At 39.2% G+C, this 144179-nt stretch overlaps 1 pseudogene; it reads left to right on the top strand.

Annotated features, from left to right (window-relative positions):
• Positions 1–25064: 25064 nt before the first annotated feature.
• On the top strand, positions 25065–119934 carry LOC118662092 (annotated as a pseudogene).
• Positions 119935–144179: the final 24245 nt, after the last annotated feature.

The raw sequence follows: 144179 nt of genomic DNA, 5'->3' as shown, positions 1-144179 counted from the left end.
GATCTTAAGGCAGATTCCTTAATTCTAATCTACTCCAAGAAATCTATACATTTGCTGGTTCCCCTCTGTCAGAGGCCAGTTTTTCTGGATTTCTATTCTAAGTGTAATTTACCTGTGCTGCTTCTAGAAGCTTCTAATTCCCAATCAAGCTAAGCTTCCCATTTATGTAAGCACTTTCAAGTAAAGGCTTCCTATTAATTATCTGCAGGAGTATTACTGTGGGCTAGGGTCTAGGAGTTTCCAGGCTTGGGGTATGATTATTCATGCTAATTTTAGTTTTATTTTGGGATCTGCAGAGTATGAACCCATTTCTAGGGATCTATATATGCATATATATAAAAGCCTAAGAGACCATTAAGACTGAAAGACCGAAATGACCGGCTGACCAGTCGCTATGATGTGCATTGACCACCAAGGGGCAGATGCTCAAAGCAGGAACTGCCCCCTGGTAGTCAGTGCACTCCCACAGCCAACCTCCCACAGTCATCTGGCAGCATCGGTGGCCAGCATCCGTTCCTTCCACGCCCAGCCTGGTGACTGTTGCCTCCTCACCCAACCCTGCACAGGGCCTTCGGGCCCCAGGCTGGCACAGGGAACCGGGGGTGGGTGGAGGCGGATGCAGCCCCTTTCTCAGAGGGGCTGAGGGCCGGCTCCCTCCTCAGGGCTGGTGGCCAACTTTCCACACCCCATTCCTCCCCCCGGCCAGCAGGTCCTGATTGGCCCAGCCCTGATCGGCCCTGATCGCCGGCCAGGCCTAGGGACCCCACCGATGCACAAATTCGTGCACCAGACCTCTAGTATTATATAATGGGTTGAAGTGTGCTGCTTCTAGGTTGAGCTCCAAGGGGCTGTCACCTCTGGAGCCATCTCAACCCTCTTACATGTCTCAGTTTCTCTGTCTATTTAATACAACCGTGTGAACTCAAAGTGCTAGGTAACCAACTTTTATGTGTACCTCACCAAATGAGTCAATAATTTAATTAGATTTGAGATGGAATTCCCTATGGGGCTCCTGTATTTCATAATGTATATACCCTCAGACACCCCCAAAAAGATCTTAGTCACTTAAGAATACTCAAGATTTTCATTAAATTGAAAAAAATGCCCCTTAATTTAGGAGCCAAATGAGTTCAAGCTCTTATTTACCCAGCAAAAAGGTTTTGTTTAGATTCTCATGAAATGATTTCAATTAAACACCCAAAGTTAAAAGCCAGCCACCCATTTTTTCCTCCTTACTTAACTCTTATTTTCAACCTAGGTTCTCTCCACCCTTCACCTTTAGCTCCACCTAAGGATTAAACAAACAAACAAACAAACCACCACAACAACAAAAAACAGTAGCTCAAAGTCAGCCTTTTAACTTAAGATAGGGAGGTCCAAAATTCCAAGGAAAACTCATCTAAGTCCATCCAATGCAAAGCAAGGAGCCAGTGGGACACAGTGTGCCTTTGCTGGTACCTAGCATGGATCCAGGCCTGCTAAGCAATTCTGAGTGGGATTCCTTGGAATCCTGCTCCACTATGTCACAATAACACAGCCATGTCATGACACCATAATGTTAGCAGTGAAATGGCATAAGTAGACTCAGAAGAGATACTATGAATGCTCAGAATGTTATCAGAATGTTATCAAACCTCAGTTCAGCAACCTAAATACTTGAGTTCTGGCTAAAAAATAATTCAGAGCCAAGACTCAAATATAAGAAAAAGTTTATTTTGAAAATCACAGAGGTAGGGGTGAGCCATAGAGGAAGTGAGCCTGCTGAGCTTTGTGGGCTGAGGAAACAAGTGACAGAGGCAAAAGAAGGGCCCTTGGAGCTTAAGAGAATGAAAGCAAGGAGACACATCTAAAGGAAAGAGTAGAAGGCTAAAGAAAGAGAGAGAGAGAGATTGAGAGAGAGAGAGAGAGAGACAGAGACCCATGTCCTCTATCCCAAGGGCTTTTAAAGGCAGAAATTTTGGAGGAGGTCCCAGGGAGGATCTCAATAGAATACTCATCAGCTTTCCAGCTGAGAACTTTCAAGGTTGTAGTCTCCACTGATTGGTCGGTGCTAGGGTAGGGGGTCATTGGTCATTGCAGCTGGTCCTGATGTCAGCCATGGTGCCTCACCAGGCCTTTCTGAAAGACAACTTAGGCCTAGATGCCATTTCTGGTTTGATCAAAACTCTGTCTCTGTGGTCAACAGACCAAGAGCTTTGTCCCTATGATTACTTGAAGTGATCAGAATCTTATTGTCTTGAGGGCTTAATGCTTAAGAAAGTGGACATGCAAGGGCTTTGTATGGGAGTCATATGAGGCTATTATCTGGGCCTTGTTCCCTCTCTAAGGAGATCTACCACATGAGAAGTGACATGCTGAAAGAGGGAAGGTCAGGGTAGAGTCTGAACCACATGACCAGAGATATGAAAGGTCAAGGGGTCTCAACTGCATGACCAGCAATATGCTAGGGGATGAATGGCCACTCTGGGATTGAGGACATTGTTTTCCCAGTTGTACCCATTGCTAGACACTAAGGCTTTCCACCCTGCTGACCTTCCATACCTGGCCCACTGTCCTTGCTCTGCACATGCTTGTCTAACTGCCTACTACAAATCCTGATGATAGATTTCAGAATTCCAGACTTTGCTTAAAAAGATGTTTAAATAAACCTCCTCAATACTCTTTCAGAGACATAACCTGGCATACCAATTTTCAGGGCCACTTTAGGAGGAAGAAAGAAAAGAATCAAAATTCCAACTGGGACAAATCATTAACCATATTTTGACCAAGTCTTGCCAGAGTCATTGGTAGAATGAGCACTCTCTACCTGGAATGGTGAGAAAATGTATTATTTCTTTCTCAGGTATAAACCTCAGGGAAAATAAAGGAGTTGAAAATAAAATCATTTGAGTAGAGAAATGGTATTTTAGAGACATTGGGAACTTATAGATTATTTAAATTAACACTCCTATTGCTGATGGGGAAACTAATGCCAAGATCTTGTAGGACTGGCTCCAAGTTGTACCCTCAGAAGTTGCCAATCTCAGGATTCTGATGAAGGTGTCTGAGATCTTAGCTTAACAGTAGGATGTTTTAAGGTGTCGATGTAAATAGAACAAGGTAATGAGGTTTATATTTTCCAGCTATTGAATTAAGTTGAAGATACACAAAATATGAGTAATAGACAGACATTTCAAAAGAGTACAAAAACTAAAATAAAATAGTATAATCCCAAAATCCAGTTAAGGGGCAAAGGGAGTTGATACATAAAGTGGTGTCAAAAATCAATTAGAGAAAGTGGTTACAAGATAGAAATAGAAATAAGGGGGAGGGGAGGGCAGTGGAGGGACATCTCTAAAGATTGAGATAATGTGAAAAAATACATTGGGAATAATAGCTTATGAAAGACAAAGACATAATTATGGTAGGAGAGAAAACTGAGATAAAGGTGTAGGGAAACGTATGTTTCTACTTTTAGCCCACCTTTCTGCTAAACCATGCTTTGAGTCTTACTGACTACTATTATTGTTTCTCTTTTAAGTGTCTACCATATATAAAATTGATACCAGGATATCGGTAACGATTCTATCATTCATCCTTCAGCTAATACTCCAAACTGGCCAGCAACAGCAGATCACCTGATGGGGGTAAGTGCCTTTCTGAGCTTTAAAAACAAGCATCAGACTACTATCATTATAAGCAGCAAATTAAAGTCAGATGTGCGCTCTAGCCAGAGCTTTACCTCTACAAATTTACATGAACCAGTGAATCTGGTATCTGAATTAGACAGTTTTACTGTCTTGGATTTATTTTTATCTTTATAAAGTCTTTTCAGGGATATAAAAATAATCAACAAATTGTATGTGTATCAGACATCAAGTGAAAGTTGCACAAAGCAGGAACTGAATTATTTATCTGTAACTTCCTTAAAGATAAATATTCAGTCTTAGTATTAATCTCTAAATTTCTGAGCATATAATAGGTACTCATCATATGTATGTTAGAGAGGTTAATAAAAAAAAGTATTTTTTTCAAAACAATATTTTGGGTATTTAAAAACATATACACACAGATATTCAATTTAGACTTACGAAATCTCCCTTATCCTACTGCTGTTTTGATAGCCACAGGGCAATTGAATAAATAGCTTTCTACCTATTTTACACATGAGAAAAACGTTGGTTTTTCAAGTCATATTTATTTAATTTGCCTAGGCATCCTTAGGGAAATGATAAGGAGATTTATATTTAGTCCATTTTAGTAAAATTTTGATGTCTGAAGGTGCTTATCAGTATATCTGGTACTCACAACAAAAGCTCCCGGAATTTAAAGGCCTCTGGGTAAATACATCACAATATTGGGGAAAAGCATATAATATTTCAATAGCAGTTTAATTCTAATGAAACTGAGTTTCTTGCCTGAAAATCCCACTTCAAACTCCCCATTTCAGGGTTCTTACCCTTTTATTCTCTCTAATTTCCCAAGATATGTGAAATAAGCAGGGAGTGATATTTTAAGATTATTCTTCTCCATAAATAGCCTTTGCTTGAAAGGAATTTGAGCCAGTCCCACAGCCTTATTCTTAAAGCACCTCTATTCAACCAACCTCTGTCTGTTGTAAAGATATCCCTCAAGATATCTTCACTAAACTGGAGCATTTCAATAGCCTGCTTCTTCTCCAAGAAGTTGACTGCTGTTTGGATTTATGATCCCAATGAAATTTATAACTTGGAAGATTAGAATTAAAACTGACCCACAAAGAGGAAGTGTAGGTATATATTTTAACTTAATGTTACAAATATCCTCTTTATTGCCTTTTGCACTTTTAGCCTTTAATCTTATTATATTAATGTGTTTTATGTTACCTTGTAGTAATTATAAAACACACATAAACTCTTACATGGTACTAACCATGTGCCAGATGCTATTGTAGGTATTTGCTTCTATTATCTCATCTAATGCTCACAAAAAGTCCTTTGGAAGGTATAATACTAAGCCTGCATTCATGGTTCTAAGGATCAGAAAACTAAGCAACTTGTCAATGATTATATAGCTAGAAAAAAGCAGAGACAGAGCATGATCTTAGTCACTTGATGTGAGCCCCTATTCTGTGCTGCCCGATTATGTGCTAGGAACTGTAAAGTCTGTTTTGTAATTCTTAAATAAGATGGGATTCAGATGAATAAAGTATACTTAGATGACCAAGTCTGCATGACTTGGTTAGTACATATAAAGATCTGGCACTCTGTAGTCTCCTGGTTTTCTAGGTATGTTTTTTTTTTTAAATGATCATTAGTAATTTGGCCATTCTTTCTCACATTCCAGGTAAGAAGTGTTTGCATAGAAAATACAAACTTTATTTAAAATACCTCAGCTCCAATCCTTAATTTGCTTTTGGCTGTTTCATAGGGTATTAATTTACTTCCTGACATTAGTATTGCTGTCCATCCTCAAGATTCTTCATCTATGGGCATGGTGCATTTCAAATTAGTGCACTTATTTTCTTCATGTGTTCATGTATACTGACTGACTAGCATGGCACATGGACCTCAATACTCTGTACGTCAAATTAGTCACTTTAGTCTATGTCGGTATTTGTAATATAATTTAAATATTTACATTCTAATATCCTTAGCTCACAAGCATTTGGTCATTTGATAGTGGGGATTTCTCTGTTGCCTTAAAACTCAAACAAGAAAGAGAACACCTGCTCCTCTAAGCTTCCTCTTAACCAACATCTTTAACAACCAAGTTTGACTATAATTTAGGTAATTTTTTTGTTTTTCATGTCTGTTCATCACAAAAGCTGAACTGTACTCATAGAATATTATGCATTTTGTTAGTTATTGGTGATAGAGAGATGGAAAGAATATACCCCTACCCCAAAAAAGGACATAATTTACTGAGGAATAGTTTCTGGTAAAGGATGGTAAGGTTTCTAAGTGCCAGAAAGTTATTTTATGTAGAATATACATTTGAAAGTGCCTTTTAAAATTTAAGTAAATGAATAATTTAAATATGCATAAATGACATAAAATACATTTAATTTTTATAAAAATATTATTGACACAGTGGATTGAACTCCATCTCTGAAATCAGTTCTGATGTCAACATTTTTGGATCTTCCTCCGTATAGATAGATTTTCCACTTTTTCCAGTGTTTTTAATTTCAGGAGGAAAAATATAACCTCCAGGTTGTATAATTTTGGGTCTTTGTTTGCATTGAACATCACATCTTTTTAGCTTCCTTCTTAAACTTGAAAGAGTAAATAATTCTTATTGAGATATTGATTTTGGTGCTAATTAAAGGATTCAATGCATTATGTGCATGTTCTATCATTATGATTTTAAAGCAAGGCATTGAATAGTGAAGAAGTCATCTTTATGGTAAGAAACAGTTGGAATGATTTTTTCTGATTGCTATTTTTCTTCATTATGTAACTGTGTTTTTCATCCATTCAATTATTTGAATGAACCAGATGTTTTAATGTACTGACACAGTCATAATTACTTGTATAAAAGAAAGACAGATTTTAAGTGGAGAAAAATGGCCAGTAGAAATGGCCAGAGGTAAGAAGATGAATGCTATTCAATGTGAAATATTCAAAATGTACTCTGAAAATAATATATAAAAATCTGATAAACTTGAATTTATTTATTGATTTCTTTAACAATTAATTATTTTATTTACCATGTTTCAAGACCTGTACTGGTTATTGAGAATTCAGAAACAAATGTAATGAAATTTTGTTGTTGATAATTTGGTTAAATTCTCAAGGGGAGGACATTTCCAAGCATGTTTCTTTTACACAATAAATATAATTGTTCCATGCATGGTACTAGGTACATAGGATAAACATAAAATAAGGAAGAAACAATTTCTACCTTCATGGAGTTTATAGCCTAAACATAAAGGACTAACACGTTTAGTCATTATAATAAAAGTGATGATTGTCATGCAATGCCTGTAGTACTATGTAGTACTATTCTTAATTGACATAAGAATAAGGAATTAAAAATTAGGAAAGTTGTCCCTGGGAAAGATCCATTCAAGCAATTGTAGAAAATATTAAGGAGCAGAAGATGGAGGCAATGGAGGGGTGTTACTAATAAGATGTACTAGTATTAATAATTAAGTACAAACACATCCAGAATTTTCTAACTTATTAAAAAGAAGGCTGTCAAGCATCAATCATCTTAATATGTCAAGATTAATATTAATATAATATTTAATGGCATTTTGGGGGCTGATCTAAATTTGAGTTATCCTCACAAATATTTAGGAAACATGAGGGGATCAAATAGGTCTTTTAAATAATATTGTAAGGAGCAATGTATGAATGTATTTAATTAGTTTAAGTTACTGAGTCCATAAATATTGCACCTTTTTATCCTCCAGAGCACTGCTCCAATTTTAACTTAAAAAGGTACTGCACCAAGACCTTAGGGAGAATAAGTTTTTTTAAGTGATATACAATGTTCTAAATTGTCCCATATAATAAAAGCCTAGGTGTTGTCACGCGTGACGTCATCACAAAATGGCTGTCACAGATGGTCACCCTCATGTCATCACAAGATGGCCACCACAAGATGGCTGGCACAAGATGGCTGGCACAAGATGGCTGGCAGGGGAGGGCAGTTGGGAGTGATCAGGCCAGCAGGGGAGAGTGGTTAGGGGGTGATCAAGCTGGCATGCAGAAGTGGTTAGGGGCAATCAGGCAGGCAGGCAGGCGAGTGGTTGGGAGCCAGCAGTCCCGGATTGTGAGAGGGATGTCCAACTGCTGGTTTAGGCCCAATCCAATAGGCAGTCAGACATCCCCCAAGGGGTCCCAGAGTAGAGAGGATGCAGGCTGGGCTGAGGGACACCCTCCCCCATGCACGAATTTCATACACCAGGCCTCTACTACTAATATAAAAGTGGTCAAGTGCTTTACTGAACCAGCTAGTAAGTTGTCAATTTCATTTTTATCATATGTACTTCCAATTCTCATTTTAGATCTGGCTTTGATAGGAAATATCTATAAATACTTGGTCAAATCACATTGATAAGTGCTTAATAAATATAACCTGCAATTTTATATTATTACTATTACTATCATTTATAATACATGTTCTACTTGTATTTTGATTAATAAAACAACGGTTGATTATAGGAAATAATCTAATTGATCACAAATATTTGATTCTGATAACTTTTACCCTGGGAAGTAGAAAATTAGCAGAGTAACACTCCTCCTCTTATAGAGAGAAAGGAACAAAGTACAACTGGACAACCAATGGGTCCAAGCTGCCTGTCACTACTTGAGCCAATTAATCAGAGACAGTATTGAATTGTATATGAGTGTTTATTCCAATACTGCCAGCAGTATGGGAGAACAGCAGGTCATCCACAAAAATCTGCTCTACCCCTCCCCATAAGCCAGCTGCTTATATTGGGTAGAGGGACAAATATTACATGGGGAAAAAACTATTATTGTCATGGGAAAGTAGGCAACGTATATTAGTTATAGTTTACAGGTAATGTGGGCTAGAGCAGAGGCGGGGGGTGGTCGCACAGGGTAGGTGCCTCTGGGCACTCCTGGGACCAGATTATAGGCAACAGGTGCTAGGGTTTGCAAAGGGTAGGTGCCTCTGGGACTATGTTGTTTCAGCCACGAGGTTGTAAATCTTTTCCATAATGGTAGGCATTTCTCGGGAAAGGATGTACTGCCTTCTGATGTTAGCTCCAAACACCCAGGGCGTACAACTCTCAGCCAGGATAGAATGTGCTTTCTCTAAGCAGAATAGAATAATTACAGATAACAGAGCATGATTAATATTTCCTATAATTATAACTAGTTCCCAATATTCTATTTCTGCCCTTAACAAAAGTACATCAAATTAATTTCTTATATCCAATTTTTTGGACAGGTGAGGACACAGAGCAACAGATGAGACCAAAATATAAGGAGAGGTAGTATATACAGGGAAAGAGGCGGTGAGAGAAAATATTCACTTGGGCTTTGTAAAAATAGTTGACAAATTGAGGAAGATCAGGTTCACATGTTCAGGATAATATAAACTCCTGGGTGCCACAGATTTGGGGTAATCTGCATCTTCTTGATCTTTCATAGTCAAAATCACTAGCTAGTCACTCACAGCAAAGATCAGTAAAGGCTTTATAAATGTCTACGCTGAAGGTCTGGGGAGGGAAACAGATCTGTATAAGGTATCAGAATTTCTACTTGGATTTTTCCCTTTTCTCTATTATGGATGAAAAACTTTAATCTAAGGGGAGGAAGCAGTGCTGACTTTAAAATATTTGTTAAAATTCTATACATAGCAGAAAGAAATGTGTAAGGAAATAAGATACCAAACTACATTTGGCCAAAAAAGTATAATCACATGCTAAGACCACAACTACAACCAAAGAAAGAGCACGAGATGAGAAAAGCCCTGCCTCCAAGATAAAGGGACTCATTGTATGCCTCATATTAAAGCTTAGTCAGAAGAGTAGAGACTGAACTTCCACTCCCACCCTAAAAACAAACTTTAGGTAACAAGATATAGGAGGATAAATTTGGGAGAAGAACAACAGTTACCCTTTCTAAAATTCAGAATCAAATAGACCTTGATATTAAACCCTTAGTGCGGCTCTTTGGCCCCTTGAGTGTGGCTCTTCCTAAGCCTTAGTAGTACCCTAATTAAGTCAATAACAATGTACCTACCTATATAGTTTAAGTTTAAAAAATTTGGCTCTCAAAAGAAATTTCAACCGTTGTACTGTTGATATTTGGCTCTGTTGACTAATGAGCTTGCCGACCACTGTTAACAAGAATTCTTCTATAGGCCTTTAAAGCCTCTGATGCAATGAGGATAACCATAGCAACAAAAACTCCCCAAATCAGCCAAATTTCTAGATGCATTAATTCAAACTAAACTCTAATTCTCCCACTAAAGACCAAGCAGAAGGAAAATTATGTTGTTAACTGTGTACATTTTGTAGAACCTCTTTATCAGGGGCATTTCCTAGTTACTTGATTGTTTTCATCTTGAAGGGGTGTTGAATTTTGTCTTGTTGTTTTTTTTCCCCATCTATTAAGATGAGTATGTGTTCAGTCCTGTTGATAGTTGTTTTACATTAAGTAATATTTGGATGTTAAACAAAGTTTACATTAATGGGATAAATTCCATTTTATCATGGTATAACACTCCTTTTTATACATTTATGATTTTATTTGAGAATGTTTTGTGGAAGATTTTTTCATACATTCATATGTATGCAAATTTAATTATATACATTTAAATGATTATTTTACTTTTTGTTTCAATGTATCCTTGCCCCATTTAACTGCCCATTGTCTTAACTAAAAATAAATTAATTATACTTGTGTTTTAAATAGATTCTTTATTCTGCTCTATTATTTGTCTGTCCATTTGTCAATACCATATTGTTTTAATTATTTAACCTTACGCTAGGTTTTGAAATAAGGTGAGTTCTCTAACTTTGATAATCTTTCTTTCAAGATTATTTTGTCTATTGTATTTTCCTATATTTTCTATATAACAAGACTCATCCCTACCTGATGACTCACTAAGAACCTACCACAGTCAACTTGAGTATCACCAGAACTCTTTCAGTAACTTATCTGAACAGGCAGCAAGCAGGCAGAGGCAGGTAGAGGCAGATCTCAGATAGTCTGGGGCCTTTTGTTGACTAGCCACTGTGCTGGATATTGGTGGAGGCCAGACTTGGTTTGCATCTTAGTCCTTCCCATGCACATGTAGGCCCAGCAGAGGTAGCCCCACACTGAAGACTGCTTGTAGCCACAGAGAGATTGCTCAGGTCCAGTCACAGGCAAGATCTGACATTGGTCTGTTCCAGCATCTCTCCCAAGAGGGCCCAGAACCAAAACACCAAGGGGACAGCTTCAGACAATATCAGAGCAGGATTCTATTAACTTCACAAAACACATATCTTAAGGGAGATCTTGGGAGTCATTGGACCCTGCTGAGGCAAATTCTGCTTAATGTGGTCAACACCTGCATAGCAGCTCCTACACAATGGGTGGGGTTGGTCTTCACAGCCAGCCTGAGAGTCAACTCCATGCATGAATGAGCCAACAACAATAAAACTTAATTACAACATAAACCACAAAAGGGATATTCCTGGAGCACCCAGATCAGGTGATCAAGGAGAATGCACCCCTGGATACTACAGGACACCTCCTACATAAATCCACCCAATCAAGACTAAGAGACACAGAAGATCTACCTAATACATCCAAACCAATACAAAGATGAAGCCAAAATGGAATGACAAAGAACATGCCCCGAATAAAAGGACAGGAAAAAATCTCCAGAAGAAGTATTAAATGAAATGGAGGCAAGCAATCTACCAGATATAGAGTTCATTCGGGATGGCTCAAGGAATTTAGTGAGAATTCAACAGCATGAAAAAGGACATGAAGCCATAAAAAAGAACCAGTGAAAATGCAGAATGCAATACTTAAAGTGAAGAATACATTAAAAGGAAAAACATTAGATTAGATAAAGCAGAGGATCAAATCAATGATTTGGAAGACAAGGTTGCATAAAGCATGCAATTAGAGCAGGAAAAAATGAAGTAAAAATAAATTAGGATAGTTTAAGGCAGCACTCACCAACCTGTGGTCTACAGACCACTGGTGATCCTTGAAGTATGAAAGGTTGGCGGCCGCTGGTTTTAGGAACTTTGGGTCAACATGAAGCATAAGAATATCTGCATAATAGGAGTACCAGAAGAAGAGAAAGAGCAACAAATTAATAATTTATGTTAAAAAATAATGACTGAAAACATTCACAACAAACAAAAGTCCAGAAAGCCCTAAGAGTTTCAAAGAAGATGAACTGAAAGGGTTCCACTGCAAGGCACATCATAATTAAAATATCAAAGATTAAAGAAACAGATAAAATCTTAAAAACAGCAGAGAAAAACAGTTACCTATAAGGGAGCTCCCAGAAGACTCTCACCTGATTTTTTAACAGAAACATTTCACTCCAGAAGGGACTTGCACAAAATGATCAAACTGATGAAACCCAAATAACTACAACTAAGATTACTTTATCAAGCAAGACTATCATTTAAAATTAAAGAAGAAATAAAAAGTTTCCCTGACAAGAAAAAGCTAAAGGAGTTCATCACCATGAAACAGTATTACAAGAAATGTTAAAGGACCTTATCTGAGAAGAAGAAAACAAAACAACAACAACAGAAGAACATAGTTATAAAGAATAAAATGGCAATAACTGAATACCTATCAATAATCAATTTAAATGTAAATGGCTTAATGCACCAATCAAAAGATATAGGTTAGCAGAATGAATAAACTCTCTATAAGAGACCCATCGCAGAACAAAAGATATACAAAGACTAATAGTAAAAGAATAGAAAAAAAAATAATGAAAATGGAAATGAAAAAGGCTGCGATAGAAACACTTATATCAGATAAAATAGAGTTGAAAACAAAGGCCATAATAAGAAACAAAGAAAGAAAATATATAGTGATAATGGAATCACTACAACAAGAGGTTATTACCTTTTAAGTATTTATGCACCCAACACAGGAGCACCTAAATATGTAAAACAAATGTTGATGGACATAAAGAAAAAGATAGACATTTACAGAGCCATAGTAGGAGATTTTAACACCCCATTGGCATCAGTGGATAGATCTTCAACACAGAAAATCAATAAGCAATCAGTTGGCTTAAATGGCACACTAGATCAGATGGATTTAATTGATATCTTCAGAGTATTTTACCCCAAAGCAGTGTATTATACATTCATTTCACATGGAACATTTTATAGGATAGATCACATGTTAAAACAAAATAAGTCTCAATAAATTTAAGATTAAAAATATATCAAGCATCTTTTCCAACCAAAATGATATAAAACTATAAAGGGAAAACCTGAAAAACACACGAATACATGAAGGCAAAATAACATGTTACTAAACAATGAATTGGTTAACAAGGAGATTAAGAAAGAAATCAAAAGATATCTAGAAACAAATGAAAATGAGTACACAACAACCCAAAATCTGTGCTACACAAAGAAAGCAATTCTACAAGTAAAATTAATAGCATGACATGTCTATTTCAAGAAACAAGAAAAATATCAAATAAACAATCTAAATTTACACGTAATGGCTAGAAAAAAAAAAAAACAACAACAAACAAAGCCCAAAGTGAAAAGAAAGAAAATAAATATCAGATTAAAGATAAACAAAATGGAATCTAAAAAACAATATAAAAAAAATCAAGAGCTGATTCTCTGAAAACAATAACAAGATTGACAAACCTTTAATCAGACTCATCAAGAAAAAAAAGATAGAAGACTCAAATAAACAAAATTGGAAAATGAAAAATAGACAACACAGAAATATGAAGAATTATAAGAAAATATTATGAACAAATATATCCCCCAAAATTGATCCATCTGGAAGAAATTGATAAATTCCTGGAAACTGACCTGGCCAATGTGGTTCATTTGGTTGGAGCATCATCCCATATACCAAAAAGTGGTAAGTTTGATTCCCAGGGCACATACCCAGGTTTCTGGTTCCATCCCCAGTTGGGGTGCACATAAACAGGAGGCAACTGATTGATGTTTCTCTCTCTCACATCAATGTTTCTTTCTCTCTCTCCAAAATCAATAATTAAAAAATTTCTAGAAATATACAGTCTTCCAGAAATGAATGAGAAAGAGCCAGATAATTTGAAAGACAAATTACAACTAATGAAATTGAAGCAGTAATAATAATAAAAAAACTTCCAACAAACAAAAGTCCTGTACCAGATGGCTTCACAAGTAAATTTTACCAAATATTCAAAAAACTAACACCTATCCTTCTCAAACTCTTCAAAAAAATTCAAGAGGAGGAAAGACTCTCAAGCTCATTTTATGAGGGCAGCATTATACTAATTCTAAAACGAGGTAAAGACACTACAAAGAACAAATATCATAGGCCAATATCTCCAATTAACATAGATGTTAAATTCTCAACATAACATTAAAAAATGGATTCAGCCAAAACCGGTTTGGCTCAGTGGATAGAGCGTCGGCCTGCGGACTGAAAGGTCCCGGGTTCGAGTCCGGTCAAGGGCATGTACCTGGGTTGCGGTCACATCCCCAGTAGGAGATGTGCAGGAGGCAGCTGATCGATGTTTCTCTCTCATCGATGTTTCTAACTCTCTATCTCTCTTCCTTCCTCTCTGTAAAAAATCAATAAAATATATATATAAAAAAAATGGATTCAGCAATACAATAAAAATATCATATACCACGATCAAGTGGGATTTATTCTGGGCATGCAAGTTGGTACAATGTTTGCAAATCAATTAATGTGATTCACAACATTAAAAAAATATAAAGGATACAAATGATATGATACAGAGTAAGAATTTTTTTTTTAAATCCAGCAACTATTGTTGATAAAAAAAACTCTTAGCAAAATGGGAACATACCTGAACATAATAAAGGCCATATATCACAAACCTACAACTAATATTATACTCAAGGGGAAAAGTGTTTCCCTTAAAGTTAGGAATAGCATAGGGTTGGCAACTTTCAGCACTTTTATTTATTATATTACTGGAAGTCCTAGACCCAGTAAGACAAGAGGTAGAATTAAAAAGCATCCACATTGGAAAGGAAAAGTGAAACTGTCATTGCTTACAGATGAAATGATTCTGTCTATACAGAATACTAAAGGCTCTACAAAAAAAAAAAAAAAAAAAAAAAAAAAAAAAAAAAAAAAAAAACACAACAAAAAACAACAAAACAAAAAACCCTGCTAGTACTGATAAATGAATTCAGTAAATTAGCAGGCTACAAAATAAATATTCAGGAACTGCTTGCATTTTATACACTGATAATGAATTATCAGAAAGGTAAACAAAAACACAAAATACCTAGAAATAATCTTACCCAATTAAGTGAAAAAAACTATACTTTGAAAATTATAAGACATTGAAGAGAGAAATTGAAGAAGATATAAAAAAATGGAAGTATATAATGTGCCCATAGATAGGAAGAATTAACATAATTAAAATGACCAAATACCAATGGTGTATTTCACAGAATTAGAACAAATAACTCAAAAATTTATATGGAACCACAAAAGACACTGAATAGTGACAGCAATTTTGAGAAAGAAGTACAAAATTGGAGGAATTATAGTACCTAATATCAAACTATCCTACAAAGTTAGTCAGTAAATGGTATTGGGAAAATTGAACTGAATCCTGCAAAAAAAATGAAACTAGACCACATTCTTACACCACACACAAAAATAAACTCAAAATGGATCAAAGATTTCAATGTAAGACTCAAATCTATAAAAATCCTAGAAAAAACCATAGGCAGTAAATTCTTAGACATCTATCATACCAACATATTTTTTTTTACATATGTCTCCTTGGGCAAGGGAAACAAAAGAAAAAAATAAATAAATGAGACTATATCAAACTAAAAACTGTTTGCACAGCAAAGGAAACCATCAACAACTCACTGAGTAGAACATATTCACCAATAATACATTTATTAAGGGGTTAAAATACAAAATTTATAAAGAACTCATAGACCTCAACACCAAAATAAATAAATAAATCCAATTGAAAAATGGTCAAAGGATATAAATATTCCCCTCTCCAAAGAGGACATACAGATAGGTAATCCTATATAATAAAAGCCTAATATGTTAAGTGTCTGGTCATCCATTCAACCAAGCAAAGTGTAATATGCTAATGATATGCTAAGGTCATTCAACTGCTTGCTATGATGTGCAACTGACCACCAGGGGCAGATGCTCTGACCCATAGGTTAGCTTGCTGCTGGGGTCTGGACAGTCGGAACTGAGCGAGATGGGCCAGACATGCTCTGGAGCCCTCCCACGGTCCCTCTCTGGCTGGCCAACCTCCCGCATCCCTACCTGGCCCTGATCATGCAACAGTGGGGTCCTTCGGCCTGGCCTGCACCCTCTCGCAATCCAGGACCCTTGGAGGGGATGTTGGAGAGCTGGCTTTATCCCGATCCCGCAGGCCAGGCCTAGGGACCCCATTGGTACACAAATTCGTTCACTGGGCCTCTAGTAGACATATAAAAATACTCAGTGTCACTAATCATCAGAGAGATGCAAATTAAAACCACAATGAGATAACCTTCAAAACCTGTCAGAAAAGCTACTATCAATAAATCAATAGACAGGTTTTAGTGAGGATGTGGAGAAAGGGGAACCCTTGTGAACTCTTGGTGGGAAGCCTGATTGGTGCAGCCACTTTGTAAAAGAGTACAGATTTTCTTCAAAAAATTAAAACTGGAACTGCCTTATGACCCAGCGATTCCACTTCCAGTAATAAATCCAAAGAAACCCAAAACACTAATTTGAAAGTATATTTGCAGCCCTGTGTTCATTGCTGCTTTGTTTAAATATCCAAGTTTTGGAATCAGCCCAAGTGCCTATCAGTAAATGAGTGGATTAAAAATCTGTGGTACACCCTGACCAATGTTGCTCAGTTGGTTGGGCAAGCCTCGGGCACCAGAAGGTTGCCAGTTTGATTCCCAGTCAAGGGCACATGCCCAGGTTGCTGGATCAATCCCTGCTGGACATGCAGGATGCAGCCAATCAATGTTGTGCTCTCATATCAATGCTTCTCCCTCTCTCTTCTTCTCCCTTCCTCTCTCTCTGAAAATCAATAAAGTATTCTTAAAAAACAACAATTGTGGTACATTTGCACAGTAGAATATTAATTGGTTGTACAATAATAAAGACATCTTACCATTTGCTACAGCACTGATGGGCATGGAGAGTATTACACTAAGTGAAATAAGCCAGTCAGAGAAAGACAAATACCATTTGATTTCACTTCCATATGAAATCTAATCAACAAAATAAACAAGGAGATAAAGTAGAAACATATTCATAGATACACAGAATAGAATGACAACTGTCAAAGATGAGGGTATTTCAGGGGCTGAGTAGGAAGTATGAAGGGATTAAGCAAAAATAAAACTCATATATACTGACAACAGTATGGAGATCATCAGAGGGAAAGGGGATGGGAAGAGGTAGGAGAGGATAAAGGGGATAAATGGTGATGGAAGGAGATTTGACTTTGGGTATTGGACGCACAATACAATATACAGATGATGTATTAAACCTTATAATTTTATTAACCAATGTCATCACAATAAAATAAATAAAAATAAAATAAAAACTAGGAAAACATTAAAAAGCATTGCAGCCATGTGTGGATATGAATGAACAAACAAGATAAAATTACCAAACATTCATTGACACAAATAACTGTGGTAGAGGGAAAGGGGCTGGGGAGAAGTAGCACTTGCTACTGATATAATTTTGTTAACAAACGTCACCAAAATACATTTTTAAAAACATTGCACCAGGATTTTATTTTGTCTTATTCAGACAGATCTCTTTTATATTAACTAATCATATTTTCTAATCATACTTTTTAGGCTAAGCATGCATCCTCTTCCACGTGTATGCACACACACACACACACGTCCATTTCCTAATCCTTGGAACCTGTGACTCAGTTACTTTATATGGGAAAAAAAAATGTAGACATGGGATCTTGGGATGAGGACATTATCCTGGATTATTTAGGAAAGCCCAACTTTGTAATCATAAGGGTTCCTATAAGGAGATGCAAGAAGATAAAATCAGAGCTAAAGGTCAAGTCCATGTGATAATGAAAGCAGAGATTTGAAGGTACAGTTCTGGCTTTGAAGATGGAGGAGGGGCCAGGGCATAAGGAACACAAGGAATGCTGCTGGATGAGGCGGAAAGGAAACAGGTTCTCTCCTAGGTTTTCCATAGGGCGCATGGCTCTGTTGGACATTGATTGTGCCTCAGCAAAACTAACTTCAAATTTTTGATCTCCAGAAAGGTAGTAAAATAAGTTTGTGCTAATTTTAGCCACTAAATTGTTCACATTTTGTTATAGCAGCAAAGGAAAGTGATTTATATGAATATTTTAAGTCAATGTATATCTGTTTAAGAGTGAAGGTGAAAAAATGGATACATTTAATTATATTTCAAAGTAAGAACACCAAAAAATATTTAATTCAAATTTTAATGCTGCAGGGACACTGAGTTTTTTAGCCTGCAAATAGAAACTTTTAAATGAAGAGGTATTAGAACATTTCACAGTGGACCTGCATTGCAAGTTCAGTTTAGTATTCGCAAGCAATACTGATGACTATTATATTCTAGGCACAGTCTTGAGGATGTCACATTTACCGCAGGGGCGGGAACCATTTTTCTGCCAAGGGCCATTTGGATATTTATAACGTAATTTGCTTAATATAATTCACTTAACATAAATTTATGTTGCTATGGAAAAAGCTCCTAGATTTATTGAATTTCTAATCCCGCCTGCGATTGCCTTGGCAGGCCCAACCAAATGATTTCCTGGGCCTTCTATGGCCTTAGGCCAAAGTTCTACAGTAACAGCACCCTAGCTTTAACTCATTTTATAGATGGGATTGTTAATAGTTAGGGATCTGTGACTAGGTTGATCAAAAGTATCATATGCAATTGCATATGCACCCATGGACAATGGCTGATTTCATGAACGCGCTGCAGGGGTGACTGTTTCCAAGGTCATCGTAGAGCAGAAGAGGAAGCTGTGCACAGTGTCCCTGTCCCAGAAATCGTGACCTCTTTCCATTTAGTCATTTCTGAAATTCCACTATTATGGCTTCATCGCAGAGGCTTTGAAAATAATTTAAAAATCACCAATGTTAATGAGTTTCCTGAGAGAGTTAGCAGTTGAAATCTTTATCAGATCACTCCTTCACAGAAATTAAAGCTTGTCTAGTGAGAGCAAGGCCCTACACAAATTTGGCACCGAGTTTGTTTGGGGGAAGATCCTAAAGGAATGGTGTCTGGGGGCAGTGGTGGCTGTCAGGGGGAAGGAGAAAGATGGGAGTGATGCTGGGTGGACAGACCCTAGACTTTATTCTTGGGCTTAGCAAGGTCCACATGTCCAGAGAGGACCTGGTAGTTATCAGATGAGAGCAAATTTCAAAGTCTGTCATTTTGTTCAGGGCAATTTATTTCCCAAATCACAGGGTTGCCTGGGAGCATTATTCACCACCTCTGCTGGTCTGTGCAAAAGCAGAGGCTCCTCCCTGGACAGCATGGCTCTCGTCTCAGGCTACTCAAGCACTACAAGTCCATGGCTATTTTTCATGCAAATAAAACAGGTGTGGATAGCATATCTATGTTTAGGGCCTCTTTTTCACTGCATAGGGAAAAGTGAGACTAATAAATAACCTGACAATGTACAATCTTAAGACAGGGATATATATATATATCTCCCTAGGCCATGGGTAAAATTCAAATACAGAAATTTTGGGGGATTAATTTGAAACAAAATTAGTCCATCAAGGGTGGGTAAAAGGAGTCAGAGGAGGAAAACACACAAATTATTAAATATATCTGAATATGTCAACAATTCACCGTAAAATGTTTATAGGTTTTGGCCTCATATCCTGGCTTCTCTGGTTAAGATTGGTATTGTGAATAAAATATTTATCATCTCTGTCTTTCTATTTCTCATCTGAAAACTCGATAAAATCTGTATCGCTGAGTTCTTGTGAGGACCTAATTAAATGAGGTGAATTAATAATAAAAATAGTGACACTTAAGGATAGTATGTAAGAGATATGCATGATATTTTTATTCTTGCCATTATTTAGAACTTTATTTAAAAGACATTATCTATTTAAGAGATTTATAGAAAGAAATGGGAAGGAAATGTCTTAGTGGTGGTAAAAACATACCCACATTTTCTGAGTGAAGTAATGAATCATTTCTTTTCCAAGTTGTACATTTCTAGACTATTAGACACGCTGGAGTCTAACCTCACCCACTTTCAGTGGTTAGAATGCTCAGCTAGAATTGAAATTTGATCCTATTAAACTCACTATTTTCATGAATACATTTTCTGATTTAAAATTCATATAACAGTTTTCAGTAAACTAACAAACCACTACTAACTAGGGGCTGACAGAGAAATTTCTTCATTTCCCTAGATATAACTGATGTGAACTTAGTGGGAAACTGCTCATATGAATGGGAGCTTTTAGTAGAAAAACCTAAGCTGTGCAATTTATTTGGTTCTTTATAGCCTTTTTAGACAATGGATGTTTTATCAACACTTACTTTTTAAAGCACTTCAGAAATGAAATCTGTATTCCAATTTCCCCATTTCTCACTTAGTCGAATCTGAATAAAATATGTCTTGTTGTACATGTGACATCCTTTCTAATGCAATAATAAAAGGCATTTATAATACCCATGGTTTGATGACATTAATTATAACAATTACTGTTACAATAAATACTCATACATACAGAAAATTCAAATTCACGAAAATCTGTGAACCTCACAGTTTTGTTCTCAGTAGGCATAGTCCCTTTTTCTATATAAGGAAAATGCAGCTCATTTTTGCTAAAATGATGTATTCCATAATCGGTAGAGCCAGGTTCTGAACACTAGCACAATGCCTTTCTGACTATATTTTATATCCTCTGTTAAAACCACTAAATGTGTAATTGACTCATCTCTATGGCTTTAGATTTAAATCTCTACGAGTGCTGCATGGAATTTAGTTCCTCTGCCTCCGTGCTTCCTGGATCGCTCTGCACCTCACCGGGTGCTGCAGGAGAGTGCTTACTTTGTAGGAAACGTTGTCAATGTGGTTGACCAGAGATGAGAAACATAATGACAGCAAGTCCAGACTTATGTCTTTAGTGAAGAAATATTTCCAAATACATCACAAACAGGAAAAGATCCAACTTTCAGCCAATAATTTCTCATTGATATAGAGGAAGTCAGTACATCTGATTTATTGGGAGATCTTTTCTTACCAGAGCAGAAATGTGTTCATGTCTGGAGCTTTATATTCCAGGGCATTAAATGATATATGTGTTATTCTGGATCATACATGTTCTTTTTAAAATAAATTACATATATATATGCATACACAGTGGTAATGGCACAATAAAATTGAAACTTAAAAATGAAATGTCAGCAATATAAAAATTTTAAAGCTCTTATAGCAATATTAACCCACCATACAGCACACAATGTCTAGATTATGGAGGATTTACTGGCCTAAGTAGCAAACCAAAAACTTCTGTGAAAATGAGAATAAGAAATTTGATCCAATTTTCATGCTATCGTGTGTTATTGATGTATTATTACTGGTTCTTCAGTTAGCATTTGTGACAGGGTATCTGCTTGGTTATTGGGGAGATATGAACTGCAATACAGGGTTTGTCTTTTCTTAACTCTTTGGCCTCATTGGGTTGATTCATCTTTTTGCCCCTCAATATTCTTATCTCTAAAGTGGAAAAAATATTATTATGTTGTACAATAGCAGGTAAAGTGTAGACTCTGATTAGCTATAATGTTAACCTGTTTTCATGGGAAAATTTTTAAATTAATGAAGAATGATATAGCATGATACAGAACAAGTGAATCAAATATTTATGGTCATCACTCTCACTCATCAGGCTTCTAATTTCTCATTATGTTATTTAATTCATGATCTATTTTTAAAAATATTAAATTCATTTATAAAATTTTAGTCTTACAGATGTTGAGATGTACAATAATGTTGGAGGGATGTAAAGAGACATAATAAATATTCCAAAATAATAACATAGCAGATGTTACATAATGATTGAGAAGCATTAAACCATGCTAAACCTCTGTTGGGAGCAAGGATGGAGAGAGGGAGGAGGGCCATGGGGCGAGGAAAAAGCCAAAGGATACAATTCATTTTCCTGTTCTGCCTTGCTGTCTTCATCTGCAAATTGATAATGTCATCTTTAAGCAAACACGGAATGTTTTTCATTTAATTATTTTATGTTTTAAACAAAAATATCATTATATCATAATTAACATGTTGAACAGTATCCTATCCTAATATATAAAAACCCTGTGTCTTAAGGACCTGTTGCTTCTGTGGCAGCTGTTGATCAGCACTTGCCTCTCTTTCTCTCCCAGTCTGGCCAGCAGCTGCACCTCCATTTCCCTCTAGGCTTCCACTGGGGCTGCTGATCAGCCCCGCCTTTCTGATCAGGCCCCATTGATAGGCCCAGAGATGCTGACTGGAATAGAAACTGACCAATCAGAACCAAATTTGGGTGAATGTAAGGAGCCAATGGCTGCCTAGGAGGTGAAGCTTTTGACTCTGACTGGCATAGAAACTGACCAATCAGAACCAAATCTGGATCAACTGTGAGGAGCCAATGGCTGCCTAGGAGGCGGAGCTTTTGATGCTGACTGGCATAGAAATCAACCAATCAGGACCAAAATGGCTGGCAGAGGAGGGCAGTTGGAGGTGAGATCAGGCCTGCAAGGGAGGGCAGTTGGGGACAAGATCAGGCCTGCAGAGGAGGACAGTTGGGGGCAACCAGGCCATCAGGGGAGGGCAGTTGTGGGTGAGATCAGGCCGGCAGGGGAAGGCAGTTGGGAGTGAGATCAGTCCGGCAGGGCAGGGCAGTTAGGGGCAATCAGGCAGGCAGGTGAGCGGTTAGGAGCCAGTGGTCCCAGATTGCAAGAAGGATGTCAGACTGTCTTGGGATTGGGCCTAAACTGGCAGTCGGACATCCCCCAAGGGGTCCCTGATTGGAGAGGGTGCAGGCTGAGCTGAGGGAACCCCCCCTTTGTGTACGAATTTCATCCACCAGGCCACTAGTAAATAATAAAATGTATTATCAATATTTATAGCCTTAAAAATATTGTGGTGTTAAAAATGTTCACCAAAATAAAGCGTCTACATTTCTAAATGAAATAAGGCAAAAGATCTGTCTGCCCCAACCTATCCTTCAGTTTCATTTCCCAGATGCAATTGTTCAAGTGAACAGCTTTGTCTGTTAGTTACTACCATGTCTCCAAGTGATGGCCTTACTATGACTTCTTAATTATCCTATATAATAAAAGGCTAATATGCAAATTGACTGAACGGTGGAATGACTGGTCGCTATGACATGCACTGACCACCAGGGGAGCCTTGCTCAGTCAGAAGCCAGGCTCATGGCTGGTGAGTGCAGTGGCAGTGGTGGTAGCCTCTCCCACCTCCACAGCAGCGCTAAGGATGTCTGACTGCAAGCTTAGGCCTGCTCGCTCCCATCAGTCAGACATCCCCCGAGGGCTCCCGGACTGTGAGAGGGCACAGGCCAGGCTGAGGGACTCCCCCTCCCTCAGTGAGTGCATGAATTTCGAGCACAGGGAAGTGCTGGCTCTCCATTATGACAGAGGAAAGATGAGCTCTGTAATTCAATGCACACACGCATGCACTGTCACACTTCCACTCCATTCTAAGAATAGAACTTTTCTCTAATATGATTGAAATGATTAGTAAAATATTACAGCTATAAATTAAATATAGCTGCCACTAAAGAGTCACTAAGTGTATAGTGATTGTACTTTCATTTTAGTGTGTAAACTCCATGGGGAGTGATTCTGCTGTTGATCCTGTAGTTGTTGTTCACCTGGAATCTACACAGAGTCTATATAGTCCCTGCCCCACAGTAGGTGTTTGATAAAGAACTGTTAAATATACAAATTTTCTTTAAGAGCATCTGTTTATTAAATTAATAACTGCCTTGTTTTTCCTTTTTAATTTACTAATCATATATCTTTATCTTTTCTTTTCCTCAAATCACCTTTGTTTTACTTTCTTTCTATTGAAGTTCTGTCTGCCTAGAGATACCACACTCAGAGACCTTTATCTGATTGCTTCAGGCTAATCAGGCTATTCTCAAGCTTATATTAACAAAGTGCAGTTTTCTTTTGGTTAATCTTCCTGGAGAATATTTTCCCAATGATTTTTTAGAGAGAATGGGAGGGGGAGAGAGAAACATCGATGTGAGAGAGACACATAGATTGGCTGCCTGGTGCATGCACCCCAACCAGGGCCAGGGACCAAGATTGCAACTGATATATATGCCCTTGACTGGAATAGAACCCAGGACCCTTCAGTCCAAGGGCTGATGCTCTATCCACTGAGCCAAACCAGCAGGGCAACAAGTCTTAACACATAATAATTACAAAAGCATCTAAACACTTGTGAAAAAGACAGCCATACACAGGAAGTGAGTAGAAATGCTATTTTTTTTTTTAATTTTGGTATAAATCCAACAACATATTTAATTTTTCCATGCCATCACTCATTCATTAGACAAATGTAAACACTTATCATGTGCCAGACACTGTGCTGACACTGAGTGTCAAAGATATACCCCTCAAGATGTTTTCAGTCAGGTAATGGGCTGTAGAGCAAACCAGGACATTGAACTCAGAATGTGATCAGAAGGTAGAGTGGGTACACAAAGGAGAGAAGAATCTAGAATTACATGGAGCAGATAATCTTGGAAAGTCTGCAAAGAATTTGCTCATTTGACTAACTTATTTTTTCCACATATCCACAATTTCATTTTATTGAATTTGTTGGGTGACATCTACATATATAAAATGAAGGAATATGCAAATTTTCCCTCACTGGCTGGAGCCAAAAGACCACCTGAAGGGGCTGGGTGTGGCTTCATGCTGCATGAGGCCAGGGACGTGAGGCTGCGTCAAATAAAATAAAGTGCGTTCACATGCCCTAAAGCACAAACACCTCAGCAGATAACTCAATGCAGGTTATTGTGTAATCACAATGATTACCCAATAAACTTATTTTCACCGGAAAAAACACCCAAAACATTTTCCCTTAAAGATGCCCCAGTTAGGCTGCTGAGGCTTTCATCTGTCCCTTTCTACACGAAGACAACCGCGTTCAAGGAGGAAGGGCTCCAGTTTGGTTTCTCAGCTCCCAGCTAGGAGGCCTCCCTGGGGCCGCTCTCCCCTCCGAGCCCTGCGCAGGACGGGCCCTCCACTCCAACCAGGGAGCCCAGAAGGGAGACAGAGCGAAGTGCTTCCTTCCGGACCCGCTCTCCCTGGGAACCCAGAAATCCTCCTCCCGGGGCGACTGCGCAGCAGCAGGGCCTGGCCAGCCGGGAGGGAAACCTACCCATGGCGGATGTGTACCCTGGCGGAGGCCGCGCAGCTGCCATAGTTGAAGCCGTCCTCAATGGAGGACCGGGTAGTGGGGATCAGAGTTGGCCATGTCTGCAATGGAACCCCAACTCCCCGCGGAATGACATATGGCACATGGACCTCAGTCACTTCCTGAGCAGCAGTCATCCCCGACAGGGGATCAAACCTGAAACCTGAGTAGGTGCCCTGGCAGAATGGAACCCAAACCTTTACTGTGGCAGAGGAGCTCCGACACACAGCAGGGGCCAGGGCAGCCAGAGGGGTTTTGTTGAGGGGCCCTGACAGGCAGCGCCCAGTGCAGTGGGTTGGACCCTCCTCCTGATACAGCAAGGTTGCGGTTGGATCCTGGTCAGGGCACAGACAAGAAGCAACCAAGGAGAGCAGAATAAGCGGAACAACACACTGTTGTTTCTCTTGCTCCCTTCCTCTCTCTAAAATAATCAATCAATAAAAATAAAAATAAAAAATAAACCCTCTGGCACTAACCGGTTTGGCTCAGTGGATAGAGCGTAAGCCTGTGGACTGAAAGGTCCCAGGTTCGATTCTGGTCAAGGGCCTGTACCTTGGTTGCAGGCACATCCCCAGTGGGTGGTGTGCAGGAGGTAGCTGATCGATGTTTCTCTCTCATCGATGTTTCTAACTCTCTATCCCTCTCCCTTCCTTTGTGTAAAAAATCAATAAAATATATTATAAAAATAAAAAATAAATAAACCCTCTGGCTTGCAGAGTTGAGCTAAAACAATTAGAAAACAAAGTCCCATCCCTTCCCATTCATTCAAAAATTACTTCATATGCTCCATCAGTAATCACACTGGGGATGGGAGTTTGTTTGTTTGTTTGTTTTGGTTAATCCTCACCTGAGGACAGTTTTACATTGATTTTTTTTTTTTTTTTTTTTTTTTTTTTTTTTTTTTTTTTTTTTTTTTTTACAGAGAGTGGAAGGGAGGGAGAAAAACAGAAACTAATGTGAGAGACATCAGTTGGTTGCCTCTTGCTGAATCCCTGACCAGGGCCCTGGATTGAGCCTGCAACTCAGGTACGTGCCCTTGATCAGAATCCAACCAGGTACCCTTCAGTCCGCCTGCAGAAGCACTATCCACTGAACCAAACCAGTATTTTTTTTTCTTTTTAACTCCTCCTCTAAGGATGTGTTTTTTTCATTGATTCTAGAGAGACAGGAAGGAAGAGAGAAAGAGAAAGAGAAACATCAATCAGTTGCCCAAGCAATCTGACAAGGATGGAACCCACAACCTGTGTATGTGCCCTCACCTGGAATCGAACCCACAACCCTTTGGTGCCTGGGAGGACACTCTAACTATTGATCCACACCGACCAGGGCCTGGAGGTACATTTAAAAATTTTTTCAGATCTTCCCTGCCCAGGTGGCTCAATTGGTTGGAGTCTCAACCTGTACACCAAAGGATTTCCCGTGGATTCTAGGTTAGGGCACATACTTAGGTTTAGGTTAGATCCCGCTGGGTCAGCAGGTGCAGAGGCAGCCTACTGGTATTTCTATGTCACATGGATGTTTCTCTCTCTAGAAATCAATTTTAAAAAAATTCTTAGGTGAGAATTAAAATTATACACTGAGTGTCCAGGTTATTATGACCACCTGACGTTTATAGGCAAATTAGCTATACTTTCAAGATGAAGTTGCTAGAGGGCCAGACATTATAATAGGGAAGCAGGTTGTTTACCATGACAATAGAAGTGATTTTTTTCTGAAGATATGGATAAACAACGCAATTTAACAGCCTTTGAAAGTGGGATATATATTATTATGAGTGGCCAGATTATTATGACCACCCCATCAGTACTTTTTTAGGCCATCTTTTGCCTTCAATACTGTGGTGATTCTTCTTGGCATTGACTCCATGAGATGTTGAAAGGTGATGCGAGGAATCTGACACCATGCCTGATGAATAGCACTGTCCAGTTCTGTGAGAGTTGATGGATGTGGAACCAGCTGCCTGATGGCTCTTTTAACTTCATCCCACAAATGCTCCATTGGATTGAGATCTGGTGATTATGGGGGCCACCAAAGCAAGGTAAAGTCTCCCTCATGTTCTTGAAACCACTCCTGCACAGCACGAGCACTGTGGCATGGTGCATTGTCTTGTTGGAAGAAGCCATCTTCATTGGGATACACCATCAACATGATAGGATGAACTTGATCAGCAGCGATACTTAGGTATGTTGTGCTATTCAGACGTTGTTCCACACGAATTAAAGGGCCCAAATCATGCCAGGAAAACATGTCCCAAACCATAACACTGCCCCTACCAGCTTGAAGGGTTGTACCCATGCATGCGGGGTGCATGCTTTCATGCTGTTTCCGCCAAATTCTCTCTCTGCCATCTACATGATGCGACTGGAAACTTGATTCATCAGACCACATGACTTTTTTCCAATGCTCGACTGTCCAATCCTTGTGTTCCTGTGCGAATTGGAGACATTTTATCTTGGTAACTGCAGACAGCAAAGGTGTTTGAACAGGCCTTAGGCTACCATATCCCATATGATGCAGTGTACGGCTGTTTTGCCTACAAATGTCAGGTGGTCATAATAATCTGGCCACGCATAATAATATATATCCCACTTTCAAAGGCTGTTAAATTGCGTTGTTTACCCATATCTTCAGAAAAAAATCACTTCTACTGTCGTGGTAAACAACCTGCTTCCCTATTTATAATGTATGGCCCTCTAGCAACTTCAGCGCTAAAGTATAGCTAATTTGCCTACAGACACCAGGTGGTCATAATAATCTGGACACTCAGTGTATATATATTAAAATTTTTTCAGCTCTAAAATTTTATTTGGTTCTTTTTAAAATTTTATTTTTAATTTACAGTTCACATTCAATATTCTATCCCAGTGGTCGGCTAACTGTGGCTTGCGAGCCATATGCAGCTCTTTGGCCCCCTGAGTGTGGCTCTTCCACAAAATACCATGTGCGGGCGTGCATGTACAGTGCAATTGAAACTTTGTGGCCCAGGTGCAGAAGTCAGTATTTTGTGGAAGAGCCACACTCAAGGGGCCAAAGAGCTGCATGTGGCTCACGAGGTGCAGTTTGCCGACCACTGTTCTATCCTATATAATAAAACCCTAATATGCAAATTGACCAAACAGTCAAATGACTGGTTGCTATGAACTGACCACCAGGGGGCAGACACTCAACATAGGCGCTGCCCCCTGGTGGTCAGTGCACTCCCACAGGGGGAGCACCACTCAGTCAGGAGCCAGGCTCACAGCCGACGAGTGCAGAGGCAGTGGTGGAAGCCTGCTCGGTAGCACTAAAAAGCAGCGAGCGGAGAGGTAGGGAGCAGCAAGCAGGCGGGTGGTAAGGAGCAAGGGGTCCCGGAGTGCGAGATGGTACAGGCCAGGTTGAGCACCCCCCCATCCCCAGTGTATGAATTTCATGCACCAAGCCTCTAGTTGGTTTATAAATTTGTATAGGTTTCAGGTATAATTCTACAATATATCATCTGTGTAGTGTATAGTGTGTTCATTACCCCAAGTCAAGTCTCCTTCCATCACCACTTATCCCCTTTATACCCTCTTCTACCTCCATGAACTCCTCCTTCCCTCTGGCAATACTGTTGTCTGTGTCCACGAGTCTTTTTTTTTTTTTTTCCTTTTCTTAATCCCTTAAAGGATAAATGGGCAACTAGGAAAATGAAAGAATTAAATGAAAGCAAGTGCTCCTGAAATTGGAGAGATACAGCATACAGCAAAAACCCATAACATAGATATAATGCTTGCCTCGCCAGCTTATGAGGTAGAGAGGTCAGATAATAAAGAAACTTGAAGGCCACAATGTGTGCCTTTTGATGAAATTTAAGAAAACTGTTTGGATTTAAGGTAGATCACTTTTATAGCTGTATTTAGGAAGTTATTGCATAGCCTAGGAAAGGACTTAGAAGTCCTGAACTTAGAAATTGCCAGTAAGGTTATTGAGAAGTGGGTAGAACTTAGAATGAAATAACAGGTTTGAAGGCAAAAAATTCATATCTGAACAATGATCAGTCCAAAAATCACACATTTTTGAGGCCTGTCTTGATACTAGAACTGAAAAGGTGTTAGCTGAGTCAATAGCGCTCTATGGGAATATAGACACAGTTCTTCACAAAAAAATTGTCTTATCTCATTGTTTTCAATTTGGTGAACAAATATATTATTTATTACCTAATATATTATAAAGCAATTCTGACCTTCACAAAGATTATTTTTGGTCAACAAGAAAACACACACTATAGTCTAACTGTTCCAAACATTATAATTAGAGTCAGATCATAGAGTAAGTAACAGCAGTACATAGAGGAGGTCAGAGACAGCAGTACATAGAGGAGGTCAGAGAAGGTCAAGCATAATAATGTTTCAGACACATCACTTACTTTGACTTTTTAAATATATCAAACCAAGTAGTTTTCCAAAACCAGCGTTAAAATGGAAGGTGATTGTTAATATTTATTTAGTGAAAATAATTGATACCTATAGTACTGTGATGAAAGACATAGTAAACTCATATTTCCAATATATTGTTTAAAGAAAAGCAAATGGGATAGAATTAAAGATGTTTAAAAAATCAAGTGAAAAAGAAGAGTTAAAGACATAATTTACAGTTCTTCTCCACAGCTCTTTTCTTTGTTTTGAGTTTAACATCACATGGAAATTTGCATCAGTGGGCATTTACAGGGCGTGCTTGGAGAAAAACAGAACACGGGGTCACTGTGGCTACCAAGGAGCCCTTCTCCTGGGAATGACATCTTCAGTTTTAGAAAACTCCTTTACTTTCATGCCACTCAGGCACCCCTTTGAGCTTTTTCTCTAAACAAAAGAAAAATAAGCAAAAATAATATATTCTACATTTCTGTGCATGCTTATTCTGATCTGGTTGACAACTTTAAGTTCCTTATTTCAAAAAATTATCAACACAGAAAGTCTCGTGTCATTTAGTGGCATGGTGGAAAATATTTATTAACCAATAAAATCCCTGCATGTATATTTTAACTTAAACTACTTAGATAGCGGAAGGCAAAACATCAGAAAGAAGTTGCTGGGAGTGTCCACCCGGAGCCTGGGAAAGTAGGTTACATGCTCCACTCAGGGAAGCTTTCCATCCTTATTATTCAGACTATTAACATTAATGGATTCTGGAAGACAAAGTTAGGGACTGAGGTTTCCATCTTGCTGAGCAGAAACTGAATATTGCATGATACAGAATAAATGAAGTGTTACTGATGCAATTTTGTCTCAAATGAAACTATGCCCTTACCCTCACTCCCTCTTTTTCAGTTGGAGCATAGGCAAAAAATAGCATAAAAAATAAACAAACACAGTCTTATTTTGCAAAAACTACTAGGTGTGAGCTGGATTAGGGTGACTTGGGAAGCAGTTTGCCCTGGTCCCTATCCATAAGCAAGGTTACACTATGCCAGCCCCATGAGACCTGTCCATTGACAGTGTAATTTGAACATGACTTAAAAGTAAAAGGCTTACTACAGGTATTTTCCCACCAACGAGGTGTTTGCTCTCAATGTCTATGAAAAACTAGGCATGGAATTAAATGGATTGCCTGACTACATTGGCTGTAAAGTTTCCATTTTTCATTAAGTTCTGTGAGGCTGAGTGATTTCATAAAAAGGTTTTTTAGTGCATGAGGCACAGGATATTAAAGATAATAAAGATGGGCTATTCTACCACCCAGGAGGGGACATTATTCTAAGGGATGCAAATTCATTGCCATTTATGGCTGAGTAGCTTACAGTTGAGGATGCTCACGCATTCAGCTTTTGGTGTTTTCTATTAATGACACATCTCGTTTAGAGTTGTGAAGGAGAGTTGAAATTGGTGTGTGTTGGGTGATGATTTCTGCTGTATTTACATGCATGTATGCATGAAGAAAATACTTTCTGTGGTGACTTAAAATGACTCAGAAAAAAAAGAAAAGGAAAAAACACATTTTCCTTCCCAGCACTACCAAAATGAGTCTGATCAGAAGTGTTTGAGTCGAAAGTTATACACATCATTACTGATATTTATGCAGAAATGGTTGACGCCAGTGCATTTCCACATGAGAGAGAAATTACAAGTGTTATATTCCCTTAACTTGATAAATATCTCTTTGCTGATTTTTAAACTATTGAGAACATGTTTTGCCTTCCTCTTTGTATTAAAAAAAATCACTATAAGAACGCATTTGCACAATACAGTGAGATTTCAGAATTATATCTGAAAAATAAAAGTGTAATATGGTAGGTCTGTTAAAAACCTACAACTGGTCATGCTCCAAGTAGAAATGCATTAATTAAGATGACATGGTGAAGGCAGCTGGGGGGACTTAAAAAAGAATTATATTTATCTTGAAATTTTTAGCATAATTTCATAACTAACTTTTAATAGTCTTATTCTAGTTCAGTGGTCAAGAAAAAAATATAATAGAGGAAAAAATGCTGTTCTAAAAGTGGTATTTGAGTGACATGAATTAGAAGAACCACCTCAGAGCCAAGCACATAGCACGGCTCCTGTAAATCTTTGGATATTCTTTTGGAAACTGTGGACAGAAGATACTCAAGAATGTTCCAGATATCTTGGTTTCATCTTTGGTTGCTTTTTTATTGATTATAGAAAACTATTGAAAATGAAATATACCATGTTAATACAATGCAGGCCAATATGTTGTCCTTGTAAGTAATTGGAATGTGTTTCAGAAGCTGACCCAATGTCATGAGAAGAGTTATTTTGAGCGGTTACGCAGGCATTTTGCAGTATGACAACGCTGAGTCTGCATATTTAGATAAGGGTGTCAGCCTTCCCGCTGCAGTTCCCACTTTGCTTTTCCCAGGGCCCCTTTAAAAATTACCACTTAGAGTTGAATTCCTGAAAAGTGAATGACCTCTGCCCCAACCATTTTATAGTAATAGGGGCTTTGCCCTTGCTCTATCTCCTGCTCCTGGGGACCTGGGTTAGAGGGTGCCCTCCTCCCTGATCATCGTGTCTTCCTGCCTCAGGGATTTGGAAGTAATACATCCTTGGCTTTACTTCCTGGGGGGGGGGGGGGGGCGCAGAGGGGGGGTGAGAGGGGAGGTTACTGAAACTGTGCCCTTAAGCACAATGACCCTGGGTTTCACTTTTCCAAAGTGGGAGCTGGATCCTGAGAGAGCTACCTGATGACGCGGGCAGCTTGCGCCTCCTCATTCAGCAGGTCATAATCTGCACATTTCAATGCACTGCAGCTGAGGGCAGGATGGAGATGCAGCTTCCTGTGCCCTGTGCGCCAGTTCCTCTGGCACAGTGCGAGGCACTGTCAGGGTCCTGCATGCAGTCTTAGTTCCCTCCCACAGGCCCTTCACTGCGCCCCTAAAGCAGGATTTAATCTCAAGTGACCAAGAGAAGCTCACCTGTGCAAGCAACCACAGCTAGTAAACGTCAGGAGCAAGAGTGAACGCTGAGTGGGTCTGACTGGGAGTTGAAGCTTCTTCACCACTTCACCACTGCACCATGGTGTTGCCAGCCAGTCCACAGCCATCAGCTGTGGTCCTCACAGAAACCTCTCACAGTCTTTTTTGTTTGTTTGTTTGTTTCTGGAGAAAGATATGCGCGCACACACACACACACACAGAGAATTTATATTTACTATTCATAGCCAAACATTTGTTTTTCTTTTATGAAAAGTGTCTACTTCTACACATATCTAAGTGTGAAAGAGACTCAAAAAGAGTTATGCAAACCAAAAGCTGAACTTGATGACAGAACCAATGAATAAAATTTTTGTGAACATGAATGTCAAGAAAGTAAAAAAAAAAAAAAAGACAACTTACGTTTTCAAATGAGTACACTTGCCCAAGGGATGATGAGGGAACATGGGAAATTGGTATCATCCCAGATAATATGGGACATGAGGTTACTGTTATCTTGGTTGTAATTCAGAAGGGTTCCTCCCATTAATTAAAAAAAAAAACAACAACAATTATCTTTATTGTTGAAAGTATTACAGATGTTTCCGTTCCCCCCCATTGTTCCCCTCATCTCCATTCCCACCCCTGACCAGGCCTTCAGGGCACTGTTGCTCCCCTCTGAGAATCATCAGCCTGTTGCATGCTTCCATGTTCCTGGATCTTTTTTGTTTGTCAGTTTCTTTTGTTCATTAAATTCTATATATAAGTGAGATTATGTGATATTTGTCTTTCTCTATTTTGCTTAGCATAATATTCTCCTGGTTCATCCATGTTATCTCAAAGGGTAAGAGTTCCTACTTATTGACATCTGCATAGTATTCCACAGTAAAATGTACCACAGACTTTTATTTATTTATTTTTTTATAATTTCTCTTATTGACTTGATTAAAGTTGCTTCACAATCTTATATCCAGAAGTCTGGTGGAGTGGGCTTGCCATAGACAATTTTTTTTCTGCCTTACCTTACTACTCATGCTTTATTTTTTATTGTAGTTAAATATACAATAACATAAGGCTTATCATCTTAATCATTTCTAAATGTACAGTTCAGTGGCATTAAGTGCATTCACATTGCCATGCAACTATCACCACCATCCTTCTTCAGAAACTTTTCATCATTTCAAAATAAAATAACTTCCCATTCTCTCCCTCACGTAGCCCCTGGCAATCTTTCTACTTTCTATCTCTACAAATTTGACTATTCTAGGTACTTCATATAAGTGGGATCATACAGTATTTGTCCTTTTGTGTCTGGCTTATTTCACTTAGCATAATGCCTCCAAGGCTCATCTTTGTTATAGATGTCAGTAGAGGCCAATTTTTAAAGGGCCCTAGTATACTCCTGGGAAGAAATTCTCCATAAAAGAAGGCAGGCACGATGGTTGGGCCTTAGAACAATATCTTTTTTAAAAAAAATTCTTTATTGTTTAAAGTATTACATATAGTTTTACATATGTCACATTTTTCCCCACTGACCTCTCCCTAGCCACAACCTCTCCCCCCCCCCCCCCCCGCACATGCTCCCACCCGCCTAGTGTCTATATCCATTAGTTATGCTCATATGCATGCATAAAAGTCCTTTGGTTGATTTCTTACCCTCCCCACGCCTGCCTTCCCTCTGAAGTTTGACAGCCTGTTCCATGCTTCTCTGTCTCTGGATCTATTTTTATTCATCATTTTATGTTGTTTATTATATTCCACAAATGAGTGAGATCATGTGATATTTGTCTTTCTCTGACTGGCTTACTTCACTTAGCATAATGCTCTCTAGTTCCTTCCAGGCTGTTGCAAATGATAAGAGTTATTTCTTTTTTATAACTGCATAGTATTCCATTGTGTAGATGTACCACAGTTTTTAATCCACTCATCTGCTGATGAGCACTTAGGCTGTTTCCAAATCTTAGCTACGGTAAATTGTGCCACTATGAACATAGGGGTGCATATATCCTTTCTGATTGGTGTTTCTAGTTTCTTGGGATATATTCCTAGAAGTGAGATCACTGGGTCAAATGGGAGTTCCATTTTTAGTTTTTTGAGGAAACGCCATACTGGTTCTCCAAAGTGGCTGCATTAGTCTGCATTCCCACCAGCAGTGCAGGAGGGTTCCTTTTTCTCCACATCCTCCCCAGCACTTTTCGTTTGTTGATTTGTTGATGATAGCCATTCTGACAGGTGTGAGATGGTACCTGCATCAGTTGATATGATTATGTGATTTTTACCTCTCAATTTGTTTATTTGATGTATCACGTTTATTGAATTGCAGATGATGTACCAGCCTTGCATCCCCAGAATAAACCCCACTTGGTCATGGTGTATGATCTTTCTAATGTAATGCTGGATTCAATTTGCTAAGATTTTGTTGAGGATTTTTGCATCTAGGTTCATCAGAGATATTGACCTATAATTTTCTTTTTCCCCTTCATTGATCTCCTCCACTGATGTCTTCTTTATCTGATATTAATGTTGTTGTCCCTAATTTTTATTTGTTTATTTTTCCTTTTTATTAAATCATGGGGTGATACATTTTAATAAAATTATGCAGACTTCAGATGCATGAGTCTACAATATATAATCTGTACACTATACGAGTATTGTGTCTTTACCAACCCAAGTCAAGTCTTTGTCCATCACCATTTATCTCCTCTATACCCTCCCCCACTGGACTCCCTTCACCTCCCCGCCTCCAGTCATCCCACTGTTGTTCTATCTATGAGTTCTTTCTATTTTTTTTTTCTTTTTTGCTCAATCCTTCTACCCCTCTGTCCCACCCCAATAACTGTCAGCCTGCATTCTTTCTATGTTTGTCTCTATTTTGCTTTTTAGTTCATTTTGTTCATATTCTACATATTAATGAAATCATATTGCTTTTTAAAATTAATATTTATATGATATATAATTTTCCACATTTAACCTTTAACCTATATACATTGTCATATTTGAAGTTAATTTCTAGTAAAAAAAAAACATATAGTGGGGTCAAGTTTTAAATTAAATCCATCAATACCTTTCCACTATTTTATTGAGATTACTTACATTTAATGAGATTATTGATATGTTGAGGTTTAAATTTATCATATTATTCTTTTTTGTTTTCTGTTTCTCTGCTTTCCTTTTTCTCTCTACTTGTATATTACTTAATCACTTTTTAGAATTCCATTTGAATTTAGATATGTTTTGAGCATATCTTATTGTCTAGTTCTGCTATGACTTCTCTAGCAATTACTGTAATTGTAATGTATGTTTACTTATCAAAGTCTACTGGTGTCAAGATTCTACAAATTCATGTGACAATAGAAACTAACTCCTTTTATATCATTTACACATCTTCATTTAGAATATAATTGTCTAAAACATTTTTAATTACATTTATTGAGGTGACATTGGTTAATAAAATTATATAGGTATCAACTGTACATTTTTATGATAGGTGATCTTTGTATTGCATTGTGTTCCCACCACCAAAAGTCAAAGCATCTCCCATCACCATATGTTTGATCTTCTTTAACCTTTTACTACCTTTTCACCCCACTTCACTCTGGTAACCACCATACTATTGTCTGTGTCTATGAGTTTTTGTTTGTCTTTCATGTTTGTTCATTTTTGGCTTTCAGATTAAAACCTCATATATAAGTGTAATCATATGTTACTTCATTTATTTATCTTAACATGCTATTATAAAGATCCATCCATGTAATCTCAAATGGCAGTATTACATCTTTTTTATGACTGAGTATAATTCTATTCTATATCTGTACCATATTTTCTTTATCCAGTCATCTATTGAAGGACATTTCAGTTGTTTCCACATCTTGGCCACCATGAAAAATGCTGCAATAAACATAAGGAAGCATATATCTTTTCAAATAAATGTTTTCAGATTTCCTGGGTAGATACGCAGAAGAGGGGCTGCTGAGTCAAATGGTAACTCTATTCTTATGTTTTTAAGGAACCTCCATACTGTATTCCATAGTGGCTATACCAGTTTGCATTCCCACCAGCAGTGAGTGAGGGTTTCTTTTTTTCCACATCCTCACCAAGACATGCTATTACTTGTCTTGTCGATAGTAACCATTTTAATAGGTATGAGGTGGTAGTTCATTGTAGTTTTGATTTGCATTTCCCTACTAGGTAGTGAAATTGAGTTTCTTTTCATATTTCTTATACATCGTAATATTTTTGCTTCAACTGTCAAACATAATTTGGAAACTGAAGAGGAGAAAAAAATATACTTACTCATAGTTTTACACTTTTGTTTTCCTTCCTTTCTGATATTTAAAGACTTCTTTCATTATTTTTTAGACAGTTTTCTATAGTTATTCTTTTAAGATAGGTCTGCTAGCCACATATTCTCTTAGTTTTTCTTTATTTGAGAACATCTTCATTTCTTCTTTTCTCCACAAGGTTAGTTTTGTTGGGTTTTCACATTGACAGCTTCTTACTTTTAGAAGTTGAAAAAATTGGCAACATTACTTGGTAGGTAACGCCTATAGTTTGAGATAAGAAATCCAACTCATTTAAATTGTTCTTCCTCTGTAGTTAGGTTTTGTTTATCTTCACTGCTCTTAAAAATATTTTATTTGTCTTTATTTTCTAAGTTTTAACTAGGAAGTGTGTTACTGAGTATTAAATTTTTTATCATTTAATGGAGTTTTTCAGGCCTGTTGAATCAGTAGATTTATGTCTTTTGCCAAAAAAGGTAAACTTATCAGTCATTACTTATTTGAACACTTTTTACATGTATTTAATTCTTCCCTTATTCTTCTGTTTGGGACTTTGATGGAAAAATTTTAGAGCTTTTATGATAGTATTGCAGTTTCTGAGGCTCTGATAATTTTATTTATTTATTTATTTATTTATTTATTTATTTATTTATTTATTTATTTCTATTATTTTTCCCTCTTGTTCAGATTAGGTAATTTTTATTGTCCTATCTTCCAGTTCTTTCTCTCTCCACTTTGAGACTATCTACTGAGTTTTATATTATAGTTATTGTATTTTGCAATTCTAATATTACCTTTTTATTTTTTCTATCTTCTTTTTGTCTTCCTTCCTACCTTCTATTTATTACTATATTTTATTTATTTCTATCTAGTATTTTTTCTATCATCTATTTAATTGTATATGTTCTATTGATTCCTTTCTATCTTCTATTTATTTATTATTATTTAGACTTTTTTCTATTTATACTAATAAAAGAGTAATATGCTAATTAGACAGGGAGATCTTCCAGACATCCTTCCAGACAAAGGCATGGTGGTGGGGTTGAGGCAGAGGCAGTTAGGGGTAATCAGGCTGGCCGGGGGGCAGTTGTGGGTGAGCAGGCCAGCACACGGGAAGGAGGGGAGTTGGGGCCAAGCAGGCTGGCGGGGGGTGGGGGGGCAGTTGGAGGTGAGCAGGCCAGCAGGGAGGGACAGGTGGGGGCGACAGGCCAGCAGGAGGGCAGGCAGTTGGGGGCAAGCAGGCCGGCAGGGGGGCCAGTTGGGAGTGAGCTGGCTGGGGGGGGGGGGCAGTTGGAGGTGAGCAGGCCATCAGGGGGTGCAATTGGGGGTGATCAGGCATGCAGGTGGGGGAAGTTGGGGGTGAGCAGGCCAGCAGGGGGAGGCAGTTTGGGGTGAACAGGCTGGCAGGGAGGGCAGTTGGGGATGAGCAGACCAGCAGGGGGTGCAGTTGGGGGCGAGCTGGCTGCTGGGGGGGAGTTGGGGGCAAGTAGGCCAGCATGGGGGGTAGTTGGGGGAGATCAGGCCAGTGGGGGGGAAGTTAGGGGTGAGCAGGCTGGGGGTGGGGCAGTTGGGGGCAAGCGGGCTGGCAGGCGGGTGAGCAGTTAGGAGCCAGCAGTCCCGGATTGTGAAAGGGATGACTGACTGCCGGTTTAGGCCCAATCCCACAGGGCCTAAACCGGCAGTCAGACATCCCCCAAGGGGTCTAGATTGGAGAGGGTGCAGGCCAGGCTGAGGGACATCCTCCTTCCCATGCACAAATTTCGTGCACTGGGCTACTAGTTATATTTATAATTACTTTTTGTCTTTGTTCTTTTTTAAGTTTATCTATATTGTTGAAAGTATTACAGATATCTCCCCTTTTTCCCCCATTAACCACCTCCACCTTGCACCTACCCCTCCCAGGCCTTCACCACATATTGTGTGTGTCCATGGGCTACTCATATATGCATATTGGTTTCCCAGTGAATCTTTCCCCAGATCCTCCCACCCATGCCTTCCCTCTGAGATTCCTCAGTCTATTTCATTCTTCTATGACTCTGGACCTATTTTTTTCATTAATATATATTGTTTATTAGATTCCACTTATGAGTTTGATCATGTGATACTTATCTTTTTCTGACTGGCTTATTTCATTTAGCATAATACTCTCTAGGTCCCTCTATGCTCTCTCAAAGGGTAAGATATCCATCTTTTTACTGATGCCTAGTATTCCATGGTGTAAATATACCACAGCTTTTGTATCCACTCATCTAATGATGGGTACTTGTGCTGTTTCCAGATTTTAGATATATTTTAAATTATGCTGCTATGGACATAGAGTCTTTCTGATTGTTGTTTCTAATTTCTTAGGATATATTCCTAAAAGTGGGATCAATGGGTCAAAAGATTCCACTTGTAATCTTTTGAGGTAATTCCATAATATTTTTTTCTAGTGGCTGCACCAGTCTGCATTTCCACCAACAGTGTACTAGGGTTCCCTTTTCCCCACATCCTCGCCAGCACTTGTCATTTGTTGATTTGTTGATCATAGTCATTCTGAAAGATGTGAGGTCATTTTAATTTTAATCTCTCTGATGATTGGCGACTTTTAACATTTTTTTCATATGTCTTTGGCCTAATATGTCCACAGTGGAGAAGTGTTTATTTAGGTCCTTTGCCCATTTTTTAATTGGATTGTTTGTCTTCCTATTGTTAAATTGTATGAGTTCCTTATATATTTTGAAAATTAACCCTTTATCAGATGTGCCACTGCCAAATATGTTCTCCCATACAGTGGACTTCCTTTTCATTTTATTGTTGATTTATTTTGCTGTGCAGAAGCTTTTATTTAGTCCCATTTGTTTATTTTCTCCTTAGTTTCCCTTGTCCTAGGAGAGGTATCAGTGAATATATTACCACAAGAGATGTTTGAGATTTTGCTGCCTACGGTTTCTTCCAATATTTTTATAGTTTCACATTTTACATTTAAGTCTTTTATCCATTTTGAATTTTTGTCCGTGTATGGTATAAGTTGGTGGTCTAGTTTTATTCTTTTGCATGTACCTGTGCAATTTTTCTAGCACCATTTATTGAAGAGACTGTCTTTACTCCATTGTATGATCTTGACTCCTTTCTCAAATTGAGTGTATTGGTTTGGGTCGATTTCTGGGTTCTCCGTTTTGTTCCATTGATTTATATGCCTCTTCTTTTGCCTGTACCAGGTCATTTTGATTACAATGGCTTTGTAGTATAACTTGATATCTAGGATTGCGATCCCCCAACTTGTTCTTCTTTCTCAGGATTGCTGCAGCCATTTGGGGTCTTTTTTTTGTTTCATATAAGTTTTTGGAGTACTTGTTCTAGATCTGTAAAATATGCCATTGGTATTTTAATAGGGATTGTATTTAATCTATAGATTATTTTGAGTAGTATGGACATTTTAATGATGTTGATTCTACCAATCCATAATCACAGATATTCTTCCATTTGTTTATATCTTCCTGTATCTCATTTTTTACCCTCCCCGTAGTTTTCAGAGTACAGTCTTTTACATTTTTGATTACATTTATCCCTAAGTGTCTTAATTGTTTTGTTGAAGTAGAAAATGGGGTTATTTTTTGTTTCTTTTTCTGAGAATTCATTATTAGTATATAAAAACGCCATCATCTTCTGAGTGTTAAGTTTATATCCTGCTACATTTAATAAACTCATTTATTAAATCTAGTAGTTTTTTAGTGGAGTGTTAGTGTTTTCTATGTATAATATCATGTCATCTGCAAATAATGACAGCTCTACTTCCTCTCTTCCAATATGGATGCCTTTTATTTCTTGTTCTTATCTGATTGCTATGTCTAGCACTTACAATACTATGTCGAATGAGTGATGAAAGCGGACATCCTTGTCTTGTTCCTGTTCTTAGGGGAAACATTTTTAATTTTTGCCCATTGAGTATGATGGTGGATGTAGGTTTTCCATATATGACCTTTATTATGTTGGCAGATGTCGTGTAAGACTCCCCCCACGTTCTGCATGGAGTAGGGTTCGGTATCTGAAAGAGGAACTGCACAGCAAATGAGAGTAAAAGACAGGAGATAATTTTGCAATATTGGGGGACCAGGCGGCAAGTCCCGAAGGACTTCCTCCATGCTCAGGCCTCACCAAGCTTTTATTGATCTGGGATGCACCCATGGCATAGCCCTTAGGCAGGTGACCCCCTAGTAACAAGCAGACTAGCCCATCAGCAAGGATTTACATAATAATAAATGGGGGAGTAGTTTCAGCTACCACTGTCTGGACAAACAGATGTGGCGCCTAGCTCCAAGCTTTGCTAGGGCTTCAAAGCACCCAGCCTTCAGGGGGGGGGGGAGGGGGTTTCAGGGAGTTCTCTGTCTATGCTTATCAGATAGTGAAGGCAATAAACAGTTTCCCACATTGGGGTATGTTCCCTCTATTCCCACTTTGCTGAGAATTTTTATCAAAAAAGGGTGCTGGATTTTGCCAAATGCATTTTCTGCATCTATTGATATGTTCATGTGATTTTTATCTTTAATAGGTTTATGTGACATATCACATTGATTGATTTTCAAATATTGTACCAGCCTTGCATCCCTGGAATAAAACCCATTTGGTCATGGTATACAATTTTTTAAATATATTGCTAATATTTTGTTGAGGATTTTAGCATCTGTGTTCATCAGGAAAATTAGCCTATAATTTTCTTTCTTTGTGCTGCCTTCCCAAAAAGAGCTTGAAAGTGCTCCTTCTTCTTGGATTTTTTGGAATAGTTTGAGGAGGGAATAGTTTGAGGAGTATAAGTGTTAGTTCTTTGAATGTTTGGTCAAACTCTCCTGTGAAGCCACCTTAACCAAGGCTTTTGTTTTCTAGGATATTTTGTTTTATTATTGCTTTTATTTCATCATTTTTTACTGGCCTATTCAGGTTTTTTTATTATTCCTGATTCAGTTTTGGAAGATTGCATTTTTCTAGGAATTTGTCCATTTCATCCACATCATTCATCTTGTTGGCATATAGTTGCTCATAGTATTTTCATACAATCCTTTGCATTTCTAAGGATTCAGTTCTTACTTCAGTTATCTTGGTTTCACTGATTTTTTAAAAGTCTCTATGACACTTATTTCCACTATACTCTTTATTATTTCCTTTCTTCAAATTACTCAGGGCTTTTCTTCTTTTCCTCATTCTAATTCTCTTAGTTGTAGGTTTAGATAGTTTATCAGAAGTTCCTCTCTCCTCTCTCTCTCTCTCTCTCTCTCTCTCTCTCTCTCTCTCTCTCTCTCTCTTTTAGTTAGACCTGTAATGCTATAAACTTCCCTCTCAGGACTGCTTTCACTGTGTCTCAGAGATTTGGGGTAGTTGTGTGTTCATTTTCATTTTTTTCCAGGAATTTTATTTATTTATTCCTTGCTCACATTGGTAACCCATTCATTGTTTAATAACTTGCTATTTAGCTTCCATATGTTTGAATGCTTTTTTAGTGTTTTCACTATAGTTGATTTCTAATTTCATGTCATTGTTGTCTGAGATGACCCTTATAGCCATTGAATTCTTTATATGACAAATTGCTTGCCTCCATCTCATTTAGTTCCTTTTCTGGAGATTCCTCCTTTATTTCATTTGGGGATTATTTCTTTGTCTCCCCATTTCTACTGTCTTTTTGCATATGTTTATATGTATTAGATCAAACTGATATGCCTCCCAGGTTCTTTGGAGTGGTCTTATGTAGCAGGTGTTTTGTGGAACCCAGTGGTGCATTCTCTTAGATCTCCTGGGCTGGGTGTTCGAGGAAAACTCCTCGTTTGAGGTATTTGTATTCTCCCATTGTAATTGGTCTTGAGTAATGTTCTTCTATTCATGGATAGAATCTTCTCTCAAGCTGGCTTACTATGAGGCTCACCCCTTACCATGTCATGTGAGCTGTGGTGAAGGTTCTGACACATCAAAAGGAATAGCAACAAAATAAAAGCATACACAAGACTCCCACAATAACAATAAAAGCAACCAGCAGAGAATTAGGCAAGAGAAAAGAGCAAGAATGACAGAAAGAAAAGAAAAACATATATGAGTAGAAAACAAAACACAACAAAACAAAAAACAAAGAAACAAAAAAGGGGGTGAGAAGGAATATGAAGGGGCAGAGATGTAATAAAGAAAGTAAGAATAAAGAATAGAAAAATAGCAGAGAAAAAACAGTTTAAAAAACAGTATAGAAAAAAATTGAAAGGGAAAATAAAGAAGAAAATAGACTCAAATAAGAAAAGGATAAAGATGAGAAAGCAGGAGGAAAAGAAAGAGAAAAATAATTGAGTAGGAAAGGGGAAGAGAAAAATTGAGTATATAAATGAAACAATAGAGACTAAAATAATTTCAAATTAATAATTCAGATAAAGAAGATAAATTAAAAAATTAAAATAAATAAAAAAGAAAGGGAAAAGAAAAAGAAGAAGAAGAACAAAAGCGAAATGGTATTCATCTCAGCCCAGTTTAAAGCCTCTTGGGAGCTCCCTTTAGACCCTGCTCTTCTGATGGCTGTGGCTGAATGTTTTGTCTGCCAATTCTGGACGTCATGGGAGGTACTTAGGATCTAACCACTGACAGAAACCGTCCACCTTTGGATCTAAGAAACCTCTTTGAACTTTCAAAGAATCCATAGTTTGTGTCCTTCTCTACAGGACTTGGCCATACTCTAAGGCCAGTTTGTTAGCAGCATGAAGCCCAGTAATGGGAAAGCAACCTTTCCCAGGTTCCCCAGGCTCTGCCTCCACCTGCTATTACTTTATAGCCAGCTATCAATCTTAATAACTCAAAAGCCTGCTTATGGAAGGGCTTAGGCAGAATCGGGAGGGAGTTAGAACTCTGGGCCTCCTGTGAGGGAGAGACGCTGTTCAGACTTCAGGGTAAGTGGTGAGTTTCCCTGTCCCAGAGCTACTCCTCTGTGAGTGGCCTGGAATATTGCTCTGCCCTCAGCTAGCCATAGCTCCTCATGTGAATCCATAAGTGAAAAACCTGCAGTTTCTATCAGCTGTCTGGTGTGGAGGAGGCACCAGTCAGATTCCCAGGCTAGTGGGGCAAAGTACCCCACACCCCCAGTCCAGTCACTGACACTCCTTGCGACTCTTCAAACCCATAGACTTGGCCTCTGTGGCTCTCTCCTTTGCAAGGTCAAGGTGCATGGTGTGGCAGGCAGGTCTCCTGAGAGTGGGGTGGGCTATATCATCTATGGCAGGGTTTTGTCCTTTTCCTGAGCTGCTGCTACTGGGAGTAGCTAATTCTTCTCAAGAAAAATGGCCATTTCGGTTTGAGGGGGAAGGGGTGATTGAATGCAAGACTCCCAGCTACTGCTTTTCCACACCTCCCCCAATGCTTCCCACCTCAGCCTCTCTTTAGGCACTTTGAGTCCGTACCACCCTCCCTGCACCAAAGCCTCAGATGTGTATCTGCAAATAAAACTCCTGTGCTCTGGGTTTAAAAAAAAACAAACAAAACAAAACCAAAACTGAGGTTTTCTCTCCAGCTCCAGACTCCTTGGTGGCCAGCAGCCCTCCAGCCTTTCACAGCTGCTGTTACATGGGCTGCTGGTCTCAGCTCTGGCGTTCTGGGCTGTGGAGCCCCGCCTGGGTTCTGAGCCTCTACATTCTGAGGGAAAAGACCCTCCTCACTCTCAGCCTGATGCCCATGGAAGCTGGGTCAGCCCCGCTTGTGACCTCGCTCTTCCCACCAGCCTCCAGGTGTTTTCTGTCCCTCCCTGATGTAAGCCTCCTCTCTGTTGGACCTCTGTTGGTAATTCCGGGTGTATGCTCCCCACTTTGGTTTTATTTCCTGTCTGGTCCTGGGAGGAGGTGCAAGAAAGGTCTGACTATTTGGCCTCTGTTTTCTCTCCCACCTATAATTTCTTGATGAAACATTTTTATGATGATGGATGTACAATCTTTATTAGATAGTTTAAACATATCTGCCATCTCTGTGTTGGCATCTATCAATTGTCTTTTCATATAAGGTGAAAAATGACTTATTCTTAGTTTTTCTATCATGAGTGGCTTTTAGTTGAAACCTGGATTTTGGGGGCATGATGTTTTGAGACTCTCGATTTTACTGAACCTTCTGAGCTTATCTGCTGCCCCTACAGTGATGGCGAACCTATGACACGGGTGTCAGAGGTGACACGCGAACTCATTTTTTTGGTTGATGTTTCTTTGTTAAATGGCATTTAAATATATAAAATAAATATCAAAAATATGTCTTTGTTTTACTATGGTTGGACATATCAAAAAATTTCTATATGTGACACAGCACCAGAGTTAAGTTAGGGTTTTTCAAAATGCTGACATGCGAGCTCAAAAGGTTCGCCATCACTGCTAGCCTTTCCTCCCTAGAGATGATATCTAGGCCTCAAGTGCTATTTCAGCTCCAGGCGCAGATAAGCAACAAAACCAGCCTCAGGACCTGTTGCATTGGATAATGACCCCCAGCCCTGGTGCCGGCCAACCAATCAGTGGAGACCACACCCTGAAAGACACACCTGAAACCTTCTGAATATTCTATTAAGCTCTTTCCTGGAACCTTCTCTAAGTTTTCCACTCTGAAAATCCTTAGGATGGAGGACCCAGTGTGCTCTCCCTCCAGGGAGTGCACCAGTGCCTTTCCCTCTCCCTTCCTTCTTTCCCTCCCCCAACCTCTTCCAAATCCTTCCTCTCCCCCTCCCTGCCCCAGTCAAGTTACCAGTAGCTTCCTCACTCCCAAGCTCCAAGGGTCCTTCCTTTACCTCCATAACTTGTTTACTAAGCCCATTTTCTTCTCGGAACTCATTTATTTATTTTTTTTTACCTCTGTGATTTACCAGATAAATGTCCTCTTATAGTTTGAACCTTGACTCTGAATTCTTTCGTAGCCAGAACCTAAGTACTGAGGTTGCTGAACTCAGGTTTGTTCTGACCCCATCCGTCAGACACCTGGTGCTGTTCCCGCTGCCTACAACATAAACACTTGAAATTAATAAATTAATAAATGACTCTCAACTAGGATTTCTCTGATACTGCCTCTGAGGGAAGGTAGAAGGTGGCCTCATTGCTCCTGGGGGATGGGAAATCCAGGCTCCCCGAGGAGTTTACACTGACACTGAGGAGAGGCATGTCCTCATCGCTGCTCTGTGGAGATGAATGCCACAGACCCCACTGGGTTTTTCTAACATCCTCCCAGCAGGTATGTTTGGATTCCTCAGTGTATCTTGGTAAGTGTGTAAGCCGACGCACCTGGTGCAAGTGGAGGTGGGGCACCAGTTTTCCTGTGGTGTTTGCCCTAGAGTCTAGCCAAGTGGTTGGCAAACTCATTAGTCAACAGAGCCAAATATCAACAGTACAATGATTGAAATTTCTTTTGAGAGCCAAAATTTTTAAACTTAAACTATATAGGTAGGTACCTTGTTATTAACTTAATTAGGGTACTCCTAAGGCTTAGGAAGAGCCACACTCAAGGGGCCAAAGAGCCTCATGTGGCTCGCGAGCCTGTTTGCCTACCATGGGACTGTGGCTCACGAGCCACATGCGGCTCTTTGGCCCCTTGAGTGTGGCTCTTCCACAAAATACCACATGCGGGCACGCATATACAGTGTGATTGAAACTTCGTGGCCCATGGGCAGAAGTTGATATTTTGTGGAAGAGCCACACTCAAGGGGCCAAAGAGCCGCATGTGGCCCGTGAGCCGCAGTTTGCCGAGCCACAGTTTGCTGACCACTGGCCTAGACTAGAGGGGTTGCTTAGCCATCCTTTTCCCTGGACCTTTGGAGAGAGAGCTGGCTTTTGTTGGGCTTTTCTTCTTTTTCTTTTTTCTTTTTTTTTTTTTTTGCACCATTGGCATTCTTGGGTGCTGACCTTTTCAGCTCAAAAAATCTGGGATATAAAAAGTGAAAAACTCGCCAAAACCATTTTGGCTCAGTGGATAGAGCATCGGCCTGTGGACTGAAGGGTCCCAGGTTCGATTCCGGTCAAGGGCATGTACCTCGGTTGCTGGCACGTCCCCAGTAGGAGATGTGCAGAAGGCAGCTGATTGATGTTTCTAACTCTCTATCTCTCTCCCTTCCTCTCTGTAAAAAATCAATAAAATATATTTTTAAAAAAAGTGAAAAACTTCCCTGGCCTTGTGGTTGACTTGGTTCGAGCATTATCTTGTATACCAAAAAGTTGCCCATTCGATTCCTGATTAGTGCACATGCCTAGGTTGCGGGTTTTATCCCTGTTCTGGGCAAGTGCAGGGCAACCAATCAATGTTTCTCACATCCATCTTTCTCTCTCCTTCCTTCTCTCTCTAAAAATAAATAATAATAAAAATTTAAAATAAAAAAAAACAAAAACATATCCTCAGATGAAGATTTAAAAAGTGAAGTGAAACACAAACAAAAAAGCACTTACCTTTGTGTTTGTTCCTTGGATCCTGAGGTTACTATATGGTCTGGCTACTTTTATCCACCTTTCTAATTATTCTTACACTGTTTGCAGTCGAATTTTCAAGGTGTTTTATTGGAATTAGCAGGAGGAGTAAGAAAAAGGATGTCTACTTCCAAAAATCAGGTGTGATAAATTAATCCATTTTTTACATGGAAAATTCATGAGTTTTCCAAGAGTTAAAAACTTATTTTTCATTAATCCATATTTGTTCTTAATACATGTTTCCCTTTCCTTCTTTTTTTGGGGGGCGGGGGGGTTAATTAGCTATTTGTAGTCTTGACAGGAGATACCAACATTTTGATTAAGGTATAATTACACTTTTAGATGTGTGAATATGGCAAAATTAAAGAACACTGGACTAAATTTAGAGTTAGACCTTCATCCTACAGTTAATTTTTTGGAGAGGTTAAAAAAAGTTGTGTGTTTATAATATTCTATATGAATGTAAAAAAGTGTATATAGACCAGTGATGGCGAACCTATGACACGCGTGTCAGAGGTGACACGCGAACTCATTTTTTTGGTTGATTTTTCTTTGTTAAATGGCATTTAAATATATAAAATAAATATCAAAAATATGTCTTTGTTTTACTATGGTTGCAAATATCAAAAAATTTCTATATGTGACATGGCACCAGAGTTAAGTTAGGGTTTTTCAAAATGCTAACACGCCAAGCTCAAAAGGTTCGCCATCACTGATATAGACTCATGGCTTTACTATGTATATGTGACATTAGAATTAAACCATTAAAAACTGCATTTTAGTTTATTTGATTGCTTTTTCAATGCTTGAAAATATAGAGACATTAAAAGAGTCAGCCCAGTTGCCCAGTTAACCATGAGAGAAATAATTCTTCTTCGTTCACCACCACAAGGACATGGCACCAGTCCTGGATTTAGTGAACATCAATAAACATTAGATCTGCCGGAACAGGTTTGGCTCAGTGGATAGAGCGTCAGCCTGCGTACTGAGAGGTCCCGGGTTCGATTCCGGTCAAGGGCATGTACCTGGGTTGCGGGCACATCCCCAGTAGGAGATGTGCAGGAGGCAGCTGATCGATGTTTCTCTCTCATTGATGTTTCTAGCTCTCTATCTCTCTCCCTTCCTCTCTGTAGAAAATCAATAAAATATATTAAAAAAATAAATAAACATTAGATCAGTGGATAAATAAAATGGTTGCCACCACTGTTCCTAGAATATAGCCACATAATGCTCTTGTGACTCTAAATTACAAAGAGTGCTTAACTTCCTCTTTCATCTTGAACCGAGACTATCAAAGCTTATGTTGGAAGATGAATATGTGGCTATGGTCATTATTCAATGGTATGTTGTAACTTTGTGAATTATTTAATCAAAGAATAAGAACTATGGCATGTAGGATCAACAAAGGGCCTTGTATTGTAGGATGGCTGCATAAAGGTTTCAGAGAGTAGAGCTAGGCAGGTAAGGCAGTTGAAGAGTGGAAGGAGAAATGCCACATGGAAATTAGTGAATAATGGGTTTTATGTACTCTGCTTCAATTTCCAATAACAAGAGCAGGTTGATTATCTTTAATGGATCATGAATTATTTGAGGAAATGTAGAAGTGCTTCAGTTTGGAAAGCAGAAATGAAAGAGAGTCACCAAAAGACTTCAAGTAATTTTCCATTTATAATGTCAGCTCCCGGAGCACAGCTTGCTTATTCATCCAAAAACCTTCAGACACATAATAGGTGCTTCATATTGGTTATGGGGCAAATAAAAAAAAATGCTATTTAAATATTATGTTCAAATCTCCCTTTCTGTAGATGAATAATTTGAAACCCAGAAAAAGATTGTTTAACTCGTCCCAGATTGCATAACGATCTTGTAATTTCTAGATGGGCCTGCTTACCAATTCCCCTCACTGTGGAACAATATATGTTTCAATAAGTTTATTGAAAGATGTTTCCATGCGATAAATTTACCTGCCTCAATACTGAAGTGCCAAATTAATAATGCAGAAATGTAGCAATTGATGTTCCCTGAATCAAAACAAAATAATCTAGCAATAAAAATACAAAATAATAGAAAAATTTAACTTTGATTCTAAGGAATACACATCTCATCTCCCCTAATGTTAATTTGCAACATTAAAGCACAGAGGTTTTAAAAATATGTTTTCATTGATGTTTTGGGAGAGAGAGAGAGAAAGGGAGAGGGACAAAGAGATAGAAGCATCAATGAGAAACTTCATCAATCAGCTGCCTCCTGCACATCTTCTACTGGGGATCAAGCCTGCAACCTGAACATGTGCCCTGACCGGGAATCAAACCATTGACCTCTTGGTTTCTGGCTTGACACTCAATCATTGAGCAACACTGGCAGGTCTAAAGCACAGAGGTTTTAAATAAGTAGCCTCTATGGTTTCTGGGCTCTCTGAAGGGATGCTCAGAGAAAATAAACAGGTGTATTCTGCAGTTGTCAGGATATTGATTACATTTCAGCACTTGTCATTATGCTTTCCAAAATTACAGTGAGAAGTAACGGGTGATTCTGAGGCAAGGTTTAATAGCAAAGAAAAGAAAGAATGTTAGTCAATCAACTTAAGGTTATGAAGATTTATCATGGCTTAATAAAGAATCGCAATAGTACAGTTAGTCATAGAGCTAAGATTGATTGCACAACAACACAAAATGATAATAGATCAATATAAGCACCAGATAAAATAATACTTCTTCACTTAAATTTTATTAGTTATTTAATCCCCAAACATAGAAAACATCCAAAATGATTCAAATAACTGAACAACCAAAAATATTTATTTTTAATAGTTAAAATTATCTTTAAAAAATATAAGATTAATGAGACAATGGAAGAAATATGATGTTGGAGTAAAACATGACACAGATTTGTGCTGTGTGATATTGGTCACATTTTTTCAACTTCCATGCTTCTCCGCGCCCTTATTTCTAAAAGGAGTGACATGAATAGCATAGAATTATTTTGAGAATTAAATTAGAATCAGTATACTTGTTAGTTACTTATTTTAGAGCTTCCTCTCACTTTTTTCTTTTCATCTCTTTCAGATCGGGTTCTCTGGCAAGCCAACTCTGAGATGGAAATCATCATAAATAAAATGTATTAAAGAATATTGTCCGAGTCATCATCTATCAGTGGATGACGGAGGCAGGTTGGGCAGAAGAACTGGACTGCAATATAGCCTCAACAAACATTTAGTTCACCTCACTATGACTTCTGAAGCTGAATTGGCTATTCAGAGTGATCTCATATTGGGGTGGGGTCTGGGCATTTAAACTCCAAAAGAAGAGAAAAAAAATGGTGGCCTAATAGGCAGACCAGATGAGAATCTGTCCCAGGGCCAGACTGGAAATACAACTAAATTGAAGAACATTCATCTGGAATCACCCACTGAAGAGGATATAGATCAAGGAAGGACAGAAAACACTTGGAAACTGGTAGGAAGGGTGAGGTCATGATAAAAACTTTAGGTTTCCAGCCGACACCATACCAAAGATCTCTGTCAAGCCAAGGGTTGAGTAATATTTTGGTCCACTCGAAGAGGAGTAGCTCTAATACAGGGAAACACACCCACTTTATTCTCTGAAAGCTAAACAGCACCTCCTCCACCTGAAGCCCTTTCAGAAACAGACTTTTGAATGATTAATTTTGACAGCTGGCTAGCAGCAAAGGCCAGAAGGGGAAGAGCCTGGGGAACCAGGGGAAGTTTTCTGACCAGCCATGAGCCCCATGCTGCTAACCAGCCTACTTTAGTGGGTGGATTTGCCCCTCCTGCTTGGAGTCAAGGCCTGTAAAGACAGACACAAACGGTGCTTGAGTGGATCACTTGGAGCATCAAGCAGGTTGCTGAAAGACAAAGGGCAGTGCCTGATAGTGGTTAGCCACTAAGTACCTTACAGGAAGCTCAGAATTGGCAAACAAAACAGAGAGTGGGGCCCAGAGCCAGCTCCCATGGGGCACTACACTCAGATGAAACAAATGCCTCTTCATCTTTTATTTCCTCTCCCTCTTTTTCTTTTCTCTTTATTCCTCTTTTTACTGCTCTTTACTTTTTTTCTTTTTTGTTTCTTTTTTTGCCCCTTTAAATGTACCTTCTTTATCTATCTGCTTTATTGATTTGTTTTTAGTCTATGTCTGTTTTTTCATTCATATAATTTTCCTCTTCTCTTTTCCTACTCATTTTTTTTTTCTTTTCTTCATTACTCAAATATTATTTTATCTCTCCTGCTTTCTCAATATTTTTCTTTTTCTCATTTTAGGACTATCTGCCTTCTCCTCTATTTTCCTTTTCAAATTGAGCCATTATGCTCAATTAATATTTGACAAAGGAGTCAAGAACATACAATGGTGTAAAGATAGCCTCTTCAATAAATGGAGTTGGGAAAGTTAAAAATGAAACTAGACCACCAACTTACACCATACACAAGAGTAATCTCAAAATGGATAAAAGACTTAAATGTAAGTCATAAAAACATAAAAATATTGGAAGAAACTATTGACAGCAAAATCTCAGACATCTCTCATAACAACGTTTGCCAATATATCTCCTAGGGCAGTGTTCGGCAAACTGCGGCTTGTGAGCCACATGCAGCTCTTTGGCCCCTTGAGTGTGGCTCTTCTTAAGACTTAGGAGTACCCTAATTAAGTTAATAACAATGTACCTACCTATATAGTTTAAGTTTAAAAAATTTGGCTCTCAAAAGAAATTTCAATCGTTGTACTGTTGATATTTGGCTCTGTTGACTAATGAGTTTGCCGACCACTGTCCTAGGGCAAGGAGAATGAAGGAGAAAATAAACAAATGGGACTACTTCAAAATAAAAAGTTTCTGCACAGCAAAAGAAACCAGCAACAAAGTGAAAAGGGAGCCCACTGTATGGAAGAACATATTTGCCAACAATACATCTAATAAAGGATTAATATCCAAAATATATAAAGAGTTCATACAATTTAACAAAGGGAAGACAGACAATCCAATTTGAAAATAGGCTAAGGACCTAAATAGACACTTCTTCACAGTGAACATACAGAAGGCCAAGACACATATAAAAAATATGCTCAAAGGCACTAATCATCAGAGAGATGCTTGTTCTTTATTTAAAATCTCTTCAACATAATCCCAAGTGCTTGCTTCTCCTGTTGTCCCAAGTTGGCATTACTTCATAATCCCAATTTCCTCTTTCTGTAGTCTTCATCATATAGACATCACCATGAAGAGCATTTCAGATCCTATGGAATAACAGGGAATAAATTTCCTAGATCCATTCTTAGCAAAGGATTCCTATCTTATTTGATCCCTTGTCCTACCCTGTGTGGCAAGCCCCTTCACTCCACCCAGAAATGAGATCTCAGTGCATGTAGGTTATTCAGAAGGTGCAGAGACACCAATGGAGAATAGAAAGTGTGGCCAGAAAAGAGAGAGAGGCAATAATGGGTAAAATCATGGATTAAACAGAAGCTTAATCCTACAGAAAAACTGTGAGAGATTCTGTTATGTACCTTGCTAGGGGGCAGAAGTATTTACAGCTCCACACTGTATTCACTGCTTCAGGGCTTCCCTCAGAAGGACCTTTATTTAGGTGCAACAGATTCCTGTAACCTGAGGGAAACCTTCCAACAGAAATGCAGATACTAGTCATTGGAATTCAGGCTGACATACATGGACACGGTGAGGGGATGTATATGTGTGGAACAGCCACAGCATCTGCCATAATTCAACCATAACTACATTCTTGGCTCATTTAATATTATAGCTCTAAGGATATTGGATCTTCCCAGCCTCTCCCTGTATTCACAAATCTCACAGAGCATATGTTCTACTACCAATTTACCTCATTAGATTTCCACTAATGTAATATAAATTACCATTGCTAAGCATGATAAACACAAGACAATAATGTTTAAAGCCTCCACTTCATGTATTTTATAGAGTTATTGCTTAATCTAGCATTATGCTACCCTGTTAGATTAGGGTATCTCCTTATTAATGCTACTACCCATAACATACAGACTTAGTTATAAATGGCTGAAAACAGCTCTAAGTGTGACACTTCTATTCTGATTTCATTTCTTCCCAGCTATTTTTGCTTCCTAAAGCAAATTGAAATTAGTAGCATACATATAACTCAAAGTTTCTTGACCAAAATAAATAACTAGCTAGATTATTGAGAAAATGTCATGTCTTTTTCAATCAGATATAAATATGATAATGCCAACAATATAAGTAGTTAGAATAGGCAGTTTAAATAATCTATTAGAGCATATATAATAGCCAAAATGAGAATAAAAGTGTACAAAGTAGTACAAAATGTCATCCTCTTCAAATGTTGTAGACTTATCTGAGCACACAATCTTAAATGCTATGCATGTTTAGAAAAATAAAAGCACATGTGTCTTCTTCATTCCATGTTAGCAGAGGGTACATTTTAAAGCCAATCTGAGGAAAGGCATGTTTCCAATGCCTCCAATAAAGACAGCAGAGGCATTTCCAGTTGAACTGTGAAAGGATCTGAGGTCCTTCCACACTTGAAAAAACTGATAAGAAATGGGAAATATTTTGTTATTGCTCTCATAATTGTTTAATTTTTCAATTTGTATAATAAAACTTGCGCTATTTTAACAGTTAACCACAGAGTGCGGTTCATTCTGAGTCAGAATAAAGGCTTTAGAAAAAAAGGCCCAAACTTGACTCATTCTGATGACACAAAGTTCTTACAAAAGTGAATAATGTGTGTCCTATCTGCACATGCAGGTGTCCTACCAGATGGTGACATTTCCGCGTTCTCTTCAGTAGAAAAGTTTGAAGTGATTCGCTGACAGTGATTTAAGAGCCAAATGACAATGAGAAACTCAAAAAGTTTTACTTTCTGGCAAGTGTGGTGTGGGGTGTGTGTGTGTGTGTGTGTGTGTGTGTGTGTGTGTGTGCATGCATGCATGTGTGTCTTGAAAAAAAAAACAGGAAAAATTTGCAATTAATGAAGCTTTTCTGTGAACACTGTCTTAAAATTCTAGTCTGCTTTAAATAAACACTCTGGATGACTACAATGAACGACGCTTCCATGGAAAGATAGCGACTGCTGAGTCTTTAGAAAGCATCTTTGCTCAGATTAAAATATCCATTTTCCTGTCTGAAGTATTTGTCTACATGGAGGGACTAATTAAAACTAATTAAAGTAAGTACAAGGATATCAAACTTTAATGAGTGTCTATTCTAGATATATTTTTAAATGATGGGCCACATAAGGTGTTTTGAAGCTTTTCCCCTTTAGCAAAGTACAGATAAACAGGAGTGAGAACTCAATTTCCAAAGTCAAAGCCAAAACGGACCAGTGACATTTAGGAAGAGAAACACTCTCTACACGAACACATGCCGTGGGTGAGTATGACCACCTGCAATGTCTTCCAATCAGCATAGCAGCTCAATGAAATCTCTAAGCTAGGAAAGGACACACACACACACACACACACACACACACACACACACACACACACACGCACACACACACGCACACGCACACACGCACACACACACACACAATTGAAATGAGCCAGTGGAGCAGGAGAGGCGCAGTAGTAAAAAACACCTTAGATCTTAGCAGTAGCTGTTTAATATCACATTTTCTCCTCAAGGGTTGGAAAAGAGAACCTTGCTCTTGAGCTACCAATTTCATGGGCAAATTATAGACAAGCCGTCCTGCTCAGTGGTTAAGACCAGGCTCAGGAGACAGCTGCAGCTCCTGGCGCAGAGATGCCAAGGACATTTTTTATGAAGATTAAATAAAAAAGTAAATGTAAAAAATCTGTAAAATGCCTCGCACAGAGTAGTTGTTCTACGTATATATCTGTTTCTTCTCTTTTCCATCCTTTCAAGGTTGATTTATTCAAATTTGGCAGCGTATCGATCTTGTTTCCTCAGAATACTAATAGAAATGTAAATCTGTTTCTTTTTTTAAAAAATTACTTTGGAAACTCATGAAAATTTAGTCAAAGGGGAGTTTACCAGGTGGAGAACTAATTGTCAGTTGGCCTTGACACATACATAAAGTAGACAAAATGCCTCCTCTGTTTCTATGTGACACAGCCACATCACACGAGTGAATTAAAGTCCATTTATACCTGGCAATTGAAAATAAATCTCTAATTGGGAACATAAAAGATAATTATGCAGACATCATTTGTGAAAGAATAAAGCACTAATGTGGCGAGCACATGCTAACTATAATTGGTCTTTTCTCTTGATAAATATAATTTATGAAAATTACATATTTAAGTTTAAAAATAAAATCTGATTAAAGTTTCATAATAAAAAGAGCAATCTTTTGCCCAATGCTTCCCCATTGAATAGTCTCACTGACCAAAGTTAACCACATTAAAAATTAAATCCTATTTTGGGGCATATATCCTTATGTAGCTAAATAATATTCTTTAAAAGTTAAGAAACTTCTTACATTATCATTATTAGACATCACTTAATATAGTACTCTAGGATTTATTTCTCTGATAGAGCCATCTCTACATGACATTTTCACACTATTTTTACATGCTAATGTTTTTGTAAAATTGTCATGGTTTACGTACATTATGTAATATTTATATTATAAATATATATAATAAGTATCTTATTTAATAAAGAGAGAATATGCAAATTTACCATCACACCCAACAGTCAAAATGGCTGTGCCCACAGCAGAGGCAGGGATTCCATAACACAAGAAGGTTGCGCCCACAGCGGAGGAGGCCGAGTTCCCATAAGGATCCTTAAGGAGCAATCAGCAGGGACCTGAGGCCGCGGCCCTGGCCTAGTGGGGCTTAACAGGGGACCTCAGGCCACGCTCCCCACCTGGCAGGGCTTGACAGGGGACCTCAGGCCATGCCCCCTGCCAGGTGGAGCTTGACAGGGGATCTTAGGTCACAACACCTGCCCTGGCGACAGGCCAGGGGACCTGAGGCCATGCCCCCCGCCATGCTGGGCTTGATGGGGGAACTGAGGCCATGCTCCCCACACCGTGGGGCTTGACAGGGACCTCAAGGAGTGTCCCCTGCCACAGCCCGGGCTGAGGGACCTCAGGCTACCCACCCCGCCCCGGGCCGGGAGACCTGAGGCCATGTTCCCTACCATATGGGGCTTGATGGGGGACCTGAGGCCACACTCCCCACACAGTAGGGCTTGACGAGGGACCTCAGGCTGTGTTCCTGGCCCAGGCCAGGGGACCTCAAGGTGCACCCCCCACCCCGTGCAGGGGAACCTCAGGCTGTGGCCCCCACCCTGGCACTGATCCAGGAAACCTGAGGCTGCACCTGATGGGGGTGGGGCCAGCCGGGTCTGGATCTAGCCCAATAGAGGTAGGGCCAGGCCAGCCGGGTCTGGGTCTCACATGATTTCAAGGTGCACATGAGAACTTGACTCTGGTTCCTGTGGCGCACCCCAGACTCTGACAGGAGGAAGATTTTCATATGCATTTTACTAATTTTCTTTCATCTCTGACACTTCTATTATAGAGAAAGGGCAAATAGCAATATTAAAATATTTCCTCTAATTAATTCCCTTTTAATGTGCATGAATTTCATGCAACAAGTCACTAGTTATATATAAATAGTAAAAATTCTGTTAGCAATTTTTTTTCTTATACACACATTTAAATGTATTCTTGGCATTAATAAACACTAATTTACAAAATATTTTATTATTTTTATTAGTATTCATTACTTTTTTTCTCTCAAAGCTACATTAGAACTTTCAAATCCTATACATGTTTTTCAGATGCTCAAATTACCAACAAATTCTATTAGTTCATTAACATGTTTCCTGAATCCTTTTACAGAGTAACCAGCATCCTCCTACTCCCACAGGATGAAAAGGTCTCTCAGTTTTATAAACAGAACCTTCCTCTACTTTCCTTTGTCACTCTGCTGTACATAATCTTAAATCCCATTTCCACTGGTTTTTAAATGTACTTCCTGGTTTTAGTAAAAACATTGTTTATAGTAGGCTTTTAGGTTGAAATTGACATATATGTTTTAAACCTTGTGAATGTGAAAATATACATAATCTATATTTAAGATGAATATTTGGCCAAATGCAGAATCTAATTCAAAATATGTTTTCTTAATACTTAAAAAAACTGGCTCTACTAGAACCCTCTGTCATTTTTGAGGAATCTGATGCTATCTGACTTAGAAATATCTATTGATATAGAATATTTTACTGTTTAACTATATATGTACTAGAGGCCTGGTGCACAAAATTCGTGCATGCAGGAGAGAGTCCCTCAGCCCGGCCTGCACCCTCTCCAATCTGGGACCCCACAGTGATTGGGCCTAAACCGGCAGTCGGACATCCCTCTCACAATCTGGGACCGCTGGCTCCTAACCGCTTGCCTGCCTGCCAGTCTGATTGCTCCCTAGGCGCTCCCCTGCCAGCCCAATTGACACCTAACTGCTTCCCTGCCAGCCTTATGGCTCCTAACTGCCCTCCCTTGCCACAACCCGCCTCCTCCACCCAGAACCACCTCCTCCACACCAGCGGAGCCGTGGGACCCCTAGGTCTCATTACGTGGAGCAGCCGCCAGGCCCCGCCTCCACTGTGCACGTGGCCATCTTGTGACAGCCATCTTGTGATGGCCATCTTGTGATGACCATCTTGTGATGATGTTAGGTCATGATGCATGAGGGTGTGATGCCACCAAGGCTGTTATTAGTATAGATATGATCATGCACAATTGTGATGAGCTCAATTGTGCATGATCATATACTCAGCTTCATCATCAAAACAAAATGTACAGTCTACCATATGCAGAAAATGGACCTTCGTGATAATACGGTATGTGGTATTCAGAGATATTCTATATGAATATAGTATCAGGAGGCAATATTTCAGGGCAAGTGTTCAGAGTCAATGATCACTTGAGTAAAGAGCATTATATCTACCTGGCTTATAGGCTTGGCTCTACCACTTTGTAACTGCAACATTGGGCATAGTAGCTCACCTTTCTTAGCTTGAATGTTATCTGCTAAAAAGTAAAGATTATATCTGCATTGCAGATTTGTTTTCTTTTTTTAGATTCAATCAGGACTTTAAAATCAGTTATATCTTATATTTTAGCTGGGTCTATTCCACTTTTAAAAATGGAGATACATTTAAGTGATTTTTGCAAATTGACTTTATAAAGAACTAAACTTATTTTGATATAGAATAATACGTTTTATGTTAGCCACCAATTATATAAAAAACAAATAAGCACTGGTGATAAAATAAATTTATTAAAACACAAAATAGTTCAATAAATTAAATAGTTATTTTAAACTGTGTGCTAGAAAACTTGGATCGTTAACTGTACACAATTTAAAGTGAAAAATAAAAATAATACTTAGACATTTAAGTTAAAATAGAAGAAACACATTCATTTTTCTTATTAAAATAAAAAATATGATTAACATTTCTTTTCTATAACTAAATTAATAGGTTTGAAAATACAAACAGCATCAGTACATCATATTTAAATAAAAACAGTAAAAATGAAAGAACACAAATTAGATCGTTCATTATACGTGTCAATTACTTGCATTAGACAGCCAGCTTTATAATTATAGCTTGCAACCAGGGGCTAGAAATTCCCTTCAACTATCCAAATGTACTTACAGTTAGTTTTGTTTCCCTGATAAGTAATCTAACATGTAAGGCTTTTCATAACTTCTTTTTCTGATAATTTCAACTCACTAGTATATTTCTTATGTATTCATTTTATTTTATCAACAAAGATTAAAGACTTAATCTGAGGTGGGATGGGAACCAGGCAGAGAGGATTAATGGGGGGAAAAAGGGAGACATCTGTAATACTCCCAACAATAAAGATAAAAAAAGATTAAAATTTAGCCTAGCTGGCAATCCCATTATCTTGCGTGATAAAGGCAAAAGTATGTTTGGTAATTGCTGCAGAACTCAAGGGATTTATTTAGAGTGAGTATAAAATCCAATTAATTCCTAGTTTTCTTAGCAGTCATGTGGATCATTAGTTTATTCACTTGAATGCTTATGTTTATCACTATTTCCCTAGGAGATATATATATATATATATATATATATATATATATATATATATATATATATATATAGAGAGAGAGAGAGAGAGAGAGAGAGAGAGAGAGAGAGAGAGAGATACATGCTTGATTTAATTTGGTTCAAACTAAAATTATTTAGAATGGGATTGTTTTATGTGAATACATTTTTATATGAGGTACTCCCATACGGAAAAAAAGAACAAGAGGTCATCTATTTTATAAAAACAAATGGTTTGGAGTTGGATTCATGCTTTATTATACAAGTCTTCTTTTTGGAGCTAGAAAAGCATATTCTTATGAACAAATAAAAAATTTACGTCTGGGGAGTAAAACCATATTTCCCAGGCTTTATCACAAGCCTCTTTAACACACACACCCCACCACATTTTTTTTTTGGGGGGGGAGTGTTAAAATATAAATTTGTTTTTATTTTTTACATAATATGTTAATTTTATTTTAAAATAAATAGCTGGATTCTCTACACTCATATTTTATTTTGGAGTTTTATGTCTACATTCATATAGAGGTTTTTAATTTTTAATTAAATGTATTGGGGTGACATTGATTAATAAAATTATATAGGTTTCAAGTGTATAATTCTATGATACATCATCTCTATGTTGCATTGTGTGCCCACCACCGAAGTCAAATCTTTCATCACCATTTATTTGAGCCCTTCCCTCTGGTAACCACCAGGTTGCTGTCTATGAAGTTTTGTTTTTCTTGTTTGTTCATTTGTTGTTTTCAGTTTCAAATTCCATATATGAGTAAAATCTTATGTTACTTAACTTTTTCTGTCTGACTTATTTCACTTAGTATGATATCCTCAAGATCCATCCATGTTGTCACAAATGGCAGTATTTTATGTTTCCTTATGGCTGAGTATTGTTCCACTGCATATATGTATCACATCTTTATGCAATCATGTATTGAAGGATGCTTCAGTTTTATTTTCATGGCTTGGTCACCATGAATAATGCTGCAGTGAACATAGGAGTGAGTGCATATATCTTTGTGAATAAGTGTTTTCAAATTTTTGGGGTAGATACACAGACGAGGGATTTCTGGGTCATATAGTAACTCTATTCTTAAGTTTTGAGGAACCTTCATACTGTTTTCCATAGTAGCTGTACCAGTTTACATTCCCACAAGCAGTGTATGAGGGTTCCTTTTTCTCCACAACCTCAGCAACACTTGTTATTGTTGATAATAACCATTCATTTTGACAAATGAAATCTCGCTGAGAGGAATAGGAACATTTAGGCCAATAATAAGATCTAACGAAGTTGTGATGCTGTAGTGAGGTTTTCTTAGTAAGATAATATTTGGTAAAACATTTACTACCTTCTTAAGACATAGTAAATATTAATAAATAATTATTACTATTGATAACCAGAACAGTGAGCCAAGGTTATTTTTGTTTTGTTTTTTGTTTTTTGTTTGTTTGTTTGTTTTTCTCCCGGGGTCGTGTCTCCTGACTCATCCTGACTCAGCAGAATGAGCTCTGTGGACCAGAAGATTTAAGCAAAAGTGTGGAAAATTTATTACAAGTAGATTCAGACTCCCCTCAGGGGGGGGGGGGGCAATAATGAACTGTCCCTTAAAGCCTTGTAGTCCAGGGGTATATATTGTTGCAGGCCTTCCCTTGGTTTCCCATGCCTCCGACTTTGAGCCCAGAAACATTCTATCATTTCTGCATGGTTGGTTCCTGTGATTAGGCTGCTCAAACAGTCATGTCTGCCCTGCCTATGTCCCACCTGCCTCTGTTTCCCACTGGATCTCTGCCCTGACTGCCTGCATTTCAAGTTAACCGTCTCACTATTATTACTTTACTAGTATTATTCTTAAATTACTCAATATTTGTTTTATGGTCTTGGGGAAATGAAATCCCCAGATGGGGGTTTAATATGGATTCTGACAGTATTGTTTAGGCTACCATAGGGTGTTATATAAGGGCAAATTGAAGTTAAAATTAAGAGTCTTATTTCCAGCTGTTGAAAATAAGAGGAAATACTTGTTCCCCTCTATCTTTTCTTTTAGGATTTCATTCTCTCTCCTTTCCAAATGTACATAAATCTTTTTAATGCCTAAATAACTTATTGCTTCTTTTAAAACTTAGGAATGTTTCTTCAATGTCCTTAAATACTTCTCCTGTCAAATTATTTTGCGTTTATCGATATGATAATGTGATTGTTCTTTAGCAGCCTGTTGGTGTGATGGATTGCATTAATTGATGTTTGAACCAGTCTCACATGCCTGGATAATCCCACACAGTAGTGGTGCATACTTCTTTTTATCCATTGTGGGTTCCGTTTGCTTATATTTTATCAACTTTATTTGAACTTCTGTTCCTGAAAGCTGTAGTTTTTTTTTCCTATAATATTTCTGTCTGATTTTAAAAATAGAGAAATGCTGACCTTATAGAATGAGTTAGAAAGTATTTCTTCAGCTTTCTTTCCTAAGTATTTTATAGAATTAACCAGGGAACTCATGTGAGCCTGGCGTTCCTGTTTTGGAAAGTTATTAATTATGGATTAAATTTCTTCAATATATATAGGCCTATTCAGGTTGCCTATTCATGTGTGTGTGGTTTTTTTGCAAGTTTGTGTATTTCAAGTTATAGGTCTATTTCATAGTTATCAAATTTGTGGGCATAAAGCTGTTCACATTATTTCCTGGTTATTTTTAATGCCCATGGGATCTACAGTGATGTCCCTTCTCTCAGTTATGATATTAGTAATATGTGTCTAACTCTATTTTTGCACATTTATTCTGAAATCCAGAAAAAGAATTTCAAGCATTTTCCTACCCTCATAGAATTGACCTTTCTGAATTTATTTCAATAAAACTATTGTTTGTTTGTTTTAATACTTCTATTACCATTAAGTACAATCCAGTGGCCTGATATAGGAAGGTAGAACGTTTTATTTAGTTGCCTGAGCATTGATTTAATTCAACTCATTCAATAAGGATTTATTCACATGATTCTAGATACTTTTCTAAGTGTAGAAGGAGATATGAAGATGAAAAAGAAAAGGTGCACACCATCAAAGATCTCACATGGAAAAAAGCAGAATTATAATATGGCCCCAGTACCACTGCCTGTGGTCTTTACAACATTGTGCCGGTAAGAGCACCTGCTTCCGTTCAGATGACTGCAACCCTGGCTGATGCCTAGAAGGCAACGTCAAGAGAGACCCTGAGCAAGAATCTCTGAACTAAGCCACCTAAAAATCCCAGACCAACACAATCAGTGTGAATGCATGAATGTGCAGGATGAATTATTATGCAATAACATAAGTAACAAAGACAGGTATACAATTAAGGGAAATAAAATTCTAAGATAGATGAGATAGCTGAGGAAACAGGTTAAGGAAATGGAGCAGCTAATCAGAGGTAGTGAGCTTTGGAGATAGCTTTAAGAATAATTTGAGTTTAGCCTGGCTGGTCTGACTCAGTGGTTTGAGCATAGTCTCAAGCACCAAGAAGTCACAGGTTTGATTCCTGGTCAAGGCACCTGCCTGGGTTTCGGGCTCAATCCCCAGTAGGGGATGTGCAGGAGGCAGCTGATCCATGTTTCTATCTCTCTCTCCTTTTCCCTTCTTCTCTTTCTAAATGATCAATAAAACATATTTAAAAAAATAGTTTGAGTTTGGATAATAGCTTGTTGAAAAGGGAAAACCTAGAAGGTGGAGAAAGTGAACTTAAAGGCACAAAAGCAAAATATTATTTATGAGTATCCAGCAGTTCTCCTGCTACCTGGATTCTGGGTACTTAGAGGGGACCAAATGAAAAAAAAATTGTTGGGGCTAAATGATGAAATGTACCCATTCATCTATTGTTGATTGAGAAATGAGAGTGCTGTTTAATAGCCTGAGAGTGAGGAGTAAATGTGTAAGTTTATTCTATTCTTAAGCAAGAGAGTCACAAAATTATCCCATGCTTTAGAAACATTACAGAATTAATGAGTTGCAGAATCTTTCATCTATGTCAGGATATGTTCTAAGGGATGGCTATGAGAGACCATTCTCACTATGGAAAAGTACAGTTTCATAGGAGGTGCGGGCAAGTAAAACACTTAGATGGCAGATTATACATGCTATAATGGGGACACAAGAGCCAATAAAATTTGTGTTAAACAATGTTCTATGTGCATGTTTAAGTAATAAATATATAAAAATTGAACATAGAAAATTAAGTGGTCAAAAGATAAAATGAGAAACTATGTATGCAATTTGCATGTCCCAAGGGAGGCATGTTTTTGTATATATACTAGAGGCCCAGTTCATGCAATTCATGCATGGGGGGAGAAGGGTGGGGGTCCCTCAGCCTAGCATGTACCCTCTCCAAGCCAGGACTGCTGGCTCCTAACCACTCACCTACCTGCCTTCCTGATCCCCCGTAACTGCTCCCCTGCTGGCCTGATCAACCCTAATTGCCTCTGCCTCAGCCTGCACTGAGACCAAGGATTCTCTCCTCTGGTCTGCCACAGGCACCCAGGACCCCAGCCGCCTTCACCTGGGCTGTCCACAGTCGCAGGGGACTGTGGGTGGGCAGCTTCAGCCGGGCCGCATCTGCAGGTGCCCGGGAACATGGGGTGGGCGGCTTGTCCCTCTCCTGGGCCGCAGCCTGGCTTGTCTCCATTCCTCTCTCACAAGCTCATTTGTGCCTGGCTGGTCCCCATTTCTCTCTCCCCAGTGTTGAGTGTCTGAGCCATTATGGAGTGATGGCGTGAGGGTGTGACAACCATTTGCATATTAGCTCTTTATTATATAGGACTAGAGGCCCGGTGCACAAAAATTTGTGCACTGGGGGGGGGGGGGTCCCTCAGCCCGGCCTGTGCCCTCTCGCAGTCTTAGAACCCTCAGGGGATATCCACCTGCTGGCTTAAGCCTGCTCCCCAGGGGATTGGACCTAAGCTGGATGTCAGACATCCCTCTGGCAGCCTGGGAGCCCTTGGGGAATGTCCACTTCCCAGTGGGGAGCAGGCCTAAGCTGCAGTCGGACATCCTTAGTGCTGCTGAGGAGGTGGGAGAGGCTACCACCACCACCACTGTACTGGCAGCCATCAGTCTGGCTTGTGGTTGAGCAAAGCTGCCCCTGTGGGAGTGCACTGACCACCAGGGGGAAGCTCCTGCATTGAGCGCCTGCCCCCTGGTGGTCAGTGAGTGTCATAGTGACCAGTCATTCTGCTGTTAGGGTCAATTTGCATATTACCCTTTTATTATATAGGATAGAGGCCTGGTGCATGAGTGAGGGCCGGCTGATTTTCCCTGAAAGGTGTCCCAGATCAGGGTGGGGGTCCCGCTTGGGTGCCTGGCCAGCCTGGGTGAAGGGCTGAGGGTCGTTTGCAGGCTGGCCACACCCCCTTCAGGGAGGGGGGTCCTGATGTGGTGCCTGGCCAGCCTGGGTGAGGGGCTGAGGGCCATTTGCAGGCTGGTGACACCCCCTTCAGGGAGGGGGGTCTCCCCTGAGGTGCCTGGCCAGTCTAGGTGAGGGGCTGATGGCTGTTTGCAGGCTGGCCAAGCCCCCCAGCAGGGACCCTCACCCCATGAGAGTGTGGCCAGCCTGTATGAGGGGCTGATGGCTGTTTGCAGGCTGGCCACAGCCCCTTCTGAGTGGGGGTCCCCCCTGGGTTGCCTGGACAGCCTGAGTGAGGGGCTGATGGCTGTTTGCAGGCTTGCCACAGCCCCCAGTCACCCAAGCTCCCAGTGGAGGCTGGCTGGAAACAGGTATCCGGGATTTATTTATCTTCTATAATTGAAACTTTGTTGCCTTGAGCGAAGGCCACAGCTGGCCAGAGCAGGCGGGAAGCTTGGCTTCCTCCATCACCGGGCAACCAAGCCTCCTGCTTGCTCCAGCTCTGTGGCTGCTGGCTGCCATCTTGGGGTTGGGTTAATTTGCATTTAGTTGCTCTGATTGGCTGGTGGGCATGGCTTGGGGTAGCCAGAGGTGCGGTCAATTTGCATGTTTCTCTTTTATTAGATAGATATAAAATTCAAACTTAGTAACAGTACTCAACAATTGATATTTTTTTAATGTTAATTCACAGGTGAGAAAAATGATGCAATTACTTGTAGTCACACGGCTGTGAGGATATTGAGCTTGCTTTTGAAGTAAGATCTGTCTAATAATACTTTTCCTATACTTTATACTTTGCTCCGATGCCAGGATGCTGTGTTTGTCAGTTGTTACTGTAATTGGAACTCTAGTTTGCCAAGCAAGGCTGAATCAGATAAGATTTTTCTTTGCTTTATAACTTAAAGTTAGATTGTCTCTGTTGAGACTGATATTCCAACTCAATTGAGCAATGTCATATGATCATTTTGGTAGAAATTCATTATCTCATTTGAGTGACTGAATCCACCACCTTTGTGATTTAGAATCAATCAAATTAGTTGGTCTGATAGACCTTTATAAACACAACCTAAAATAAGTACCTTACAAAAATGTCTTCCACTTTCTGGAGTCACATAAGTTAATGTGGGAAAGAGAATTTTGACTTTTAAAATGTTACCATTGAGGTAATTAAAATAACTTATTGAATGGGAGAGGTTTACATCAGATATGAACAGACTCTGGAGTAGTCTTTTTTTGTTTGTTTGTTTTGTTTGTTTGTTCAAATATATATTTTTATTGGCTTCAGAGAGGAAGGGAGAGAGAGAATCATTGATTGGTTGCCTCCTGCACAACCCCTACTGGGGATCACTTGCAACCCAGGAATGTGGGAATCAAACCTGGGACCCTTCAGTCTGCAGGCCGATGCTCTATCCACTGGGCCAAACCAGACAGGGCAGAGTCTGGGTTTTTTTCCCGAGTCCTTGCCTTTAAGTGAATATTAACACTAATAATAATCTAGACTAATAAAAACAACAGATGATCCACATATAATTTCTATTCTTTTTAATAATAAATAATTGATATTACATTATTTTATTATTCTCCTGGGTGTTGTGTATTTACGCTTTTTGCACAATAAAAAGGAAACAAATAATAACGAGGAAATACATTATTAATGTCTATATTCCTAAAGAGATTTATTTGAGTATGTTTGCTTAGGTGCTTGATGGAGTTCATTGTCTTTTCCCCTGAGGCACAGACTTTCTACTTCGGGGAAAACAGTGAACTGTTCGGGGTGCATGCATATGGAGACCCAGGAACTTTACATTCTCTTACTGTGCCTCCTCCACCCATGGGGGGACACAAAGGCATCACATCTTCCCACTGTCCCCTCCATCTATGAGGGGCCCTGATGATTTTACATACGCATGCATCCTTTTCTCCAACCATGTTGGGTACCTGGGGACTGTGCATCTTTTCACTGTCTTCTTTCTCCATTGTTTTTCAGTGCACTAGGTCTATTACTTTCTTTTTTTATACCAATAATAACACTTCCCTATTGATTGAGAGTTTCTGTCCTTGCTCATGAAGCCTGCATCAGGACACTTTCATGATGAGATCAAAGAGGAATTTCCAACATCCTTACTCTGAAACCATGTATTCTCATTATAATTCCCTAACTGAAGTTTGTCTTCAATTTGGGGTGAGGAGAACAGCATGCTGTCCAAAGACAGCCCCAGAGGACCTACAATTGAGTTTTCAGAAGTTGCTTATTTTAAATACTATTTATTTCTTAAATTTTCCTCTAAAATTTATTTTATAATGCAACAGAAAATAAGACTCTGAGAAACAAATCTGCTATGAATCTTCCATCATCAGAAGAGCAATGACCTGTATGGCAAGGATCTGTGCCAGTTCCTGAAAAATCATTAGAAAAATCAGTGCTGCCCAGCTGGTGTTGCTCAGTGGCTGAGCATCACCCCATGAACCAGGAGGTCACATGTTGATTCCCGGTCAGGGCCCATGCCTGGGTTTCAGACTGGATTCCCAGTGTGGGGTGTTCAGGAGGCAGATGATTCTCTCCTATTATTGATGTTTCTATCTCTGTCTCTTCTTCCCCCTTCCTCTCTAAAGTCAATAAAAAAATATTTTTAAAAAATCATAAAAAAAGAAAAATCAGTCCTAGTCTTACAATGTATGGCAGGGGCTGGTTTTAAGAATACATCAAATCAGGTCCAGGGAAAGCAGAAACTGTATAAATTATAAAGTAAGCCTGAAATAGAAACTATCTCATTAAGTCTATCTCCAAGTTGTTAACCATGGAAATGAAAATCCATACTTTTGCAACATTTCCCTCTTTTCTGCACCAAGACAAATTGCAAAAGATATGAATATATGATCTAATGACAAGGATGGAATAGAAGATTGGAAAAAAAATTCAATCTTTTCCAGATAATGTCATGTAATGTAAAAAGCATGTTTACAGGCTGCACAAAATGACACTGCGTCATCAAGTTCATTCACAAAACCCAAAATGACCAAGTTCACTGGTTAATTTCTCTTCCATACCTAATTTGACCTCTTATGCACTACATATTTTTTTATAGTTGGCGGTTCTCTACCTCTTGAAAATCCCGTTCTCCAATATTCTGGAACACCACACCTCTCTGGCTGTTCTATTACCCGACTAGTTCTCTTTCTCCATCTCTTCTGCTGGAGCCCATTCTGTTTATAGATACCGGTGCCCTCCTTGCTTCTATCCACACTCTCTCCCTCCGTGTTCTCCTTCAGGTGCGTGTGCTTAGTTACTGTTCCCTGGGTGTTTAGCGACATCACAATGCACATCTCCAGCTCCTCCCCTGGACTCCAGGAAGGAGAACAGCTGCTTATGTGGCATCTCCGCCTGGATGTCTAATATCTCTCTGACCTTCAACATGGGGACAGCAAAACTCCTGGTTCCCCCTCAGAAAACTGCTGGCTATCTTCCTGTCTCAGTTACTGGCACCAATATTCACTCAGTGGTATAGGCAAACCTAGGCTTTGTCCACGTCCTAGTTTCTCTGTTCTCATCCCCACATCCACTCCAGTAAGACCAGCGCCACTTCTCCAATCATCTCCTAGTTGGACTGTCTCTCGCTCCCCTGCGTTCACGTCCCTCTAGCACTGCCTCCCCCTCTTCCCTGCACTTGCCACAGCCATGTGGGCTTTAGGATACACAGAACTTTCATCTGCAGACCATTTACTCTTCCCTCTTCCTGGAGCACCTTCTCAGTGATCATTGCAAGGCTAGCTCCTTACAACATTTCACTCTTAACTCCTCAGCATCCTACCTACCTCGCTACTCTTTCCCTATGGTACTTCTTATTACCTGACATAATTGTTTATGTAATTGGTTACATGCTGATCACTTTTCACCACATTGTAAACTCAATGATGGCATGGGACTTTTAATTTTACTGCTACCTCACCTGCCCCCAGCAATTAGATCAGAGGCTAGTAAGTTGTAGATGGTAAAGAACAGCTCTTTAGTGAATGAAATAAGAACTTGTGTGACTGCCTTAAACACCCACAGATATAGGAATGCTATTTAAATTGACCAGAGTCCCAAAGCAAGAGAAGGATGGTGACTACATCTTTTCTGCCTTTAAACTCTAAGCTGTGCTGCTATTTTAAGCAATTTTAAGATTGTAAACACAGGGCAGTGTAACAATATAATTTTTTCATGTTATCAGGTAAACCTTTAATTTTTCTATAACCAATTGCAGTTTCTCAGAGTGATAATGCATAGGATGGAGATTTTAATTAAGTGAACCAGAATTAAACAAAACGACAGTTGGCTCAGAAAAATTCTTCAGTGTTGACAGGAATATCACAGAGTGATGTTGTGAATTGGCAGAAAGACAAATGCATTTTGGGAGAGGTATACTGTGGTGATTACAGTGCCAATCAAATCAGCAGGAAAGAAACATTCAGCTTGATTGTTTACCAGAAAAAAGAAGTTTAATATGAATGGAGGTGCTGTCTCCAATAGACTGTATCTGCATGTGAAAATAAAGATAAACAAAGTCACTGTCGCTGACAAGTTTATGAACAATAGCCCTGCCCCTCACTCACCCCCCCCCCAAAAAAAACACCTGCAAATACATTTTCTTATTTTTCTCTCCAATTTTTACATTAAAAGTATCATTGCTATTTTCTGGCAAGGAATGAAACTATTAATACTTACTATGTACCAGATTTTAGGAAAATGATAACTTGAAGTATGATTGTTCTATCTATCAGTGAGTCCCCCAGTGAGGTAGATAGTGAGGCCCCTGGGTCAGGCTTCCTTACTCACAGCAGCAGCAAGCAACCACCGGTCGCAGTGCATCGCCGTGAGCCTCAAGTGTGCTGATTTTACACGCATGACAGTTCCAGCCTCGTGATGACCACATGAGGTACGCTGTATCACTTTCCTGAGGAAATGAAGTGTTTGCATGTTAATGACCCCACCCAAGGATACAGACATATGGAACTGAAACCCAGGTCTGTCTGAAACTGACGCCAGTGCATGGCCTTCAGTGGTGGGTGCTCTTTCCACAGGACTATGCTGCTAATGACATCGCTAGAGCCCTTGGTCCAATTTCAGTCTTCCCTTTGAGGGCTAGTTTCTCATGCTTCCTGCATTCAGGTGAATAAATGAATGGATTTATAAAAACAGGGGACGTGGGTCAGGTCAGGGTGTGGATCTGGCTGGAGCAAGGAGAAGAAAGTGAGAGGAGGAAGCTGCGGAGAAGGCACTTTAGCAGAGATCTACTATGTGTTGAGCTTGTTAAAATTTTAAAATTCATTTTTTGCTCTGATGAAAGACTGGGTGCATTTCAATCTTGAACATAAAGGAAATGCATGCAGTCATTTTTATTCTTTCTCCTCACACTTGTGTTTACTAGAAACCAAAGCTGAGTCATATTGTGAATAATGAAGACAAATTAAATTAAAATTTCAAAGACATATTTTCAAATTAATGTTAAGAATAACAGTCCAGGATGATGCTTAGCATTTCATTGTAGACAAGCTATCAGAAATAAGAAGGGGCCAGTAACTGCAATAATTTCCTAGGAAAGAGGACATCGCTCATTTAAAAAAGAAATTGAGCACGGAGCTTTCAAACCTTGCTTTTATTTTTACTAAATTTATAGAGGCCGGAAAGGCTTTGTCTCTGGATTACACATGCAATTCAATCAAGCCCCTGTCTAAATCCTAAGCAATTCTGTCCACCCCTTATAAACACATGCCCGACATTATTTTTCTCGATCTGATGGATAGAAGGTAAGGTAGTGACAATTCTTAGCTCACGTGACATTTGGAATGAGTTTGGAGAGACACTACACATCTATGAAGCCACATTAAGAATATACCAGAGGACTCTGGAATCCATATTTGAGGGCTCAGTTTCAGCTAGCAGAATGTGTTATAAAAAACAGTGTTTCTAAAACCAATAATTTATACTTTAAGCAGCACACCCAATTATTTCATCTTACTTTGGCTTGTTTGAATCTTTTTATAAAGTATGACTTCCAGAATGTATAATTAATATGCGATTCCAAAACAATTACTTCCTGAAATTAAAATGTTCTGTTCTTAAGACAAAGTGTAGGTATAGTCTCATGATGCCTTCAGTGTGTAAATGTTTCAAAGCAAGTCTGACTTTTGTTCCCATTGTGATGAGAACCAAATTTTAGAAAAATAATCTTTCACAAAAGGTTGAACATTGTTGACACAGCATTTCTTTCTGTGAAACCAACAACCACTCAAAGAAATAGGTCATTGTGCAATACAGTTATTAAGAACATATGCCCAGCACTGTTCAACAACTTGACGGAAGTTCTATGGATACTAATGGCAGAGTAGGAACTTGAACCAGCACCTGCTTAACACATTCCCATATGCACACATCATATCACATTTCTTCACCAACAAAAGGGACAGATTGGAATGGACTGAGAGAAGGGGAAGAACATTCATGAAGTGATTTGTGAGGAATGCTTCCGAGATGGGAATGACCGAGCCAGAGAAGAGAGGCAGAAAGACAGATCTAGTAGAGAAGCAAGTCATGGTGAGGAGAAGAACCTCATTAATAATGAGCCTTACCATTTGGAATTTTTGGAGTAAATTTGTATTTGTTCTCATAAGGGAAAACCTAAAAATTTTGAATCGCCTTCTCAGCATGATGACAACAAAGAGTATAGCTGCAAACATGCGTCTGGAGAATAACAACCATGTAAGCGTTTGGACAAGAAAGAGACAAGTTGTGGCGAGCTCAGCCTTTTGGTGCAGAGACTGAGCTGAGACGGTTAAGGGCGGCGTTAAAGACAAAGGTCATGGAGCAGAGGGACTTAATGGCGGATTGGCTATCAGCAGAAGGAAAAGTCTGGGTAAAAGGCTATTTTAAGAGTATGTGGTTGGGGGTGTGGGGAAATGATGTGACCAGTAATGAAAGTATCTTTTCTAAGGAGGGTAAGTCCTCAAGCACATACTCAAAAATAATTTAATTTCCCATGACCGACGTACAGAAGCAGTGAGTCAGCACAGGTCTGCTATTCCTGTGGAAGAATCTAGTCTTTAATGAACATTTGGAAATATCTCCTTATTATTTGAAATTGCCTTAGATTATAAGTATCACATCTGGACCAGTGATTTAGTTTTCTGAAATAACTTGACTTTTGGAATAAAAACAATGTACTAGATATTAGTGTCACAATTTCTATAATTTCAAATACATTTCTTATAAATAATTGATGACTGTTATTTATTCATCATTGAATTAGAAATTCATATTAAAGCTAAATGAGCTTTTTAGAAAAGAGATTATATTCTTATGGCAGATGAAGATATTTGGGAAATCACAAGAGCTTATGACTGACTGATTGTCTTAATATTCATAAAATGGCCAAACTGTGTTTGAAATGCTCTAGAACATTACATTAAAAATGAAACACCAGCAATAACAGCAACATTAACAAAGCAATTAACATCCAATGTTTCATTTTCTTCTGGATGAAATCAGTAAAAAGCACTAAATTATAGTAAAAATTATACTATATATCAGGGTATAAATTATAGTTAACCCCCAAATATCAGAGCCCAAAAAATTATTTCTCAACAATTACTCATGAATCCTGCAGATACTAAGCAAATGTATATTCTTCACTATTTGCCCCAAATATATATCTAAACTCCTGTTGAATATGATCACTATAGAAAATGAATTGTGCTATTATTTTTTAATCTTTTAAACTCCAAGTTATAAAGGACAGCCAGGCATGAGTTGTTTTCTTCTCAATTATCTGCTAGTACCACCCACTATGTTGCCCCATGAAGTAATCAGAGGTAAGTGTCCAGTAACCTGTTTCTAGAGTCACTTGAGCATGGTACCTACAGCATGAGCCCTGGAACTAGGATGTACAGGTAATGATCTTGGTCTCACAATTAACTTACAGAATGGCTTTGAGAAAGATATTTAAACATCACTTTTCTCATTTGTAAAATAGAGCTTTAGAGGGTTTTGGGTATAGCCAGTGGGGTAGATATCAGAGCCCAACATTTAAACATATAATTATTATCACTAAGGATTTATTCTTATTATTCCTGCAGATGCATATGAGCTTTCTGCAAGCCAAGGGGAAGCCTGACTATTCCCTACCGAAGGATTTCCAGCCTCCAGCAAGAGTTCACTTGGCATCCCTGACCTTCTAACTCTAACAGAATGGAAAGCATAAAAGAGAGAGATGGATTTCAAGAAAGAAGAGAATTCTAACTCCTGCTAAACCTGCTTCCATACAATGAGAACTCTTCAACAAGTGGTCACTGAATTTCCCCAAATCCTGGATTTTATTAGAATACTCCCTTCCACAGGGAGTAGGGGTGGAGGAGAGGAGAAGCTTTGAGTGGACACACTGAGATTAGAGTGCATTGAGCCGTGAGTGGAAAAGTTGTTAATTCAGTTGTGACTTGGTTTTTGTATCATGTTCCCTGATAGAGAAGAAAAGTTGAACACTGAAAGGTTTGAAAGAGTAAGAGGGAAAAGACTGTATGGACAAAAAGCATAAGAGGTAGTGCAGAGCAGTGGTTCCCAAACGTCGCTGTGCATAAGGGTCACCAGACTTGGATGTGTGGGGTACAACTCATGAATTTTCACTTCTAACAAGCTCATAGATGATGCAAACATGGCAGCTCTGAGGGCCACACTTTGAGAACATCTGTAATTGAAGGACACAATGATCACCCATCTGCGCTAAAATGACCCCTTTTCTACCCTTTCTTAACAATATTTCAGACACTTGATATTACCTAGGAGAGGTAAATGAAGAGGACACATATTCTTATTTTAGATAAATATTTCAGAATAACAGCAATAACAACAAGAATTGCTATAATTTATTTTGTGCCACCCTCTTTCTATATGTAAAATATAATTAATACAACAGGCTTATAAGGAAGATATTGAAAACATTTTTTGGAAGACAAATATTGAGATGCAGACAACTTACATAATTTGTTGCACAGCAAATAAATGGTGGAGCCAGGTTTGAATTCAGGCTTTCCTGACATTAAAACCTGTTCTTTCAGTATGGTGTTTTAGCTCCAAAAATGGCCATACTAGACATGAGGTCAGCAAGGAGGAACTAAAATATATAAGCAATCAGAGTTGTACACAACTCCGCACTAAAGCTTACTGTGTCTGGCTTTACAAACATTCTTATTTCTCTAAAAATTCCAAGAGATGATGGCATAAACTGCAGGAGGAGCATGACTCACTTTTATGGTATGTGTGTGGCCTACTTAATGAACAGATGTGCCATACCTATTGCTTCTTAATGCATGGTGTGTGTATGCGTGTGTGTGTGTGTGTGTGTGTGTGTACATGTGTGTACAAATGTTCTGGATAAGTTATAAAACTCATAAGATATTTTATTCAGTTCTTTAAATCGTACCATTTCAAATATATTTGCCTTTGATATTTCTATTTTTCAATTTTTCCTCTAAATATTTTGAGAGAGTTAAGTCAAGTCATTATATTATGCTTATCTTACATTTCCAGGTTAATTTGGGGTTTATGTCTATAACCATTAATTCAGGGTTCTTTTTTTCAGAAGAGTGGCTGGCAAAATGAGAGACTTGGTAACCATTTTTGACTGAATGAACAAATAACTGTCTCACCTTGCTGACACAGCAATGACTGAACATAGATTTTCTATTTGTTTACAAAAACAAGGCCTATTCAATGATCACTTTGGAAATTTCTAATGTAGCATTACATGTGCCAGAAGGGAGAAAGGGGAGATGAGCTAGATAGAGAAATAAAGAAGAGAACAGAGAGGAGCAGGGAAAGCTTCGTTGTAATTGGTAGGAACCTATGGTATAAAAGAAATACTTAAAACCATCGTGGTACACGAAATGACATTTTGTGGTGTAGACATAATATTGTTACCTTTTCCCAAATTTATTGAAATGTAATTGACATATAACATTGTGTAAGTTTAAGATATGTAATGTGTTGATTTAACACACTTTGATGACATTTTTTGATGGTAGATGTATGTTATAACAAATGATAAGATTTCCTAATACTTGACAGTCCAATAATTTTGTGTTTATGTGCTTTTGTTGCTTGTGCTTTTGGTATCATGTCCAAAAAGTTGCTGACAAGACCAGTGTAAAAGAGGTTTGCCCCTATGTTGTCTTCATTTTATGTTTAAGTCCTTAATCCACATAAGTTAATTTAAATAGGGGTCCAATTTCATTTATTTTGTGAGTGGTTATTCAGTTTTTGAAGCACCATGACTTAAAAAGATTATTCTTTTGAGTATTCTTGGCTCCCTTGTCAAGTATCTGTTGACCATATATGCTTGGGTTCATTTATGGTCTCTCTCTCTTCTGCCCCAGTGGGCTGTGGTCTATTTTTATGCAGGATCACTCTATTTAGGTAACTATAATTTTGTAGCGTAGTTTAAATTCAGGAGAAGTGATACATCTATTTGTTCTTTCTCAGTATTGTTTTAGCTAGTCAAGGTCTTTTGTGGTTTTATACGAAGTTTAGGATTTCTATTTCTGTGGGGAAAAAACCTGTTGGTATTTTAATAGTGTTTGAACTGAATCTATAGATGGCTTTGAGTAGAACGGACAACTTAACAATATTAATTTTTTTCTTACCCATGAACATGGAACACTTTCTACTTATTTGTCTTTTTCGGCTGCTTTCATTAAAATCAACCAGTTTACAATGTACAGATCTTTCACCCCTTTGATCCTTGATAATTTCATTTCTGAGTATTTCATTGTATTTGATGCTATTTAGAATGGAGTTGATTTATTTTTTTCAGATGTCTAATTGTTAGTTATAGAAATGCAACTAATTTCTAAATGTTGGTTTTTGTATCCTGCAACTTTACCCATTCTTACCATCTTTTGGTGAAGCCTTTGGAATTTGTTAATATACAAGACCATGTCATCTGCAAATAAAGACAATTTAACTTTATTTTTCTTTTCTATTTGGATGCTATTTATTTATTTATTCTGCCTTATTGCTCTGAATAAGTATTTTGGCGAAAATATGCATTTGTGTCTAGTTCCTGATTTTAGAGTGAAAAATTTCAACCTTTCATCATTAAGTACTGTGCATCTTTGTATATGCCTGTTGGTACCTTGAGGAATTATCCTTATATACACAATTTGTTGTATGTTTTCATTTGTAAATTGTAGTTTATTTTGTCAAGTGCTTTATCTAAGTCTGTTGTGATTATGGGATTATTTTCATCTTTTATTCTATCAATATGGCAGGTCACAATTACTTATTTGTATATATTGCAACATCCTTACATACCAAGAATAAATCCCACTTGACCATAGTGTATGAGCCTTTAAATGTGTTGTTGAATTTAGTTTGCTAATAATTTGCTGAGAAGTTTTGCAACTATGTTCATCAGGAGATTGGCCTGTAATTTTACCTTCTTGTGTTCTTATCTGGCTTTGTGGTCAGGTACTGCTGGCTTTGGAAAATTACTTTGGGACTATTCTCTCCTCTTCAATTTTTTGGAAGAGTTTGAGTAGGCTTCTCATCCATTCTTTAAATGTTTGGGACAATTCACCATTGAAATCGTGCAGTCCTGCACATTTTTTGTGTTGGGAGATTTTTGATTCCTGATTCATTTTCCTCATCATTGATCTATTCAGATTTTCTATTCTTTCTAATTCAGTTTTGGGAGGTTGCATGATTGCAGGAACTGGCCTATTTCTTCTAGGTTATGCAATTTGTTAGGGTAAAAGTATTAATGTTATTCTCTTAGAATCTTTTGTATTTCTGTTGAACCAATTGTAATGTCTCTTGTTATTTTACTTATTGGACCTTTTTTTTCTTAGTCTAGCTAAAGGTTTCTTAATTTAATTTATATTTTCAAAAGAAAATAAAACAAAACCTCAGCTCTTATTTTTGTTAATTTTATAAGTTTTTTTTCCTGGTGTCTATTTTATTTATTTCTAATCTGACCTTTTTTTATTTACACCCTTCTGCTAACTTTCTGCTTTATTGTTTTTCTACTAGTAGTTCCTTGAGGTATATAATTAGTTTTTTTACATGAGGTGCTTATTATTAATGTAAATATTCCTTGTTATAAACTTTGCCCTTATAATTACTTTTATATCATCTCCTTGTTATGTTACATTGCATTTCCATTTTCCTTGTTTCAATACATTTTTTTTTTTTATTTCCCTTTTAATTTCTTTTTTGACCATTCGGTTGTTCAGGAGTGTGCTGTTAATTGCATGTATTGTGAATTTCCTGTTTTTCTTCTATTATTTATTTCTAATTACATACCATTTTGGTAAAAAGAGATAGTGGATTTCAAGCTTTTCAGATTTGCTAAAATTTGTTTTGTGACCTATCCTATGATTTATCCTGAAGTCTGTTGTGTGTACACTTGAGAGACATTTGTGTTTGGACTCTGGTGGAGGAAGTGCTCTGTATAAGTCTGCTAGGTTTATTTGGACTAAAATTATAGTTTATGTCCCACATTTCTGCAATGATGTTTCGTCTGGATGATCTATCTATTTATGAAAGTGAGATATTGAAGACCCTATGATTACTGTATTGTCTATTTCTTCCTTCTGATCTGTTAGCATTTTCTTATATTTATATGCTTCAATGTTGACTCTGTATCCTATATAATAAAAGAGTAATATGCAAATTAACCATCACTTTGTCACTCCGTCACAAAGATGGCAGAGGCCACGGAGCTGGAGGGAGCAGGAGGTTTGGGTTGCCCCCGGCGATGGAGGAAGCCAAGCTTCCCACCTGCCGTGGCCAGCACTGGGCTCCACTCAAGGTTACAAAGTTTCAATAATAGAAGATAAATAAATCCCAGAAAAAAATAAAAAAGGATAGGCTGGGAGCTTGGGTCGCCAGGGGGTGTGGCCAGCCTGAAAACGGCCATCAGGCCCTCACCTAGGCTGGCCAAGCACCCCAGTGGGACCCCCCACACTGAAGGGGCTGTGGGCAGCATGAAAACGTCCCTCAGCCCCTCACCCAGGCTGGCCACACACCCATGGGGTGAGGGTTCCCGCTGGGGGGCTTGGCCAACCTGCAAACATCCATCAGCCCCTCACCCAGGCTGGCTAGGCACTCCAGTAGGGACCCCCACCCTGATCCAGGACACCCTTCAGGGCAAACCAACCAGCCCCAACCCGTGCACCAGGCCTCTATCCTATATAATAAAAGGGTCATATGCAAATTGACCCTAACAGCAGAACGACTGGGAATGACTGGTCACTATGACACACAGGAGCTGCCCCCTGGTGGTCAGTGCACTCCCATGGGGGAGCTCTGCTCAGCCACAGACCAGGCTGACGGCTGCCAGTACATCAGTGGTGGCAGGAGCCTCTCCTGCCTCCTCAGCAGAGCTAAGGATGTCCGACTGCAGCTTAGGCCTGGTCCCCGCTGGCAAGTGGACATTCCCCAAGGGCTCCCGGGCTGCCAGAGGGATGTCTGACTGCCAGCTTAGGCCCAATCCCCTGGGGAGCGGGCCTAAGCCAGCAGGTGGACATCCCCCGAGGGGTCCCAGACTGTGAGAGGGCACAGGCTGGGCTGAGGAATCCCCCCGAGTGCACAAATTTTTGTGCACCAAGCTTCTAGTATACTTATAATTGTTATATTATTTTGATTAATTAATCTTTTTATAATGACTTTATTTATCTCTTATTCACACTTTTTTGGCTTAAACTTATTTTTATGACATCATAAAGGTATCCCTACTCTATTTTACTTTACTCTTGCATGGAATACATTTCCTATCCTTTCACTTTGAGCCTATGTGTGTCCTTAAAGCTGAAATGAGTCTCTTGTAGACAGCACTGGAAGAAGCCAGGTTGCGAGGGCCAAGGCAGCTGGGGCTGCGAGGACCCAGACCCTTGCATGAATTTCATGCACTGGGCCTCTGGTTATAAATAAATAAAAGTTATATACATAAATATTTACCTGTCTAATTTTCCCAACACCATTTACTTTTCCATATATATAAATAGAAAGAAAGAGAATGAAGTAGAATTAATTTAGATTACAAAGCATGTGCATGAATATAGAGCTGGAAAATCATTCTATGACAAAAAGGAACTATAGAAAATCTATACTAGTAATAGAGGAATATGCAAATTGTCTGGAATGCCATCACAGTAACAGTAACAACTGAATAGCAGGCTGCATGGGGTGACAAGGATGACAGGGGATTAGTGAGAGATGAACAAACGACTGAACAGCAGGCTGCATGGGGTGATCAGGCCAGCGGGGGTAGCAGTTGGGGGCAACCAGGCTGGAATAGGAAGACAGTTTGGGGTGACCAGGCCGGCAGGCAGAGGCTGTTAGGGGTGATCAGGCTGGTGGGGGCGGGGGGCATTTAGCTGCAATCAGACAGGCAGCCAGATGAGCAGTTAGGAGCCAGCAGATCAGGCCTAAACTGTCAGTTGGACATCCCCCAAGGGGTCCCAGATTGGAGAGGGCGCAGGCTGGGCTGAGGGGACCCCCCCATGCAAGAATATTTCATGCATCAGGCCTCTAGTGTTAATATGAGCTATATTCATAAATGTATGTGAACATATGTGATTGTCAAGAATCACAAGAGGGTAGGTTTGGAAAAAGGGGAGGCTCAGGACTTTGGATTCCTGAGAAGAACATTCTTACAACTGCTAGAATGTGCCAACTCTACCATTACTGGACCTTATCTTTATTTAGTGCACAAGATGTAACCGCTGGCACTTGAACCTCTTAGTGAAAAATCAATTTATGCAATCTGAATGAAATAATAACAACTGATAGTTTTTTTTTTTCTCAGTAAAAGTGTTGGTTAATTTTCCTGGTGTGGGAAATAGTGATTAGATCAAACACAAAGAGAAGAAAATTATTTCTATAGATGCCAGGTTGGGCTAGGAAGTAGGCATTAGTCTTTAAGCAAATTGGCTTTATTTTTCTCCATATTACTTTCTGTGATGCATGTACATGCAAACATATTAATAAATACTTTCAATTGATGATTCATAATTTTCTAGTAGTGACCTTATATTCCTGAATATCATAATTAAGTACATAATTTTTATTACTAAAGATTCAGATTAATTTAAATGTGACAAAATATCTTTATCTAGGCGTTTATTTCTTCTTACAGTACTAGGTTCTTTCTGGAAATAATGAGAGATTTCAGAGCTGTGGTCTCCTGTGGAAGCAGTCTCAGTGACAGAAAAAGGAAATAAGCTGAGTTATGGTGCAGAAAAAACTCCAAGACTCAACTTGACAGAGTATTAATTGGAGGTTCTTTTCCCCCCTCATACCAACTTATAATGATGATGTGGTCACTGCTGGGTTTATTACATTTTAATGGCATGCTCCTTTTTTGAAGCCTTCACTATTCTTCTTTTCATCCATGATGACTTCATTTGGAATTTCCATACAGTGTGCTTCATTGTAATATATGTTGTTTACTGGCACTTTGTGAGGAATAGGAAGAAAGCAAATTTGAAGCAAAATGAATTGAAGAAGAAAGTTTAAATATTGTCTTGTGTCAGGCAATGTGAAGTGTTTTCTAAAATAAGAAACAAAATATTATATAAAAAGATGGGGATAAATTAAAAGATAAAAAAAGGCATTTACTTGATGTTTTTTCAAAGAAGTGAGTTAGTGTGTCTATCCCAACAGTTATACAAAATGAAGGTTGAACTAGACCATGATCCCTACAGTCCAAATGCAGGCACATGTTTCTATTCTCTTCACAACCAAAGAACCAATAATGTCTCCCAAGTTGGACATAATAGACCTTTTACTAAATTCAACTGATCAAAATTATCTTATAGCTATTTGAGGAGAGAAAATGAGAAGAAACTGATTCAGGTCTCACTAAAATTGGAGTTATTTGCCAAAAACTGAGATCGAGTTTTCATGTCATCATTACAAAAAGTCCTGTTAATGAGGCTTGACATTTTTGAAGACAAAATGTCTATGAGAAAAAGCAAACAAAAAAATGCATGATGTAACAAAGAGTACATGCACCTCTCTTGAATGTATTATGAAGGTGGATGCACTTATTCTTGCTTGGCATGGTAGCATTGCCCTGGTGGTGAGTCTCTAGAGCATGGGTTCTATTTCAGTGTCCCCAAAATTTTAGATCATCAGTAAATACAAGCCATTGAAATCTTCACTGCTCCTCATTTACCATCACAGATATTATTATTCGGCACATCACTCTTCTCTCTGTCGAGGTCAAATTAAACCCTTTAAGTTTTGGTGATCAGATGATTAGATGTGCTACTGAGAGCCTGCCTTGATGTCTCCTTGAGGTCAAGAACAAGCACTGTTGTTTCTAAATCATATGTGAGCTTGCCAGAGATGGTGATGATCACGGTGATGAAAATGATGACAGAACCCACAATTCATTCAAGATTTGTTTATAAGTTAAGTTGAAGGGATTATAAAAATAGCATACGAATGTTGTCCTTATGGAATGTATGAATCTAACTAAAGAGATGTGAAAAATATATGCATGTAATTATCTGTATATATAAAAGCCTAAGCGACTGGATGACTGGACCACCAGACAACCGGCCGGTAGCTATGACATGCACTGACCACCAGGGAAGACGCTTAAGGCAGGAGCTGCCCCCTGGTGGTCAGTGCATTCTCACAGTGGGAGCGCCGCTCAGCTGAAAGATTAATGCCAGGTGCAGGGCTCACAGCTGGCAAGCACAGCTGCAGCATGAGCCTCACCTATAGACACTCCCACTGCACACCTGAGCTGCGGTAGTAGCAGGCTCAGCAGGGCCAGGATGAGTGGGAGTGGCACCCAGCCTGGGCCCCTCTCCAGCTGACTGCTGGTTCATGCAGTACTTCGTGCTGTGTGGTATCAATAAGGACAGTGGGCTGGAGCCCGATGAGCCGGTGGGTAAGGCCAGGCTGTGACAGTACATAGGCCCACTGATCCCTGCAGGCCAGGCCGAGGGACCTCACCAGTGCATGAATCCATGCACCAGACCTCTAGTATTTATATATATATATATATATATATATATATATATATATATATATATACACACATATATACTTACTATGCAAATAGACCAAATGATGGAACAACCAAAAAAACCACACAACTGAACAACCAGTTATTATGACATGTGCTGACCACCAGGTGGCACACACAGAACATGGTGGGCATTGGCCATGGTGGGATGGTAGAACAGGTGAGTGGGGGTGTCAGACCAAGGTGGGACATGAGTCACTGTCATCAGGGAGGGCCTCTGGTGGTTACTGAAAATTCTTTGCTACCACATACCATGGTCCTGCCCGCCACTCACACCCACTGCCGGCACTAGGCACCATCAGGGGGTGCTAGTGGCAGCTGTTAGCCCTGATCACCCCTCAGGGCTTCTCCACCTCCCCCTTCTCCTGAGGAGTGATCAGGGCCAGCAGCTGCCACTCTCACCCACTGCCAGTTCTGGTCCCACTCACAGTGGCTGCTGGCTCTGGCCCCAATAGCTCCACGCCATCAGCGGGTGTGAGCAGGGCTGATGCCATCAGCATGTGGGAACGGCATCAGCTGGAGTGGGGCTGGCGGCAGACAGGGGACTTGAGGCTGCGGTGGGAGAGTTTGGGTGGGGGTGCAAAGGATGGGCCGATACACACCCCTATGCCCACTGCAGCCTTGTGGTCCACCGTTCCTTTTAAGGTGCACAAATCCGTGCCCTATTCCCCTAGTAAAATATAAAGTTACTAGAGGCCCAGTGCACAAAAATTTGTGCACTCGGCGGGGGGGTGGGGGGGGTTCTCTGAGCCTGGCCTGCATCCATTTGCAGTCCAGGACCCCTTGGGGTATGTCCACCTGTCGACTTAGGCCCACTCCCCGGGGGATCAGGCCTAAGCTTGCAGTCAGACATCCTTCTGGCAGCCAGGGAGCCCTCAGGGGATGTCTGACTAAAGGCTTAGGCCCCCAAGGGAGCTGTGATGAGGAAGCGGGGGTGACAGAGGAGCCACGCCGTCCCGCCCCTCCACGCTGGGTCGGGTCGCACATGGGATGCCCGGGTGAGCCGGCGGATTGCTGTTGCCCCTCCTGGCCACCCCGGGTCGGGTCACACATGAGTCGCAGATAGCAGGCCTGGATGGCGGCAGGATGGCGCTGTCCTGCCCCACTGTCCCGGGTAGCAAATAGCAGGCCCAGCTGGTGGCGGGGCAGGCGGGATGGTGCTGACCTGCCCTGCCTGCAGTATGCAAATTAGCCACCATCTTTGTTGGTGGTTAATTTGCATATAGTGCTGATTAGCCAAAGGGAGGTGTAGCAAAGGTATGGTCAATTACCATGTTTGTCTATTATTAGATAGGATATTTTTCAGGTGGCCAAAGTAACAGAAAGTGATGGGATTTAGTACTAGAGACATGATGCTAGTCTAAGAAATTTTCTAACAAAAACCTAGATTAAATATACAAATTCTTAGAAAGTCACAACTCCAATATGGACACACAAAGAAACAGAAAATATAAATTAAGATATAACACATAAGAGGATTTAATGGCTCATTTTAAAACTTCCCAGATCTAGATGGCTTTATTGGTAATTTATACCAAATTTAAAGATAATCAATAGCAATCATTTACAAATACTTCCAAAAATAGGAAAAGATGTCACTTCCCAACTCACTCTATGAAACTAGTGTTATTCTGATAACAAAACAAGAGAAATATGTCACAAAAAAATAAAACTATAGGCCACTATTCATTATGAATATAAATGCAAAAATCATTTATAAAACATTAGCAAACATAGTTAAGGAAATAAATTGAAAATGATATGCAATGTAATAAAATAGAATTTATCCCAAGTATGCAAGATTGGTTTAATAAGAATGGGGAGTGACATGTTTAGGGTGTGAGGTTTCCTTTAGGGGCGATGGAAATGTTCCAGAACTAGACAGAGGTCATAGCCACACAACATTGTGACGGTACTAAATGCCACTGAACTGTACACTGCAATAACGGTCAAAATTACAGATCTTATGTTTTGTGTGCTTTACCACAATGAAAAAATAGTGCTAAAACTAAAAAATCAATCAATATCACAAGTTATATTAATATAATAAAAGATAAAAAATAATACCATAATGAATCCAATAGATAAAGATAAGCATTTGATAAAATTTGACACTCAAACTTAAAAATAGAAGAAAACTTTTACAACCTGATAAAGGCTATCTATGAAAAAACGCATATAATACTATACTTAATGGTCAAAACCAAAGACTGCTCCATTGATCAGAAACAAGATGTCCACTCTCACCGCTTATGCTCAACATTTTACTGGAAGTTCTACCCAGAGCAACTAGGCAAGAAAAATACATTTAAAAACATTCAGGTTGGAAAGAAAGAAGTACACTCTCTATTTACAAATGACACGATCTATATAAAGAAAAATCTTTAAAAGAACTATAAGAACAATAAAATGAATTTAGCACGGTGGCAAAATACAAGATTAATATACAAAATTTAACTGTATTTGTATATAAATGCAATGAACAGACTGAAATTAAATTAAGAAAATAATTCCATTTGCAATAACATAAAATGCATAACATTAAAAAATTAATAAAAGAAGTACAAGTGTTATACAATAAAAATCGTAAATCATTGCTAAAAGAAATTAAAGAAAATCTAAATAAATAAAAAAGAACTACCATATTCATGGATCAGAACCCTTAATAAGCATTAAGATGGCAAAAAAGTAATACCAATTCTCCACAAAATCATCCATACTATAGAATGGAATGGTATACTTCTGATTTCATCAAATGGAACCAGCAATATCCTGATACCAAGATCACATATATGCCTATTTATGAAAACTCTAGTTGGGATATCTTCCCCAATGAGTGCCGGGTGTGGAGTCCTTATGGTATCTCAAGAGAAGAGGAAGAGTGATTTTTATTTGTGTGGAATTATATACCTGGGTTTCCAAGTCTAGTCCTAAAAACAGTGTCTTTGGGGTTTCAGTAGAGCTAAAAGCAAAGCACAAGGAACAAGAGAATGAACTCTGTTCAGGGAATTAAGTAACCTAAATCTTCCCTTGCTTGCAGTGGCAATGCCCATTCTGGCCAATGATCTCTTCCCAGGTGTGACTGGTAGCAAGCACCTTTGCTAGTCCTCCTGCTTTACTGGGCATGTGTTTACCTTCCCTCCTGCCCAGTCCCTTACCCCAGTGATCTACAGGGAATGGACCGTGGACAGGTGGCTCCCTGGGTAGGGTTAAGTTGTAGCTTTCTCAAGAAGCTGCCTAAATGGCATCCTTATAATATTTGGCCTTTCCTTTACTCCTTTCTTGTTAATAACGAAGTTAATTACAACCATATCACAATCTGCATTATCAGTGCTTATTTCATTCCACTTCCCTAGCAGAGTGCCCATAGCCTACTAAATGCCTCCTCAATACACTGTGAAAATATCTACCAGACAGAGCAGCTCCTGGGATTTAGATAAACCTGATTTCAGTGTAGTTTCTGATCCATTCCCTCATGTCCTCCATTGGTACAGACTGTCACTGTTAAGATTACACAGACAGATGCCTACTGAATAGACCCAAATTTACAGCTGCCTAATTCTTTTCTTTTTAAAATATTTTTATTGATTCTGAGATTCTATATGTATGAAATAGGCTAGGTTTCCAGAAGCTAGTTAATAACCCAATATTCCACTGCTTGTTACTACTTTCCACTTATTTTTAGGTTTTCCTGCAAACATCTGGGAACTGAAATCTAGTGTAAAAATATAGAACAGGGTGGTAGAGCAAATATAGTGAAATGAGGGTGCTTTTTCTTAATTGAATTGCTTGGGCTTTTGTACAACCTAAATTGCCGAGCTATAGAATAAATTTCAATAGCATAATATATTTTTCTTGCCAGAGACTTCCTCACTCAATTTTACTCTTTTCCTACCAACACCAAGTTGTTTAAAATCTCAGCTCAGAGGCCTCCTCTGCTTGGAAGGCATCTTTAATTCCTCTAGAGTAGGTTGGGTTCTCCTGTACACTCATACTGTGCCTTAGATCAGAGCATCTACCTCATCCTATGGTTATTGTTCCTGACTGCCTTCCTCACTAGACTGTGGAGTCCTCCAGGGCAGGGATGCCACCTCATTTGTCTCTGTTCCATTTCCCAGCATAGAGCCTGGGGCATAGCGGTCATGCCATAAGGCAGTGTGACTCAGTTAGTTTCTGAAGGAGTAATGAATGCAACACTGTAGTCTGCTTCAACGGAGATTTTAGACACTTCCTGGGAGGAGTGAAGTGCTGGTCTAGCTTGGGTCATCCCTGCTATACTTAACACTGGCCAGAGAAACACTGTAAAAAAGAGAAATGATGTACGTATCTAAAAAAAATGTGGTTGTCTCGTAAACCACTTTCTCACTTATAAGATTTTTCAGGGTCATTTTTTAAGCCAATTTACATGCATTTCAAATTAGTTTGCCTGAAAAGCAGCAGATGCTTCTTTGAGCTTCTGCTCTTATTTCACATCGATTGCTCTAATAGGTTATATTGGGATGGCCCTCCCATGCAATCCCAGGTAATGCAATGATCTATTGCTTCCAGTTACCATGTTCAAATATGTGATTGCAAATATTGAAAAAGAAATAAAACTCTGAACACCACAGTATATTTATGTAATCCTCCTATTAACATCACTCCAGGGATTATAACCTTATAGGATCAAATAGTCTTTCTTCATTTCCTCTGCTGAGGTCAGAAAGGTTGGGTTGGATCTGCACTTGTCAATATTTCAATTGCTTTTAGTACCATTTCAATAGGTATGTTCTACTTGCTTCATTTTCTCTGTATGTTTAAAATATCTGACCTGTTGTTGGTTTACTGTCCTCATACCAAGCACTTTGCAGTGTCAAACTTAAATCCAAGAAAATCAAATGTGCTTCTCAAGATAAGCATGTAAAAAGCACTGATTGCATAAAACTTCATTTTATGATGTCAATGTCCGTATTTCATTTCCTTCATTCTGTGGTTTCTCCTGGACTCACCTACAGAACTTTCTATTGAAAACCAATTAAATAGGTACTTAGAAATTAATGCAGATAAACATGAGAGCTAAATCTACTATCTATGCTAATAAAAGGGTAATATGTTAACTAGACCAGGAGATTTTCCAGATGACCTTCCGGGGATTAATGGTGGAGTGGAGGCTGGGTGGGAAATGCCTGCCTCTGCTCTGCCATTGATCCCAGAGCCCCAGCAGGGTGGCCAGGGCCTCCCTCTGCCCAGCATTGATCATAGAACCCTGGAAGGGTAGGCAGGCAGGCAGGGGGCCAATTGGGGGTGAGCAGGCCGGCAGGGTGGAGGCAGTTGGGGTGATCAGGCTGGCAGGGGTAGCATTTGGGTGCAAGAAAGCTGGCAGGGGGGCAGTTGGGGGCAAGCAGGCTGGCAGGCAGAGTGGTTAGGGGCAATCAGGCAGGCAGGCAGGTGAAAGGTTAGGAGCCAGCAATCCAGGATTGTGAGAGGGATGTCCAATTGCTGGTTTATGCCCTATCCCTGTGGGGTCCCAGATTGAAGAGGGTGCAGGCCGGGCTGAGGACCGCCCCCCCCATGCATGAATTTCACGCACCGGGCCACTAGTAGATTTATAAACAGTAGGAATTAATTTCTTACAGTTTTAGAGACTGGACATTTAAGATCAAGGGCTGGGTAGTTTTAGTGTCTGGGGAAGACCCTCCTCCTAGTTGATAGATGCAGGGTTTGTGTTTTTTTTTGTTTGTTTGTTTTGTTTTGTTTTTTTTCCTACAACTTCACATTGTGGATTGTGCAAGAGAGCTCTCTAGGTCCTCGTTTAGAAAGGCATTTATTTCATCATAAGAAACCTACTCTCTGACTTAATAACCTCCCCAAATCCTCGCCTTCAAATACTGTCACTTTGGGGATCAGGTTACAACATTTAAGTTAGGAGATAGAGAGTTTTAGTCTACAGCAAAGTATAATTGTGGTTATGTGTCTATCCAAAATCAAATTTGCTAATTGTGCAAGTTGATTCATTTAATCCAATCAGTAAAATATATAATGAAAATAGCCAATAATTGATTAAGAAGGAAGCAATTTTTGTTATTTTTGTTTTGCTTTTTTCTTATTTACAAATTTTATATAAAACAATCTATCCATTTAAAACTTGGAAATGAGCAAAAAAACCCGGTGTCTTTTTCTGTTAAGAACCTATATATCTGCCACACACAATCAGAATTAATGACACATTGTAAAAGATGTCATGTGTGTATCCTATATAATTAAACCCTAATAAGTAAATTGTCCCCGCAGGTGGTCATTCGGCCATGAGACTGGGAGGTCAACTGCTCGCTATAACATGCGCTGACCACAAGGGGGCGGCACAGAACATGGCAGACATTGACAACAAGCTGGGACCTCTCCCAGGCTACCTGGGGGCGGGGTGACAGAGAGGAAGGTTCAGTGAGAATTCAGGATGTCTGCCAACCTTGCTCTCAGTCCTCTTGCTACCCTCCCTTAGGATGCCAGGACTTGCATGCCAGGGAAGCCTCTGCTATCAGGTGCAGGGTGGCTGTGAGGAGCCCACCCCACACCTATACGGCCTCTTCTGGGTGAGCAGGGCCGTAACCACCAAGACCGCAGGGGCTGGTTTGGCTCCCGGTGGAGCTGGTCTGTGAGGCCAGCCGGGAGAGAGTGCACTGCCCGCCTGGCCCCTGGCCTGCTGCGCCCAGCCACGCTCATTACATCACAATGTGGGGACTCAGGTGCTGTGACTCAGGCGGAGGGGGGCATGCAGGGGCCCCGAGGCCCAGGTGCTGCCCATGGACCAGAGATCAGCTGGGACCTGCCCTTCCACGCCAGGTGCGTGCTTCAATCACCAGCCAGGCCTGGGGACTGCAACTGTGCAAAAATTTCATACACCAGGCCTCTAGTGTGTGTGTGTATGTGTATGTGCATATATATATAGTTGTGTTATATAAAACTAATTTTAATAAATTAATTCTATCATAAAAATTTCCATGTGACATTAAAATATTCCACTAATGCACAATATTTGGCATAAGAAGATTTGTGCTTATAAATAAGCACATACATCTACCTTGTTTTGTAATAATGCTTTAGAATATATTCCCAGATGTGAATCTAGTGCACCATAGATGAAGAAGCCATTAAAGGCTTCTGATACACATTAGTAAATGAATTTTAAGAACTAGTATGCCAGCCTCTGCTACGACTATTTTTACTTAAGTTTATAAATCAATTTGTGCATAACCTCAACATAGCTTCTGAGAAGCATGATGATTTCAGTAAGAAATAACCGTGACCACCTTTTCACCCTTACTCATTTGAATTATCTTGAGGTATATTGGAAAGCTACTGACAATTTTCTTGGCTGAACAGAGGTTTGCAAGGCCCACATCATTCTTGGGGAGAGGGCACATGTATGAGATGTACTGGATAGAGCAGTGGTAAAGATGCAAACAGGCCTGAGTCCTCATCATAGATCTAATACGGTCACCCCCTTATCCATGGGGGATATGTTTCATTCCCCCAGTGGATGCCTGGAACCATGGATAATACTGGCCCATATATATCTAGATCTAGATATATGCACATTTTCTATTCATGTCTTCAACCCCCAAATTCAATGGCTTCTTCATCTTAACTAAGCATATATCTTTCACTTTGGCTGCAATTTTTGCAGTTTGAGGTCAGACAAGAAAACTAGCTCAAAGTTCTCTTTCCTTTTTTACTTCACAATTTCAAAGAAAGAAGTCTTGTTCTTACTGTAGATCTTAACAACCTCAAAATACAATCTTTTCTTTATTAAGTTGAAAATTTTTACTTTCTAACTTAAAAGAAACACTTTAAGGCTTCTCTCAAACATCTGAATTGCTAGCATCATTATTTCTGTGCTTTGGGGTCATTACTAATTAATTAAGAGTGATGCAAACACAAGCAACACTCTTGTGTTTGAGTGATACCACAACAGTCAATCTGATCACCAGACAGACAAGTGACTGAAGAGTGGGGTGCTTATAAGCATGGATACGCTGGACAAAGGGATGATTAACATCCTGGGCAGGATGGAGCGAGACAGTGTGAGATTTCATCACACTACTTAGAGTAGCACAGGATTTAAAATGTATGTTATTTATTTCTGAAGATTTCCATTTAATATTGGGCATCAGATAATGAGGAACTACCAATGGCAAAACTTGTACAAATTACTTAACTTCTGGGAGATTTAGATTCTTTATTTACAAAATGAATATTTACCTTCCATTCATTTATTCATTCCCTGAATAATTTATTAAAAAATATATGCTGAGCCCTAACCAGTTTGGCTCAGTGGATAGAGCGTCGGCCTGCAGACTCAGGGGTCCCAGGTTTGATTCGGCCAAGGGCATGTGCCTTGGTTGTGGGCACATCCCCAGTAGGGAGTGTGCAGGAGGCAGCTGATCGATGTTTCTCTCTCATCGATGTTTCTAACTCTCTATCCCTCTCCCTTCCTCTCTGTAAAAAAAATCAATAAAACATATTTAAATATATACATACATATATATATACATCTCTCTATATATACATATATATATATATATATATATATATATATATATATATATATATATATATATATATATATATATATAGAGTTGCTTCTATGTTCCAGGCATTGTTCTATGTGATAGGTATAGAGCATTAAAAACAAAACCAACCGACCAAACAAACAAACAAAAAACACTCATATCTGTTTCAATTTTGTTCTGTTTATTTTGTGGAGTGGTGATTGCCAGAGAGAAGCGAACTTGCGGGACTTGGTGAAAGGGATGAAGATGGGAAGGGATTAGGAGTACATGTTGGTAGTTACGAAACAATCACAGGGATGTAAAGTAAAGCATAGGGAATATAGTTAATAACATTGTAATAACTATGTATGGTGCCAGGTGAGTACTGGAAATATCGGGGGGAAGACCATGTAAATTATATGACTGGTCTAAGCACAGAACTGTACACCTGAAACCAACATCATAATATTGACAGTGAACTTTAATTAAACAATAAAAAATAAAAATAAAAATTAGAATGCCTTAAAAAATTAAAGAGTGAAGGTGTGATGGTGAAGGAGATAGTCCTGAAGGGGTGGGAGCTATGTGAATGAGGTGAGGGATGATGCTATGGGATTATGCAGGGTATCTTACTTTCTCTTCTCTGGGCTTTGGATTTTGCTTGGATTTGAATTCCAACTGTAAAAGCTCTTAGAGAAAAATAATTTTCACTTACACTAATGGCATTATGAGAGACATTAGATCAGGGGTCCTCAAACTTTTTAAATAGGGGGCCAGTTCACTGTCCCTCAGATAGTTGGAGGGCCGGACTATAGTTTAAAAAAAAACTATGAAAAAATTCCTATGCACACTGCACATATCTTATTTTGAAGTAAAAAAACAAAATGGGAACAAATGCAATATTTGTATCTGCATGTGGCCCGCGGGCCGTAGTTTGAGGACCCCTGCATTAGATGGTGGACTCTTCTCTCAAGATAGTTTCCTTTCTCTGTTGGGACCCAAAATTTCTGGAAGAAAATGCTGGATGAGTTAAATGGAAATAGTTACTGAGACTGCAGTTTATTCTCTTAAAATACATTCAAAAACAGGATATTGGGATTAAACTTGGATTGATGGATTTCATACACAAAAGGCAGAATAGAGGGTAGATCGGAGTTATGAAACTCATGTGTCTGAATTTGGGTTTGCTCACTAATGAGGATATAACCTAGAATAAGTGACATTTCCTTTTGTAATCTTATTTATGTCATCTACATGATGTCAATGGCCTCCCCTTTTCATGGTTGTTGGGGAGATTAAATATCAAATGTTGAGCACATGGTAAATATTAGAATATTCTTGCTATGAGTTAACTCGCCAAAGTCTACATTTCTCACAGTAACTTGTCCTGGGGTCATGTGTAATCAGGTGGAGAATAGGCTTGAAAGGCCTGGACACTGTCCAGAGCAAACACCTCATGCTATTTTAGACAATCCTGGTTGCCAGAGAAGACCATGTCCATCGAGGCCCCCATGTCTCCTCCCCGACGCTCCTGGCCTGCTCATTCCTGGGTGTGTCTGATCCTTCCTAATCGTACCTTCACTTGGCATTCCCGGTAACTATTTAACAATGTCCAGATTTGTAAGAGTCTAATTTCTAGTTAAAATACTGCAGTTTACTCAAGCTGACAGCTTAACCTCTGCATATGCTTTATGTCAGGATTTATAGGAGTTTTTTACTTGCTGCCTTTTGATCCTAATTATGGCCAGCTGTAAACTAATTAACCTCTCTAGGTGTCTCCCAGGAGGTTAGAGGGCTTGGCAGCCAGGGCAACAGCAGCACCACAGCTGGGAATAAATGATAAGGAACCATATTGACTCATGAGGCTTACCACTGAGGTGGTAATTTCCTAGGAGTCTCTGCCAGAAGAGATAACAAAGCAATCCAGAGCAAGGTTTGTGTAATGATAAACGCATTAAATGTTCACCTGCTTTTGATTTTGTTCCTCAGTCTAGTGTCCAGTTAAACTGCAAATGAATAAAAGATTTAACTGATGAATGAGCAAAAGAATGGGCATATGTGAGTGAGTAAAAGAATGCAGAACCATGGGGTAAAACCAAATAATCAACTCAGAAGTACGTGGTTTGCATTGTCCCCCATGTCGTGAGTCCTTTCATGGGTCCTATACTTGGTGTTGAGAAGTGGTTGTAAAGAAGTAAAGCATGGCCTGTAACCCTCAAGGAAGGTAAAGCCCAACTGATGGAATAGAGAATCATCCCACTCTCTTCTACGAGGCTTTCTCTCTGTTTTATGTTTTTTAAATCTCTCCCAACCAAAAAAGATAATTAAGTCTCTGATAAAGTTTGAAGATATACCTCAAATTGAATATAATAACTTGAAGACAAAAACAAGAAATAATTACTTCTAATTGCATTGTTATTTTCTAATAAGTTTAACAGCACATTGTAATTTAACTGAATTTATAGCAAATATTACTGAACTTATACTGAATTTCACTGAATATGCTTTATGCAAACCGAGGTTTTAAAACTATTTATTGACAGCCTTCATTTGTGCCTCTTCAAAAAAAAAAAAACTTAAGAAGTTTGCTGTAATCATTTGGTTTACATATCTCTATGATTGATTCCAGTAGATTGGACAGTTGAAAGATGGAGTCAAACCAGAATAGATCCTTAGAAAAAGCTAGTGGAATAGATATTTAAACAAATGCATAATGCTTATAATCAGAACTTGCAACCAAAGATATCCTGTGAGTTATCTGAATTTATCATTACCTAAAAAAAAAATCTTGCATCAAAATCATCCTATGGAATTTTGTATATTTCATGCTATCAATAGTTTTCTAAAATTATTATCTTAAAAAATAAATATTTACTGTTCTAAAAGAAAGAATTGTTACTTATGCATAATATGTACATATGTGTGTACAAAAGTCTGTTGTTATAGTATTACAATTAGGACTTATAGTATATACTAGAGGCCCAATGCATGAAATTCATGCAAGAGTAGGCCTTCCTTCCCCCGGCTGCCTGCACCGGCTTCCCTCTGGCACCCAGGACCTGGGCTTCCCTCACAGCCCTGGCTTCATCCGGAATGTCATCCAGAAGGATGTCCAGTCTAATTAGCATATTATGCTTTTATTATTGTAGATAGTTGTACTTTGGTATGTATATTAAACATGTACATTATAGATATATTAGAGGCCTGGTGCACAAAAATTTGTGCACTGGGAGTGGGGGGGTCCCTCAGCCTGGCCTGTGCCCTCTCTCAGTCTGGGACCCCTCAAGGGATGACCACTTGCTGGCTTAGGCCTGCTCCCTGGGGGATTGGGCCTAAGATGGCAATCAGACATCCCCCTGGCAGCCCAGCAGCCCTCCGGGGATGTCCACTTGCCAGCAGGGAGCAGACTAAGCTGCAGTCGGACATCTTTAGCGCTGCTGAGGAGGCAGGAGAGGCTCCCACCACCACCGCTGTACTGGCAGCCATCAGCCTGGCTTGTGGCTGAGCAGAGCTCCCCCCTGTGAGAGCACACTGACCACTGGAGGGCAGCTCCTGCACTGTGTTTATGCACATGTACATATTCAATAGATGTAAGTATCTATATATACACAAATATATATATCAATCTATCTACTATTTAAAATATTTTCTGTTGAAATAGTGCATAAGGTATGAAAGGAAGTTGAAAGAGTAGCAAAAACAGTTAAAGATTCTCTAAAAAGCAAAAACAAGAACTGCAAAGTTGTCAAAGACTTTCTAAAAGGCAAATTTCCTAAATTAAATTTCTAGGAATACTAAATCTTTCAACATAAAGTATTCACTTGAGCCTCAATATGAACATAAATTCACTTATCAATTTTTTACTGCCAATTACATTGAAAAAATTAAAATGGAAATGAGTAACATTTTCCAATGATCAAATGTCAAAACTGAAGGTGTATATTCATGGAAAGAAACATTATGATTAATTATCTCCTCTCACTGTATTTTATATAAATAGGGAGAAGCCAGTGATCCAAAGGACCTGCTCAGTTGACATGATTCTATAGTACTGCCTCACTAGCCCTTGTCCAGATTAGTTTAATTATATCCTTACTGTGTGACTCATAGTATTGTACAACACTTAGTTGAACATACAAAGATAATAATGCTGAATCTTTGAACTGCTTGAAAATGCAGAGACAAAGGTCCATGATGAAAATATTTAGGATAAAATATTTGAAATTTTATATCTGATAAGGGATTAGTATTCAGAATATAAACAGAACTCCTAAAACTCAACAATAAAACAAAGAAACAACCTGATTAAAACGTAGGCAAAAGACTTGAATAAATATTTTTTTAAAGAGGACATGCACGTGGCCAATCAGCACATGAAAAGATGCTCAACATCACTAATCATTAGAGAAATTCAAATCCATGAGGTACATCTCACATGCATTAAGATGGCCACTATCACATTCAAAACACCAAAAACAAACAGACAACTAAACCTATGTTGCTGAGGATGTAGTGAGATTGGAAATCTTGTACACTGATGATGGGAATATGAAATGGTACAGTCACTGTGGAAAGAAGTATACCAGTTTCTCATCCAATGAAAACATGATTCTGTATATAGAAAATCCTAAAGACATCTCCAAAAAACTATTAGAAACAATAAACAAATACAGTAAAGCAGTAAAGTTTCAAGATACAAAATCAGTGTTTCAAATTCCACTAAATTTCTCCATACTAACAATAAAATTTTGAAATAAAAAGATAAAATGATTCATTTTTCAAATGCAACAAAAAAATAAAATAGCTAGGAATATAAAATATGTGAAGGACCTATATAATGATAATTACAAAGCATTTTTATTTATTTATTTTTATTTTTTTGTATTTTATTTTATTTTTTTAAAATGTTTTTATTGATTTTTTACAGAAAGGAAGGGAGAGAGATAGAGAGTCAGAAACATCGATGAGAGAGAAACATTGATCAGCTGCCTCCTGCACATCTCCTACTGGGGATGTGCCCGCAACCCAGGTACATGCCCTTGACTGGAATCGAACCTGGGACCTTTCTGTCCGCAGGCCGATGCTCTATCCACTGAGCCAAACCGGTACAAAGCATTTTTAAAAGAGATTGAAAAAGACACAACGAAATGGATAAATATTCCTATTTCGTGTTCATGGATTGGAAGACTCAACATAGTTAAAATGGCAATATTATAGCAATATACAGATTTAATGCCATCCCCATCAAAATACCAATGTCATTTTTTAAAGAAATAGATCAAAAATATCATCATATTTATGTGGAACCACAAAAGACTCCAAATAACCAAAGTAATCCTGAGGAAAAAAGAACGAAGCTGGAGACAGCACAATACCTGACTTCAAATTTTACAATAGCGCTAAGATTATCAAAACATCTTGGTAATGGCAGAAAAACAGACACACAGACCAATGGAACAGAATTGAAAGCCCACAAATAAAATAAAATCGCATGTATATGGGCAAATTATTTTCAACAAAGAAGCCAAAAACAATGGAGAAAAGAAAGCTTTTTCAATAAACAGTATTGGAAAAATTGGAAAGCCACATGCAAAAGAATGGAACCAAATTAGTTTGTTCCCATGTATAAAAATTAATTAAAAGTAGATCAAAGACCTAAATATAAGACCTGGAACAATAAATTACAGAGAAAAGAAAAATAGAAACAGAAGTTATGGACCTTGGTCTTAGAGAAGGTTTTTTAAGAATTTGACCCCAAAGTAAGGAAAGTAAACACAAACATAAATGAATGGGACTATATTGAACTAAAAAGCCTGTGCACAGAAAAAGAAATCAACAACACAACAAAAGGCAACCAATTATTGGGAGTTGATATTTGCAAACAACAGGTATGAAAAGGGATAATATCCAAAATATGTTCAAAACTCATACAACTCAACACAAAACAAACAATCCATTTAAAAAAATGGGCAGAGAACCTACACAGAGCTTTCCCCAAGAAGACATACAAATGGTCAGTAGATACATGAAAAGATGCTCTACTTCACTAGCTATTAGGGAATTGCATATTAAAACTACAAAGAGATACCACCTCATACCTGTTAAAATGGCTATTATCAACAAGACAAGTAACATATTTTAGAGGTTGTGGAGAAAAATGAATTCTCATTCACTGCTGGTGGGAATGTAAAATGGGGCTGCCACTATGGAAAACAGTATGGTGATTCTAAAAAATTACCATATGACCCAGCAATCCCTCTTCTAGGTATTTAACTGAAAAACTAAAAAATATTTATTCGCACAAAGATATATGGAGCCTTGTGTTCATTGCACTGTTCATGGTGTTAAGACATGGAGTCAGCCCAAGTGTCCATCAATACAGGGTTGGGCAAAGAAGATGTGGTACATATACACATGGAATACTGCTCAGCTATAAGAAAAGATGAAATATGCCATTTGCAACAACATGGATGGACCTTGAGGATATTATGCTAAGGGAAATAAGTCAATTAGAAAAAGTTAAGAACCATATGATTTCACTCATATATGGGATGTAAAACTGAAATTCATAGAAAGTATGGTGGGACAAATATATGATGACAGAAGATGATTTGACTTTGGGTGATGGGCAAACAGTGCAATATATAGATCATATATCATAGAAATGTAAGCTTAAAACATATATGATCCCATTAACAAATATCAACCCAATAAATTTAATAAAAAATAAAAGACCAGACTTACTATGTAATCTATCAATTCCATTTCTGGAGATACAGGTATGCATGTTCATATAGGGTGTCCCAAAATTCACACAAGATTTTCAATTGAATTGAATAGCAAATCTTTTGTGAAATTTGGGACACCCTATAGAAGCTTTATTTATATTTAGAGGCCTGGTGCATGAAATTCATGTGCAGGGATGGTCCCCAGGCCTGGCCTGTGATCAGAGCCATCTTCCCCGGCTGCCTGCAGCCTGCCCCTACTCTTGCCGCCACCCACCACTGGTTCCCTGCTTGCCATCGGGTGATCGGTGCCTGACGGCCGGGGAAGGGACTGAGAGGTCAGGTGTTCCCTCCCGCTCACTGGCCCCACCTCCACCATGGGTCGCCCTCTGTGTGTGGGGTGACTGGCAGGGCAGGGGCCTTGGCCTGGCCCTGCCTGCATCCCCTGCCACCCACCCTCAGATCCCCTTTCCCCATCAGGCAATGTGAGCCTGCTGGCCAGGGAAAGGAACCAAGAGATGGTCAGTGTGCCTTATAGTGACTGGTCCAGAGGTCAATCTGGTTGTTCCGCCATTAGGGTCATTTTGAATATTACCCTTTTATTGTATAGGATAGAGTAGTGATGGCAAACCTTTTGAGCTCGGCATGCCAGCATTTTGAAAAACCCTAACTTAACTCTGGTGCCATGTCACATATAGAAATTTTTTAATATTTGCAACCATAGTAAAACAAAGACTTATATTTTTGATATTTATTTTATATATTTAAATGCCATTTAACAAAGAAAAGTCAACCAAAAAAATGAGTTTGCGTGTCACCTCTGACACATGTGTCATAGGTCCGCCATCACTGGGATAGAGGCCTGGTGCACAGGTGGGGGCCAGCTGGCCTGCCCTGATGGGGGCCCTGGATTGGCCTCGGGGGGACAAACTGTGGGGTGGGGCCAGCCTGGACGAGGGGCTGCAGTTGTTCTGATCTCTGGTTGTTCTGCTGTTTCGGTTAGTGGGCTTTTATTATATAGGACTAGAGGCCTGGTGCACAAAATTTGGGCATAGGTGAGGGGGGTTCCCTCAGCCCAGCCTGCACACTCTCCAATCTGGCACCCCTCAGGGGATGTCCCACTGCTGGTTTAGGCCTGATCCTGGGATTAGGCCTAAACCAGCAGTGGGACATCCCTCTCACAATCCAGGACTGCTGGCTCCTAACTGCTCACCTGCCTGCCTGCCTAATCACCACTAACTGCTCCCCTCACCCCCCCGCCAGCATCATCACCCCTAACCGCCTCTGCCTGCTGGCCTGATTGCCCCCAACTGCGCCCCACCCCCCCCAGTCAGCCTGGTTGCCTCCAACTGCCCCTCCTGCAGACCTGGTTGTCCCTAACTGACCCCCATGCCAGCTTGGTCACCCCACACAGCCTGCTGTTCAGTTGTTTGGTCATCTCTCACTAACCCCCCTGCCGGCCTTGTCACCCCACACAGCCTGCTGTTCAGTAGCCCATCCAGTTGTTTTGGTTATGACGGCCCCTTGCTTTTTATATATTAGGATAGCTAAAATATGGAAGAAACCCATCTTCCACCCAAAGTTTATCACCTAAGCAAATTTTGGTACATACATACAATGTGATATTATTCAGTCTTAAAAAAGAAGGAAATTCTGACATAGTATGTAATATGGATGAAACTTGAGACTATTATCAATAATAATTAAAGCATAATATGCTAATTAGACTAGACATCCTTCCAGATGACCTTCTGGATGAAGCCGGGGCTGTGAAGGAAGCCTGGTCCAGGGTGCCTGCTGGCCAGAGGGAAGCCCGGGTCCCAGGTTCCTACCAATAGCCAGATGGAAGCCTGGGTCCTGGGTGCCAGAGTGAAGCTGGTGCCGGCAGCCTGGGGAAGGAAGACCTACTCCTGCACAAATTTCGTGCATCAGGCCTATACTAAATAAAGTAAGCCAGCTGTAAAAAGAAATAGTGTGTGATCCCACTTATATGAAATACTAAGCATAGTCAAAATCACAAAGACAGAAAGTCGAATTATGGTTGCTAAGGGCTGGGAAGGAGCATAGAAAGGACTTTACTTTTTTAGTTTTTGAAAATAAGCCTAACATTTATGTCTCTTTTATTGTTGACACTATTACATATGTCTGCTTTTTCTCCCTTTTCCCACCTCTACCCAGCCTTTGCCCCACCCACCCTCTTCCCTCTGGCCGTCGCCATACTGGGTGTCTGTGTCTATGGGTTATGCCTATATGTTCTTTGGCTAATCTCTTCACCTGCTTTCATCCAGCCACCCATGTGCCCATCCCCTCTGACAGCTCTCAGTTCGTTACATGTACCCATGTCTCTGTTTCTAATTTGTTCCTCAGTTTATTTTAATACATTCCACATATAAGGGATACAGATGGCCCCTAGACATGTGAAAAAATGGTCACACTCACTAATCATCAGAGAGATGCAAGTTAGAAATATAATGAAGTATAACCTCACACCTACCAGAATGGCTACCACCAATAAATCAATAAACAAGTGCTGCTGAGGTTGTGGAGAAAAGGGAATCCTAGTGCACTATTGGTGTGCATGCAGACTGGTACAGCCACTGTGGAAACAATGCAGAATTTCCTCAAAAAATTAAAAATGGAACTGCATTTTGACCTAGTAATCCCAGGTCTGGGATCCTAAGACTTCCAAAACACCAATTCAAAAGAATATATACACACAAATATTCATAGCAGAGATCTGGAAGGTATTTTTTAGTGAGTATAGAATTTTGAGTTATAAGATGAAAAGAGTTAAGGAGATAGATGGGTGATGACAGTTGCACAACATTATGAATATAATACCACTGAACTATACACTTTAAAATGGTTAAAATGGTAAATGTTACGTTATGTGTTTTATACCACAATAAAAATAATGGCAATTCCATGTGTTTCAACACAGTAGGTATTAAATATTCTAAGTACTTACTGCTGTGAGATATGTGTTGGCATATGTCAAATAGTAAGGGCATTCTTTGAGTGCAGCGCATCTAAGCTTAACTGTGCATCTGGATCACATAGAACACAGATCCTTATCCAGCAGGGGTCAGTGAGGTTTGAGATTCTACATTTTTTAAAATTCTTTATTGTTTAAAGTGTTACATATGAATCCTTTTTTCCCCCATTGACCTCTCCCTGCTCATTCTTACCCCCACCCCAGCACATGCCCTCACCCCCCTTACGGACTGTGTCCATGGGTTATGCTTACGTGCATGCATAGAAGTCCTTTGGTTGATCTCTAAACCCCTCCCCTCTACACACACATCCTGCCTTCCCCCTGAGGTTGGATGGTCTGTTTGATATTTCTATGTCTCTGGATCTATTTTTGTTCATCAGTTTATTTTGTTCATTATATTCCACAAATAAGTGAGATCATGTGACATTTATCTTTCTCTGACTGGCTTATTTTGCTTAGCATAATGCTCTCCAGGTCCATCCATGCTATTGCAAATGATAAGAATTCCTTCTTTTTTTACAGCAGAGTAGTATTCCATTGTGTAGATGTACCACAGTTTTGTAGTCCACTCATCTGCTGATGGGCACTTGGGCTGTTTGCAAATCTTAGCTATGGTAAATTGTGCTGCTATGAACATAGGGGTGCATTTATCCTTCCTGATTGGGGTTTCTGATTTCTTGGGATATATTCCTAGAAGTGGGATTACTGGATCGAATGGGAGTTCCATTTTTAACTTTTTGAGGAAAAGCCATACAGTTTTCCACAGTGACTGCACCAGTCTGAGATTCTACAGTTCAAGCCAGTTCTCAAGGGACACCACGCTGCTTGGGGAAGCCCATACTGGACACCAGGAAGCAGGGGAGGGGAGGAGAGGAAGGGAAGGTGATTATGACATACTTGGGAAACCTGAGCACCGCCTGAGAGCAGCCTGATGCCCTTTCTTAGCCAACATGGAAAGTTAAACAACAGCAGCAGCAACAGCAACAAGATGGAAAGTTAGGAAGGAGGTGGAAGGAGAATATAGGCGGTGGCAGCCTGAGGGTGAAGGGAGCTGTCATTTTTGTGGCCGTGGGCTGAACAGAGCCGCTACCTCTCCTTGATGGGCCAAGCAGATGCTTGTTTGCTTTGTGGGATCTAAACAAACCCTGGAGCCAGAGGTAAATCCCAGTTTTGTGGAGACTTAGGTTTATTTTTCTAAGGAGGGTGTGGCTTTCGTAAAGAAAACAGTATATTTAAAGTTAAATATCAAATTAGAATGGGAAAAACACACACAAAATTCACAAATATCAAAAGCTGTTACATACATGGACACTACATTATCAAGAAAAATAGTCTAATTCAAGGAGATTAAAACACATACATCCTCAAGTCCTTTTTTGTTTTTTTTTACTCAGGTTTTCTATCCCCTCAAGATGCCTGGAGGGGATAATGCAGAGGCAGCTGATGTGGGCAAGCAGCAGTGGTTTTAAACCTCTGTGGGCAATATGCCCGATTTTTGCAACTTTTACTGGGTATATGGCCAAGTGGACACGGAGGTAAATGGAGAGTCTGTACAGGGGAAGGTCCGGAAGCTTGACCTTCATGGCCTGCAGTCAATGTGCCTCAGAATGGGCTTCCACAGTTTGTGTTGCCACCCCCACCCCCACCCCCACCCCCACCCCCACCCTCATCCCCACCCTCACCCCCATCAATTCCAGGGAAGGTGGAGCTTGGGATGTTCTGGAAAGAGCAGAGAGCTGGGCATGTGTTTGTAGCAATCACGTAGAGGACCAGAAGACATGCCCGTGACATACCCACAGGTCCACCTGGAGGAAAAGAATCACTGTGGGTCAACTGTGTAACCGACAACCGAGGGAGAAATTCCAGGTGCAGTGAGTGTGATGGGGGAGGGCACCTAATAAGAATAGAACCACCATGTAATGACTATTCACCTTACTAACTACAGATAAGAGGCTTTCTTACAGACTCTGGGAAACTGGAGGATGAAACAGGCTGTAAAAAGATACGGTGCCTCAATGGGTCCATTACTCAGAAAGGAAAAACATTTTGAGAGCAGACAAGGACAGGACAGGCTTTGATTTGGTGGCTGTGATCCTGACCCCGCCCAGGAGTTTTTCTCAGGAGCGCTGACCATTCTCCCTCCCAGGAACAGGCTGAGCTGTTTGTGACATCATAGAGGATTAGTCACCTTGTATTGGGACTTTGAGCTCCTGAAGGCTGACTGCAGACCCTCCCTTCCCTTCCCCTGTTACACTTGCAGCCGCACGTAGCTGTCCTCTTCCTCACCCAAATATAAGCAGGCAACTGGCCAGGGGGTCAGAGCAGAATTTCCAGGATGACCTATTGCTCTCCCCATACTGTTGACATTATGGGAATAAATGCTCATATATGATTCAACCCTGTCTCTGCTTAATTTGGCTCAAGGAATTACAGGCAGCCCTGGACTCATTTAGTGTCCAGTATCAAGTGGAAGAAACTAGAAGAAGAACCGTGGGGTAAGAGACCAACCATAGGACTTGTATACATGCATATGAGCATAAGCAATGGACAGAGACAGGGGTGGGTGGGTGCAGGCATGTGCTGGGAAGTGGGGGGCAACCAAGGAGAGGTCAATGGGGGAAAAGGAGACTTATGTAATACTTTAAACGATAAAGAATTTAAATTAAAAAAAAAGAATGAAGTGATTCCCAATATGAAATTAAATTAACTTCTTTTTTATCTTTATTTCACTCTGATTTTGGATGGAAGTAGTTTTATAAGTTTCTATAAAATGACCAGAGTCATTCTGTGTTGGTGTGATAGCTCACGTGAAGAATTATGTTCATGTGTTGAATTAGTTCCCATGGTCCACCCAGTTTAATGTGCAAGAAGTTAAGCACACTATATCTAAATTCATCTCTTTCCTCTTTAGTAAATAATATATATTTAATTACAAATGAGTGGTGGTATTGCAATGGGAATAACCTCTCACATTAAAAAGTAGTTTATTTGCTCTCAAGCTTTGGTACTTAACAGTTATTTGTAACAAAATTATTTATGACACTACTCACAAAGAATCACCACAAACCAGTCTCCCTACACACTGCAGGTAAGAAACTCTTACACACAACACACACACACACACACACACACACACACACACACACACACCTAGTTGACAATACGCTTGTACAGGGACATCACATTAAAACATACTCAGGGTAAAAGCTATCTTATCAAGGGTAAAAAGGTAAAAAATAAACAAAAAGACTGAGACATTTGTAGACATGTAGTTTTGGTGATAATTTGAGAAGCTGGTTTTATCAAATATTAGCAAGCGTATTGCCCAATACGTTACCCCACTTAATAATTAAACATACTAGTAGATAAAAATCAACAATTTGGCTCAAATAAACTCACAAAAATTCTTAAAAAAATAAAAAAAGCAAGAAAGAATTCAGACAAGTGACAGAAAGCAGTGTTGAACCAAAGCAAGTGAATTTCTGAAGAATATTTTGGCATAAAGGATAAGCGGGCAACTCAGCTAGTCTGAGCACCTCAACTGGTGGAGGTTCAAGTGTTTTATACATTTTGCCTCTATAGGTTTCAAGCTTTCCCTGCCAGCTATCTCTCCTGCCTAACATTTCCTCTTCAAGTGATACCATCCAAATGCAATTGGGGTTTGAGGTTTGATGGTCAGTTTTATGTATGTACTTTCTGCTGATTGAGGATGTAGAGCTGGTTCTGGGGTGGCATCACCTGTTTCTTGTCTGGGAAGCTGGGGATTAGGGTTTTGTATAGAATTTTTCATCATCCTGGTTGAATGAGCATTTATAGGCAAATTGCCTCTAGCCTGGAAGACACAAGATAAACAAGGGTTTTAAGAATACAGTGTCCAAAAAGAAGTAGGAGAAACAGGGAAGCAATGGGGCCTAGAAAGGTTAGCAGCCAAGAGCTCCATGACCAGGTACTAGACCAGGAACTCCACCCTCAAAACAACCTACTTACCATTTTATATTACCAAAACCATACATTTCCCCCCCAATTTAATTAGAATTCTTAGAAACTTTAATTTGTAGTGACAACTAAAAGCAAAACATTTCAAAGCTTTCAATAACAGCTTTTCATTAGCTAATACTAGTGACCTGGTGCACGGATTCATGCACATTGAAAGGAAATTAATTAGAAGGTGGTTGGTGGGGCAGGACTGGGCAAAACAGGCCAAACACACCCTGGAGCCAACCTCCCACTGTCCCTCCCTGGCCGGCTGCACCTGGGGTGGCGCTGTGGCTCAAAAGACATCTGCAGAGTGAGCAGGGTACCTCTGGCAGGTAGGGTCCCTCAGTCTGGCCTGTGGGGATCTGGCCAAAACTGGCTTTCTGACATCCCCCGAGTGGTCCCAGCATGTGAGAGGGCACTCTGCAAAGTTGCTGCCATACAGGGTGTGGAACGCAAATGCCAAGTGTTCAGTAAACCAGATTCGGGGCCAACAGTGCCCCAGCAACAACATTCACACTAAGAGCCAGAGACTCCAATTGGAATTGTGCAGCCCCACGATGAATCAGGCTTCCTCCTCTCTGGTTTTAGGGTGTGTCACCCAAGAGCAGCTTCTGCAAAATCACTGCAACTCGTCAGTTTCTGTATTGAGTGTCTGCACCCTGATGGTCAGTGTGCATCATAGTGACCCGTTGGACAGTGGGAGGGACACTTAGCATATTAACCTTTTATATATATACTAGAGGCCCGGTGCACAAAAATTTGTGCACTCGGGGGGGGGGGGGAGAGGGGTTCCCTCAGCCCGGCCTGTGCCCTCTCGAAGTCTGGGACCCCTCGGGAGATAACGACCTGCTGGCTTAGACCTGCTCCCCGGTGGCAGAGGGCAGGCCCAATCCCTAGGTGCAGCCCCTGGTCAGGCTCAGAGCAGGGCCGATTGGGGAGTTGGGGTGTCACTCCCAGTCATGCACAGAGCAGGGCGGATTGGGAGGTTGCAATGCCACCCTCAGTCACGCTCAGGGTAGGGCCGATTGGGAGGTTGGGGCACCCCCCCCTGTCACGCACAAGGCAGGGCCAATCAAGGGGTTGGGGTGTTGCCCCCTGTCACGCACAGAGCAGGGCCCATCAGGGGGGTTGGGGCTCCATACCCTGTCATGCACAGAGCAGAGTCAATCAGGGGGTTGGGGAGCTCCCCCCTGTCACGCACAGAGCAGGGCCCATCAGGGGGTTGAGGAGCTCCCCCCTGCCACTCACAGAGTAGGGCCGATAGGGGAGTTGGGGCACCGCCCCCTGTCACACTCAGGGCAGGGCGGATCAGGGGGCTGGGGCTCCGCCCTCTATCACCCACAGAGCAGGGCCGAGCAGGGAGTTGGGGCGCTGCCACTGTCACACTCAGGGCAGGGCCGGTGGGGAGGTTATGGCTCTACCCTGTCACACACAGAGCAGAGCCAATCAGGGTGTTTGGGCGCTGCGCCCTGTCTCACACAGAGCCGCAGGGCAATCAGGGGGTTTGGGCACTGCCCCCTGTCATGTTGATCCCGGTGCCGGGAGGCCTTCTGGCTCCGCTGATCCCAGTGCTGGGAGGCATATTACCCTTTTACTATATAGGATAGAGGCCTGGTGCACGGGTGGGAGCCAGCTGGTTTGCCCTGAAGGGTGTCCTGGATCAGGGTGGGGGTCCCCACTGGGGTGCCTGGCCAGCCTGGGTGAGGGTATGATGGCTGTTTGCAGCTGGTCACACACCCTTCAGGGTGGGGGTCCCCACTGGGGTGCCTGGCCAGTCTGGGTGAGGGGCTGAGGGCTGTTTTCAGGCTGGGGGTGACTGAAGCTCCCAACCGCTCCTTTCTTTTCTTTTTTTTTTTTTTTTTATTCTGGACCAGCTTTAGCTCTGGCTCCAGCACTGAGGCCTCTGCTGCTGAAAGCAGGTATCTGACTTGTTTGGATTCTATAATCGAAACACTGTATCAACTCCAGCTCTGAGATCCTGGCTGCCTGAAAGCAGGTTTCTGGGGTTTTGTTTAGCTTCTATATTTGTAACAATGTTTCAAACTGCAGGCTCAGAGGCCGGCAAGGCAGGCGGGGAACATTGGAGTCCTCCGTCACTGAAGCAAACAAGTCTCATGTTAACTTCAAGCTGCCTGGCTGCTGGCCGCCATCTTGGCTGGCAGTTAATTTGCATATCGCCCTGATTAGCCAATGGGAAGTGTAGCCGACGTACGGCTAATTATCATGTTTCTCTTTTATTAGATAGGACTAGTAGCCCTGCACACAAATCCGTGTACCAGTAGCTTGCCAGTAGCTCGCTGCCACCCTCCTGTAGCTCTCTGCCCACTGCCCCACCCTCCTGTAGCTCCCCCTGCCTCCCCTCATAGTTTGCTGCTCTGCCCCCTCCTGTAGCTCTCTGCCACCTGCTTGTAGCTCGCTGCCCCACACTCCTGCCGATCCATGATCCGGTCATTACGCATTCAGTCGTTACGCTTCATGGTTTAACGACTATTTGCATATTACATCTTTATTATGTAGGATATATATATATATATATATATATATATATATATATTCAAATTTATATATATATTATATAATTTATATATATTATAATTTTTATGTAGGATATATATATATATATATATTATGTAGGAATATATATATATATATTCAAATTTTTTAAGAGGCATAACAGAGATAACGAATTATTCATTTTGTGTGTTTAAAAGTGAGTTGTCTAATTATCTAGTGTCTTCAAACACTTTTAGGAGGCTGGAGAAGATGTTGTGATGCGGGGGAGGGGAGTGCACTTTGGAAATATCTGGTTTGAGTACTCCAGTGGCTTCAGTTTAAAAGCACCATTTTTTCCTTCAGCCACCTGCTGCTCCCACAGTCTGTATAGGGTTTTGGGTGCTGTTAATTCTCCATTGTTTGCAAGATGGCAGCAGCTCCTGGGCCTCCAGGAGGAGGATTTAGTGTGCTTAAAAAGACTAATTTTTACAAATTTTCCTTCAATTACCTTAGCCTTGTTTACATTTTAATTACCTAGTGGGAAGGCATATTTAGCATCAGTATACATCTTCAGTCTTTTTCCTTTCCCTAATTCTAAGGCTCTTATGAGACCTATTATTTTTGCCAGTTGTGTGGAGGTTCTGGTGATAAAGCTTGGGCCTCTATTACTTTATGTGAGGAGACTATGACATATCCAGCATAATGTATCCCTTCTCTTATAAAATTACTTCCATCCAAAAACCAAACCTCATCTGGATTTAACAGAGGTTGGTCTTGAGATCTGATTTGCCTGCATATTCTGATCTATGACCTCACAGCAGTTATATTCTATTTTTGAATTGGATGCAGGCATTAGAGTAGTTAGATTCAGGACTGTGCAATTCTCTATTTTTACTTGAGGATTTTCAATCAAGGTGACCTGGTATTGTAACATGCGATCATTAGTAAGCCAAGGGAGCCCTTTGGTATTTAATAAGCATCCTATTTGATGGGAGGCATATGGGGTAATTTCTTGTCTTAAGGATATTTTAAAAGCTTCCTCTAAAAGCAAGGCAGCTGCCATGACTACCCTAAGATGGTGGAGCCAGCCCCAGGCTACTGTATCCATTCATTTTGAGAAGTAGCCACATGGTCTCTTGGTAGGTCCAAGGCCTGTATTAAAACCCCTAATACAATCCTCTGCCATTCAGTGTCATATAATGGGAAAGTTTTTCAAAGTCCTGCCAACTGAAAGCCAGTCTTTGGGCCTCCGAAGGCCCTTCTTGATCTTTCCCCCATTGTACGTTAGGTGTTTCCTGCTGATTGATTTCTTTTAGGGTCTCATAAAGGACTCAGGCCTTTTCTCCATATCTTGGGATCCTTAGTCCACAGTGTCCTATCAGACCTAGAAAGGCCCATAGCTATCTTAGGGTGGTAGCCCGGGGATACCCTGAACAGCCGGGGTCCTGACTAAAGACAACATTCTTTTCCCAGGAGTAAGCACAAGGCCTAGATACTCTACTCTTTGTTGAGGATTTGAGCCTTATTTTTAGAGACCTTATATCATCTCTCAGCCAGGAAGTTTAGGGTTTGTATTACATGTTTGTGCCCCAGTTCTTCAGTAGGAGAACAGATTAGTAGGTCTCCCCCCATCAAAATATAGGTCTCTTGCATTCTCTTCCAAGACCTGTCCAAATAAGTGTGGGCCAGCTCTGAACACTTGGGGAAGAACTGTCCGTGGAAGCTTTGTGTATGTCCCTGGGCATCTGTCCATTCAAAGGCAAGCAAGAATTGGCAATGTCAGTCTAATGGGATACAATACTGAGAACCATTGAGTTTGAGAAATATTTTTTTCCTAAATTGTATATAGGAATCATAGCTTCGTTGATAGTTCATAAGCCTTGGACCAATCTATGTGGTACAACTTTTTTCCTAGCAGGTAGGATAAGGGTGTTACTGGGGAATCCCAAGGAACCAGCAGCCCATGACTAAGGAATATTGTAATAACTTTTTGCAGGCCTTCCTTTGCTTTGGGGTTTATAGGATATTGTTGTTTATTAGGAAATTTCTTAGGATCCTTCAGACTGATCATGGCTGGCTTTGCCCTATGGGTTTGACATGGAGTTCCCCTGGCCTACTTCTCTTTTTACAAGTAAGGTCATAAATGGAATGGGACTCTTGGTATCTGTTGGAAAACTCACTAAGCTTTTAGCTTTGCTTAAAATACTTCTCCCTGTCTAAGCTGGTTTTGCTCAGTGGATAGAGCATCTGCCTGCAGACTGAAAGGTCCCAGGTTCAATTCCAGCAAAGGCCACATGTCCGGATTGCAGGCTTGATCCCCAGTAGGGGGCTTGCAGGAGGCAGCTGATCAATGATTCTCTCATCATTGATGTTTCTATCTCTCTCTCTCCCTCTCCTTTCCTCTCTAAAATCAATAAAAAAATATATTTTAAAAATATATATTTCTCCCTAACAATGGAGTGGGACATTCTGTCACAACTAGGAACTGGTGCACAAAAGCCGTCACTCTCCATAGGCAATTTAAAATGGTGTATTTTCCCTTGGATTTTCTGTCTATCCCTTGTATAATGTTTCTGACAGAAGAGAGAGATGGCAGAAAGAGGCCAGCGTAGAGAAGGCGGCTCCTGTGTCCAAACGGAATTAATTAACGGGCCTTTCTGCCACTTCAAGGGTTACCTTTGGCTTCATCTCTTCAGTTATGATGCTCTTAGTGGGAGCTGACTGGAGAATAGGGCCCCTTCAGTTCAAGGCCATCGTGTGGGTAGGTTCTAGTCTGGGGACCCTTTGCCCCCTGGGTACAGTCCCTCTTCCAGTGACCAAACTTGTGGCAGAAGGAGCACAGTTTCTGAGGAGGCCCCTTTCTAGGACTCTCCCTTTTCCATAGACTGCCTGCATTTATGGCAATTGCCTTGCTAGAAGGAGCACTTTTGGCTTTCCCTATTACCTTGGCATCTTAGGCCTCTGCCCTTGTAGGGTGGTGAGAAGCTGAGCCTGCCTTAATCTTTGTGTTTTTCCTTTTCTAAAATCCTCTATTCCTTCCCTTGATCCCTGTTGTAAAATACCAAAGATGGTACTTTTAACACCTCTTCCATGGAGGTAGCTCTTCCCATTATTAATTTCTGTATTTTCTTCATAATACTGAGAGCTGATTGGTTCATGAATTTATCTTTCAGGATAATCAATCCAACAGAATCATTAGGATCTAGTTTGGTGTACTTAGTTAAAGCTTCCCTTAGTCTGTCTATAAAGGAAGTGGGATTTTCTTTTGGACTTTGCTCAATGGCTGCCCAAGTTTGTTCTAATTAACAGGTTTCTTTTGTGGGGCTTTCATTCTCTGCAAGAGGTAAACAGTAATTTGATTTCTGGCCTATCTCCCATTCTCCGAATCATAGTCCCAATTAGGATTAGAAGAGGGGATGGCTTCCTTTCCTGGTGGATAGTTATCATATAGCATATGGATCTCATTTGCCTAGGATCAGTGGTTGGCAAACTGTGGCTCGCGAGCCACATGCGGCTCTTTGGCCCCTTGAGTGTGGATCTGCCACAAAATACCACGTGCGGGCACGCATGCACAGTGCAATTGAAACTTCGTGGCCCATGCACAGAAGTCAGTATTTTGTGGAAGAGCCATACTCAAGGGGCCAAAGAGCCACATGTGGCTCGCGAGCCACAGTTTGCCAACCACTGGCTAGATCAGTGCCTTTCCCTTAATGATGTCATTTTCTGAGGTGGTCAGGACTTCTTGGAGGATTAGATTAACATCCCTCCAAGGCAAGTCATCCATTAAGGTGAGCTTTTTCCATTCTTGGGATAATTTGCCAAAGTCATCCGTAAATACCCCTACCTGTCCTTTATGCCCATTAAGTCTTGTAAGCAAATGGAGCATGGGACTTCCCTTAAAGAGAAGAGTTAAGATTGTATTCTTTCTTTGGGTGGTGCAGGTTCTGGGGCAGGTGGTTGTTGAGGCACCATGGGTGGAAATGAACATTCACCCTCAAGATTTAGTTCTTTCTTTGCTATGGCTGCTAAGAGCATAGGATCTACCTTACAGTTTGGTTTTGTTTTCACATTTTAGAGTTATTCCTCAGGGCTATGAAGACCTAAACATATTGCATTTCAGTCCGCTTGCCCTTCCCTAGACAGAATAAATCTAGTTGCAAGATTGTACTGTAATTTAGGCTTCCATTTCTGGACCAAACTTCCTCATCTCCTTATTCATATTGGAGCCAAGTTGTATTACAAAAGAAAACCAATATTCTTTTTAAGAACTGAGGGTCAACATTTTTCCAGTTTTACAAAATGGATCCCAGAGGTAAATTTTATGGTATTGAATTTTGATTTCCCATCTGAAAAGAATAGAGAAGATCATAGAAGAGAATGGGCACCTCTGTTCCTTCTCCTATGTTGTTTCCACCATCTGGAGAAGATATCCTTTCTCAGGCACGGGTTTCCAGAATTAACTAGTCCTCTTGGCTCAGTTACCCCTGGACATGTCTACCCCATGCCCAAAAGATGGCCTTACCAATGACCATGGTACTAGTCGATGCTTTGGGAATGGATTTTAACCCACTCAAATAGGGGACTCAACGCTATGTTGGTCTCCTGAACCCCTCCTGATGGCTCTATTCACATTTGACTTAAAACACTCCTTTGCCTCTGACCTATACCGTGGAGGGAGGCCTTATACCTTCCAGGTGCACTCCTATTTAGGAAACAATGTGACTAGTTACTGACCTGTTTTTCTTGTCAAAGATTTCGATAGAGCAAGAATTGCAGTATTTATAGTTCCACCAGCTGTTGTAAAGATGGGACCCTTCTTAGGTTCTCGCAATATTTTCATTCCCTCAAAAAGTTTGCTACCCAATATATTTGTCCACTGGAGTGCCTGAACACATGCAATTCCTGTCTACTCCTTCAGTATCCTGGGTCCTGCAGAGCTATGCATAACAGATGCCTAAATAAAGTGGGTAACCCTTTTTTGGTCCATATCCAAGCAGATAATTTACTGATGTCCCCTAAATTTTGGTAAGGTTCAGAAAGTTAAAGCCAACATTTTCTGTTGCCTTGTCAGCCTTCTCAAGCTATTTAAAAAAGTGTCTTTGGGCCTCAGAGTTAGGTATTAGAGCCTAGAGTATGTACGGAAGAAGGCTCCTTTAACCAATTTATTACATAATTGGCCCAGAACCAATCCATCAACTAATGCAATAGAGTAAAGGGTCCTGATCAGCCTGTAAAATAACATTAAGATCTTAGCTTCAATTTGTTCAACCAGGGTATCTCCCCTGTGCCTCTGCTCACACAACAATAATAGTTGTCAGTTAACAGCTTCTGGCCAGTGTTTTTCCTTACAATCTAAACATATAAAAGGCTAATATGCAAAGTGTCCCTGCAGAAGTTCAATCTGGAGACCAGGAGTTTGATCACTAGCTATGATGTGCACTGACCGCCAGTGAGGAATGAAGGAAGGCCCTGGCCAGCAGCCAGAAGGCCCCGATCTGCCCTGATTGCTGGCCAGGCCTAGGGACCCTACCCATGCATAAATTGTGTGCGCCAAGCCTCTAGTGTTCATATAAACAAGCAAGGGAAGGGACCTCCTCCCTGAATCTGGGTAATATCTTGTGAACAAGTGGGGTCCCCAATTAGGTCTATACTGTGAAGCCCTGCACACACAGCAAGTTCCTCCCCCGCAAGCACCACAGAGAGAGTATAAATGCCGACAGACTTGCCAAAAGCCTGATGGGGCAGAGATGCAGCAGCTTAGTAACCAAACAGCGGCTTAAATTTATTATGTTAGTAGTCATGCCTGTGAACAGATGGGCTAGTAATTAGATGTAGTGGGTCTCTGTGTGCTGTTTGAGAATGGGGCTCCAAGAATTTGTTACTTTTCTGGTCATCCCATACTCTCTAATTTGTCTCAGTTCCTCTCCTGGCCCTGTCAAACAACCAGTAGAGCTTGGAATGTTGGGTGACTAATGCTTTGTGCATATCCCTGGATAAGCCAATCAGTTAATTTCAAATTAAATGGAAGTCCCTATCAGGCCCCTAAATGTCTTAGGTTTCAACTCTAGACACCATCACATAAGGACATTCAAGATTCGAACCAGAGAGAGGAACTGACCTTTTCCTTCAGACCCTAGGAGAAACCTAAGTGGACATACCTTATTCTAATTGCCTAATTCCTTATGTCACTGCTCTCTCCTCTTTCCCTAAGAAAACTAATATGCATGCATAAAAAGTTTCCTGGCTGGGAATAAAGCTTACTGCTTTCCTATGTCACAGTCAAAGTGAAATCAGGTGATTTAGTGATCCAAGTCACAGCACCAGAAAGATGTTACCGGAGAGCCATCTAGGTCAGAGGGGCCAATCCCTTCCTTGACTCTTGTCTTGCTCATCAGAAAGAATTCAGACAAGTGACAGGAAGTGTTGAGACAAAGCAAGTGAATTTCTTAAGGAAGCAAAGCAAGTGAATTTATTCAGAATGTACTTGGCATAAAGCACAAGTGGTCAACTCAACTAGTCTGAGCGCTCCACCTGATGGGGGTTCAAGGATTTTATACATTTCCTCCCTGTAGGTGTCAAGGTTTTCCTTCTGGATAGACTAGACTCCAAGGACCCTTCTTACATTGTGTGGCTCTTCCCAGAATTTATGAAAACATCTGGTGGTTTTATCTTGGAAAATCCCAAGACTGCTTATTTCTTTGTTCAGTGGGTGAGATAATTTCCCATTTTACCCTCCCCATCCTTCTGCCTTGGCAGCTATATCCTCAAATATTTAGTACAGTCTAAAAGGTCTATTCCATAGCATGATATTTCCCAGACTTTACTTACCAAGTTACATCTAAAATAATACTAACAACTGCAGAATATGGCTTAGACTTAAACTGGAATAAAAACCTTTTTAAGTCAATAAGTAATTTATTTCTAATATATATTTTGTTGTAAATATATTAAAATATGAAAACCTCTGGGCAAAGGAAATTTGATCATATTTAAAAGAACATTTCAGGATTCGTATAACTACATCAGCTAAGGTATATAACATACCTGAGCCTGTGTCCCAGCTCTGCCACTCAACAACTGTATGATCTTGGAGAAGTCATATTTCACAAACTATTCCTCATTTGAAATTATAAATATAATGTTACTTTATACAAAGGAGTTTTAGGGAGATTAAGAATATATGTGACAATTCTTTTGAATCAGTAATATTAATAAAATGGATGCTATTGTGCACTGCAAGAAACCTAACTACTCAATTTATAATTTAGTACTTTTCTAAATCTTAATAGTTCCTCTAACTGGGATTACATAGAGGCAATACAGATAAAAAAAAATCTTCACCTGAAAATAGAACATTGAATTTTAATTTCATACTTGTCATTTTACTACCTGCAGATCTTTGGAAAGTTACTAAGCTTCACTAAGAGCCTCAACATAAAATGAGAATAAAAACATCTATTATCAAAATACACTTTATGATTTAGTCATAATTTGTAGGTAGAAAAGATGTTGCTAGCAAGAAAACGGGTACATTTAACTTGGTTTAAAAAATCACCACTCTCACTAAGAAGAAGGTAACAATCCCTTCAATGTTCAGGAGCTTTGCAAGGTATTATTGAGAAATGCCCCATAAACGTTGAGAAGTTTTGCTTGAATATTTCTGACAAAGAAAGGGATTCAATATTTGTTTAGTGGTTTGCATTAGCTTGGCATGTAATAATTACTTTATATAAGTTATCCCATTCTTTTATTTTATAGACACTTCCATAAAAGAGTGAGTGACCTATTTGACACATAAGGCAACTACTAATTGAAGATATTAATTACATTATCCATAGACAAAGAGCTACTGAATGAAAATGCAAATATTTACAATTCAAGTCTTTTTAGCATCAATGGTCTATGCTTTTTCTAATATACCTTCTATATATTTTCTTGACAATGGAGATGTTCTTCATTATTTGCTGTCTATTATCAGAACCAGACCATCAATGTGCAGAAAGATAATTCCATACTTTTAAATGATACCCACATGTCAGCTGCTTTTTCCCAATAATTAAAAAATTCTTTATTAACACATTCAACAAATAATTATTGAGTACCTATATATTAAGACTCAATTTGGTTGTGCATAACAGAAGAGCTAACACTCAGGGCTTAAATAATGAAGGTGTTTATTCATTTCAGGTAGTAATAGAAAGTGCAGAGATGGACAGTAATTATTCATTTGCAGCTCTATCCTGCTGGTCTTTCTATCACACCCTCAGCATGTACTTCTTAGTCACCACCTCACGATTGCAAGATAGCTGCTAGACTTCCAAATTTGCCTTTAATATATGAAAAAAGCAAGAGAAAAAGGCAAAAGTCTTGTGCCATGATTTCTGCTTCTGCTGACAAAGTAGTTTATAAGAAAGAATTCCATGGAACGAAATTACATAGAAAGATAGGATTTTAAAAATAACTAATTTTTAAAATAACAGATTTACAGAAATACTGTGATGATAACATGAAAAGTTCCCAAATACCACATTTCTTGATTCCCTGTTATTAATTTCTTACATTTGTTAGACTCAGTGAACAAAAACAGATATATTATTACTAAGTAAAATTCATACTGTATTCACATTTTCTTAGCTTTTTTGTATATTTTTTCTGTTCCAAAATCCCATCAAGGCTACTACATCATATTCCATCGCCATAGCTCCCAAGGCTCCTCTTGACTGGGACAGTTTGTCATAATTTCTTTGTTTTGGATGACTTGATAGTGTGGGGTGTTCTTATCATTTTTGTGTGTGTGTGTGTGTGTGTGTGTGTGTGTGTGTGTGTATGTGTGTGTGTGTTTGGTTTGTTTTGTGTAGAATGTCCCTCTTTTGAGATTTTGCTGATTTTTTTTTTTTTTTTATGATTAGATTGGAGTTTCAGTCTTTGACAAGAAGACCACAAAAGTGAAATGCCCTTTTCATCACATTTTACCAAGAGTACATGATATCACTGTGGATACTGCCCTTGATCACCTGGCTGAAGTAGTATTTATTAGTTCCTTGGTTGTCAGGTATGTTCTACCTCTTTGAGGGCAGTATATTTACATAAATAATTTGGAATTTTTCTGCATGGGAAATCTCTTTCCTCATTTTTAAATTTATTCAATCTTTTATTTATATCAGTATGGGCTCAGGTATATTTATTTTGTATTTCAGGTTATTATCCAATATTATTTTTTTGACTATTTTTCATGAAAAGTTGGACATACTTTTTAATATATAATTCTTGCTAATATATAAAAAAATTGCTAAAGGCTTAGAAGATTTTAACAACATGATAAACAAATCTGTGTAATTCACATATGTAGGACTTGACATCTAACAATGAGAGAAAGCACATTATTTTAAAGAGTGTGTAGAACATTTACTAAAATTGTCCTATGAAATGGGTTAAAAGGCAAGTCTGAGTAATTTCAAGAAGCTAGAATAATCAAGTGTATGTTTCCTGACCACAGTGTGAAATTAAGCCAGCATAAAAACATTACTAACAACTTTTAACATAAAGCAAAATAATTTTCAATAAATAATTGTTTAAAAAAGAAATATACCCACTCCTAAAATGTGACCAGTGATCAACTATTTTCTTCCGAAAAAGTTACTTCTGAAAAGAATAGGGAAAGTAACTTTACAGTGGAAAAAACAAACACTACTTCAGCCAGGTGATTACTGCCAGTAACCAGATGTCATAAATCATGTTGATAGCATATAACCCTAATATGTCCTGAAATGGCACTTTCCCTCTTTGATCTTCTCCCCAAAACACATCAGGCTTTTTAATTATGATAAATTCTAATAGAAAGTTATCTTGCAGCACGCTTGACCAGTGTTTCTCAAAACTATCAAGGTTATTTAAAACTAGAGGCCCGGTACATGAAATTTGTGCACTGGTGTCCCTCACTCAGCCCAGCCTGAACTCTCTCCAATCTGGGACCAATCTGGCCTACACCAGCAGTTGGACATCCCTCTCACAATCTGGGACTGCTGGCTCCCAACCGCTTGCCTGCCTGACTGCCTGATTGCCCCTAACCATTTCTACCCGTCACCCTGATCACCCCCTAACCACTCCCCTGCCAGCCTGATCGACACCTAACTGTCTCCCTGCTGGCCTGATTGCCCCTAACTGTCCTCCCCTGCAGGCCTGGTCACCCTCAACTCCCCTCCCCTGCAGGCCCAGTCCTCCCCAACTGCCCTCCCCTGCCAGCCCAGTCACTCCTAACTGCCCTCCCTGCTGGCCTGGTCCCCCACTGTTGGGGCCCAGCCCCAGCAGGTCCAGGAGTTCCCCAAGATGTGGATGGAGTCAGTGAAGAAGGAATGACATGGAGGCAGCATTCAGGTGATCATCATAGCCAGGGTCTTCTCTTTATTGTCCTCTTACATCTGTATTTATACTATTTGATCTTAATCCTATCCATTCTAATTCAAAGGTCAGGGCGTTTCTTATCTCCATTCCAAGATTACTCTATTTTTCTGTTAAGCTACAAGGAAGTAACTGAAGGAGATCAGTCTAAGTAAAGATTACGTAGCTTAAGCATGATTGTTCCTAGTTAAAGTGATTAACTACCCGCCTGGCACTTAGTTAAGGGGTTTTTCTGATAAAAATCCTCACCTGGGGAAACAACCTTTCTCAGAGAGGTGGTCCTGTTTAAAATACATAGCGTTAAGAGGGGGAGCAAACATATTAAGAACAGTATGTCATATATGCTAGGTCCCTTGAAACATAAGCTGTGCAGATGTTTCTTCCCTGCAGTGACCGTGTCAATCTTGGGTCAGCTTCCAGCACCTGACAACTGCCCTCCCCTGCTAGCCATCATGTGGTGGCCATCTTGTGACCACATGGGGGAGACCATCTTTGATCACATGGGGGTGGCTATCATGTGTGTGGGTGTGATGGTCAATTTGCATATCACCTCTTTATTATATAGGATAGGAAAGTCTGAGGAACTGTCTCAGTCAAGAAAAATCTAAAGAGACCTGATGAAATGTCATATGGTATCCTAGATAAGATCTTGGAAGGGGAAAAAAAGATCAGCTTAAAATTGTGGAAAATATTAAATCTAGTAAATTTTTGGTGGAATCTTTAGGGTTTTCTATGTACAATATTTACAAATAATGACCGTTTTACTTCTTACTTTCCAATTTGGATGCCTTTTATGTTTTCTACTTGTCTAATCACTATGGTCAGGACTTCCAGTACTATGTTGAATAAGAGTGGTGAAAGTGGGCATCCCTGTTTTATTCCTGGCCTTAGGGGAAATGGTTTTAGTTTTTACCCATTGATTTTGATGATGGCTGTAGGTTTGTCATGTATGGCCTTTACTTTGTTGAGGTTTGATCCCTCTATTCCCACTTTGCTGAGAGTTTTTATCAACAAAGGGTGTTGGATTTTATAGAATGAATGCCTCTTCTGCATCTATTGATATTATCATAATGATTTTTGTCTTTCAATTTCTTTATGTGATGTATCATGTTTATTAATTTGTGAATATAACACAAGCCTGGAATAAATCCCACTTGATCATGGGGTATGATCTTTTTAATATATTGCTGGAGCTAAAATTTTGTTGAGGATTTTAGCATCTTACATTCATCAGGGATAATGGCCGTAATTCTCTTTCTTTGTAGTATCTTTATCTGGTTTGGGGATTAGAATAATGTTGGCCTAATAAAAAGAGCTTGGAAGTGTTCCTTCCTCTTTGATTTTTTGGAAAGTTTTCAGGAAGATGGGTGTTTGTTCTTCTTTGAATGTTTGGTAAAACTCCCCTGTAAAGCTGGGCTTTTGGTTGCTGAGAGTTTTTTGATTACTGCTTCATTTTCATCAATTGTTATTGACCTATTCAGGTTTTCTGATTCTTCCTGCTACAGTTTTGGAAGATTGTATTTTTCTAGGAATTTGCCCATTTCATCCACATTGTCCAGCTTGTTGGTATATAGTTTCTCATTTCTTATAATCCTTTGTATTATTGTGTGGTCAGTTGTTACTTCACTGCTTTTATTTCTGTTTTAATTTATTTGGGTCCTCTCTCCTTGTTTCTTGATAAATCTGACTAAAGGTTCATCAATATTGTCATCTTTTCAAAGAAACAGATCTTGATCTCATTAATCTTTAGTGGGTTATTTTTTTATACACCAATAATGAATTCTCAGAAAGAGAAACTATGAAAACAATCCTACTTACCACAGCAGCAAAAAAAATAAGATACATAGAAATAAACTTAACCAAGGAGGCAAAATATTTGTATTCAGAAAATTACAGTACATTGAAAAAAAATAGAGGATGATATAAACAAGTTGAAGAATATATTATGTTCATGGACAGGTAGAATTAACACCATTAGAAGCTGCTCGTTGCCGAAACCAGTTTGGCTCAGTGGATAGAGCATCGGCCTGCGGACTGAAAGGTCCCAGGTTCGATTCCAGTCAAGGGCATGTACCTGGGTTGCGGGCATATCCCCAGTAGGAGATGTGCAGGAGGAAGCTGATCGATGTTTCTCTCTCATCGATGTTTCTAACTCTCTATCTCTCTCCTTTCCTCTCTGTAAAAAATCAATAATATATATATATATATATATATATATATAGAAGCTGCTCGATTAGCTAAAGAGAAAGAAGAAGAGGAAGTTAGACAACAAGCATTACTGGCAAAGAAGGAAAAAGATATCCAGAAAAAGCCATCAAAAAGGAAAGGCAAAAACTTCGAAACTCATGCAAGGCCTGGAATCACTTTTCTGACAATGAGGCAGAGCATGTTAAAATAATGGAAGAAGTGGAAAACCTTTGTGATCGCCTTGAATTAGCAAGTTTACAGTGCTTGAATGAAACACATCATTTACAAAAGAAGTAGGAAAGGATGCTCTGGAAAAACAGAAGAAATAAATGAGCAAAGTAGAAAAGAGAAAGAGGAAGCTGAGGCTCGTATGCGACAAGCAGCTACGAATGCAGAGAAGTCAGCTGGCGGAGGTGGAAATGACAGTAAAAACTGCTCGGAAGATGGTCTGCAGTTACTAATTAAAGATGTGAGCCTCTTCCCTGCTGGAACAAATTCAAGATGGGAAGTTATTGCTAATTACATGAACATACATTCTTCTTCTGGAGTCAAGAGAACCGCCAAAGATGTTATCAGCAAGGCAAAAAGTCTTCAAAAACTTGACCCTCATCAAAAAGATGACATAAAAAAAAGGCTTTTGATAAATTTAAAAAAGAACACGGAGTAGTGTCTCAAGCAGACAATGCAACACCTTCAGAACGATTTGAAGGTCCATGCACAGATTTCACCCCTTGGACAACAGAAGAGCAGAAACGTTTGGAACAGGCCTTGAAAACATACCCAGTAAATACACCTGAAAGATGGGAAAAAATAGCAAAAGCAGTGCCTGGCAGGACAAAGAAGGACTGCATGAAACGATATAAGGAACTTGTCAAGATGCTAAGAGCAAAGAAAGCTGCTCAAGGGAAAGTACTAAATGCAAGTAGAACCAAGAAATGACTTAAGACAATCTTTGTTGTGTGTGCATTTTTATAATAAAACTGCAAATACTTTACAAAAAAAAAAAAATGGAACTCCCATTTGACCCAGTGATCCCACTTATAGGAATATATTCTAAGAAATCAAAGACATCAATCAGAAAGAATATATGCACCTCTATGTTCATAGCAGTGCAATTTACAATAGCTAAGATTTGGAAACAGCCTAAGTGCCCATCAGAAGATGAGTGGGTTAAAAAACTGCAGTACACCTATGCAATGGAATACTATGCTGCTGTAAAAAAGAAAGAACTTACCATTTGCAACAGCATGGGCGGATCTAGAGAGCATTATGCTAAGCAAAATAAGCCAGTCAGAGAAAGATATCACATGATCTCACTTATATGTGGAATTTAATGAACAACATAAACTGATTAACAAAAATAGACCCAGAGATATAGAAGCATCAAACATTGTCAAAGAGTGGTTAGTCCATGGGAAAATGTTTTCCATACAGCACTAATTTTTTTTTAATATTACAGAACAATAAGTTCATTATGCATAAATTTTCCTAAAAATTTTTACAGAAAAAAATGAGTTATAATTTGAGTGATTTTGTCTTTATCGTTCTACTTTTATTTTCCATACTGTATATGTATTATTTCTTATTTCAAAAATAAATATACTGTGTAAATATAAAAAAAGAAAAAGAAAAGAAATCCACTCATTTAAATGTTCTTTCTCTGTAGTTAAGGTTTCGTTTCTCTTCACTGCTTTAAGAAAACTTTTATTGGTCTTTAATTTCTGAATTTTTACTAGGAAGGGCCTTACTGTGAATTAATTTGTTTATCATTTTATGGTGTTTTCCAGGCTTGTTGAATCTGTATATTTATATCTTTTGCCCAAAAATGTAAACTTCTCAATCATTACTTATTTGAGCACTTTTTAATTTTTTTTTAAATCTTGACCTCTTTCTCCTGTTAAGGACTTTGATGGCAAAAAATTTATAATGGTACACTGGGTCCCTCAGCCTGGCCTGCACCCTCTCGCGGGGAGCATGCTTAAGCTGGCAGTCAGACATCCCTCTTGCAGTCCGGGACTGGTCACTCCTTACCTCCTGCCTGCTCGCTGCTCCTTAGTGCTGTCATGGAGACCCAGAGAGGCTCCTGCCATTGTCTCTGTGCTCACCAGCTGTCAGCCTGACTTCTGGCTGAGCTCCTGTATTGAGCGTCTGCCCCCTGGTGGTCAGTGTGCATCATAGAAACCAGTTCTTCTAGTCGTTCTGCAGTAAAGGTCGCTTTGGTCCAAGGTGTCAGTATTTTTCCATGGCCCCTTCTCACTCATGTGGCTTCACAGCTCCAATTAGCAAAAGCAGAGAAAGAAAATATGGTGTTAATCTCCTGGTCTAAGTGAAAATAATAATAAAATAATCATGATGTTCTTTCTTCAACCAACACTTTCCCAATACCCTCGGCAACAATTATTTTTATTGGTTTATTCTTCTGCAGATTAGGAAATGATCCACTTTCACTTTTCTTTTCATCTTCTGGTTAGTGCAAGACATTAGCAATATTCCCCTCCCTTATAGTTACATGCTAGTCTATTTTTTTGTAACAAAATTACTATGTGAAACAGAGCCTACTGCATATTCAGACAGAAATACAAAATGGTTTCTGAACATACTTTTTGAAAATTGTAATGTTATTTATAGTTCCTCAATTTTATTTACTGGATCTCATTGAATATTAATTTGCTGCATGGATCCTACTTTAGAGAATCAATGTTGGGTAAAATCAATTCCATCCCTCTGGTGAAAGTCTTTTCCTCTTGCCTTTTCATATTCTCTTTACAATCTGTTTATATTAACTTTATATGACTGATACAGAAAAAATTCTCATGTGTCTTACGCTTGAGAATGTTACATGATAAAAGGAATATATTATTTGTATTTGCAGGAAGAAAACCAAATCCCATTAGAAGCCTTACAGAAAATAAAGCATTCTGAAAGTGCGTTTTACATGCACACTTTCGTATCCTCCAAGATAATGGGAGTTAATTATTTCTGGTCAGTGCTTCAGGTCAATGGGCCTGTTGGGAGATATGGTGGGAAAACATGGGTGGTTTATGGGCCATTTAAGCTGGAAAAATGCAAAGGCAGAAAGCCTTATACATTATTATTTTCCAGAGAAATAATTTATTGCATGGGGATTTAGTGAATAAGTGAAATGTTTACTTGGTGAACTAGTGCTTCTTGTGTTTTTAAGCAAGGATATTACCTAGGAACAGTCATGCCTCTTTCCCAGCTCTCATTAATGATTCATTTCATTTTGTGATCCCACCACTATCTCCCAAATGTCCAGAGGGCAAGAAGAAAGTCCATGAACAGATCCGCAGCTAACTTGTCACATACGAACATAGTCTAGACTAGAGACATACAGTTTCATTTCTTCAGCAGCAGCATCTTTGTGCTCCTCTGATGTCAGTCTCAGGTGAATTTTCTCCCTCCGGTCTATCTTCCTCTTTTTATTTCTACATCTTCACCCAGACTTCCTGCTACTCACCTCTGCCCCTGTTTTATTCTGACCTAGTGCTGTGTGATCAAGAATGTGGAGGTATCAGCCCTCCTTCTCATGCCCTTGGGGTTCTCCATAGTATGAGCTCACAGTTCTCCACAGAAGTACTAGCTATTATAGACTGGTCAGCACAGGTCCTCTATGAGACAAACTATGTGCCACAGGCATTGCTTCTCATAGCCTAACTTCAAAGGTTTACTAGATGAAAAACGCTCCCATTTCAGAAAGAGTATAAGTGAAAAAAAATAGTGAAATAGAAAACCCTGAGCTCCCATTCACTTATTCATTTAGAATTTAATGAGACTCCTCTAAGCACCTATAATTATCCAAGCTTCTAGGACAGTAAAATGAATCAGATGCTTTCCTTTTTCTTAGACTATCTCTTTCAAATGAAGACGTAATGCATGTAAATAGATGAATGACACTGCAATGTGTGGAAGGGCTATAATGAGTCTAAACAAAACACTGTAGAGGATAAATGATTTCAATGGGACAAAAACTGAAAGCTTAGTGTTTCAGGTAACAATTTACCTAGAGAGAATCAGGGAACAATGGAAGTACCACTTTTCACCTGCAATGTCCACAAGCTCCCTACAAAAGAAATCTGATAAATTTATTCTATTTTTTTGCTTTATTTTTTCAATTAGAATTGACAGACAATATTATATTAGTTTCAGGTGTACAACTTAGTGATTAGACATTTATTTTTTTAATTATTTATTGTTGAAAGTATTACATATGTCTCCTTTTCCCCCATTGACCTCTCCCAGCCTGCCCCCCACCACCCAGCATAGGCCTTCACCTCCTATTGTCTGTGTCCATTGATTATGCTTATATGCATGTATACAAGTCCTTTGGTCGATCTCTTACCCACCACCTCCCAACCTTACCTGCCTTCCGTCTGATGTTTAATGGTCTGTTCCATGCTTCTATGTCTCTGGATCTATTCTTGTTCATAAGTTTATGTTGTTCATTATATTCCATAAATGAGTGAGATCATGTGATACTTATCTTTCTCGGACTGGTTTATTTTGCTTAGCAAAATGCTCTCCAGGTCCATTCATTCTGTTGCAAATTGTAAGTTCTTTCTTTTTTACAATAGCATAGTACTCCATTGTGTAGATAGATGTACCACTGTTTTTTAATACACTCATCTGCTGATGGGTACTTAGGTTGTTTCTAAATCTTAGCTCTGATGAATTGTGCTGCTATGAACATGGGCGGGCATATATTCTTTCTGATGAGTGTTTCTGAATTCTTGGGATATATTTCGAAAAGTGGGATTACTGGGTCAAATGGAAGTTGCATTTTTAATTTTTTGAGGAATCTTCATACTGTTTTCCACACTGGCTGAACCAGTCTGCATTCCCACCAGCAGTGTATGAGGGTTCCCTTTTCTCCACATCCTCGCCAGCACTTGTCACTTGTTGATTTGTTGATGATAGCCAGTCTGACAGGTGTGAGGTGGCACCTCACTGTCGTTTTAATTTGCATCCTTCAGATAGTTAGTGACTTTGAGCAGTTTTTCATATGCTCTTGGCCTTCTGTATGTCCACTTTCGTGAAGTGTCTATTTAGGTACTCTGCCAATTTTTGATTGGATTGTTTACCTTCTTTTTGTTAAATTGTATGAGTTCCCTATAAATTTTGGAGATTAAACCCTTATCAGATGTAACATTAGCAAATATCTTCTCCTCTGAAGTGGGCTCACTTGTTGATTTTTTGATGGTTTCTCTTGCTGTGCAGAAACATTTTATTTTGATGTAGTCCCATTTGTTTTTTTTTTTTTATCTTTAGTTTCCATTGTCCATAGCTGTATGGTAAACATATTGCTATGAGATATGTCTGATATTTTGCTACCTATGGATTCCTCCAAGATTTTATGGTTTCCCATCTTATATTTAAGTATTTTATCCATTTTGAGTTTATTCTTGTGTATGGTGTGTGTTGGTGTTCTAGTTTCATTTTTCCTCCAACACCATTTATTGAAGTCTGTCTTGACTCATTGTATGCTCTTGCCTCCTTTGTCAATATTAATTGATCATAATGACTTGGATTGTTTTCTGGGTTCTCTGTTCTGTTCAATTGTTCTATAAACTGTTCTTGTGCCAGTACCAAGCATTTAGAAAACAGTGGCTTTGTAATATAACTTGATATCTGGTATTGTGATTTCTCTAACTTTGTTATTCTTTCTCGGGATTGCTGTGGCTATTCAGGGTCTTTCTTTATTCCATATAAACTTTTGGAGAGTTTGTTCTAGGTCTGTGAAATATGCTATTGGTATTTTAATGGGAATTGCAGTGAACCTATAGATTTCTTTGGGTAGTATAGACATTTTAATGTTGATTCTACAAATCTATGAACATGGTATATTTTTCCAATTGTTTATATTTTATTTTATCTCTTTTTTCAACGTTTTCTGAGTATTGGTATTTTATCTACTTGGTTAAGTTTATTCCTAATATCTTATTTTTTTTCTTACAATGGTAAATGTGATTGTTCTTTTTCATTTCACTTTCTGATTTCCTTATTTATGTATAAAAATTCCATAGTTTTCTGGGTGTTAATTTTGTATCCTGCTACATTGTTGAAATATTTTATTAAATCTAGTAGTTTTCTGATGAAATTTTTAGGGGTTCCTATGTATAATATAATGTCATCTACAAATAATGAGTTTTACTTCCCCTTTTCCAATTTGGATGCCTTTTCTTTTTTCTTTTTATCTGATCACTATGGCTAGCACTTCTAGTATTATGCTGAACAGGAGTGGTGAAAGTGGGCATCCCTGTCTTGTTTCTGTTCTAAGGGGAAATAGTTTTAGTTTTTTTTTTTTTTTTTTTTTTTTTTTTTTTCCCATTGAGTATGACAGGTTTGTCATATGTGGCTTTTATTATGTTGAGGTATGATCTCTCTCTTCCCACTTTGCTGAGAGTTTTATAAAATATCGGTGTTGGATTTTGTCGAATGCTTTTCCTGCATCAATTGATATGATCATGTGATTTTTGTCTAGCAATCTGTATGTGCTATATAACATTTATTGATTTGCAGATATTGTACCATCCTTGCATCTCTGTAATAAACCCTACTTGGTCATGGTATATGATCTTTTTAATGTATTGCTGGATCTGATTTGCTAATATTTTGTTGAGGATTTTAGCATCTATGTTCATTGGGGATATTGGCCTGTAATTCTCTTTCTTTGTAGTGTCTCTATCTGGTTTTGGATTAGGATAATGCTGGCCTCATAGAAAGATCTTTGAAGTGCTCCTTTTTCTTGAAGTTTCAGAATAGTCTGAGAAAAATCAGTGTTAGTTCTTCTTTGAATGTTTGGTAAAACTCCCTCTTGAAGCCATCCGGATCAGGGATTTTGTTTGCTGATTTTTTTTATTATTATTATTAATGCTTCAATTTTATCAGTAGTTATTGGCCTGTTTAGGTTTTCTGATTCTTCCTGATTGAGTTTTGGAAGATTGTATTTTTCTATGAATCTGTCCATTTCATCAAAGTTGTCCAGTTTGTTGGAATAGAAATGTTCATAATTTTTGTTATTGTTGTTTTGTTGTTGTTGTTGTTTAGTTTAGTTTTGTTTTGTTTTTATAATATTCTGTATTTCTATGTGGTCAGTTGTAACTTCACCTCTTTCATTCTGATTTTGTTTATCTGGGTCCTCTGTCTTTGTTTCTTGTTAAGTTTGGCTAGAGGTTCATTAATCTTATTTATCCTTTCAAAGAATCAGTTCTTGGTTTTATTGATCTTTTTGTTTATTTATTTATTTATTGTCTCTGTGTCATTTATTTCTGCTCTGATCTTTATTATTTCCTTCCTTATATTTACTCTGGCCTTATCTTGTTGTTCTTTTTCTAATTCTTTAAATTATAGGCTTAGATAACATTACATGTTTTTCTTGTTTTTTGAGGTATGCCTATAGTGCTTTGAATTCCATCTCAGGGCTGCTTTCACTGTATTCCATAGATTTTGGATTGTGTTTTCATTGTCATTTGTTTCCAGGATCTTTTTTTTTTTCTTCTTTGAAATCTTTGGTAACCCATTCATTGCTTAATAGCATGCTACTTAGCCTCCATGTGTTTGATTGTTTTTGGGTGTTTTTATTTTATTTTTTAATATAAAATATTTTTAATATTTTTTCAGAGAGAAAGGGAGAGGGTGAGAGAGAGAGAATATCAATGATGATATAGAGTCATTTATTTGCTGCCTCCTGCAGGCCCCTTGCTGAGGATGGAACCATCAACCCGGGCATGTTCCCTTGACTGGAATCTAACCCAGGACATTTCTTTGTACAGGCAGATGCTCTATCCACTGAGCCAAACTGACTAGGGCTTTAGTATTTTTATTGTAGTTGATTTATAATTTTATGCTATTGTGATCTGAGAAGATGCTTGCTATGATTCCAATCTTCTTGAATTTGTAGAGACTTAGCCTGTGACCTAACATGTGGTCTATTTTTCAAAATGTCTCACGTGTGTTTGAGAAGAATGTACACTGGTATTCCATAGCTTTGGGGTGAAATGTCCTGAAGATGTCAATTAGTTCCATCTGATCTAGTGATTTTTTTAGGATGGCTGTTTTCTTGTTGATTTTTTTGTCTAGAATATGTATCCTGTGATGTTAATGGGATACTAATGTTTCCTACTATGCTCTCCTGAGCTGGGTGTCCTAGGAAAGGCCCCTACTTGAGTTATTTGGGTTCTCCTGATGTAGTTGGGTCTTGAATGTTATTGTCCCATTCGCGGATGAAGTCTCCTCATAGTCTGTCTGACTATGTGGCTCACCCAGACCCCGTGCAAGCTTTTGCGTGTTTCTTGCTGCTCCAGGTGATGCACAGAACCACCGATCCACCACTTGTGTCGGGCTCCACAAGCCTTGCCCACAGCAGGAGGGTTCTCTCTGCCCTCTAAGGTGGTGCTCAGGGCTTGGCTCAGCAAAGTTCTCCTGGGTCCCTTGGCTTTGCCTGTCAGCCACGTATCAATCTGAATCACGCAAAAGTCTGTTTGTTGATGGGGCTTTAGCAGGGGAGGTGCTGTTTAGCTTTCAGGAATATGGAGGGTGTGTTTTCCTGCCCCACTTGATTGTTGATGTTCTGTTCATGGGAAGGATCTCCCTTCCAACTTCCTATCAGTGATGTTGCAGCTCCTGTATTGTGCTCTGATGTTGTTGAATCTGTTCCCTTGGTGTGTCTATCCTGGGTTTCCTGGAAGCTGCTGCGGTGCAGGTGAATGTGAGTCACTATTCCTTTATGGACCTGGGCAACCTGATTGAGGTCCAAGGAGTTGAATCCCCTAGCAGTCCAGTGGTCAGGAACTCCTTATCCCCGAGGCTGGGTGTGCCTTGAGTCTCCTGCCTTGATTGTCTCTGTTCTGAGTTGTAATCTCTGCCCCTGTGCATCTGGTCTCACAGGCAGCTGCAGAAGCTCAGGGTATGTGGGGCCAGGTGAGCAGTCCCTCTGGCATGTGACTCCCTGTGAGGTCCTGGAGCCAGTGGCAGGGTCTCTTCAGATCCCTCTGCAACTCATTGGGGAGGTCCCGGAGCCACAGGTGGGGTAACTGCGATGTCCTGCTAGCACACTTCTCACTGCATGGGGCCAGGGTGGTGTCCAAGGCCAGTCTTCCTGGTGTAAGGCTGTACTCCTAGCCTCTGCTGCTCCCACCTTCAAGATGCCCTGGTTTCCATGCCAGAGCCTCTCCCACCTGGGGAGTGTCTGTGGTGGTAGCAGGGGTTCTTTGTCCAGGAGTGCCTGATCCGCCACCCCCTAGACTCCTGCAAGATCTTTCACACACACACACACACACACACACACACACACACACACACACACACACACCACATATCCACACGCTCCTCTCTCGCTCCCTTACTCACTCACACTTTCTTCCTCACTCCAGTCTTGCCGGCTGCCATGTTGAATTTCTCAGATGTGTCACTACCACTTCTTTTCTGTTCATCTATTGGTGAACCCTTTGGTTGCTTCCAAATCTTGGGTGTTGTAAATATTGCTGCAATGAACATATGAACATATGTGTTGTTGCTTTTTATTTAATGTTTTGGTTTTTTTCAGATAAATTCCCAGAAGTGGAATCATTGGGTCTTTCTTCATCTATTGTTATATATCATTTGTTTGTTTTTTTAAAATGTTTTTATTGATTTTAGAGAGGAAGGGAGAGGGAGAGAGAGATTGAAACATCAATGATGAGAGGGAATCATTGATTGGCTGCCTCCTGCATGCCCCCCACTGTGGATCAAGTCCACAACCTGAGCATGTGCCCTTGGCCAGAATCAAACCCAGGACCATTTAGTCTACAGGCCCATACTCTATCCACTGAGTTAAACCAGCTAGGGCTATCATTTGATTTAAAGTTTATTTTGTCTGGTGTAAGTACTGCTACCCCAGCTTATTTTTTCCCTTTTTTTTTTGTTTTGTTTCCATTTTCATGAAATATCTTTTCCCATCTTTTTTCTTTCAGTCTGTATGTGTCTTTCATCTGAAGGGAGTCTCTTGTAGATGGCTTATGAAAGGTCTTGTTTTGTTATCCATTCAGCATCCATATATATTTTGATTGGAGCACTTAATCCATTTGCATTTAAAGTAATTGTTGATTGATATGTATTTATTGTCATTTCTGTTATTTTTCTTCTTCTTTTTCTTCTTAAAGAAGATGCTTTAACATTGCCTGCACTGTTGATGCTAATGAACTCCTTTAACTTTTTATTGTCTGAAAAGCTCTTTATCTGTCCCTTGATACTAAATGATAGCTCTGCAGAGCAGCATATTCTTGATTGTAGGTCGTTGCTTTTTATCACTTAGAACAAGTCTTGCCAATTTCTTCTGGCCGCCAGAGTTTCTGTTTTGAAATCAGCTGACCTGACTGTCTTATGGTAGTTCTCTTGAACATAACTGTTTTCTCTTGCTGCTTTTAAGATTCATTCCTTGTCTTTAATATTTGTAATATTAATTATGATGTGTACTGGTGTGGAACTTTTTGAGTTCATCTTGTTTGGGACTCCATGAGTTTCCTGGACTTGTATGTCTATTTCCTTTACCAGGTTAGGGAATTTCTCCATCATTATTTCCCATAGGTTTCTAATTGCATGTACTCTCAATTCTCCTTCTGGCACCCCCATGATGCAAAAGTTGGTTTGCTTAAAGTCATCCCAGAGGCTCCTTACACTATCCTCATTTTTTGAATTTTTAAGTTGTTTCACTTTTAATTTTTTATTGTTCACACAATTGCAGATGTGCTCCAATTCCCCCCCCTCTCCCGCCACACACACACAAACACACACACTTTTTTCCACCTCCATCCAGTCACCACCTCCCCTTCCTTGGCCCTCACAAGACTATTGTTTGTGTCCATGTCCTTTAGCAAATCACTTCACCTTCCTTTATCCAGTTACCCCCACACCCCTACCTTCTGACATTTATCACTCTGTTTCATGTTCCCATGCCTCTGGTTCTATTTTGTTCATCAGTTTATTTTGTTTATCAGATTCCACATATTAGAGAGATTACATGGTATTTGTCTTTCTCTGACTGGCTTAGCTTAGCATAATAACCTCTATGTTGTCATCAAAGGTCAGAGTTCCCTGCTTTTTACAGCCACATAGTATTCAATTGTGTAAATGTACTATGGCTTTTTCCCCCCACAAATCTACTGAAGGGCATTTAGGTTGTTTCCAGATCTTGACTATTTTAAATAGTGGTGCAACAAACATAGATGTGCATATATACTTTCTGATTGTTTTTTAGGGTATATACCCTGACGTATATATTGGGATTCTTAGGATATATACCCTGAGGTGGGATTGCTGTGTCAAAAGGCAGTTTCATTTTAATTTTTTTGAGGAAGTTTTTAGTGTTTTCAACAGTGGCTGCATCAGCCTGCATTCACATCAACAGTGCACTAGGGTTCCCTTTTCTCCGCATCCTTGCCAGCATTTCTTGTTTGCTATTTAATGATAGTAGCTATTCAGCTAGGTAAGGTGATACCTCATTATAGTTTTAATTTTCATCTCCCAGATGATTAGTGATCTTTAGCATTTTTTCATATGTCTCTTGGCCATCTGTATGTCCTCCTTGGAGAAGTATCTATTCAAGTCATTTGCCCATTTTTTTATTAATGGGATTGTGTGTCTTCCTGCTGCTGATTTGTATAAGTTCCTTACATATATTGGAGATTAAACCCTTATAAGGTGAATCATTGGCAAATATGTTCTCCCATACAGTGGCTTCCCTTTTTGCTTTGTTGATGGTTTATTTTTTTGATACAGAAGCTTTTTCATTTGATGAAGTCCTGTTTATTTATTTTTCCTATGTTTGCCTTGCCTTTAAAGACATATTGGCAAAAATATTGTTCTGAAAGATGTCTTGGATTTACTGCCTATGTCTTCTTGTATAATTTTTTATGGTTTTACAACTTACACCATACCATCTTCCTGCTTTGTCAAACATTAATTGAGCATAAAGGCCTAGGTTGATTTCTTGGTTCTCTGTTCTGTTCTATTGATCTATGTGCCTGTTCTGTGCAAATATCAGGCTGTTTTGATTACAATGGCTTTGTAGTATAGTTTGATATTTGGTATTGTGAATCCTCCAACTTTGTTCTTCTTTCTCAAGATTGTTGAGAAGCCATTTAGGGTCTTTTTTGGTTTCATATATATTTTTGAAATATTTGTTCTAGATCTATAAAATATGCCTTTGGTATTTTTATAGAGATTGTGTTGAATCTGTAGATTGTTTTTGGTAGTATAGACATTTTAATGATATTAATTTTTCCAATCAATGAACATGGTATATGCTTCCACTTGTTTGTATCTTCCTCTATTTATTTTTTCAATGTCCTATAGTTTTCTGAGTAAATTTATTCCCAGGTATCTTATTCCTGGGAATAAACTTATTTTTGTTGTTGTTCTTGCAATGACAGGAGCAGATCAGTAAATGTCTCAAAGTGACTAGGATCCACCTCCACCCTTTCCATCTGTCAGAATTAGTCACTGAAAATGCTATTTCTGATAGGGCTTATGGCAGCATCGAGAGGATAGTACCTCTAGATTTGTAAGAGAGCAGTGCTATTCAGATTCAGGGGAGATGGTGGGTGTTTCCTCCCAGCCCATAACCACAGGTCTGATCTCAGAGTGGAGCATCTTCTAGGCAGGTGGGTAGGGTCTGCTGGAAGCCGGGCATTTCTATGAGCTCTTCCATGAGGGGGAAGCCAAGTTAGGTTCCTGGGAAGGTGGGAGGGACGGTCCCACTCAAATCCAGTCACTGACATCCCTTGAGAGTGCCCAAGCCAATAGGCCTGGATTCTGCTGTTGCCTCTTCAGCAGGAGCTGAGATGCAGAGCAGGGGAGCTGTATGGCAGAGGACAGAGGGTGGGTAATTGTTGCTGGGAGGGGCTTGTGCTTCTCAGGAGAAGTGGCTGCTGCAGTACCAGGGGGTGGGGTGGTGAGATGACCCAGCACAGATATACTGGAAGCCACTCTCCCACATCTCTCCCCAATGCCTCCCTCCACAGACTCTCCTCAGAGGACTACATTCTGCACCATCCTCACTCTGCCAGAGCCCTGGGTGAGTGGCTGTCAACAATAATCCTATACTCTGGCTCTTTTTAAAAAGTATCTTTGTCACCAGCATGGTCCCTCTCTCCCTGGTTGGTGAAAGCCCTGCTGATTTTCACCAAGAGGTGACACCTGGCTGCTGTTCCCAGCTCTGGCACTTTGGGCTGGGGAGCCCAGCCTGGGAGCCAGGTCTCACTCCTCTGTGGGGGAAACCCTGCAATGGGTATATCCCTCCTCACCCTCAGCCTGCTGACCGTGGGCCTGGGCCCAGCCCCTCCTGCAAACCCACCCTTCCTACCAGTTTGAAGGTGTTTTCTTCCCTTCCTTGTTTAAAAGTCTCCTCTTCAGCCCTGGCTTGTGTGGCTCAGTTGGTTGGAGCATCATCCCATATGTTGAAAGGTCCAGGGTTTGATTCTAGTCAAGGCACATACCCTGGTCTGGGAATGTGTGAGAGGGAACTGATTGATGTTTCTCTCTCACATCAATGTTTCTCTCTCCCTCTTCCTTCCTCTCCTTCTCTCTAAAATCAATAAAACCATGTCTTCAGGTGAGGACTTAAAAAAATAAATTAAATAATTAAATAAATAAATAAATAAACAAACAAAAGTCTTTTCTTTAGCTTGCCTTTAGTTGGTAATTCAGGGTGAATGTTATCCAGTTTAGTTTTATTTCCAGTTTGGTTCTGAGAGAAGGTGTGAGAAAGATCCACCTACTCCACTGCTACCTTGAACTACCAGCTTTTTTAGTTGTTTTGATTGGGTGTTTTCTGCTTTCTTAACTTCCAAATCTATAATTTGATTCTCTGCTTCATCTACTCCACTGTTGATTCTCTGTGATTCATTCTTCATTTTAGATAGTTTATTCTAATTTCTGATTGGTTCTTTTTTATATTTTCTAACTCTGTTTTTATGTTTCTTATCTCTTTGTTGAAATTCTCACTAAGTTAATATACTCTTTTCCTAAGTTCATTGACTATCCTTTAACCAGTATTTTAAGTTCTGCATTTAGTAAACTGCTTTTACCCATTTTGTTCAGTTCTTTTTCTGGGCCACATGTTTTGTATCCTCATTTTGGCAACCTCCCTGTGTTTGTTTCTATGTATTAGGTGGTGATGCTTGATAGAGGGGCCTAATGTAGTAGATGTATAGTGGCAGATCCTCTCTGATAATCAGAGGTGGGAACTCCAGTTGTGCCCCGTTTAGACTTTGTACATTCCCCCAGTCCCATTGTAGCTGAGCCTTGATTATTGTTGGCACCTCAATGGAAGGATTTACCCCCAGACTGATTGGCTGCAAGGACTGACAACCATGTAGGGACTGACCTCATGTAAGAGCATGCTGAGGAATGATGTTGTTTGTTTAAGAGATTTTAAGAAAGTCCAAAGCATGAGCCAATACAGGCCTTTTGTCTGGAAAAGCCACTGGCAAAGGATTTGGTGGGTCCACAAGTTGGGTAGGGCAGGGTCTCTGGGAATCATTAGGGCAGAGTGAGCACCTTAGCCGGGTTAATGGAGACTCAGATATGGCACCTGATTTCTGGGCTCAGAAAAAAACAATGATCTCCACCAGGTCTTCTGTCCTGGAGAAAGCTGCACCTCCAGCACTCACCTGATGTCACATAACTGTTCTTCACCATGTGTCCCTGCTACCCCAATGCGGAATGTGATGAACATGGTCTGGGTGTGGTGTTTTCACCATGTCACTTCTTCTGCCTATAGTGTACAGATTGGCCTATGAGAAGTATGCCACATATAAACCTAGGTACTTGCCTGAACTTTAGTGGATTGGTCTCCAACTCTTTCTTTCTCTGACCTCAAAACTTTGACTAGATATCCAGTTGGATTAAATTGTAAGCATAGTACAGTAACCAACTCTGTGTTTTTCAAATACTTTGATTTCATATACCCTTTAATATATGCTCAGGAAATCTCAGCACTTTTGGGAAAAAGAATTAATGAGCACATTTGAAAGTGAGTAGTTTCTTGTCCTTTTGTAAATAAAGATCAAAGATAAAAGAGATAAACAGGAACACAGAATTTTGAAAGATGATAAGACTAGACGCCCAATGCACGGAATTTGTGCAAGAGTAGGCCTCCCTTCCCCCAGCTGCCGGCACTGGCTTCCCTCTGGCACCCAGGACCTGGGATTCCCTTGCAGCCTCGGCTTCATTCGGAAGGTTGTCCGGAAAGATGTCCAGTCTAATTAGCATATTACACATTTATTATTATAGATAATTAAAATAGTAGTTTTATGGACTTGGTACTAGGGAGTACTAGGATGACAAGCATCAGGGTTAGCTGCCCAGGATGGACACTCCCCATAAACTGGTTTTGAAGGTAAGAGGCTTTTTTTTTTTTTTTTTTTTTTTTTTTTTTACCAATTGTCAGATGCAAAGAGGTGTCTGAGAGAATCATTGCACTGCAGACCAAAAAAGGCTGTCACTACGATGTAAACTCTAGTCATTTACACATTCTAGGAGAAAATGCCTTGGTGGCTATTGATCTGATAGTGTTTAGGACCTAATAAGATGAAAATTCACTAAACTTGAAAAATTATAAGAGAAAAATAGTCTACTTATGACAAGGGCATACCCGGATATAAGCAAGCTACATCACATCTATATGTCTTATTTCTATATGTTATGCTGCAACCCCCAAAAACCTCTGGGTCAACAAAAGAGTTATGATGGGGCTTTTTTTGGGGTAAGGCCAGTCTCTGGAGAACCAGGGTGGGAAGAGGTGGAGCCTTGCCTCCCTCGCCATGCTCTCTCTTACAGGTGAGAAACCTAAGAGGTTGAAAGGGTGATGATATTACTAAATGTAAACAGAGCAAGGTAAGAAAGAGTCTTAATCTCCAGGGGGCGGATAGGGGGCCCATACAACTGGAAGAATGGGTTGAGACTAAGAAGATAGGCAGGAACTTCAGTTACAAGGCTTGGGTGGATCCCAACAGACTTAACGCAATCCAAACTGTCACACACTACTCTTTGGCCAGCTATGGTACGGTAGAGGTAGTATGTGGAATCTACCATCTACTGTTCTCTGACTCGGGGTTAAATGCCTTTATTTCTGGGGAGCTGCCAATAGTTTGGACAGATCTTGCTGTTACCTGAGTTTTACTCTTTGGGTTTTCATTGGCTGATCCCTCATTCCTTCCTTCTAGGTTTCTTAGATGTGATGTTAAAATTAAGGTAGAATAAGTTTTGGGAAGTGTCAGAGTCTTACTTTTCAGGGGATCTGATAAGTTAACTACCCAGTGATCTTTATGTTGTTCTAATAAACCCTTAAGAAAATTAAAAAATATATATGAATATCTTCACAAAATTTAAGCTGATTTAAAACATTTTCCTCTTATGTTTAATACTGTAGTTGCAAATAATGTATATGTTGAAGTTTTGAAGTACTGACATTTTAAAATAATGGTATATGACTTTTAAATGTGTACAGTGGAATAACATTACATAGTAATTAAACACCTATAACGATTCACTTAAAAATAATCTTTTAAAAGTCATAAATTTTGTAGTGTTTAATGTACTCCTTACCTTGTATTTCTCTTCACAGGCAATTTTTCCTAATGTAATATAATGTTATCATTTAAAACGTTTTATGTATCACTGTTTTATGCATTCCTTTCATAAAATATGTTTATATATTTAAATTTAGATGCTTGTATTTCTTGTGAATAAAAATACTTTAATCATTTTTTCTTAATGAATTAAGCTATAATTAATATAACTAGCAGTGCACAACTGATTAAAACAACACTATGCTACAAATTTATATTAGTAACTATTAAACACAAAATGTGTGTGTGGATTTTCATGTTGAGACCTATAAGTTAATGTTAACCAATGTCACCCCAATTAATTTACTTAGTAATAAATAAAATGAAAAAATAAACACAAAAAAGTAAACTTTTAAATAAAATCCATTTCTTAATGAGGCATATTTTTTCAATTAATTTATTACCCATAAATAAACATTACTAATTGCTAGAATGAGAATTGTTCAGTGAAAAATTAACAAGAAAAGAATGTTTAGGTTATATTAGCTCTGAGTCCTGAAAGGTGAATTACTAATTGTTGATGATGAATTATTTCCAGTAAGATGAATGCATTTTCTTATTAATTATTCCAGATTTAATTAATTCATTCCAGAAATGAATAAATGATCAGATAAAAGTTTGGGTAACAATAGAGAATCAGAGACTTAATAGCAAGTAATGTGAATATGAATTTAGAAAATGTGATAATCTTTTAGGAAGTTAATGAAAATATTTCTCCGATAAATTTGAATAAATAGTTGAGGACATATGAAACTTTTACCTATTTCTAATTTATGTTTTAATTACTCAGTAACTTAACTTGATTTGAAGAGAATAATCATGTGTTTTTTTGTTTTTGTTGGTTTTTTACCTCCTCTTCTTTGATCCTGCAAAACTTTCAACTGAGATGCTAACCAAGGCAAGAATAAAAGAAAAGATACACCAAGATGCAAAAGTTGTAAGTGCAGAAAGGACACATTTTCTAACAAATTAGTACTTTTCAACATGATTTTTATAATTCTTTACTATTTTACATCTAGCTATATCATAGTATACATAGATAGTCTTACCGTGTATTTGTTTTCTGGATGAAATGAAGCATTATCATTGTCAATATTTCTTAACTGACCTTGTCTTTGATCATACAAAAAGTACCTCCAGAGCACTGTATTCCTTGATAATTATTGGGCCATAAAATAACTCCATTTTTACATGTAGTGTCTTGACTAAAATACATATAGTTGGCTTCAATATTTTAAATTGTCCATTTTACTGGTATCTTGAATTTTTACATCTCAAATTTGTACCTGTATGATTTTTCTTCAATTTTTAAGTATTGTTCCTTTATTATTTCAAAATAGGACTTTTTGCACACTGTTTAATAGAAATGCTAATAGTATAAACCCATGACATTTTATTTCTGAACAGTAGTTAATCATTAATCATGATGTTCACTGTATATTTGTTCCTCTGTAGAACTTTATTATCAAATAATGAATTCATTTTTTTATTACAGTTTGGTTAAAACTTTTTTATATCTAAGACAAATTGGTGTAGAATTTTAATGTAATCTTTTCTGAATATTTAGAGATAGTATATGATTTGTTTTTATTATTTAGTTAAGGTAATGATCAATTATCAAATGTTAAGCCAACTTTTACTCCTATAATGAACCCAATTTGAACATTGTGTATATTTTAAATGTCACTGAATTAGGATTACTACTCTATTGCCTAGAGTTATTTGTGACTTATAATTTTATTTTCCTGTAATTTCTTTTTTAGTTTCTGAGGTCATCACCATGCTATTCCTACAAAATTGATTAAGAATATTTTCCTTTTTTTCCCCCTAGTCTCTAAAATAGTTTATGTAAGATTGATTTAAAAGTATTTTGAAAAGTTTAAAGATGTTAAATATTTAGAAGCTAGCTTCACCTGGAGGTTGGTTTTTGCTTTTAATAAATACAAAGTTCTCACAAGAACAGACATATAGATCACTGGAATAGAATAGAGAACACAGAAATCAACCCAAACCACTATGCTCAATTAATATTTGACAAAGAAGGGAAGAACATACAATGGAATCAAGACAGTCTCTTCAATAAATGGTGATGGGAAAATTGGACAGATACATGCAAAAAATGAAACTAGACCACCAACTTACACCATACACAAGAATAAACTCAAAATGGATAAAGGACTTAAACGTAAGACAGGAAACCATAAAATCCACAGGCAGCAAAATCTCAGACATATGCTGAGGCAATTTCTTCACCGATACAGCTCCTAGGGCATTGCTAACTAAAGAGAAAATAAACAAATGGGACTACATCAAAATAAAAAGCTTCCACACAGCAAAATAAACTATCAACAAAACAACAAGAAAGCCCACTGCATGAGAGAACATATTTGCCAATGTTATCTCTGATAAGGGTTATTCTTAATAATTTATAGGGAACTCATACAACTTAACAAAAGAAAGATAAACAACCCGATCAAAAAATAGGCAATGGACCTAAATAGATACTTTTCGAAAGAAGAAAGAAAGAAGGCCAAGAGACATATGAAAACATGCTCAAAGTGACTAATCATCTGAGAGATGCAAATCAAAACGACAATGTGGTACCATCTCACACCCGTCAGAATGGCTATCAACAAATCAACAAATGACAAATGCTGGCGAAGATGCAGAGAAAAAGGAACCCTCATGCACTGCTGGTGAGAATGCAGACTGGTGCAGCCACTGTGGAGAACAGTATGGAGTTCCCTCAACAAATTAAAATTGGAACTCCCATTTGATCCAGTAATCCCACTTCTAGGAATATATCCTAAGGAATCTGAAACACTAATTAGAAAGGATACATGCACCTCTATGTTCATAGCAGCACAATTTATCATTGCTAAGATTTAGAAACAGCCTAAGTGCCCATCAGTAGATGAGTGGATTAAAAAACTGTGGTACATCTACACAATGGAATACTACACTGCTGTAAAAAGGAAGGAACTCCTACCACTGGCAACACCATGCATGGAGCTGGAGAGCATTATGCTAAGTGAAATAAGTCAGAGAAAGATAAATATCACATGATCTCACTCATTTGTGGAATATAATGAACAACATTAACTGATGAACAAAAACAGATCCAGAGACAGAGAAGCATCGATCAGACTGTCAAACCTCAGAGGGAAGGTAGGGGAGGGTGGGGGTAAGGGGGAGAAATTAACCAAAGGACTTGTATGCATGCATATAAGCCTAACCAATGGACACAGACACCAGGGGGGTGAGGGCATGAGTGGGGAGGTGTGTGGGGGGGGCAATGAGGGGATAAGGACACATATATAATACCTTAATCAATAAAATAAAATTTAAAAATAAATTAAAAAAATAGTAAAACTACCATAAATAAATAAATATATACATACATACGGAATTCTCACAATATCCCTGGTGTCTTGTTAGTGTCTGTATGATTTATAATTATATTCCTTTTACTTTCCTTGATATTAGTTGTTTTGTTCTTATTTGGTTGGTTTTATAAGAGCATTTATGTTGTATTACTTCTTTAAAAGAACAACCATTGAATTTGTGAAAACACTATCTGTTCACTTAATTCCTGCTTTTATGCTTATCTTTCCTTTAATCATTGTACTTTCCTTGGGTTTATTTTACTGTTCTTTCATTAATTTATTGGAGTAAATATGTAGCTGAATGGTTTTCAGGTTTATGTTTTAGTTTATAAATTAAAGGCTATGAATGTTTTTCTAAGAATGCCTTTAGATGCTGTTCACACATTTTTGTTTTTACTAATTCAAAGTTTACTCTTATTGCTATTATCAACTATTTTATATTAGGGGCCCAGTGCACAAATTTGTGCACCTTAAAAAGAAATGTGGGCCACGAGGCTGCAGTGGGCACAGGGGAGGGTCTCGGCTTATCCTCCCTGCCCCCGCCTGGCCCTTCCCACCACGGGCCCCGGTCCCCTGTCTGCCAACAGCCCCATTACTGCTGCTTCTGCTCCCACATGCTGACTGCACTGGCCCTACTTAAACCTGCTGATGGCACAGAGCAATTGGGGCCAGTACCAGCAGCAGGTGTGAGCGGCAGCGACTGCCCCAATTGCCTCTAAAGAGCAAGGGGAGGTGGAGAAGCCCTGAGGGGTGATCAGGGCTGACAGCCGCTGCTCGCACCTGTTGATGGTGCCAAGTGATCAGAGTGGTGCCGGGTGTCAGCAGTGGGTATAAGTGGTGGCTCCAGCACTGGCAGTGGGTACAAGAGGGGCCAGCTCCAGCAGCAGGTGTGAGCACCAGGCTGGACCACAGCGTGTGGGAGCAAAGAATTTTCAGTAACCACCAGAGGCTCGCCCTGATGACAGTGACTGGTGCTGTGCCTTGATGTGGTGCCCCAGCTCACCTGCTCCATCATCCTGCCACAGCCAATGCCCACCATGTTCCGTGCTCTGCCTTCTGCTGTGACACTCTCCATGTTCCATGCGCACGCCCTGGTGGTCAGCGCACGTCATAGCAACTGGTTGTTCCATTGTTCTGTTGTTCTGCCATTCGGTCTATTTGCATATTAGGGGGTTATATATATAAACTAGTGGCCCAGTGCATGAAATTCGTGCACATTAAAAGGGAATTAATTGCCCTAACCAGTTTGGCTCAGTGGATAAAGCATCAGCATGCGGACTCAAGGGTCCCAGGTTCGATTCCGGTCAAGGGCATGTACCTTGGTTGCGGGCACATCCCCAGTGGGGAGTGTGCAAGAGGCAGCTGATCAATGTTTCTCTCTCATCGATGTTTCTAATTCTCTATCCCTCTCCCTTCCTCTCTGCAAAAAATCAGTAATATATATATATATATATATTAAAGGGAATTAATTATTAATTAGCGGAGATATTTTAATATTGCTATTGGCCCTTTCTCTATAATAGAAGTGTGAGAGATGAAAGGAATTTAGTAAAATGTATATGAAAATAATATATAAATTTATTAATAAATAAACAGTAACAAAAGGATTTAACAACAACAGAGGCATGATATAAAAACCACAAAAACATGATATGGAAACAACAAAAACATAATATGAAAACAACAAAAACATGATATAAAACAACAGTGATGCAAACAATGACTGATAAAGTGATTAAACTTATTCTAATATCTCTCTGTACACCACATTAAGAGTGAAAACACTTTCAGAGTGCTTGACTAATTTCCCTTGTGATGAAGTACTTAGAGCTGTAACTGTAACATCACATGCTCTTCAAACTCAAGAGAAAGCAACATATAACTGACCATGTGCAAAAATGGGTTCAGGTAGAAATATGTCTACTTTGTCTAGAGTTTGTCCTTGTGATTTATCAGTAGTCATCACAAATGCTGGCATTGAGGGAAACCGTCATCGAATCAATTTAAATGGGAGGCCAGTATCAGATGGGGACAAATTAATTCTTGGAATCAGAACAACCTCTCCCTCTGCAGATCCTGTTAATACTTCAACTTCGATAATGTTAGGTTGTAATCTTTTGATAATAAATCTGATACCATTACAAAGACCCTATTTACTATTGAGATTTCTCAATAGCATGATGATTGCACCCACTTTCAATTTTAATTTATGACATGGTATTCCTGAAGGAGTAATACTATTAAGAAATTTGGAACACTTGTGCACTGCTGGTGGGAATGCAGACTGGTGCAGCCACTATGGAAGACAGTATGGAGTTTCCTCAAAAAACTACAAATGGAACTCCCATTTGACCCTGTGATCCCACTTCTAGGAATATATCCCAAGAAACCAGAAACACCAATCAGAAAGGATATATGCACCCCTATGTTCATAGCAGCACAATTCACCATAGCTAAGATCTGGAAACAGCCTAAGTGCCCATCAGTAGATGAATGGATTAGAAAACTGTGGTACATCTACACGATGGAATACTATGCTGCTCTAAAAAGGAAGGAACTCTTACCATTTGCAACGTCATGGATAGAACTGGAGAGCATTATGCTAAGTGAAATAAGCCAGTCAATGAAGGAAAAATACCACATGATCTCACTCATTCATGGATAATAGAGATCATTATAAACTTTTGAGCAATAACAGATACAGAGGCAGAGCTGCCTCAAACAGATTGTCAAACTGCAGCAGGAAGGCCGGGGAGGGTTGCGGGGCAGGAGGTAGGGGGGTAAGAGATCAACTAAAGGACTTGTATGCATGCATAGAAGCATAACCAGTGGACATAAGACATTGGGGGATAGGGGAGGCTAGGGGACTGTCTAGGGCGGGGGGATAAAATGGACACATATGTAATACCCTTTGTAATACTTTAAGCAATAAAAAAAAAAAAAAAAAAAAAAGAAATTTGATGGGAAAATTTTCCTTTTCAGCATCATCTGTAGAACCAATGGAATCATCACTCAAATATATGTGAAAATCTCCATCGAGTATATCCAAATTTTCTTCATTTAATTTTTGAACATGCTCATTTTTTGGATAAAGAATTGCACGTTTAGATATATTTTTAATATTATCTATAGCAGTGGTTCTCAACCTTGGCTGCACATTAGGATCACCTGGAAATCTTTTTAAAATCCTGATTCCTGAGCCTCACCCTCTGGTAATTGTTGCTTTGTTATGGGGTGGGGCCACAACATTAGTAACAAAGAAACAGAACTTCCGGAGGATGAAGCCCAGCAATCAGGATTTTAAAAAGATTCCCAGGTGATTCTAATGTGCAGCCAAGGTTGAGAACTACTGATCTATAGATATAGTATTTCCAAAGTTAGCTTTAATAATAGATCCATTACAAGTCATTTCACTTCCATGCTCAGCTCCAAGGGTGAGTTCCTGCCTGAACCTCTCCCTCCATGAAACAGCTGGGGGAGGGTGCAACCGTTTCCAAGACGACAGCTGCAGGACTGACTTCTTTCCAGTTGGATGCGCTTCTGGCCGTGATGTTACACCCAGGGTTTTTATATAAGTAGATTAAAACCTTATTGTGGGGAGCCACTACAGTGTTTTGGACAGGTTCAAGCCTTGGACTGATGAGAGGGCACAATCCTCTCATTGCCACATGCAAGTCCCAGCTTTGAGGGCAGGGCCCTCCCAGCACAATTATAGCCAAGAGCTGTAGTTGTAAGCTTGAACCTATGGTCTGAACACGTGGCCCCACGTGCCTGAGTAATGTAGGCTTGATAGAGTTCAGGTGCATGTAGTTGAGTAGTATTGAAACCCAGGAGAATGTTGTAAACATCTTGGTCATGCCCTTACTTTTCCTCATGGTATCTGCTATAAAATAAAGACACAGCTGTGGGCATGGTGGTCACTGTCTCTCAGAGAAGCAGCATCCCACCGAGACCCGGCTTTCATTCTCTTGTCTGTCTTTTCTAAGCCTTTCAGCTGCCCCCACTCAGGTTCACCCTTGGCTGTGCTGGCACAGCACACTTTATAAAGATATGCCTCCACCCTCCCAGGGCGGGTTCCTGCTTCAAACCCCGCCCTCACCAGAAACAGTTCCAGGAAACAGTTTGGGGAAGGGTGCAACCATTTCCAAGACAACCCCTGCAGGACTGACTTCCTTCTGCTTGGTCTCCAGACCAGTCATGATGTTACACCACCCAGTGTTTTTATATAAGTAGATTATTTACATGAGATATCTTTTTCCATGTCATTATTTTTAATACTTGTGAATCCTTATATGCATTTTGTGTCTCTACTAGCATATTTGTTTACTTGATTGTTGTATGCTTTATTTGTTTATTTTATTCAATCTGATATATATTTTTATTAATTGGAGCATGCAGATTACTTACATCAAGTATAATTACTGATGGATTTGGCTTTTGATCTATTGTCTTGCTATTTATACTTTTTTGTTCTACAGTTTATTTCATCTTTATTCTATAATCTTAAAATAAAAGAGCTTTTCTAGTAATGTAATTATTTTCCTAATAATTTGAAGAAATTATTTTAATATTTTATTTCTAATTTTTAATATCACTTATTTATAGTTCTAATATTTTAAGAAAAAGCAATAATTTATTTTAAATTATTTTAAATAATTTATTTACATATTTTTCTTATATAATTTTTGTTACCAAGTTTTTGGTTAGAATTTTTAGTTTTTATTTTCTCATTTATTTGTTTGGCATTTGTATATTTTTAAATTATCTTACTGTCTTATAGTGAATTAACTAGATATTACAGAATGCTTACATATCAAACAATGTATACATGGCCATTTACCACATTCCATATAATCAGAAACCTTTGTATAACTTAACTTAATCACTTTCTGACTTCTGTGCATTTTTGTTATATATTTTAGTAGACAAATATTTCCCCCAAAAGAAATAACTTTGTCATATAGAGTACATACTTATGTACAGTTTATTTTACCTTTAGGCTTTCAGACTCTACTCCTTTACATTAGCACCTTTTCTCCACCCATTTCAGTGGGCTTGATTCATACATTTGTAATATGTAATTTGGTTGAATTGTTTTGTCACATTCACATTCCATCCTGGAATTGGATGGAATTTGGACTCATTTGTGCTAATGTTCTTAGCACTTAACAAA

The sequence above is a fragment of the Myotis myotis genome, unplaced genomic scaffold (assembly GCF_014108235.1).
Source record: "Myotis myotis isolate mMyoMyo1 unplaced genomic scaffold, mMyoMyo1.p scaffold_m19_p_8, whole genome shotgun sequence".
Taxonomy (NCBI): Eukaryota; Metazoa; Chordata; class Mammalia; order Chiroptera; family Vespertilionidae; genus Myotis; species Myotis myotis.
Note: the sequence above shows the minus strand (reverse complement) of the source record. Positions and strands in the feature narration are given on the sequence as shown.